General features: G+C 37.1%; 1 protein-coding gene across 2 annotated transcripts; it reads right to left on the bottom strand.

The window, feature by feature from the left end:
* Positions 1-12,812: 12,812 nt before the first annotated feature.
* Positions 12,813-105,384, bottom strand: OPRM1 (opioid receptor mu 1). Of its 2 annotated transcripts, XM_021937720.2 has the most exons (4): positions 105,045-105,384; positions 43,769-44,121; positions 42,477-42,997; positions 38,854-42,139 (listed from the first exon to the last, which is right to left on the bottom strand). In XM_021937720.2, the coding sequence occupies exons 1-4, from the start codon at positions 105,332-105,334 to the stop codon at positions 42,059-42,061; spliced, it is 1,245 nt and encodes a 414-aa protein (XP_021793412.1). In that variant the 5' UTR covers positions 105,335-105,384; the 3' UTR covers positions 38,854-42,058. The 2 variants fall into 2 exon arrangements, with proteins under 2 accessions (XP_021793411.1, XP_021793412.1); XM_021937719.2 differs by lacking the exons at positions 38,854-42,139; positions 105,045-105,384 and adding an exon at positions 12,813-18,258 and having other exon boundaries at positions 43,769-44,433.
* Positions 105,385-144,179: the final 38,795 nt, after the last annotated feature.

Raw genomic sequence — 144,179 nt, forward strand, 5'->3', positions numbered from 1 at the left:
TGTTCTAAAAAAAATGCATATGAAATTTTAAATTAGCTGCTCAGCTAGCCAGTTTCTGGAAGAGAACTATCTGCAATTTGCACGTTGGCCTGATCGCTCCTTCTATCTGTGTCAGAAGTTTGAGGGTGAGAAGTCTGAGTCCTGGTGGAATATCTTTTAACAAGTTGCTGTTTTGTTGTGTTTTATGGTCCTCAGTATGACTTCTGGATATATTATGTTTCTAGCACTGTCAGTGCTAAGTGGGTTCCCTGCTTCAGCCTGGGGATCAGAGCGGGGGCAAGGGGTGATGTGAGGTGTAGGGTGGGTGATTCAGGCACAGCTTAAGAACCAGGGCCATTGTATCTGCTGGTCTCTTCTTGCACATCGCAAGTCTTCTTTGCAGACATAAACCACTTCAGAGAGGGCACTCTCCTGCCTCTCAAACCAAAGCTTGGATTAAATGTTGACGCATCAGAAAGAAGTATCTGGTTGGCTGTGTTTACTCTAACCCATGGTGAGGTCTCTCTCCCGCAAAGCTAGGCACGAAACAACTTCTCCTCTGCTTTGGGGTTCCAGAAGGAATAACTCATCTCCCAGCGCCTGGGTATGAATATAACTCTATATTTAGAGTAGATACCTGGGAATTTAGGTGACAGGAATTAGGCATGGATGTTACCTCCTAGTGATCTTTCAGAAAGACAAATCTAATCATCTGACTTCTGTGCTTAAAGATCACTGATGGTTCCCCACTGTACAGTGAATAAAATGCATACTCCTTAAATGACAGCCAAAGTTTTTTAAAAATAAGCCTTCAGCCAAACTTAAAGCTTCTTCCATTGGTCAGCTTTCAAACCCTATGTCCCAGTCGACCAAACCATAGGCCATTTCCAGCAGACAACAGTTTATTTTTATCAAAATCCCTTTGTCCTCTTCTGTGGAAATGAACAAGCTAGTTCTAAAATTTATATAGAAATGTAAAGGTTCAAGAATAGCAGTCAGTCTTGAGAATGAAGCTCTTGGAGGACTTAACGCTGCTAGATAATCAAGACTCATTGTAAATGCACAGTATCTAAAACAGAGTGGACAGATCAATGGAATAAATTCAACAGTTAGAAACAGACCAACACACATTGGGGTGCCTGAATTCTGGCACAGGTACATGACAATGAACTTGAGAAAAGTAGTCTTTTCAAGAAAAGGTATTGGGTCAATTGAAAGTCCATATGGAAACTACAGAGGACATTGTGCCTAATTTAGCAGCAATTTTCATACGGCTTGTAGATTGTGAAAGATAACAGCTTCTAGAAGCAAACATAGGAGAATATCTTCTTTACTTTGTATTCGGCGAAAATGTCCTTAAATAGGGCATAAAAACCACTATCATTGAAAATTAGACTATATTAAAATCCAGAACTTTTATTCATCCAAATCAAACTTTAAAAGAGTAAAAATTGAAGCCATAGAGTGTGAAAGACTGCAATATATGCAGTCATGTACTACATAACAAAGTTTCAACGAATGATAGACCACTTATAATGGTGGTGCCATAAGATTCTAGTACTACTTTTTTTTCATTTCCAACCCACATTTTATTATCATCTTTAATTTATTGAATACAAGCAAGAAAATTATTTCCTTAATAAGTGAGAATTATTCTGCAAGTATTAAATGTTACTTTTGGAAAAGCACTATAATTATTGTATCATTAGTTTTATCATTACTTTTAAAATTTTATTTTATTTTATTTCAATAGCTTTTGGGGAACAGGTGCTTTTTGGTTACATGAATAAGTTATTTAGTGGTGATTTCTGAGATTTTTGATGCACTTGTCACCGGAGCAGTGTCATTGTACCCAATATAGTCCTTTATCCTCACTCCTTCCTACTCTTTCCCCGAGTCCCCAAAGTCCATTATGTCATTCTCATGCCTTTGCATCCTCATAGCTTAGCTCCCACTTATAAGTGAGAACATAGGATGTTTTGTTTTCCATTTCTGAGTTAATTCACTTAGAATAATGGCCTCCAGATCCACTCAGGTTGCTGCAAATGTCATTATTTCATTCCATTTTATGGCTGAGTAGTATTCCATGGTATATATATGCTACATTTTCTTTATCCACTTGTTGGTTGATGAGCATTTAGGTTGGTTCCATATTTTTGCAATTGTGAATTGTGCTGCTATAAACATATGCATGCAGGTGTCTTTTTCATATAATGACTTCTTTTCCTTTGGGTAGATATCCAGTGGTGGGATTGCTGGATTGAATGCTATTTCTACTTTTAATTCTTTAAGGAATCTCCATACTGTTTTTGAAAGTGGTTGTACTAGTTTACATTCCCACCAGCGTGTAAAAGACTTCCCTTTTCATCACATTCACACCAACATCTATTATTCTTTGATTTTTAAATTATCGCCATTCTTGTAGGAGTAAGGTGGTATCTCATTGTGGTTTTAATTTGCATTTCCCTGATAATTAGTGATGTTGAGCATTTTTTCATATGTTTGTTGACTGTTTGTATAGCATCTTTTAAGTAAACAGACAACCCACAGAATGGGAGAAAATAATTGCAAACCATGCATCTGACAAAGGATTAATATCCAGAATCTACAAAGAACTCAAACAAATCAGCAAGAGAAAACAAATAATCTCATCAAAAAGTGGGCAAAGGACATGAATAGACAATTCTAGTACCACATTTTTGCTGTACATTTTCTCTGTTTAGATATATAAATACCATTGTGTTGCAGCTGCCTACTGTATTCAATATGGAAATATGCCGTACAGTTTTGTAGCCTGGGAGTAATAGGCTGTACCATATAGCCCAGGTATGAAGTGGGCTATACTATCTAGGTTTGTATAAGTACAGTCTATGATGTTCACACAATAATGAAATCACTTAACATATTTCTCAGAACATGCCCCTTGTTACGTGATGCATGACTGTGTATCCACTGAAAGATTTATATCCAGAAAATAGAAAGAACTACAAGTCAATAGAACATAATGTACAACTCAATAAAAAGCAAGTAAAAAGTTTATATAAACACTTTATAAAAGAGAAAACTCGAATGCTATTAAGTATATGATAAGGTGTTCAGCACGATTACTATCAGAAAATGCAAGTTATACTCATAGTAAGATGTCACTACATACCATTAAGATAGCTAAAATTGTTATAAACTGAAAATATAAAATATATACATATATATATTTTTTGAGACAGGGTTTCACTCTGTTGCCCAGGTTGGAGTATGGTGGCATCGATCATACCTCACGGCAGACTCAAACTCCTGGGCTCAAGTGATTCTTTTGCCTCAGTCTCCTGAGTAACTGGGACTATAGGTGTGCACCACCATGCCAGGCTAATTTTTTGTTTTTTATCTGTAGAGGTGACAGTGGGGATCAGAGTCTTACAATATTTCCTAGCCTGGTCTCAAACTCCTGGCCTCCAGCGACTATCCCACCTCAGTCCCCCGCAAAGTTTTGGGATTACAGGCATGAGCCATCATGCCCAGCCTAATATCATATATTGATCAGGAAGAGTAGCACCGGAACTTTCTCACACACTATTGGAAGGAGGGTAAACTGGTAAAGTCACTTCAGAAAACCATTTGGTATTATTTGCCAAACAATTCAATTTCTAGATAAACACTTAAGACAAATGCATGCATATGTGTACCAGAAGATGTTACACACTAGCATTATGATCGCCTAAGACTGGAGGTGACCCAAATGTCTATCTATTGATAGCAAAATGCGTGAATAAATTGTGACATGTTCACACAAAATATGAAGGCCCTTGAATGCCATGGGAAGGGACTGGACTTTAATCGTTAGATAGTAGGACGCCATTCAAAGCTTTTGAGCAGAAGGACAAGATAAAAACTGTGTGTCAGGAATTTACATCTGGTAATGCTATGTAGAGAGGAAATTTTTACATATTGGGACATAGATTTTTCTTTTCAAAAAGCCCTCGTAAATAACTTTTTTCAATGGCAATCTAAAGGTATGCAGTGTTTTTTTTTTTTTCTTCGCATAAAGTGTTTTCATGTTGAGACGTTTCCACTTCAGAAAATTGTACCTAACAACGCAGAGTATGCTCTGAATTTCACCTTATCAAACTCTTGTTTCTTGCCAATAATTTTCCTGCTCAAACATCAAGAGCAAATTACCAAAAAAAGTAGACTATCAGTGGATTTAGCTACCTATACTTTCAACTATAGACTTTATGGTGGGTATTTTTCTTCTCTGTATGGTTTGATTAGAATTCTAGCCTAAGAAGTCACGGTTGTCAAGGTTTAGAGACATTTTGGTTACAAAAATAGAAATAATTTGGCTAGGCACGGTGGCTCATGCCTGTAACACCAGCACTTTGGGAGGCTGAGGCAGGCAGATCACCTGAGGTCGGGAGTTCGAGATCAGCCTGACCAACATGGAGAAACCCTGTCTCTACTAAAAATGCAAAAAAATTAGACGGGCATGGTGGTGCATGCCTGTAATTCCAGCTACTCGGGAGGCCGAGGCATGAGAATCGCTTGAACCTGGGAGACTGAGGTTGTGGTGAGCCAAGATCGTGACAGCCTGGGCAACAAGAGCAAAACTCTGTCAAAAAAAAAAAAAAAAGAAAAAGAAAAAAAAAAGAAATAATTCATGAAGAGAAAAAGCTCATTTCTTTATTTTGAAGTATTTATTTAGTATCAAAGTTGTCTCTGATTCTTAGGCTATTTACCTACATTGCAACATTTACTTGGGGAATATTCTTTTAAAACGGGTCAGTTATGTGAGAATGAGAAAGACAAGAGAAAATCTAGATTTGTATCATTTTTAGGTTTTATTTATCACATATAATTACACGTTACATATTACATGCAGGAAACTCACAATACAGCCTAATATGTTTATGTATGCTGGTACATCAAGAATAATACAATGCAAACATTTATATATTTTACATACAACTATCTTAAACAGTCAAATAGGAGTAATGGAAAAATAATTTAGTGAATTGTTCACTCTTTGATATACTAGTTGACATTTTGATCTGCACATGAGACCGTTATGATTTAGCAGGTAGTTCTTTTGAAAGTTACATCTGATCATCCTGTCCTACCTGGAAATGTGCATAAAATGTGAAATAATAGCTTTGTCTCTACAGTAAATTAAAATTTTTATTTTTCAATAGTAAACAGACATGATGATGGAACTAACACACTAATGAAGAGGAAAAGAAAAAAAAAACCCAATAACTTAAAAGAAAAACTCCCAGACCTTCAAAAGGAAAACAATGTTGTGTTTTTTTTTTAAAAACATTCCTTTTTGTGCATTATCACAGCAAACAATATATGTATTTGTCTCTATTTTCCTGGCAGGGTCATATAGGTGAAATACAGGTTCCCAGGCAAATATTTTTGAAAAGCAGATGTGGGGAAAGAGCTTCAAAACACACACAGAAAACACGTCGTGCTCACTGTCACAACTGTGGATTTCATACCATGTTTTGAAAGGTGATTGTGTTTTTATTTACTTGGATACACAATCCATCAAACAGAAACTATTCTAGACTTTTTTATTTTAATACGACCAGTTGACATTTCTATGTCCTGTTTAGGTATCTGGACTACTGTAAATTAAAATGTCACCCTGGCAAAGAAGCTGAATCCACGTGCAGAGCAGCAGGGGTCTAGCTTTTATTTCACCCCCAACACTGTCAAGGAAACGAATTAATTCTGCCCTCTTTCAGACTCAGGAATACAAGCAGCTAGAAAGAGGACAATGGGTGGAAGAGTTGATTGCTTATGTTAGGTTTGACTTAAAGCTATAGAATAAAGAAGGAACAATTCAGTTGCCATTCCTATTCCTGGAGAGAAAAAATAATTTGTGGGCAGGAGTCTGTTTAAAATGTCTGAATTGAATCAACCATGAGAGGATCTCATTTACTCAGATTCTTTACAATATTTTGATTTTTTTCCCCACGGAAACATTATAGGTATCTTTTAAAACCAAGGGTTATTAGTTACCTGAATTTCAAATGCAATTTAAAACATGGAGGACATCTTTTATTTTATAGTGGAAATTATATTTGGGTAGCAAAAAATGTGTCATTAATGTTATTTAAAAAAATGACAAATGACAGAGCACCTAATGTTTAGACTTACTTTTTTTTATTTTTTAACTTTTCTATGTGTTATGTTTGACAGAGTAGTTTTTCAATTTTTTAAAAATAAATCTGCCCTTGCAGGGTTTCTTTTTTTCATATAACATAATAAAATGAAAATAGTAAGATCACTCACTGTTTTACATTTTCAGAATTGGTTATTTAAGTATGTAAAAGTTCAGGAAATGTATTGCCAGGGGAAGGATGACAGTGAAAACTGGCATTTTTTCTTTAATTCCCATTTAAAGTAATGGAAATGTATATGCCAATATAAATTCCTATTTATATTGGTATATATATTCCCTTTATATATTCTATTTATATTGGTAGATATATTTTCATGGCATGGCAAATATACTTTCATATAATGGTACTAAAATGCCATTATATGGATATACAATTAGTATATAAAGGGAATATATATATTAGTATTTCTAACTTAATTCCTATTAAATTAATGGGGATTTATAGGCCAATATTCATATAGGTATGTCTAACACTGAAATTTTTATGGTAGGAGTATTGAATTATAAATGGTAGCATTGAATTTTATGGATTCAAGATTTATGAAAATTTAAACATTTCCGGCTGGGCGCAATGGCTCATGCCTGTAATCCCAACACTTTGGGAGGCAGAGGCAGGTGGATCACGAGGTCAGGCGATCGAGACCATCCTGGCTAACATGGCGAAACCCGTTTCTACAAAAATACAAAAAATTAGCTGGGTGTGGTGGCAAGTGCCTGTAGTCCCAGCCACTTGGGAGGCTGAGGCAGGAGAATGGCATGAACCTGGGAGGCTGAGATTGCAGGGAGCGGTGATTGAGCACTGCACTCCAGCCTGGGCGACAGAGCGAGACTCCGTCTCAAAAAAAAAAAAAGAAAATTTAAACATTTCCATGAAACCGATGGTTGGGTAGAGATAAAATAATTTAAATTTCAAATTAAGATTTAGACAGAGTAAGTAAAATTGAAAGCAAATTATAATTTTCAAGTTTACTTCCAGAGTACAAATGTAAATAACAAGAGTGCAAGTAAATTATTGATGCTGGACTTTCAAATAAGGAGGTAAGCTTTTGGTAAATTGTATTTTAGTATTGATTGCATTTTATTTTGATTACAGCTATCATATAATTCCCGTGGGTCCATTTCACTGTGTTGTGTGTGTGTGTGAGCGCATGCGTGTGTGTATGTGTGTGTGCGTGTGTGTGTGTGCTGGGGGGGTGTTGGTGGCAAAGTACACTTAAAATGCAAAGTGCCTGACTGATAAGAGAAACTTCAACCAAACCAGCCATTTAAAAAAATCACAGGAGTCTTCAAAAGCTTGAGAGGCTGCAGAGCAATCCCCAGCAGTCTGGGAGCTCATCAGACCTTGAACTAAAGAAATATGTTTCAAGAATAGATATAGAACTATTTTTCAAATGAATGTAGACGTTCTTATGAGAACTAAAATACACATCTGAAATTATTATTGACATTTTAGTTTTTCCATTATGATTTTTTGTAACAGTGCTCACTAAAACTCAATTATGTGGAAGTCTCCAATCATATATGAGGCTGACATGAGGTTCCTATACTTCAAAATATTAACAAAACACAGATAGAAGTTAAAACTCCTATTCTCTTTTGACACAATAGAGCCAAACTGACTTATGTTTACAGATCCGATTTAACATTAATTTCCTATGTTTTTACAAAGATCTCTGTCCACTATGCAAAAACAGAGCTAGAAGGAACAATTCTAGTTTTTAAATTTATGTCAGAAACAGCATAGCTATTATCTGGCAGTTCCCATTTATCAGAGCCTCAGCTCTGCATGAGGTATAAGGTAGCCTTTTTCCTCAAAGATGTCTTTATTTGCTCAGTCTCCAGCTGTCTCTGTGGTAAACCAGCTAGTTCGAGAACAACCTGCATGATTGCTTCAACTGTCTTCAGGATCAATACGAAAACAGTCACCAAACTGATCTCTCAATCTCCTACTGTGAGTTTCAACCTTACTATGAGAAAAACAAGACTTAAAAGAGGTCCGCGTATTTTAACATGCACGTGCACATTCATGGGGCAACCTACATCCTGGCACAAGGAGCCTCAATGGACTGTCCCAGTTCTTAGCCTTCACTGGAATTTTGCTGTGGTGAACATTGCTTCAAATAAATGGTCCTTCAGCCATTATTAGGAATTGTATTAAATAATTTGGTGTATAGATTTGGTTATGATAAGATTTAGTTAGAAAGAAGGAGTTCATTATAAAAGTGAAAAAGGAATCCCGTAGTCAGAATTAACTCCATCCTCATTTTATTCTTTTAATACATGGGTAAAGTTTATTAAGAAAACACACAAATCGCTGGGCAGCTCTTCAGGTAAACACCAGTTTTCCTTATTATTATTTTCCCCCAGTACATGCGGAAGTTAAATGATTGATTTACAGGTAGCAAGGGGATCCTGAGAACACTTGCCAGATTACTATTTGTCATACTGAGTTTATAAATCCTGGAAATGCTCTCTTATTTGAACCTAATTTATACAGATGCAGTAGCTTGCATGGAAAATACTCTGCTGGGAAGTAGGCCTATTGGTTTTCTCTGGTCCCTTGAGAAATAAGGGCCATGAATTTCCATAAAGCAAATGAGTTTTGAGTTAATACAGCAGTGATCAGTTACAGCTCCCCACTGAGACAGAGCACTGGGTGAGCCTGGGGGCAGACAGGAACAAATTGTATTACAGCCAAAGAGAATTACAGGAAGCCCTTGTTATTTTCCTGTTTTCTGAATGGACCCCTGCAGAGGCAGGAACAGGCATTAGGAATCAGGTTTGCCACCTGCAGAGATGCAGGAGAACAAGAATCAACCCATGGATTTCTTGTGCTAGTCAGGATATTGGAGATTGAATTCTGACTGGTTCTAAGTCAAAATGATGGAGAGAAGAGAGTTGTTATTTAGTGAAAGCGAGGGGTGGGGAGGGTTGTAGCTGGCCCACCGCAATGTCAAGACATGAGCACAGATACATGTTAACTGGTGGTGTGGACCTCCTAATCTAGTCTGGTAGTTCTCATCCTGAGTGCATATCTGTGTGATGACAAACATTTCAGGGACAAGTAAAAAGTTTTAAACACAACAACAAACAAATAAGCAATGGCAACAAAAAACGCAAACAAAAAAAAAACAAACAAAACCTCTCCCCAAACCCCTAAACCCTTACAGGGTAGGCAAGTAGGGGATAGGTGTTTCTGAAAACACCTAACTGGCCATTTTATTCAAATTCACTTTATAAATGAAACCTCTTCTTTTGGACGTCTCTGGCGGAATCCTTAGATGATCATGGCCACTGATTTCAAAGCATGACATCTCAGAACACAGCAAAGAGAAGCCACATGTATCACTATGGTAGGAAAAGTGTAGAATTTAATACTGCATCTCAAGGTTGCATTGTGCGATGGAAACTTTGGGCACATAGCATGGCATGTGGCACTCTTTTTTTTTTTTTTTTTTTGAGACAGCGTCGTTCTGTTGACCAGCCTGGAGTGCAATGCCGCAATCTCGGCTCACTGCAACTTCCTCCTCCCCAGTTCAAGCAATTCTCCTGCCTCAGCCTCCTGACTAGCTGGGATTACAGGCGTGCACCACCACGCTTGGCTAATTCTGTATTTTTAGTAGAGATGGGGTTTTACCATATTGGCCAGGATGGTCTTGATCTCCTGACCTTGTAACACAAGGTCTGCCCTCCTCAGCCTTCCAGAAGTGCTGGAATTACAGGCGTGATCCACCACACCCAGTCGGCACTTTTTTATTTGGGGAAAGTAAGAAGTCTAATATGTCACCAGCAGGACCCACATGTTTACCTCTGCTGGGAGAACCTTTGAGACTTTACTGAAGGCTGTACACCTGTCACTGAGCTGTCCTATCACAGAGCAGTGAACAACCTTGGTAGCCAAATCTACCCTGAAGATGAAAAGAGTCACCAGCTGATTCTAGGCTTGGTTGTTTCGGTGTCCCAGCAGTGTAGGGTGGTGACATTGCCACCACAACCAGATACAGACTATGAAAAGCACTTCTGCAACCCAGAAACCCAGCTCCTAAGGGAACCAGGGAAGGAGAGCCTATAAGCCATTTGAATTTTGCAAATATTGGGTAGTGTTGGGACACTTCTGCCCTTCTTGAAATAGGGGAAAATAATTGTTATTCTCCTTCCCAGAACTTCGTCTTTGTCCTCTTGGACAGTGAAATCACAACCATTATGTCACGCAAATGTAATCTCCTCTCCCTTCTCTCTGGTCTTGTTAATTAAAGCAGTTTTGCTGTGCTTAAATTAATGAAACTCACTCATGTTGTTCAGTGAATATGGCTATGTTCAGTGTTACCCAGACTCTTAGGAAATCAGTTGTCGCCTTTATTTCCTCTTTTTTCTCTTCTCCTACATCTTCTGTGGTTTATATCACTTCTCTCATTTCCATTTGGTATTTTGTAACCTTGTGTATTTATTGAAACAGTTCTAGCCTCATTGGACAATGCAAACTTAAATAAAATATTTATGCATTTGAAGCAAAAGAGCGTAAGTTTAAGAGAGTTGAAAGCAAGTGGGATGTGATAGCCTGCTTTCAACTTTCAGGTCCTTTCAAAAATCAGATTGCAAAGGAAGTTGTAGGTAATATTGGAAACCACCTTTCTCTGGAAAGTTTTTGTTGCTAAACCTTCCTATTACGGTGCTTGTGACAATAGGAAGATGAATTTTCCCCACTGTCTCAAAGGGCCTCTGTGCTCTCTCTTTATAACCTAAAACAAATGCTTATTTTTCCTTATGAGTATGCTTATGCTAAGAATGTAATACTTTTAGTTGGAACTTAAGCAACAAAACTCCAAATCTAAATCTGTGTAATGAAAGAGGTTTATTGCTTAAGAGGTTTAGGTTTTATGTACACAATTGTGGGGCAGGTAGAAAACTATATTTGATTCATGAAATAGCTTTGGATGACAATAAATCATTGAGATGTATGATAGAGGCAAATTCAGGTGCCATTGAAATTGTCAGTAGCCCCCTACATGGGATATAATTAATATTACTGTTCTTTCAAAATCAAAAATGAAGATACATCATCTGAAAAATATGAATATATCTACTCTTACCCTGAAACATTTTGGGCTGCTCTGGTTAATATTGGGCAATTTTTACACTAACAAAAAACTGGTATAGTTTTATGTTGCTCCCACAGGACAGAAGTTTTCCTGAAACACGGAGCTGTAAGACTGTCTAGTGTAGCTGCTTGTGCTTGGCTGTGGCCTTTGGTAGGTCCTGTACCTGGTCTGAGAGATTCTACAGAAACTGCAACTTTGAATAGACTGCTACTTGCTCTACAAAACGTCTGAGTGTTTTTAGAGATAATGTCTTTGGATAAAAGGTAGTGAGGTGAACTACTTTCTCTAAGTAGCAGCAAGGTGTGTTGGCAAATCATTCCAATGGTAGAATGGTTAACAGGAGTAAGCTTTCATCTTTTTTCCTTGCCCTCTATTATTTCAACTTGATTCTTACCTTGCTCTTCCCAAATAAACAATAAACTTTCTGTATTGTCTGAGACCCAGTAGTATGTTCTAGGAGCATATTAATGTATTGCAATAAAGTTTTACTTTAGTTTCAAGCATATGAAGTACTTTTGGATGCAAATGGATTAAATACTTACTGTTTTTTGAGTCTGAGACAAAAAGGAAGGTCTCATCCCTTGTGTCACAGGAGATCAGAGGATTGTTTTCCGTAGGTATGCGATTCCTAGGAATTAATGTCTAGAGCTCTAACATCCCACTCCATACCTGTGGAAAACCACTTCTGTAATTTTTTAAAGTTTAGGTGTGATTTCAAGTGCAGGTTTCAATGAAGTTCTCAGTACAATGTAACAGGAAATGCAAAGTGAATTGAAAAAGTATATTATTATATTTGCATAAAATGCATGATGGGAAAAACTCATAGAAAATTGATCTTTCTCTGAATATCTGCCTAGGGTCTAGAATAATCTTTTCATATATTTGAGTCAGAAGATGCTTTCAAAAATTGATAAATTTAATTTTAATGATTTCTGAGCTCTTAAAATTCCTTTACAAATGTATACACTGCATTTATTCAATATTGTGTGGAAAGTACCCTGTTACAAAAGTACCTTTAGTCCACTGTCAATCTACTTTTCCTCCCTTAAAATCTCAGTGTCAACGGTCCTTATATTTGTAATTCAAGTGTCAGAGGTGTTTGAACCAGAGCGACTCCATCTTGAATAGGGGCTGAGTAAAATAAGGCTGAGACCTACTGGGCTGCATTCACAGGAGGTTAGGCATTCTAAGTCACAGGAAGACATAGGAGGTTGGCACAAGGTACAGGTCACAAAGACCTTACTGATAAAAGGATGTGGTAAAGAAGCTGGCCAAACCCCACCAAAACCAAGATGGCAATGAAAGTTGCCTCTGATTGTCCTCACTGCTCATTATACGCTAATTATATTGCATTAGCATGCTAAAGAAACATTCCCACCAGTACCATGACAGTTTACAAATGCCATGGCAATGTCAGGAAGTTGCCCTATATGGTCTTAAAAGAGGAAGAAACCTCAGTTCTGGGAATTGCCCACTCCTTTCCCAGAAAACTCATGAACAATCCACCCCTTGTTTAGCGTATAATCAAGAAATAACCACAAAAATAGCCAACCAGCAGCCCTTGGCACTACACTGCCTACAGAGTAGCCATTCTTTATTCCTTTACTTTCCTAATAAACTTGCTTTTGAGGGAGAAAAAAAGGACAAATCAGTTAGGTAGACAGCTAAGACTAGTCCTTGGAGAAGCAGCCTGCCTGAAAAATCATAGCTACAGGCAAAAATGGAGCAGCCTGGGGAAAACTCAGACTGTAACTGCTGCACTCTTAGAAAGTAAGGCCCAGCACAGAAGCCTTTTGTTCACTGTGTGATTAGTGGGCTCCCAGGAAAAAGTTTCCTGCTTTTTTCTGCTCTGTGGGAACTTCCACAGGGAGGAAAAGGGGCTTACTTAAAACAAACCCACAGTTATACAACAAGAGAAGCTATGCTTTGTGCTTGCCTAGAGACATCCCGTAGCTGCACAGATAGAGGCAGTTATACAGACAGCTTTTCGGATAAGAGAAGTTACTCAAATAGCTACAGAGATGAGAGGAGTTTCTTACGAAAGCTTTTGGATTCAGTTGTAAAAACAGCAACCCACTTGGGCTCCCGTCTCTGCTAGAGAGAGCTTTTCTCTTCTGCTTATTAAACTTTTGCTCCAACCTCACCCTTTGTGTCCATGCTCCTTAATTTTCTTGGTTTTGAGACAGTGAGCTCAGATAACACCTTTGACAACAAGACCATTGATCCTGACCTGTTTCACTTTCACTTTACTCTATGGACTCCCCTGAATTCTTTCTTGCATGAGGTCAAAGAATCTTCTTTTGGGGTTTCTATCAGATCCCTTTCCAGTAACAGAAGTGCTTAGGACACAATAATATTGTTTGCACTAAATTGAACTTGACTCATCTGTCTACTCTTTTAAGAATGGTACTCAATATGGGTGGTATTGCATAACAAAAGGTTGAACATTTGCCACACAATGCAGCTCACAAAGCTATCTACATTTGGTTTTGCTTCTGGAGCAGTTTGTAATGTACACAATTCCTTGTACTTTTTATATTTTGATGACAGTGAAGAACATTGACTATGAGTTGAAATTATTTGTAATTAAATGGATTAAATGGCTCTTAAATGGATGTCCCAGAGTTGGACTCTTTAATTGACTTTTGCCTTAGAATCTACTTGCAGTGGTCTTAAATGCAGTCTGCATGCCCTGTTCTATGACTATGGATCCTGAACCATACCAAACTGGGGGAAACACAGTGGTTAGAGTTGTAGTGGCCCAGGCATTTATGAACTTTTATGTTCCTACTCTTCTCCTGAGCCCAAGCAATAGGCCAGTGAGTAAAGAATTATGCTGAGAATCCAGGCAAGAATCTTGATATTTCTACAATGACAGTAGGGATTCCTTGAGAAACCAATTTTCTGTTGGTGGATATTTCTATGAAGAGGATAATATTTCTTCCAGCAGCAGTTTTTTTTTTGGTTCTGATTGACCTCAAGAATTGTACAACCACAACTTAGGTGTGTGTGGCCAGTTGAGGAGCTGAGAAACTTAAGCTACCATGTCCTATTCTTAGGTTGCTTTGGCTAGAACCCTCTAGAATTTGTAAAAACACAACGGATAGTATCAGCTTCTGCAGTATTCATGGCATAAGCTGGAGAAAAATTTCTAGTGCCATCTTATCTTGGTAATTGCCAGTAGACGGAGAATATGTCCATATAAAACTGATTATCTTTATTATATGAGAGATGCAGTATGCATCTTATCATTTCCACATATTTAGATAAAACATTTAATTGAAGCATTATCAAAAATATCTTGTTTTTAGCTTTTAAACATATAAACAGACTTAAGTAAAGACTTTGAATGGTTTGGGGACTTTCTGTTAAATGTGGTCAGAATCTTTGCAGAGGTATTTTCTTTGTATCTTAGCTACATTTCATATCTATGTTTCTGAATTTCAACTTTTGCCTGGATCCTGAGATGTAAAGGGCATGCTGTGATAATGTGGGAAACAGAATTTGCTAGCATCTTTTGGGTAATATTAAATGAGCTAAGTGAGACTTTTTCAGTAATAAAATTTGCAAGTGAATGGATATCAGTTTTATCAACATAGTCATATTATTGAAGGAAATGAATGCTCTCTTACCTACTCATAGCTGTGTCTTAGAAGAGTTTATTTTAAAACTGCAACTGTCTATTTCAATGTTGAGAAGTGTCTCAAATGGCCAGATTAGGAGTTATCCTTCTGACAGCCCCGTTGGGATGCCATTCTATCACAGAAGGCTCCCCTTAAGGGGCTTCCTGCCTTCTCAAGGAGATTTCTCTCAAAGTTTAGTGCCAAAGATGAGCAGAGATTGTTCCCAGTGAATTCCCCAAGTTTCCCTTGTTGTTGTTTTGGTGCTGATAGTTTTCATTTATAATTTTCATTGCACATAGGAAGCATTGGCTGCCTGGTAGGCCAAACTTTTTGTATGTATTATGTCACTTAATCTTAACCACAATTCAGTAAGGTTGCTATTATCATCCACGGTTTTAAGAGAAGACTGAAGCTAGAAGAGCTTAAATATGTTGCTCAAAACCATAAAGTCGAAAAATTTCAAAGTGTATTCAGACGTTGGTTTGCAAGACCTTGAAGCTCAAATTTTAGCTTCTTCGCTATACTCTTTTATTCAACATCATCAAGCTGTTAAGGTGGGTCTACAATGTTACAGCTAGAGGCTTAAAACAGAAGTATGATCAAATCCCCTTCTGAGGACAGATAGTGCCTTCCTATGGGGACATTAATAGCAGGGTCCTAGGGATTCACAATTGCCCCAGCCAAGTCTCTTTCCTCTTCTTCCCTTTCTAATGATTGGTAAGGAAAGACGGATGAAGGAGCAAAATAACAGTGGAGACTGAAAGAGAAAATACCACTAACTGCTTGGGACAGAATAAGCTAGAAATTCCACAGCAAGTGATCAGGTGAAGAAGCAAAGCTTCCGCCCCATATCTATAGTCTGCATTTCTGGGATACCAACCCAGAAAGAAATCACATCCTTAGGCAAGGGTAAAATTAGAAGGAAGAAAAAAGCAGAATATTCCACTTTCTTTATCTTCAGATTTTATCAGAAACCTTAGCCCATCTAGTTGAGTCGGGGCTGTTATGTCTCTACTTGCCTTGGAATTGCAAGGTGGTTCTAGCAAATTTACATTAAAAAATGGTTTTGAATGAAAAATTTTGACAATGCACTTATTTATTATTTACTTTAGAATGTCTTATTTTAAAAATAACCCCCTTTATTGTGTATTCTGCCTAGAGTCTCAAAGATGACATGGAAGAAACTTGTTCACACGCATGACATTTGTGGAAAAAGATAGATCAGGTCCTACTTGAAGGCAAAGTTGCTCTCAACAACTTGCCAGATAATTTGTACTAGGAGCTGGTATTAAGCAGAAACAATGTTTGTGGAAAAACAGCCTGATGAGCAAAAGCAATACTATGTCATCCCTTGAGAGAAACCATCATAGCCCATGAAAAGCATGAATTTTCCTCCTCTGTTATTTACATACAAATATTACGTTGTACTCTGTTTGAATTATCCATTTTACTTATGGAAGTTCTAGTAGTGTATATATGTAAATATATACAAACTAGTACACTTTTTTAACATTCTAAATCTTTTTAAGGTCCTAGTTTTAGCTACTTTTGTCAGAAAACAAAAAATTAAACATAATATCTGTCTATTATGGAACATAATATTTGAGAAATGGAGATTATTATAAGCAAACATGAAACTTCATCAGAAGGAAACATTAGAACACTTATTTTGGCTTTTGTTTTTTCCCATCTACTGGAGAGATGGGTTGAGTCCACATAACTATAGCCAATAGATCTGAGAGTAAATTCAGTTATTCTGATCCCGACAGCTGTTTTCTAGAAACATCGCTTTTGGATATCTGGCACATATTTGTGCCTTGTCAGATCGATGAAGAAATACAAATTTCACAATGGAGTCTTCTGGCAGATTGTAGACTCAGGAATACTCAGAAGTCAGCAGCCTAGTTTTTCACTTGTATCTTCATAGATAACTACAAGGGGTATTTGACTAGTTTAATCAATGCTGACAAAAGTTCAAAATGGAGAGCTTCTCGGCATGGGCCATCTGACTTGGCTGTCTACCTAGATCAAGTAAAATGGGTGATTGCCAAATCTCTACTGTGTTTCATAACAAAGAAAATCAGTCAAAGAGGAGAATTGTCTTAGAGAAACTATTTAGAAGATTGACACTTTACAAAGGAAATCTTGACATTTAGCAGAGATCAAAAAGACCAAAATATTGGTGGTAACATTATATAAACACAATCTTCAGGAAAATATTTTTGGGCCATTGTTAATATTTCACATCCAAGTAGCTACACAGGATTGAAAAATAGATGACACACTTCCTTATATGGTCATTTGAGTCTGTCTTGAGATTATGTTTATTGGATCTATTATTTTAAAAAAGTTTAAACTGTTCTGGCAATCAGCAAAAACATCTGCCATTTTATTACACTGATTCAAAAGGCATAAGGATTCTGAGCTGAGTTAAAAAAAGAAAATAATATGTGGGGAGCATGCGGTATGGAGAAATCAGTGAGAAATAAAGAGTACATTTTAATGCTTGACTTCCTGCATGGATGAAGTGATGAGCTCATTGACTATTACCTTTTGTGAACACTTAAATAGGAGCAAGAAAATTGCACATTTAAAACTGGGGAACAAACCACTGAAAGCCTAAGAATGAAAAATCCCCTATGATGACTCTTTGGAAGTATTTGCAGTGCATGAGAATCAACCTTTCTACAGCTGACACATGACTGTGGTTTAGATTACCTTTCATGCTGATCTCTTCCCTTGCAGTTACGGAGCTAGATGAAAGAGATGTTATTTTTTCAAACAATACAAAACCAAGAAATGGAGGTGAAAATGATGCCTTAGCCAGATGCTAATTTTAAGGTAAACGTTAAAGATCTAAAATAGAATAATGGATCCATTGCCTTGCAAAGCACTAGAAAGACTCGGACCTTCCGTTCAAGGTGCTTTGATCAGAGGTAGCATTTACTTTATGTGCTTCTATGGTGAACTTAACAAAAGATGGTTTTTCTTTGATGAGGTCGTAAATATTTGCTTGAACACAAAATATTACAGACAGAAGGGTCACCTTTTATGATGACTTTAATTCACATACCACAGTGGGTTTTGGTTCCATTGGCTGTCTTGCACAAACCGGACTCCTCAGTGTGGTATACTCCTTTCCTTCCAAATGCTCCACTTACTTTGGCTGTCCCTCTAATGTGCAGAGCAGAGTGGCCAGAGAGGAAAGAGGTTGGATGACCTAAAAGCAGGCACTTTCTTAGAGAATTAGAGCCTCCTACACATTCTTGAAGCAACCTGCTTCCACATACATGGTGGCTTCTAAGCTTGGTGAAGGTCGGAATGGCATGAGATCCTGTTAGGGCAATGGAGCAGTTTCTGCTTCCAGATTTTCTAGCTGAAAGGAGAGAAAGAGCAAAGACAGTGAACATTTCAGATGTGGTTGCAGCACACATTTATTGAGCATCTTCTGCCCATAGGAACTCTACTGAAGACCTTCTCGTATACTTTCACCTGCAAGTTTCAGTTTCTCTTAAATATCAAGACATTAATCAATCTCTTCAGACATTTTGAATAATCTTCTGGCTCATTATGAATACGCTCTTCATTTGTGTATACTACTGAAAACAACTGTATAGTCATTGTAGAGATATTATTGATACCTTCCTTGAAAAAATACCTTCTAATCGAAACTCTTTCTCCCTCTTTGTTACCCTCTTCCTCCCTCTTTAGCCTCAAATCATTTATGACTTGATCAACATTTTGAAAGAAAAGCAATGCTTTTTTCAGTACTTCTGATCTTCTTTATTTCCAGATAAAGATATTTTTATTTTTACCCAATTCTCAAAATTAATGATTTTTTTTTTCCTGTAACTGATTTGAATTACACCCCACCTGATCGCCACTGTAAAGCTGGCATATGTGTTGAACAGTAACAAAATTTGCTCAGACACATGGAAATATGGCCTGGTATTTTCAGGTAAGGAAAGAGGACTGCGGAAATATAACAAGTTTTGTAATTAACAAATAATTTTTGCTATCATTCATTATAATATTGCTGAGGAGAAAAGCAGATGTTTGTATAATAAGTGTAAAAGGGTAAAAGATCATTTTTTAAAAATTTTATTTTGGTAAATTTGCTTTATCCATGTGCTTTATTTACCATCTGCTTTATCTCTCTTTCTGTCTCTCTCTCTCTCTTTCTCTTTCTCTCTCTCTCTGTTTCTCTCTCTCTCACACACACACACCATCTTTTTAAACCATTTGTTGCTTTACCCTTAAATATTTCAGTACATGTTTTCTAATAATGAAGAATAGGTCAGGTCATTCTCATTTTAGGGAGAGGCAGTCCATCATGGCCAGAAGTGTCCCTGCACACCCTGGCTGACCCTGAGAAATTGTAAAGTCTAACTGTCCTTTGACTCTGATCGTTTCTGTAGCTGGTCACACAGGTAATTAAGTAGGCACAGGTGACCACAGCACTGACCACAATGTGGCTGCTTGCTCCTAGGGGAGGTTGGTTTATTGCTCCCCCAGGTGCTGAGACTTAAGCTCTGGGTTCCTCAACTGTGAGATGACCCACTATGTGTGTACTGCCATCTGGTCCCATCGTATTGCCTTGTGGGATTTGGGAGTAGGAAAACTGGCACTATTACGCTAAAGCTTCTGCTGTTTGCTGTGCTGTGAGTAGTCAATTGTCTAATTTTGGCACCTATAGAGTGGCAAAGCAACCTACTTGCTTGCTTAGTCATCTCCTTTGGAATCCTGTTACTTCTTGCCATCTTCTAAGGGGTTGAGATTCTTCCCAAAGTGGCACAAAGTGCAGGGTGCCAAGACAGACAACAACTTTTTGGAAGAATAAAAAGGCAAGAACTCATAAGCTGGGTTCAGGGACATTTGTGAACTCCCTGGGTCTGGTAGCAAATATTCTGGCCCAAATGGTGCAGAAGGTGGGCAGCGAGTGGTCCACCTCTGTCCTATCTGTTGATGAACAAGAGTTGAGCCAATAGATGGAGGCTGAAAAGTGAGGGATAAAATCCAACAAGCTGCCCTGGTTTCTGTTTGCTCTCCTATAGGGTAAAGGACCGAGAGAACATTCCGGGCCCCATTAGGAAGGAAAGCACAACTGTGTCAAGTTGAAAGTTACAATTGCATACACCTGAAGGGCAATGTATTCCCACAGAGAGTACCAAGATGCAGATCCATGGGGAGAGAGAAAGGAAAGAAGTCCAGGGGTGCTTTGATCAGCAGACAGAGGGGTTGTTCGACACTTGGCTGCTGCACTGGTGTAATTAAGGAGTAAGAAAGTTATGTCTTAGAGCATGCAGAACTGAGGCTGTCTCATGTGGGACCCTGTACTTTAAAACACTGTGCAAATTACGTCATTTAGACAGAATCATGTCCCACAATAAGGTTTGCTACCCTGGATTTCTGTTTTAGTGACTACATTATGGCCAATCCCAGAAGATTTTCCTTTCATTTCCTCCCCTCCCCTCCCCCTCCCTTCCCTTCCCTTCCCTTCCCTTCCCTTCCCTTCCCTTCCCTTCCCTTCCCTTCCCTTCCCTTCCCTTCCCTTCCCTTCTCTTCCCTTCCTTTTTTTGAGGCAGAGTCTCATTCTGTCACCCAGGCTAGAGTGCAGTGGCACGATCTTGCCTGATTGCAACCTCCACCTCCCAGATTCAAGCAATTCTTATGCTTCAGCCTCTCAAGCAGCTGGAATTATAAGCATGTGCCACCACGCCCAGCTAATTTTTGTATTTTTAGTAGAGACGGGGTTTCCCATGTTGACCAGGCTGGTCTTGAGCACTTGACCTCAAGTGATCCACACGCCTTGGCCTCCAAAAGTGGTGGGATTACAGGCATGAGGCACCATGCCCAAGTGAAGAAGGTTTTCTTAAGTGAATCAAATCTCATGAAATCCCATGGAGGAATCTATTTAAAGCCTGAGGGCTGAAGCTGCCCTAGACTTGTTCTGTCCTGGACAGAATGACAGCTTTGACAACAAACCCTCACCCAGAGCATGACCAATGCATTTTTAAGATGGCGTTTCTTCCTCCATGGTAGAGGACTCCACTACTTTTCTTGCCTCACTCTGTCACCCAGGCTGGAGTGCAGTGGTACAATCTCAGCTCACCTCAACCTCCACTCCCAGGCTCAAGCAATTTCCCACCTCAGTCTCCCACATAGCTGGGACCACAGACATGCAACACCACACCAGGCTAATTTTTGTATTTTTGGTAGAGATGGGGTTTCACCATGTTGCCCAGGCTGGTCTCGAACTCCTGAGCTCAAGCGGTCTACCCATCTCAGCCTCCCAAAGGGCTGGGATTACAAGCATGAGCCACTGTGCTGCCTTATGTTGCTTTTTGATATCCATGCTCAAATGACTAAGTACTAGGTCCTCCTGAGGGATTGCACTAAGTTCTCTTGAGGTCATTCTCTTGTAAGGACCACACATTTAACTACCCAGATTTGATACAAAAAAAAAAAAAAAATTGGAAAGGAAGTAACTCTATCCACTGGGCAGGGCTGTTTAGAGCCCTGTTATCTACTACTTTTGTGGCTCCCAGGGCTATTGATAATTTACATCCTTGTTCTGTAAATATTCATGATGTCCAGGGGAGATTGTTTTGGTTGGAAGAGCCCTTTGTAGAGAGGGAGAGAAGGATGCATGCACAACCGGACACAGCTTGGCTCTGGATCTCTTCTAAGTTTAAAAAAAAAAAAAAATTCAGAATTCCAGAAGGAGAAAAGGAAACCACAGCCTTGATCAAAGGCTTAAATACAATGTGACTAATGAAAAATGTAGTATCTCAATGTAACAGCTTTGTATGGCCAGTGAAAAAAAGCTACTGGGAATCTGGAGGCTTGTGGTAGATCATTGCCAACTGAATTTTGTTGGTATTATAGTCCTGGCTGTTACAAACATTGTGACTGTAAATGAATCAATTCTCTGTGATTGCACCTGGTGTGCCATTTTGGACTTTGGCCGTGTATTTTTCTCAATCCCTTTTGCACCCAAAGATTAAGACCCCTTCCCTGGCTGACCCTCCAAAACATGTTTACTGGGCTGTTGCAGCACTACTTGAATTTCCCTGTTGTTTATCGCCAGTAGGTGAGTCAAAACACGGGACAAGCCTCTCTCTCTTTCTCTCTCTCTCTCTTTTTTTTTTTTTGCAGAGAAATTGGGCTTACTATATTGATGATATTCTATTGAAAGGTCTCAATAAAATTAGCCAATGCTAAATCACATGAAGGCCCAGAAAGGCTCTCAATTCTGATAAGATACAGGACCAGCCACCCAAGTCAAAATCTCCAAAACAATGTGGACTAAGACTCAAAAGTTGATCCTAGACTGTAAATAAAATATTCTTTGCTCTATGGCTCTCCTAAGAGATAGGAAGCCTGGCACTTAATTGGACTATTTAGATCTTAGAGATAATGCCTCTATGCATGCCTCCTGTTGAGTCCTATGTACAAGTTGATTAGAAAGTCTGCCATATATGGCTGGGGACCTAAGCTGCAGGTGACACTTGGGTCAGTGTAGCAGGTTGTTGCAGCAGACCACCCAGGGAGCCCTTTTCAACTCCAGGCTTCTGGAAAGGGAAACAATCTCCACCTGGAGGTACCCCTTAGCATTCCGGACTCACTGCTTCCCTGGCACCACTCCCCACTTCATTGGGGAAAGGACACCTTAGACCCTGGAGGTGCTCAGAGGAGGGAAAAATGAATGCTCTTTTTGTCTCTGAATCTCAGTCTCTCACTTGGCAAAATGAGAGGATGGTCCATCAGAGACAAGCAGCAGCTCTGACTGCCAACCTGTACCACTGCTGGATTTATCAGATGAATTTATCATCCTCATCCATGTGCTGTGGGATCAGAAAATCTCCTGTTGGCCTGCTTGGTCCAGAATTATTCTACCGTGCCTGGTGTATCAAAGACAGCTCCCCCAGATGAATCACCCTTTTACCCGCGCAACCACTCAGACAGCGCATACTGATTCATGTGCTTCTCCTGACACCGAGTGCCCTTGAGTCATGCTATGTAGGGCTGTCCAGGTGACAACTACTTGGTGACCCTGCCCGTAGAGCTTAGCCAAACCAAGGTCATGGTGATCCAAATCAAGTTATATGTTCATATGTGGGAGAGAGTGGCCCAGAGGATATCCATCCACTGTCGCATGTGGGGGTTGCTATTTGGTTCATCTTTGAGTTCTTGCAATGATTGGCAATGGCACCACTCTTTGGATTTCATTCCCTTTGTTAGTTCCCTAGGTAAAGAAGGCTATCCTGCCTGAGGGATATGTGGTTTTCTATTCCCATACAGAAGTGTGAGTACTGTTACCCAGCAAGAGCATCCACATTTTAGAGACAGGTCAGGACCCTATTCTTAAGTTTAGCTACCATAGCCAACGAGATGGAACAAACCATAGAACATCAACAGGTCGGTCTTAGCTCCCTGATTGTAAATGGGTCATCGATTGACCTTAGACTACAGGCTGGCTGCATGGGGGAGAATTTGTATGGTTGCCAACTGTTCCTGTTGTGTTTGGATTAATATCCACGGTATGGTGGAGCAATCCACGCATACTGTAAGAAAGGAAGCTAGGTGCTTTTCTGAAATTTGACCCATTAGTCTTCTCTGTGACTTATTTAGTTGAGTCTGGGATCCTGGAGTGCATGGTTGAGGTCAATACTACAGACTGACCTCATCCTGTGGATGGGATTCTGTTGACAATAGCCGTAATCCAGTATTGACTGAAATAAGTGGAAACAGATTTGGTCCTAGTCCTTGTCAATATATCTAATTCAAGTTGCTGATGGGGTGCCATAATCGTATAAAAATTTAAGTTCAGCCAAGAATGTGCTAGGCTGAATGTCAATTATTGGGAGAGGGAGTCCACTGAACAACCCTGCCCATTCTTACTGACTGAGCTGAATTGCAAGATCTAATTATCTTCTCACCCTGAGTTGTTTCTACAGCTAGTCATATAGTCAGTTAACAACCTTCACTGCCTGACCACATGAGGACCACAGCATTTTGAGACTCTGCCTCCTGGGGAAGGAGGATTAATTTGTTCACTGCTTGCTACAAAAGACACTGAACCCGTATCTCTGAGCTCCTCAGCTGCTGTGCAACTCATCGTATGTGTAGCAGCAATTTGTGTTCATTGTGTCACATCACAAGACACAAAGGCAAAGGAACTGGCATTAGCATGCTGATACTTGTGCTGTTTACTGTGCTGTGAGTAATAAGTGGTTTTCTCTGGTCCACTGAGTCACACTGTCTATTTCTAGCACCCACAGAATTGTGACAAACCAACCTGCTTGCTTGCTAAGATATCTCCTTTGCAGTTTTGGAACTCTCTACCATTATCTAAAGCTGGGTTTCTTTTCTGATGGTAACCACAGTACAGTCAGTAGATTTGACATTTGACATTAGATACGATGCTTAGACACATATGTTGGATACATAGATATCCAACACATATGTTGGATACACAATTTTCTGCTATCGGTTTTCTATTTTTGTCAACAATTTTTTTAAACTATAGTTTTTTCAGGAAGTAAATAAGCAAATTCCCTTGGGCTATTTTTGGTCATATTGTAAAAAATTAAATGTTTGAAAAGCTTTTAAGTTTCAAACTGAAGTTGATGTAAGGCACTTTTAATCTTTATCCACACAAAGATTGGTGTGTATTTCCTGCACTTTTGGAACTAAAGAAAATTGAAGAGATTATCTTTTCCGCTTTGTCAATCTATGGAAGCAAACATAATCTTGAGAGGTGAAGTGGTGTGCCCAGGTGCATCGCAGGAGGAAAGCTGGTTTAATATTTTTATTTTGCGGCCACTCTCTTCCACCTCCATTTCTTCTTTCCTCTTTGTGATGCCATTCAAAGTTACAATTGTAGGCAATAACAGGCTTGGGTACTTTTGAAGCCGATCAGAGTTTAAGCCAGTAACAGGCTTCAAAATCTCATTTATTACAGAAACCATAAAAACAGAACCATACAGAAAACCTTGGGAGCTGATGACTCACAGGCAAAGATCTCCATGTACCTAAATAATAATAATAGGAAACTCATCCCCTCTTTCAAGCTCCATTGCCTGAATCAGACATATGGAATCTATAGTACAAAGGCTCCAACTTCAGCAAAGAAGAATTCACGGAGAGGTGGAATAATCTGGTAGTTCAAAAGATCCAGACATGATCTGCCAATGCTTTCTTGATCTGCCAATGCTGTGAATATGGACTTATTTTGTTCAACATAATACATCTCTCTTTCACAAGAGAAAGCTTTGGTCATTACATTTATTGTTCACTAACAGAAGCTGGCCCTGGAGTCTGAATGGTGTAATCAGTCAAACCCAGAAATGAGTCCTAATTCTTTTTTTTGAGACAGAGTCTCTCTCTGTCACCCAGGCTGGAGTGCAGCAGTGCATTCTCTGCTCACTGCAAGTTCCGCCTCCCAGGTTCACTCCACTCTCCTGCCTCAGCCTCCTAAGTAGCTGGGACTACAGGTGCCCGCCACCACACCAGGCTAATTTTTTGAATTTTTAGTAGAGACAGGATTTCACCATGTTGGCCAGGATGGTCTCCATCTCCTGACCTCGTGACCTACCTGCGTTGGCCTCCCAAAGTGCTGGGATTACAGACTTGAGCCACCGTGCCCGGCCAATGAGTCCTAATTCTTGAGTAGTCAAAAGAGCTCAGAAACTCCTGCTTGTGAAGGGATTCCTTAAGCAACCATAAGCAACCCTTAAGCCAGGAGATGAAAAACTCACACAAATGGTCTCCATTAGGGCTAGCACCAGAACCCAGGCTCTCTGGCTTCCAATCTTACATTCTTTCACAGGCAAATATTGTAATTGTTAGCCCTTGGTATTCTTACAGTTGAGTATAGATGACTTTTAAAATAAATCTATTTTCTGCAAAGATATTTCATTCAAAAACAGAACAATGTGCCAATTATAATGCTTATTCTTAGCCATGTAGAGTTTAATTCAGTGATTTATACCCCAAAGCTACATACATTTTTTTCTTATACTATCACTGGAAAACAAACCAAAACAAAAGTGAAAACCCAAGTAAAACAAAAGGGAAAACCCTGCTCTATTTTCAGAGATAGGAAATTTTAATGTCTTTTTGTATACCGAAGTATTTAGAGCATATATTATAAATGAGTAAGAATAAGAGTTTAACAATCAATTTTAGGATTCTGATTAATGCCTAGAATTATGAGACTTTGCCAATTATTCAGTGAAACATTGAATTTTGAATATTTTCATGCCTAACTGGAACTGATTATCTGCAGTGGCTTTTAAACATTGCTTAGTGAAACCTTTATTCTGTGAGATGTTATAAGGTGTCCCTTGAAAAACTGGGCCTGTGCTCAGATAAATTGGAGAACTGTAGACTTTTGGCTTAGAAAATGAAATGTGTATGTATGCAACACACCCACACACACACACACACACACACACACACAGAGAGAGAGAGAGAGAGAGAGAGAGAGAAGGGCTTTTCAAAGCCCTTTAAATGCTTATACGTATTATCAGTTCCCATGACCAAAATAAGATAGGCCACATTTCCTAACATTTGTCTATAGAGCTTCTCATTCATGGATCACCATTAGCATTTCACTGTAGCAGTGTTCTACAAGAAGTTGGTAGAACGCGCGAAAACTGAAAACCTGGCTGGGAGCAGTGGCTCACGCCTGTAATCCCAGCACTTTGGGAGGCCAAGGCAGGCGGATCACAAGGTCAGGAGATCAAGACTATCCTGGCTAACATGGGGAGACCCTGTCTCTACTAAAAATACAAAAAATTAGCCAGGCATGGTGGCGGGTGCCTGCAGTCCCAGCTACTCGGGAGGCTGAGGCAGGAGAATGGTGTGAACCCAGGAAGCGGAGCTTGCAGTGAGCCGAGATTGCGCCACTGCACTCCAGCCTGGGCGACAGACCGAGACTCTGTCTCAAAAAAAAAAAAAAAAAGAAAACCAAAAACCTTATTCAAAGGGTCATTCCCTCTGATTCTCTAATCATCAAATCTTAACATCTGAATTATCTCAATGTCCTTTTCATGCAGGCAAAATGCTGATGTTTGAATATTAGACTTCCAGTAACAAGAAAATCTCTGTAACTCAAAGCTTAGAAAATTCTAAACTCATCAAGTTGTATACATTAAATAGGTACATCTTTTTGTAAGTCAATCACGTCTCAAGAAAGTGGCTTAAAAACTTTTTTGCGTTTGGTTGTACTGGAATAGCTTTCTCTGTAACCTCTACCCATTGGCTTTAATAAGTGGGGTTATGTTGGATAAGTCCAATTCCCAATTCACATTGCTTTAAGTATATGAAGATAGCTATGTTGTCGTTTCTGATCCTTCTATTTCCCAGGGTAATCATGAGCAATTATTTTAATTCCCTCTGCCATCTTGGTTATTCATCTCTGAACACAATCTAATTTGCTTATTTCATTCCTGAAGTGTATTGTCTATTAGAGTGAGGCGAACATTTCTTTGGTTCTAGACACTAAAATTCTGTTGATGAGACCTATAATTTCAATGGGTTAGATGGCTTATATCATCATATTGTTGGTCCATGAAATAAAATCCCCATGACTTATGTGCTACCACTCACATTCTATGTTTCTATAGTTGGATTTTTGGACTAAAATCCTTCTGTACTAATTACTGTATTTTTAATTTTAGCGAACACTTCTAGTATGCTTGGTTTTTCATCTTATCACCGAGGTTATCAAGCATTCTTCCGTTGATTGCAACTGTTAAGAGGGGAGTCAACTGAAAGTTTATAAACCGGGGCTAGAGGCCCTACTTAGGACGGTCAGAGTTCCTTCTAAGATTTAGGGCATTAGAGACCCCTCTCAGTAAAGTCCCTTTCGGCTAAGAACAGCTTTGATGCTATGGGATATTAACTGCTATTCTCTTGGGAATAATCTGTCTTGCACTCTTCGCTGATGGCTGTGGATGACAGGGTTGGACATGTACAGGACCGTGGGACATGGGGAGCTTTTTCTTCCCTAAAAGGGGAAACTTGAGAACTAATAGGAATGCTGGTAAAGATCCTTTTGCTACTGAGAAGCAGCTGCCTGAACTTTTACAGTGTCACTGCAACAGGTGGGTCTTTCTCTGGCCTTCCTGATCCTTTCACCTTCCCCACCCTGCCACGGGCGACGCTTTTCTCTCTCTCCCTTTCCTTTCCTATCTTTTCTGTTACTCAAGACAACTGTCTTGCCCAGAGACCACGTGTTGAAACTCCAAGTCAGAGGTTGGATTAAAGATGACGGGGCCCATCTGGGGGTAAATTTAAGGCTTGCTAGTTTGATATGGGTGCTAAGCGGAGTGGCTAATGTCTATGTTTTATCACATGTACTTTGCTCTGGCCAGAATGAAAAAAAAATTTCCTTTATAATGTGACTTGGCTTCTAGGGCAATGGTGCCACAAGCCAGATCACTAGGGCTGCTCAGGGAAAGGGAACCCAGAAGCCTGGCATGCTGGCAAAAAAGTGAGAATTTCTTACCAGTCAGATTTCTGTCTTCTCCCTCTCTGTGCAAATGGTTGAATGAATGGCAATAAAATAAAATAATCAGTGTTTATCTCCTCTGTAGAGTTTTGATTAGTGCAAAAAAGAATTCTAAGGCTATTCTTAAGCTGGTGCATTTTGTGTTATGAGGTCGTTTTTCTGTGTTGAGGGATGCTTTAGGATGGAACACGGGCTTAGAATACCTGTAAGCCCCAGCAAGCTGGTCAGTAAGAAAGTTGGCTGGACGTCCTTGAAACCAACCAAAAAAAAACTGGATGAAGTTTCCACCTTGGGAGCTTGACCTTTTAACCACGTGGCAGTACCGTCTCTTGGTCTCCACCTTCAAGGGAATAGGAATTTTAGGGTTCACGTCATAGTCAGCTGTAAAAATCATATTAAATAGTTACAAGCCTTTGCAAGCTCAAAATTAACTACTCTAGACTCTTCCTGGGAAGGGAAATGGAGACTGCCCTGCATTGTAGCTCAGTAGCCAAGGCTTTGTATTTTCACAGTGGTAGTCCAGGTTCAATTCCACCTAGAAAGTGAGTCATTTCACGTTTAATATTTGCGTGAACATGTCTATTTTTTTCTCCTCCATGAATTGTCTGAAATTTTCCTTTCTCTAAGCACCAGTGCTGTTACCATTGGTGAAGGTCAAAAGCCAGAAATACTGGCCATTTGGCATAAGAAATTCTAGAAGAACTTTATTAAAGAGTGCTATGGTTAATATCAGTTTAATTAAAAGTGGACATTCAAACTCTGTCTGGACTCCTTGGAAAAAACAGGAGGCACCAGAGATCCCTTTCCTGGCCCTGTTCTTCCAAGGGCTCCACCCTGAAGCCAGTCATCCAATTAAGAAACTGGCAAATGTAAATATTACAAGTGCTGAATCTTCTGTCTGTATATTTATATGTGTTGTATGTTTATATATAAAAGGGCTCTAATTAATTGGCTTAGAAAAATAAGCATTTAAATAAAATATCTCAGCAGAAAAATAGAAACTTTAATGCTTTTTTGTTCACATGACTTTACCAATATTTTGGAAATAAAGACAGTTTTAAAGATGATTGGTAAAATAAAATGTCTTAAAAATGTAGACATTTGGTCTAAATTAAGGTCAGATTTCAGACTTGCTAAATGCTTTAAGGTCAAACTGTTTCTTTGACTTTTGAAAATTGTTCAATTTGCCTACTTTAAAGGCATTAAATTCTAGATAAGACCTGGGGACATGTGGAATTTGCCATACCCTCTAGCTATACAAAGAAGATTATAAAGAAAGATTTTACATAAAAAAGGATCCTGTATGATAAATTCTTGTCTTAAAGTAAAATAACTGGTTGTTTAAAAGAAGGGATGTTAAGGGCAAGTCAGAAAGTCCACAAATGTCTCAGATGTTCTATGTAAGTTGTGAAAGGATTTGTGAAAAAGAATTTATGCAAGAAATGTTGTACAATTCAAAGGTTGTTAGGTCTCCTAAATGCTTCATAAAATGCCACTATGACTCTTACTGTACAACTTGCCTGCTTTACTGCTAGGTAAGGTCTGGGGACATGTGGAGTTAGTCATGCCCTTAACTATGCTGGAGAGCCAGCTCTTTTCTGCACTTCTGCCTGGTGTCTTCTGGGCTAGGCTTCACACCTAGTACACAATTAAAATCTCAAATTTACCAGGGTTTTCATCAGAATAGAAGTTGCTAAGAGTTAACGTTATAACATGTAATTAAAACTACTAAAGAAACAATTTTACATGCAAGGTGTGTAAAGAAAGTAAAATGTGTTTTTGCTGAAAAATTATAAGAAGTCATAAGAATGTGAATATTTTCTGCTTAAAGTGTTAAAGAATTATTTTAAGTAAGAAAACAACTAAAGATTTAAGCAAGTTGTGGATGGCTTCTAAGGATTAATTGTAAGAGATTCTGTATGTGAACATATTGCCTAAAAAGGAGTATTATTTAGTTTTTCCATAAATTCAACATTGGAATAAAAGCACAATAGATTTTTCTTAGAGCACTGATCTGCTCTTACATTAAAAAAATGTAAAGGGTTACAAAAGGTTTATAAGGATCTTACCTTATGGTTAAACATTAAAATTGGGTAAATATGTCTATAAAATTTTATTAAAAATTAGGTTTAGCATTAATCGTACATTAATGTAAAGGTGAAATTTGGCTTATTTGGCATAAAAATCATAGAGGAAGCATTATCAAATGTGAAATGGTGTTTTGCTTGCTTTAGACTATATTTGCATAAATGTGTTACTGGTATATGTTCCAAAGTTATGGGAAACTCCTATAATTCTAATATGACTTAGTGTATGTTATTAATAATTATAACTGTTGTGTAAAATTTTGTGTGCCACAGAAGTAAGCAAATTTCCTTATCAATTGTGGCTTTAATAGTGGCTGTCCTAAAACTTTTTATCACCCACAGAAAATTGTTGTCTTGTTTTAATCCTCTTTAGAAGGTGATTTATAATCAGCTATAAAACTCTAACAGGTGTTCTTAAATGCAGGTTTCTGATAACTTTGGAAATTGTAACATTAGAATAGAGGAAACAACTTTCAGAACTTTAATGAAGAGCTGGAATGTTCATGAATATCAAGCAAAACAGGAGTCAACTAAATTCAGTAAACCAATAAAACTAAAGTAATCTTTTAAACTTTGCTTAGAACATTGCTGATTCTTTGTTTTGTTTTTCGGAGTCAATAAAACTTTTCTTTTAAGCTATTTACAGCTTTTAACAGTTGACTGTACTCCTATGAACAAAATTTGGAGCATACTTATTTCTCTCTACCTGATTTCTACAGAATTTAGAAACTAGTTGTGAGTATTCTTAATGCATGACAGTATAGTTATTTGCACAGGTGCAATAAAAATCTGTTGTCTTTTGTAACAGGACACAATTGGAGAAATTGGTTATCTTGCCAAGGCTTTGACTGGAATGGTGTGTTTTCTTTTAAGGAATTAAACTTGACTTATAAAGCCAATAAAAGCCCCTTGGGGAACTGGCCTCATATTTTGCCTACACAGTCCCTGTTCAGGGTTTCTGACCTATGTTAAGTAAAGAACATCACTTTCTGTCAGGTCCAGAAGCCTGAAGTTATCTTGGGACTTCAAGAGGAAGGAAATTGACCCAACTCATAGGTATTTGAGGGTACAAACCCGTGGTTCAGCTCAGCTAAAAAAAGTCTTATCTGAAATTCCTTCTATGGAATAGAGTTCCATCAAAGCCAATTTAAAAAGAGCTTATGTGAAAAATAATTATTCTTGCTGCACTTTATACAAATAATCAGGCCATGTATAATAAAGCAAATCAGTCTTACCATGATTTGTCTTTAGTAAAAATGGGAAACTAGAGAGAGAAATATTATGTTTCAAAAACTATTGTACACTTGTTATTAAATTCTCATTAGTTGTTTTTAAGTTTGTTTCCACAATTTAGGCTAATTCTGCTTATTCCTGTAAACCAACCAGTAACATCTGACTGCTGCTTAGAAGAAACAAGAGGGATGGGTAATGTAAAAATCTAAATCAGTATTCTAATTCTGGGCACATTACAAACAGCTAACAACCCCGTATCAGCTTAGTTCCAACAGTTGTCCAGTTCATGAAAAGCCTTCTAATTTATTTTACTTGGAATAACTTTACATATTTTGCTTTATTCTTGTGGAAAATATTCCTGTTATACTTTTTGTGTAGGAATACAGGACAAGCTGACTGAATGTTTTCTTAAACTAAACACTTATTAATCTTCCAGATATCATCTCTTGTTGAAACTCAAGATTCATGAATGGCCCTCGCCATACTGATGCTTTCTGACTGAACTTCTCTCTATCCTGAACACAAGAGCCCATAATAGCTAGGCAGGAATATTATTGCCCCTATTCAGCCTGAAGAAGTTACAGAAGATGGATTTTCATCTCTCTGCAACTCTTAGGATTAAGGATTCTCTTATAAATGGGAGGGGGGAAATGTCAGAGGCATATGAACCAGAACAACTCCATCTAGAATAGGAGCTGAATAAAATGAGGCTGAAACCTACTGGGCTGCATTCCCAGACAGTGAAGGCATTCTAAGTCACAGGCTGAGATAAGAGTTCAGCACAAAATACAGGTCATAAAGACCTTGCTGATAAAACAGGTTGCAGTAAAGGAGCCGGCTAAAACCCATCAAAACCAAAATGGCAACAAGAGTGACCTCTGGTCATCCTCACTGCTACACTCCCACCAGCACCATGACAATTTACAAATGCCATGGAAACATCAGGAAGGTACTCTATATGGTCTACAAAGGGGAGGCATGAATAATCCATCCCTTGTTGAGCATATCATCAAGAAATAACCATAAAAATGGGCCACCAGCAGTCCTCAGGGCTGCTCTGTCTATGGAGTAGGTATTCTTTTATTTTTTTTACTTTCTTTTTTTTTTTTTTTTTTGAGACTGAGTCTGGCTCTGTCACCCAGGCTGGAGTGCAGTGGCCGGATCTCAGCTCACTGCAAGCTCCGCCTCCCGGGTTTACGCCATTCTCCTGCCTCAGCCTCCGGAGTAGCTGGGACCACAGGCGCCCGCCACCTCGCCCGGCTAGTTTTTTGTATTTTTTAGTAGAGACGGGGTTTCACCGTGTTAGCCAGGATAGTCTCGATCTCCTGACCTTGTGATCCGCCCGTCTCAGCCTCCCAAAGTGCTGGGATTACAGGCTTGAGCCACCGCGCCCGGCTTTTTTTTACTTTCTTAATAAACTTGCTTTCACTTTGAAAAAAAGAGTTTATAAACCTATCTCATTGTACCATTATCTAGATCATAATTAAACATAGGCTAGTATTACAGAAATTAGTAAGAGCTTGTCAAATCTATTGTTAGAAACACAATTGGTATAGGGTTTGCCTAATTTCCTGGTCCAATAATTTTCTAAGAAAATAAAATTTATTTTGCCATAACTAATAATAACTTGCCTTTTAGAAGTTACTTTCTTTCTTTCTAAGTACTTTCAAAATACATTTTAATGGTTTAATCCAGGTTCTAAAAACAATTTGTACAAAGCTAAATATTCTGTGGTTTTCAGTTGCTACAATATTCCCATTAAACTTAAGACTTTATTTCTTTACCCTCGTTTTCCAGGAGTCCTTCCATTCTTGTTTGCTTTGGAGATTATGATTTGTGTTTCATTGTAGTTTGTCTACAACTCCTCTTAATGTTTTAATACCCCCATGAGATTTGACCTCATTCGGAGCCTCCTGGGGTTCTCTAACAATATCTTCATCTTTATTGGCCTTTAATTTTTTTCTTAATAATGTCTCAAGCTGAAGGTCATTTTATTTTCTAAAAGAAGCTTGAAGTAATACAAGGGTTGAAGAATTGTGCCTTTGCCTTGTCTTCCATGAATATGGAGTCTTTTTTTTTTCAACTGGTTAGTGGTGTAGAAGAAAGCTTTCCTTAGAGAAATCAGTGTGATGTTTCAGAGGAGGATCAGACTAAAGTCAGGACACCTGGGGTTTGGTTCCAATTTTTCTCAAGCATTGCTTTAAAAACGTCACAACTAATTTGGACCTTAATGTTTCTCCAGCTATTGAAAAAAATTAAACAGGTTAGATCAGTGGTTCTTGACTGACTTCTGCTGCCTGCCTCCGCTCCAGGAGATATTTGGCAGTAACTGGAGGCATTTGGCATCACAATGGGAGATGGGTGGGTGCTACTGGCATTTAGTGTGTTGAGACAAGGGGTGCTGCTGAACATCTTACAGCACCTACAATGTCACTAGTGCCAAGGTTGAGAAGGCTTGGGTTAGTCCACTTTATGATCTCTTTTGGTACATTATTTCATTCCTTTTAAATGTTATTTACAAGAGATGAAATTCAGTTTTGGGGGAAAAGGAAAGGAAGAAGACGAAAATAGTAAAGTCTCATTGGATGGCTTAGAGTAATAATATCAGCCACTTGCCTGACACTTTGAATGGATAATCATACATCATGCTTACATCAAAGCTAAGTGGTAGTTACTACAGTGATTGCCTTTCTTATTGATGAGGAAATGCAAGCAGAGAGTGTTAGAAACTTGCCCAAGAACATTCAGCTGATCGGTAGTATGATCTGGGTAAATACTGGAGCCATTTAAATTTTTAGGATTTTGGCTATCCTAGGGCTTTCGGAGGCTGAGGCAGGTGGATCACTTCAGCCCAGGAGTTTAAGACCAGGCTGGCAACACAGCAAAACCCTGTCTCTACAAAAAGTACAAAAACTAGCCTGGTGTGGTGGCGTGTGCCCATAGACATAGCTACTCAGGAGGCTGAGGCGGGAGGATCGCTGGAGCCCAGGAAGTAGAGGCTGCAGGGAGCAGCAGCCTCCTGAGTAGCTAGAACTACAGGTGCGCTAGAACTACAGGTGCATGCCACTACACCTGGCTATTTTTAAAAAAATTTTTTGCAGAGATCGATTTTCATCAGGTTGCCCAGACTGGTCTTGAACTCCTGGGCTCAAGCAATTCACCGGCCTCGGCCTCCCAAAATGCTGAGATTACAGACGAGAGCCACCAAGACTGGCCTGGCTCTAATTTTTTTTTAATCATAAAAAGTTCCTATTCTTGTCAAACGCAGAAATTCTGCTCTAGAAGGAAACAAATTCTGAGTGTGAAGGGAGAAGACTGATGACATTGTGGCTCTAGATTCTTGATTTCCAGGGAAATAATAATTAGAAAAGGAAAATTATCAAAAAAAAATTTTATTCTACACCCCACAGAAATTTCTATTTCTCATAATGTCCTCTCCAAATTAATTTTGCCATTTTTGTCAAATTTTAGCAATTTACAAATATTTATTTGCAACCTGCCAAAAGATATAGTGATCAGAATGACATCCAAAAATTAACAGCTGGTTTGTGATAGGTCATATACATTCAAACATCTTTTTCTTTAGTGTGAAGGAGAAAAATGCAAAAGCAAAAATAAATACTGTGAAACTGCATTTCAAAATCATAGAGGGAGAAGGAAAAATAAATGTGGTGTTGTTGAAAGTTAAAAGAGAAAAATATGCACCTTTCATATCTGGCATCCCAAACTACATGAGGTAGAAAATAAAGATTGACATGTTCCAAAACATTTAATCTCAGTGAGAATATTTTTACAAAAAAAGGGCTATAAAATAGCAATTCACCACTTAAGTTTAACCAAATAATATGACATCTCGTTTTGTTAGGTTTTAAAGGAAAAATATATTGCTCTGTTTTTCAGTTAGTTGCATTAGTTGGAACAGTGAACACAAGAAGATACTGCACCATTTTAATTAATCCAATCTTTAAAACTAAACTTCCCTAAATTTCTCAGAGGTCTGAGACCACGCTGAAAAGAGTGAAAAATAGACTGGAATATATCAGGGCACATTGATTAAAAGCCTGGGTTATAAGATGGAATTTAACTGGAGTCAACACTTAGCCACTAACTTTTAAATTTTCTTTTAATTAAAAAAATGTTTATAAATTTAGTAGAGATAAGGTCTCACTATGTTGGCCGGGTTGGTCTTGAACTTCTGGCCTCAAGCAGTCCTCCTGCCTTGGCCTCCCAAAGTGCTAGGATAACAGGCATGAGCCACTGCACCCGACCCCCAGCCACTACTTTTTAATTATGACCTTGGGCAAGTTACTTCCTTAAACATTAGTTTCTTCAACTATAGAGTAGAGGTTACAATCCATATCTAATATGATTAAATAAGATATCCCATCCCAGACACAAAATGATCAATATATGTTATTATGAATAGTCTAAAAGCCAAATTTTTCTAGGGATAAATACATTTTTAACTAAACAACATTTTCTCTCACATATCACAATAATTTATAGAAACACATGCTAATTTCTTCTGCTATGTATGAAATATTAATTTTAAACCTGCATTTACTCTAATCCCATACATGCAAAAAGAGACACACCTATATCATGCACACACACACACCCCCCCCACACACACACCTGGAACCATTTTCTTTTTAGACCACAGAACTGAAAGAATAACCATTTTGATTTCATTCCCAAAATATGCATTAATGTTGTCCACTGCTGTAATATTGTGAACTATTCTCATTTGAGGTTTTTTTTCCCATTGAATTGAAATGATTTCTTTCCCAAATGAACTCTCCACAGATGTCTTGTAAAAAAAAAAAAACTGAGATCAACGTTTGTGAGTGATGTAGTTTATTTTAAAATTAGGCTTCTGCTTTTAGTTTAGCTGGAGATAATACAGTTCACAGTTAAACCAAATACAGAGCATCTCCTAACTTCCTGACCTGCTATTTTGATTAAAATGTCAAGAAAGTGCTTTAATAACAGTAATTAGAGAGTTTAGGACTGGACTTGTCATATTAATGGAAAGGAATTAACAGGACATGCCATGATGTTCACTTTATCACTATTATGTTACTTTTTCCTATAAGACCCATAGGTAGATATGTCAGAATATTAAGTCTTTTTCCAAGGATAATTACATTATTTCACAAAACACGTAACTCATTTGGTGAAAACATTCATGTCAATCAGCTTAACTGAAATGGTTAGGCAAGTTAGACAAAACAGTAAATTTGCTACTTTGGAGATGAAAGTACAGTTTAAATAAGAGATTTCAGTTTATTGTTTTATTTGAAAGGTGGATTCTTGGACCCTCACATAACAAACGTAATTTATCAGAGCAGTTCTTAAGAACTTACATTTTCTAGAGCTCGTAGTAAATTTTGAGAATCTGGCTGAGACCATGTGATAATAATTGAGTTCAAAGTGGCATTGCGTGGGGAAGCAGAGAAAAGCTGTGGAGTAATATTCGAAGCCCTGGGTGCTTGTCTGGATTCTACCTCTTCCTGGCTGTTTGATCTGATATAGTGATTTAACTTCCCTGAGCATTTATTTTCTCACATTTACCCAGCAGAGTTGTTACAGGAAGCAGATGTGATAATGCCCATAAAAGCACTTTTGAATCTGTACATTGCCATATAAATGCAAGGCAGCATTATTATCATGGTTGTTGTTAGTACTAACTTGGTGCAAAATAATTGCGGCTTTTGCCATTGAAAGTAATGACAAAAATCACAATTACTTTTGCACCAAACTACACCGTTTTAGTGATAATTCAACTGCTCTAACAGTGTTGCTTTTTTCCCCATATAATGCTAAACGTTTTCAATAATCACCTATGTGTCAAGACGGGCTCACGTCTGGAATCTCAGCACTTTGGGAGGCTGAGGTGGGCTGATCACTTGGCGTCAAGAGTTTGAGACCAGCCTGACCAACAAGGTGAAACCCCTTCTCCACTAAAAAAAATATAAAAATTAGCCGATTGTGGTGGCGCGTGCCTGTAATCCCAGCTACTGAGGAGGCTAAGGCAGGAGAAGCATTTGAACCAGGAGGAAGAGGTTGCAGTGAGCCAACATCGCACCACTGCACTCCAGCCTGGGCGACAGAGTAACTCCATCTCAAAATAAAAAACAAAAAACAACAACAGAAAGAAAATGCATTAGATAATATGATTCAGGTGGGAACCAAGTAGGCAAGTCAGGTTAGCAGTGGCCAGCAGTTCAGGTTTGAGTTGAACCCGAAGTGATGGAAATAAACGGGGGAAGTGTTTGAAGGCAAAGTGGAGTTCAACAGGGTAACAGCAGTGTAGGGCATGTGTGGAGAAATTAAATTGCACTGAGAGCAGATGGAAAATGAATGCCTATGCCTGAGTCTACCTAATAAAGATCTAAAAGTCATAAAGACAGCAAGCTGAACATAAATCAGGCACAAAGGCTACAGCTGGAGCAGTAGGCAGAGTCCAGGCATGCACAAAAAAACACGAGATCATCTTTTTTGTTTTTTCATATTCAGCTAGGGAAAGACCTCTTTAGGGCACTGAATCAATCTCTTGGTCTCCTCATCGAAAGCACTCGTTAGAAATAAAATTAGAAAACAACCATGAATCTGATTTTCTGAAAAGTATAAATAACATTGGATCAGAGTAATAAAGGCTGAGGAGGAGAAAAGGAAGAAGGCCTATTTTGAATATTTTCCCATTACTGACAGTAAGCCGGAAATGATGTCAGAGGGTTACACAGTCATTTAGGTTGTTCGTCGGTTGCATGAGAAAGGGGTCATGCCTGCCACATCTCCTGAAATATCCTCAGCCCTCTCATTATCCATTCAACAGACATGAATCTGTCCAGTGCTTTGGATATTTTGGAATTACTTTCTTTCTTTCCTTTCCTTTTCTTTCTTTTTTTTTTTTTTGAGATGGAGTTTTGCTCTCGTTGCCCAGGCTGGAGTGCAATGGCACGATCTAGGTTCACTACAACTTCTGCCTCTTGGGTTCAAGCGACTCTCCTGTCTCAGCCTCCCAAGTAACTGGGATTACAGGTATGTGCCATCACACCTGGCTAATTTCATATTTTTAGTATAGTCGGGGTTTCACCATGTTGGCCAGGCTGGTCTCAAACTCCTGACCCCAGGTGATCCACCAGCCTTGGCCTCCCAAAGTTCTGGGATTGCAGGCATGAGCTACTGTGCCCCGCCAGAAGTACTTTCTTTTTAATGTGCTAGACTATGGCCTGGGAGAGCAAGACAGACATGGCTCCTGTCCTCAGGAGGTAATGGCTTCCCTGTCTCATGCAGCATGTCCTTACTACAGATTGTTAGTGAAAGTGGTCATAATTATTCCCTCCCTATATCCCTATCCTTTTGCAATGTGACTGCAGATCCTATCAGCAAGAGATGGAGTCTAATTTCCCACCTTTTGAATCTAGGTTGGCAGGATGACTTTATTTGACCTATAACAAGCAAGGAGTTGACTGTATGCCAGTTCCTACTCTATGCCAAAAGAAGCTTTCCTCTCTTTTCTCTCTCTTGGAATCTGTGATCACCGTGAGAACAAGGCTGTGGTAACATGCTAGAGGGTAAGAGTCCACATGGAGCTAGTCATTCTTGCTGAGGCCACGTAGATCAGCTGGCTGAGCACCCGCCCATTGGGCAGCTGCCCTCAGCGAGCCCAGCCAATACTAGAAGAATGGTCTAGCCAAGCCCCGTTCCAATGGCTGCTCTACAGAATTGTAAACTAAGTAAATGGTTGCTTCTAGCCACTAAATTTTGGAATGATTTGTTGTGTAGCAAAAGCTGACTGAGCAGCTCTTAACTGTGTAAGTATGACTCCAAGCTTATTTTGGGCACAGAATTTTTTCATTGGCTTATCAAATTACCTTGATAACTGCCAAATCGCCACTCCACTTTGCGCTGTATGGACATTGCCTCACTGGATAGTTGTCAGAATATAGACACCCTGGGAAGGTTTGATATTGGATCTCTGATCTGCAGAATATGAAGTTGACTAATGTGCTTGAAATATGACATATAGAGTATAATATATTCCTCAAAGAAAGTACAAATACAGAAGGCAGAACATAAACATCCGCAACCAATATAAACTTCAAACAAGTAGTTGAAAGGTTAAATGCAAATCTTGTTAGTTTTGTTTTCCAACGTGATGGATCATGATGTGAAACAATGACTAAACACCTGTTTATCACAGTGTGGGTTTGTACAACTAATTCAACATGTCCTATAGACACAGCCATCAAGTCTCCAATTTCTCCTTCAAGTCATTTGATTATGTTGATATATTATTGCAACTATCACTAGCAGCTTATGTATTGTTCCAGTTGTCTGGTTGTAACTGCTTTAATTCTAATGATGACACATCAGTGGAGATTAGCTAAAGGGAGCTTTGATTTGTCTTAATTTTTAAATATGTCGGAGCATCTTTCCCTCTTTTCCTGGTAGCCTCTCTTCTGTGTCCGGCTGTCTCAGTTGGGCATTTTGGGACAGCAGCCAATTCCAGGGCTAATGTGTTTCTGCTGTTATCCTACACTAATGCTGCTTCATAGAGGCAGCGATGAAGATAAGGCCTAATTGGATGTATTTTTAAAGCAAACCTTTTAGTTACTTGGAACAGAACTCCTCCAATTAGCTTCTTTTCTATCTGGCTGCACAATAGCCATACTGATGTGAAAATGCTGAATTTGGAAGGGAATCAAGGGCAGTGTCGGGCAACTGAAGAATAATCATGCTTAACTTAGGAGAAATGCTCCACCAGACGGGCTCGGAGCTGTATTTCCACGAAGGCAGGTTGAGTGAAGGACAGCTGGGAGGTCATATGTGGCAAGAGGTACTTGCAGTGGTCCAGGGTACACTACTAAGCAGCCATGCTCTAGAGCCCAGCAAGACAGGGAAGGTACAGGTAGGGACTGAAGGAGAGTCAATACTTCATAATGGCCATGATTTTGCTCCAATAGAAATATTTTACTTCAAAGCAAAATATTTTACCCTTAGCTGAGGACTAGGCATTTTAAGTTGCAGTCTTTAACATGTTATCCCCAGGTTGGTGAAAATCTATTTAAATCCCTGCCCTTTTAAAGTTCCTTACAAGATTCTAGCAGACACTGAATAGGAGAGCTGCTTAGCATCAGGTTGGTGCAAAAGTAATGGCTGTTTTTGCAACTACTTTTAAAAGGTAGCTCCTAGTAAAATGAGTAAGTTTAGCGGTCTTGATGTGGAAAAAAACATAGAGAAGAGAAGCAGAGTCAAAACCATTTCTTTCTGGCATTCATTTCTGAAATAGAATTAGAAGTGAGACATAATAAGTTAATAATCTCCCTTTGGCTGGAAGTGGGTCTGCCATCATTACCTCATGTTCTCTAGAGGGTGCGAGTTCCTGTGTTCCTCTGAGCATCACTGAATACCAGGGGTATGAGGATTAATGTCGCCCATGACAGATGCATCTGGGCCATATTACATTAGTCCTCTGGTCAATTAGAAAGGTTGAGCCTGGGCTTGGCTGGACGGCAGAATGGGGTATAGAGGGGACAGTGAGAGACAGGGTGTGGTCAAGAGACAGCAGGAAGAAGCCGCTGCACCCTGTGGTGTCAAAGGCCTCCCCTAGCTCCTCAACCATTTGACTTGCTATTCATTTCTCTGGAGCTATCTGTCCTCATAGTTCTGACCCCTGGCTCTAGGAACTTTAGCCAAGATTCTGACTCCTGCCTTTATTTCATAGGAAGTTTGAATTTGAATTCACTGTTAAAAAAATTATACAGGCTGTGATTTTTGGATGCTGGCATCATTATTTAAAATTTACTTACTTGGATTAATATTAAAAATTAAGCCATGTATTTGATTGATTTTATAGATCAGAGGTCAAAGTTAGCCAACCAGTGACTTAACTATGTAGTATGAACTTGGAGACAGCCTTTTCTCTTTCCTCCTTGTGATTTCCCATATGATTATGACATTGTGTGTAAGTGTTGAATATTTTGTGTAGGTCCCCATTTGTACTCTTCTGGGTGCAGAAACACATCTTCCAAAAGCTAGTCACTATTCACCCTATTATCTCCAACAAGCATGAGGTCTGTTAAAAATTGCTTAATCTAATAATATTTCTTAGATTAATATTCATATGTTAAATATGATTCATATGTTAAATATGTGATTCAGTCTAATATGTTTGATATTTGTGCTAGAGTTCAGGTTGCAAACCAATAGCTAAAGAGAAGTTAGGAATGGTCATCTTTTAATCTTTTTTCCTTTTCCATGATGCGAATTTTCTGTGAATATCTTGCATCCATGACCACAGCGGGCAAGGCACTGACCCTCTCTCTTTAATCACAGAGCCAGAGCAAGACTGGCTTTTGAGAAATAAGAGGGATTTTGGAGTGACATCTATGAATTATATAATAATTCTGGGGAAAATGAAAAGGATTCTAGATAAGAATTACTTCCACAATGTGCTAAAGTTCATAAATTTTTCAAAGAAGTAAAAGCCATAAAAATAGTTATTTTGAATAGTTTCATGGATTTCTCATTGGTGTATCTTTATACCTAAATGAATATGTACAGTCAAATATAAAGAACACAGTTTGTATAACAAACCTCTTCTCTAACACTAGAACCACAGTCTGCTCCCCTCTTCCCTCCATTCTCATCCTCTATAATGGATTAAACTCCTAGTTTGGCACAAAGATTTATAATTTTTTACATCATCCCCAGTGGATGCACCTATTTCTAGAGGCTACGTACCTGATGATTAGTTCTATCCACTGTATTGGCCGTGGAGGGGTGGTCTCTAGTGTTCTGACGAATTCGAGTGGAGTTTTGTTGCTCGATGTTGGAAGAGGCTGGGATACAGAACTCTCTGAAGCATCGTTTGAAGTTTTCATCCAGAAATGCATAAAGGACTGGGTTGAGGCAGCTGTTTGTGTAACCTAGAGCAATGCAGAAGTGCCAAGAAACAGTCTGGAACGTAGTTTCCGGGATTGTAACTAAGGCTTTAATGATGACGTAAATGTGAATGGGAGTCCAGCAGATGATGAACACAGCCACCACCACCAGCACCATCCTGGTGATCCTTCGAAGATTCCTGTCCTTTTCTTTGGAGCCAGAGAGCATGCGGACACTCTTGAGGCGCAAGATCATCAGTCCGTAGCACACGGTAATGATGAGCACAGGCATGATGAAGGCAAAGATGAAAACACAGATCTTCAGCAGGTTTTCCCAGTACCAGCTTGGGTGAGAGAATGTTAGTGTACAATCGATGGAACCTAGAAGAAAGGAATTTAAAGGAAAAATTAGCAGCAACATTTAATTATGTCATAAGGTGTTAATACTGCCATTTTGCTCATTCATTTTTAGCCTTGACCAGAGCTAACCTAAGGCTATAAAGAAATTGTGGAAGAAACTCAGTTGTTTGTTACTTTTCAAAGAAAATTTTACTTCTAATGTTTTTTGTTTTTTTTCTAAATTTCTCATTTGCAGTCCACTTTGATCACATTAAGGTTTCATTCAGGGAACAAAAATGAACGTCTCAACATGAGCTAGATCCTCCATGAGGTCTACATTGATATAAAAAATCTAATAATTGTCCAAAGTCTCTAGGAGATTCCAGGTAATGGATGTTTTCACTTCATTTTTTGATGGATTGTTCAATATTCTGATATTAGGTGTAGAAAGATAAATTTGCCATGTAATCAGCCACTTGAAAATTTTCAACAAACCTTAGTGTAATACTCTTTGGGTTTAAGCTCCAATTACTCTTGGGAGAGCTATGTTCTAATTTACACACCATTTTTATGAAGTAAATACAGAGAAATCAGAAATAAATAGATTATATTCTCTTTAAAGGGTTTAATAGGCCTAAAATTATGAGGAAAATTCCAATTTTAAAGTATTCAAAGGCATTTTTTTACTAGAAAGAATAATTAAAATTACAATTTGACTAAGATGATGGACCTCTCTGTAAATACTACTTTGCTTATGACATCACCGTATCAGACTGTGAACCCTCCATCCCTCAGGCTGGTAACATCACTCACCTTGCCTGTATTTTGTTGTAGCCATGAACATTACAGGAAGACCAATGGCTGAAGAGAGGATCCAGTTGCAGACATTGATAATTTTGGCATTTCGGGGAGTACGGAAATCTAAGGCCTTGACAGGGTGGCAGACTGCAATGTATCGATCAACACTCATGGTGCAGAGGGTGAATATGCTGGTGAACATATTATAGTAATCTATGGAGATCACGATCTTGCAAAGGATGGTTCCAAATGGCCATGTTCCCATTAGGTAATTCACACTCTGGAAGGGGAGGGTACTGGTGACTAAGGCATCTGCCAGAGCAAGGTTGAAAATGTAGATGTTGGTGGCAGTCTTCATTTTGGTGTATCTAGGAGATAAAGGAAGAAGAGTGTCCGAGTCAGTAAAAGACACTCATGTAAAATACAGGTAAGCTTCCAATAATAAATTTGCATGAATTAATAGAAAGCTTTTTTGAGATTCGATATAGAATTCTTTTCCAGTATTAGCTTGGCTATTTATAATGATGTCAATGATGTGCCTATGGGCTGAACAGCTGTAATAATAGCAATGATGCTGCTTTGTTGAGTTTTTTGTTTTTTTTTTTTTTAGATAGGATCTTGCCCTGTTACCCAGTCTGGAATATAAAGGTATGAACAGGGCTCACTACAGCTTCAACCTCCTGGGCTCAAGAGATCCTCTTGCCTCAGCCTCCTGAGTAGCTGGGACCATAGGTGCATGCTACCATACCCTGTTAATTTAAAAAAACTGTTGTAGGGATAGGGTCTTAACATGTTGCTCAGGCTGGTCTTGAACTCCTGGGCTCAAGCAATCCTCTCTCCTCAGCCTCCCAAAATGTTGGGATTACAGGCGCGAGCACACGGTGAAGTTTTTTTTTTTTTTGTAATGTGTCAGTCATGTGATAGGTCTAATAGAAAGAGGGAGATTCCAGTCAAGTAGTAGAGGCAGAGACTGGATAGTAATTCTAAATATAAAAGAGAAAATTTTAGCTATATAAATATAGTTAAAATTATCAAGAACTATAATTGTGCACGTCTGTAGATAGTATGTACAAGAACACATGCACATACAAACATGCAGGCGATTATGGAGCACAGAGATGAGGCAACTCACAGAGCATAAGGCAAAGGGAATAGCAGGAGTAAGATGTGGAAGGCATCCTGGAAGTGCAAGTTTAATCTCGAAGTACAAGTAGGATGATTGAGTTAGACACTTGGTAGGAGCAGGTCATTCTAGACAGAGAGGTAACAGAGAGAACCCCAACAAAGGTGTAGAGTTGGAATGACGTGAGGTGTGTGTCAAGCACATTCTACCAGGGAAGAGCAATGGATCTGACTGGGGAAGAAGAGAGGCCAGTACATGAAGAACTTGTATACCATGGTAAGAAAATTAGACTGTATCCAATTCATGATGAGGAACCCAAGTGTGTTTGCTTTGTTTTTATTTTTTTAATGCTTTATTGAGGTAGAACTGACCTACACTAAATAACACATAATTAAAGTGTGTAATTTGATAAGCTTTGACACATGTGTACACCTGTGAAACCACCACCATAATTAAGATCAGAGATTGGCAAACTATGGTGTGTAGATGCAACTGGGCCACTGCCTGTTTTTATAAATAGTTTTATTGGAACACAGATACACCCATTTAAAAACCCATGAGTGTTTTGATGCTACGATGGCAGAGTTCAATAATTGCAACAGAAATCAGATCACATGCAAAGCCTAAGTTACTTACTATCTTGCACTTTACAGAAAAAAAGTCAACTCCTGATCAAGACAATGACATCAATTGCCCCCAAAAGTGTCTTTGTGTAGTTCTTTAATCTTTCCTTTTTGCCCCTCCCTGTCCTCATATCCCACCCTCACTGTTCCTTAGGCAATTGCCAATCTTGGTTTTCTTTCTGTTCTTGTAGATTAGTTTGCATTTCCTAGAAGATGCAAGCAGAATCATTCAGTATGTACTCTTTTTTTGTGCTGCTTCTTTCACTCAGTGTAATTATTCTGAGATTCATCCATGTTGTTGCATATAACAAGAAATAATTCCTTTTTATTGGCAAGTAGTATTACTTATCCATTCTTCTGTTTTTTAATCCATTCACCTATCAATGGGAAGTGAGTTGCATGTAACTTTTGGATGTTACAAATAAACTGTTATAATCATTCTTGTGCAAGTCTTTATATGCTTTTCTTTCTCCTGGGTAAGTATCTAGGAGTGTCATATGTTTTCAAGGCCTGCAGAAATTAGAAATATGATAGTAGAATAGATAAGCAGGTACACTTGAAATAATACATTATATCTGATGGCAGAAGTATACCTTGCAAATATTGGACATCAATTTTTTTTTTAAGATTCCACATATATTTACCTTCATTTAGTAATAGTACCTCAGTTTCACTCTGGGAACCACTCATTTCCCATTCTCAGTCCAGGTGCTTTGGGATGGGCTCTATTATTAGTCCAGGGCATGAAGATGTTCAGTGACTGGGGCTATGGTGAATGGCAAGGATGGTCTCATGTTCCAACCAGAGCCAGTGAGAGTTTATTTTGAGACTTATGGAGAAAGAGTGTAGTAGTTTTCCTGCAGGACCCACACCTGAGAAGATGTATGGTATGTAGTTGCTGGAGGAGCTTGTCTGAAAATGGACCTAATCCAGAGGATGTGGATTTGAGAGAATGAGAGAGAATCCCATACCTCAAGCCAGGCCCTCCTTGGGCTTCTGATTTACATGGTGACATCAATTCCTTTTAAATGTTAGCTGTGTTTACTATTTTTCCATCACACGAGGTTGAGTCTAACTCATTCAGTCCAAGACGGCTGTTGGTTGGAGGCCCTTTCTTTCGGACTGAATTCTGTGTCCAGGAAAGTGTTTTGGTTTCAATAACATCAGGAAAGTGATTTCATAAATCTCCTCAGGGTCAATAGGGTGGCTTTGTTACTGAAGCTTTAAAATTCTGATACCTGATCTGGTCTGCAATACTTGCAGAAGTTGCATTACTACCAGAAAAGCTCCACATTTTCAGGGCTTTTTTTTTTTTTGACTTGCATTAGAAGTTTCACTCTCTTAGTGGATTTTAAATAAAAACGTAGAGCCATTTAACTTGAGGAGAGAAAATAATGTGATTTTAGTTTGGACTCTAAATATGGCAAATATAAAAAGATAATGTAGACAAATACTCCAAAGTACAAAAACTAACAAAAAAGCAAAATGAAAACTGTGGTTTTAAGATTTAGAATAATTGAACCTGGTACTCAAGAAGTTTAAATATTTTTGATTTTTTTAATAAGCAGAAGTTTCTCCCCAAAAGCAGAAAATAAGTTTTGCTAGACTCACCGTTGGTTACAGACCTGCGTGATCTAAAGACATGCTTCATTGTGTTCGCCACTTTCCTATCTAGCAGACCTTACTTTTTGCGGCTTATCTTTAATAGTGTTTTATGTTAAGTAACTGGTTCTTTACAGTTTTCTGACTCATCATACTTCTAACCTTTCCTTCAGGCTTATTTTAGCACTATTTCCAATGTATGTTTATTTTAATTTTAAAAAATCATTTCCTTCTCCAGAATGAGGTGTTTGACAAAAAAAAACTTATGTCAGGGTTCAACATGGTGAAAGGAAACGTGGTTATACATGTTAATTGGCATGCTAGCCATTCCACTATGTGTATACATTTCAAAACATCATGTTGTACATGGTAAATATATATAATTTTATCTGTCAATTTACACAATAAAAATAATAAAAAAGAAAAGTGAATGTTTATCTAAAAAAATTCTTTCAATGGGCATTTTATAGGAACGATGCCGTTTAATTTTTCTCAATTTATTTAAAAAGCCTTCCTCTAAAGATAGCCAGCATTCTTACCCCAGTTACTCAAGCTTTGGATCACAGCAACATATAAAAGGGAGCTCAGCGATCTTCTAAATATGTGAAAGAAAATCATACAAAGCTAAAGGATTAAGAATTCCAATTGCCTCCAGCATATACCCAAAGGCTTTAATCTGAAGAGATGGTCTCATCAGAAAAGGAGCAATGTGGGCTGGGCATGGTGACTCATGCCTGTAATCGCAGCACTTTGGGAGGCTAAGGTGAATGGATCACTCGAGGTCAGGAGATGGAGACCAGCCTGGTCAACCCTGTCTCTACTAAAATCAGAAAAATTAGCTGGGGGTGGTGGCAGGCACCTGCAATCCCAGCTACTCGGGAGGCTGAGGCAGGAGAATCGTACCACTGCATTCCAGCCTGAGCAACAGAGAGAGACTCTGTCTCAAGAGAAAAAAAAATGGGCAAGCTTTTCATTCTGTTCTGTTCTGATGTGGTGGCATGAATGTTGTCCCAGCAAAGTTCAATGGATGGTCAGAGTCGCACCATGGGCCTCGCACAGGAGCATAGGACTCAGAGTTAGCAAACTAGCAAAAGAAGTGACCTGCAGGAAGAATTATCTTTGCCATTCAGTTTACCTGAGTGGGTCTGAGTAGAACTCCTGGCTATTAGAACACAGGCCTTTTTCCTTCCTCCGTGCCTACTGCTTTGTACTGTGCTGTGAATGTGTTCTGTGGCAAAATGGGCAAAGAGAGACTCATCTGGACTCACAGGCAATCCTGACATTGACCCTTCCTATGGTAGCCACTGAACTCCGTCTTCTGCTCTAAGCAGTGGCCCACGCTGTTTCTTTCTAATTATCCCATTAAAATTTTTGTAGTAGGTATTTCATTAACTTTGGTCTAGATGATTAAATAGCTGTTTTATGAATTCAAACAAATTTACCACACTATTCGTTTTTGAAAAATATTGTGTTCTTCTGAGAATCTCAGTGTTTGACCCATTAGAGTGATTTTTATGGAGCTTCCAGAAGCTTTGGGGAAAAGGCATTGTGAGACCCATTTGTTGGCAGCTCACCTGTTCTTTTATGTTGTATATATGACTTTTGTTTATAAATGTTCTTCCTTTCTTATGGTTATAAAATAATTCCTATTTATCTTTTGACCTATTCTTCACACATTTCTCCAACTAATACTACTTACTAAAATGTGATTGATTTTGACCCATTTGTGCTAAGTGAAGCCAGACTGAATAAATTACCTCTGCACACCTGATGGACTTTGTAAACTTCTGTTTAGTTTTGTGGTTAATTCTCTCTCTCTCTCTCTTTTTTTTTTTTTGAAACGGAGTCTCGCTCTGTCACCAGGCTGGAGTGCAGTGGGGCGATCTCGGCTTACTGCAACCTCCGCCTCCTGGGTTCAAGCAATTCTCCTGACTCAGCCTCCAGAGTAGCTAGGACTATAGGCGAGCGCCACTACGCCCAGCTAATTTTTTTTTTTGTACTTTTAATAGAGACAGGGTTTCACCATGTTGGCCAGAATGGTCTCGATCCCTTGATTTCGTGATCCGCCCGCCTCGGCCTCCCAAAGTGCTGGGATTACAAGGGTGAGCCACCGCACCCGGCCTGTGGTTAATTCTTTGAATTGTCATGATCGTGTCTCAGTACAGAAATAAAACTGATCAAGAGAGTGAGAGGAGGAAGGACACATTTTAGAATCCAACCTGTGTGTGTTTTTTATTTTAATTCCACATCATGGCCTTCATATTGCTCAACTACCTTTTTCATAAGTTCACAATAGAGTCAGTGGTGACAGACGGAAGAGTTTCACCTCTTTTGGGGCTGATTTTTCTGACTTCATTTTTTTTACCAAGTGGTGTGAAGAAAGATACCTAATTCAGTAAGAATTCAAGAAGCCCCTTTTATATGTTCAGCATTGTGCTTGGAAAGATATATTTCTTGCAATTGCCATGACTTTTATGTCCACTTACCTTCACATAGAAATTAACTTTTTTAGTTGAGGAAAAAAAACCTCCCTAGAGTGTCATCCTTTAATACTCATAATTAGTTGGATCAATCCAATGAAATAAAGATACTTTCCTACACTTCAAGTAATTATTTAGACAAAGAATGTGGTCAAATGAATATCTACCTGAAATAATTTTATCCGTTATTATCCATCTATTCCATTCTGATATCCCAGGTGCGTTTTTACTTGTGAGTGTGTGTGTGTGTGTGTGTGTCTGTGGGGGAGTTCTAAAATAAGAAAAAACATAATCAAAACTAGTGATTATCCTCTATCGGCATTAACATGGAGAAAGACCACATATTAGATTCTTTTTTTGTATTATATTCTCCACCATCTTAGTGAAGAGGAGAATGGAGGACTTCTCACTTTGCTACAAAATGTTGTGAAACATTTAATTTACATTTATTTCAAAGTGATGTTATGTGGTTAATGACATTTCCAATGAGCTATCATCAGCAAAGGGAAAGAGTGGTGATATCAGACAAGGAACTATTGCTTGCTAGTTTGCCTCAAAAAGAGAAGATGGAGAGAGGCCTGTATGAAATTAAGCAAAGAGGCATCTCCATCCAGAGGACAAGTGGCTGTTTCCATCTCTGTGTGTCACCAGAGTGGGATGACTATCCGTCTTCTTGGTGGCATGTCACTCTTTCTCTCCACATTGTCTTTGCTGTGTTGTCCTCTCTCAATCTTCTCCGCTTTCTTCCTCCTCCAGGTCCCCTAATGACAAACCTTGAGTAAACTATCTGTCAGACAGAGCAAGGGGAAATTGCTTTCTCAGAACCATGATGAACTTTGTGTATAGAAAACGTAAAATGAATAACTAATGATATTTTTCTTTCTGCATTTGGTGCTTGAAAATATCAGAGGCAAATCTGTGTATCCTCATAATAATTGTGTAGAAGCTCATGGCACACATTTCTATTGTGTCACCTCTCCTGCTAATCTGATTGTTTCATTCTCTCTTGGTTTCTATTGGCCTGCCTTCTCCTTTATTTCTCTTATTTTTTGGTATGCATTTTTGTAAGGCTCTTCAAATTCTTGTTTTGGAATTGGAAACTGGAGTGGAGGGTGTGGAGAGAACGTGGCCGCATGTCACTGCACTATCCCTCTGGGTGTGGGAAAGGAAATGGAAAGAGAGATGCTTCCATTACAGCCAAGAGACCTTACTTTCCCATTTTTGTATTATGCTTTCTGGAAGTGCCCATTTCCTGCATTATTCGATTTCTGAAAACTTTACTTCAGGACATGAATAGCACTTATCAGAAGTTTCTATAAAAATGACATGTTTTGCTTCTCTGATTTCTGTATTCTGTGATAAATAGTATTTATGTATTATAGAAAAATGTTACTATGCTATATTTGCTGATATATATATATATATATCAGATTACATATATATGTAGTTATAACTAGATGAAATATTCCTATCTGTGGCTTTGGTTTTTGTTTGCAAATATATAGAAGATTTATTTTTTTGGACCAAAGACTTTGAAAACAGCATTGAAGCATCCATCTCAGGAGCTAAAGCTTTTCGATTTACAGAGAACACTGCTTTACTTTTCTTCTAAGAACCTGATATTTAGAGCTTAGAAATAGCTTACATTTCAAACTTATAACTTCTAAGAAGAAAGATCATTTCTTATATTTTAGGATCTGGGAATTTTATAAATGAAAAATCAAGTATGCATTACTAGCAACTTCAAATCATGGTATATAGCCCTAAGTATTTCTTTAATATAGAAGAGACAAAGAAAACAACTTCAAAATATGATAAAACAATTTCATCATTATTAATATTAGAAAATTACTTTTTGTAGAAATGCAAGCATATGCTGTAGACTTTAAATTTCTAGAGAGCTTAGACTACTAGTAAAATTATTTTTTACTGCACTTAGTACAACAAATATAAGGCTTAATATATACTTTGGGTAATGACATTGTACGTATAATCACTCAATAGAAGTAAAATGTGAAAAGTAACATGGATAGAATAATTTAACAAAATAAAATAGAAAAAAATAATCCATTCAGCATAGAACCCAGCACAAGATGGGCACCAGCAAATACTCGTTGAATGGAATTTAAATAAAGAAATAAGGGCTTGGGTTATTTTATCTTTTGTGTGTAGGATAGAACATTTTTTTCTTGGGGGACCAGCAATTTTTGAAGTAAGAATGAAGAGGGAATATTTGTTTTTGCTATGCCAATTCACTGTCATATTAAAAAAAAAAACTTCAATCATAGAAAGTCATGGAATAATGAGAGGATCCCAATGAGACTTTGAAGATCACATTGTCTAAGAGTAAAAGGGGTGATAACAGGCCTCTGAATCCTGCTACAGGAAAGGAACTATTGCTTGCTAATTTGCCTCAAAAAGAGAAGACCGGAAGAGGCCTCTATGAAACTAAGCAAAGAGGCACCTTTGCTTGATGGTGAAGGATCCGAGGCACAGAGAGGTACAAGTATTTGAGGCTTTTCTGCCATTTCTCTAGACTCCATCTAAAACTAAAGTGGAGTCTAGCTTGCATTGCGGGCCACGTGTATTTCTAGGAGTGCATTGCTGAGCATGTTATAAGCAGTGTGTCCCAGAAATACTCTTCCGCCTCTCTGGCCACACTGAGGTAGGCATGTAAAGCTTTCTTATCTTCTTTTCAAAGATGACTGTGCATCTTGGAAATCTTGAGACATTTTCTCATTATAGTGAATGCTGTAACAGTCATAGTTGTTTATTTTTTCCATATCCTTTGCATTCTTTTCTCTTTTTTTTCTATTTATTTATTTATTTATTTATTTATTTATTTATTTATTTATGAGACGGAGTCTCGCTCTGTTGCCAGGCTGGAGTGCAGTGGCGTCATCTCAGCTCACCGCAAGCTCCGCCTCCCGGGTTCACGCCACTCTCCTGCCTCAGCTTCCTGAGTAGCTGGGACCACAGGCGCCCACCACCACGCCCAGCTACTTTTTTCTGTGTTTTTAGTAGAGACGGGGTTTCACCGTGTTAGTCAGGATGGTCTTAATCTCCTGACCTCGTTATCCACCCGCCTCGGCCTCTCAGAGTGCTGGGATTACAGGCGTGAGCCACCGCGCCCGGCTCTTTGGTTTATTTTCTTACAATCCATGGTTTGAACCTATCAGTTCTATGTAAACTGACTCCCAACCTCTCTGTTCCCAGATTTGTGACTACGTTTTCTCCTTTTGTTTGGACATCTGTGCCTGCTTGTCGTATTGGTTTCTCAGAGACAATACTTCTCAAAAGGCACTTACTTTTTCTCACCTCTTCACCCCACCACCACCACAATGAGAACAACACAATAATCAGTAAAATCACTTAGGAAGATACAACAAATGGAGAATTGAGATTATTAGAAAGAAGGATCAACAAGACTTAATTATTTTTTAGAAGGAGGGAATGAAAGAAGGGTGTAATGTGACTTCCGCATTTCTAGCATGGGAGAATGAATAGATGGCAATAGCGTTGTCTAACAGAGAAGGCAGAGAGGAAAAGCAGATTTGGTGTTGACACTTTGGATGTATGCTGTTGCGGGACAAAGGAGACTGTTCATTAAGCCATTGGAAATGTCTACAGTTTAGCCGGAGCCACTCACGTACAGGTCACCAGACTCTAGATAATGATTCTCTAATGCGAGCAGATGGGATGGCTCTGTGCTGTGATGCAGAATGGAAAGAATGCTGAAGGCAGAGAAGGATCAAGTTCCAGAAAAAAACAGAGAGGAAAAGAGGGAGTGAGACAGGGAGGAAAGATAGGAATGCACTTTGTAGACTACGTCAGAAATTCGTGAGTGTGAAAGAAATGAGGTTTGAAATGTCAGGCAGAAGCCAATCTGTGGGAATTTTTTTAAATCATCTTACACACGTTTTTGTAAGTAGAGGATTTGATTTTTATCATATCTAATCAAAGCAATTCTCATCTATCATGACTATAGCTGATTATACATGTAAAATGCAATTATTTATGGACTATAACTTTTGATGGCAATTGTTTTGAAATAGAATTTATCAGGATTCTTGCATTTGAAGGTGTTAAGTTTGCTGCACTACTAAAGCCATGAGTATGTCTGTATGTGAAATCACATATTTCATGTGTCTTAACATATTGGATTACATTTCACTTATGTGATAAAAACTTTCCTGATAAATCTTATAGCTCATATAAGAAATGATCTTGATAGAAATGTGCCCATATCTGACAATCTTACAAATTTAAATGATAATTCCAGGATCAATTTGCAAACTAAAAAATTATGTAAAATATCAATAAAAATAAATAAATTTTTCATTAACCATGCCAGAGAAACTAATTATTATTCCCTTTTCTGTATAGAAAATGATAATCTGAAATTTTAATCAAAGAATCAGGCATTCCTAAAGTATGCAGCCTACCATTTAAGAAGGCATTACAGAGGTATGGCAGGGAGTTAACTAGCAAAAATATTTATTTTTCTGACCAGGTGCAGTTGCTCACATCTTTAATCCTAAGCTCTTTGGGAGGCCAAGGTGGGAGGATCCACTGAGCCTAGGAGTTCAAGGCTGCAGTGAGCTACGATCATGCTACTGCACTCCAGTCTGGGCAATAGAGCAAGATCTCATCTCTAAAAAATGAAAACAAATTAAAAAGATAAAAAAAGTATCTTTTCTGAATTTTGTGATATCTGTGCTATTTGTCAAATTTTAAAACTTTATATTTGTAAATCATTTTTCCATTGAATTATCTGCTTTAGTTTCTTATTTTTACTTATGATTTTTTATCGTTTTCTTACAGAGGACTCCAGTGTGTATGAGTCTTGAGCCCCACCCTACATATTTCCAGCCCCTCCCTGCTCACCTCTCAACTCTGGCTCTCAGAGCTGTTCCTGGAGGAAGCCTGATGATCTCTCTGGTGTCTCCTCTGGATTTCTGCCACAAGACTCTAGAGGGCTCACTTCCCACATGCAGCGCAGGTGCCTCTGGCTGGCACAAAAGTTCCCAACTCCATTAACCTCCTCTATCCCATTTTGGGTCTCCTCCTCATATTAAAAGACCATTTCAGTTTCTCTTTGCCAAGCGTCATCTGGCCAGATTTCTACTCCCCTCTAGCTACTCCAGGGGACCCTGGGACACTCTGTGAAGTGTCTCTCTCCAGAATTCCAGTCAGGTGAGAGGTCACATCTTTTATTGCTTTGGATTCCTTTTGTTTGTTTCCCCATAAAAAGTTTTTCCTGGAGTGAGGGAATGAGATGATCAGTTGGTAAAGGCAGGGCTCACACTGAGTTAATTTCTCCTGCTCTCTTTCTCCTATCCTCTCAAATGTCTTTCCCCAACCCAGAATGTTTTCCTCTCTCCTGTCTTCCTCTCTGTGTGGCAGGATCATCAACATTTTCAACAGCTTTTATTTTCTAATGTATGACCTATTGCATAAGCTGTATTCTTTCAGTTTTTAGGATGACCTTTCTTCCCCTCCGCCCCCTTCCTGAGATAAGGTCTGGCTCTGTCGCCCAGGCTGGAGTGCGGTGGCACAATCATGACTCACTGCAGCTTTGACCTCCTCTGTTCAAGCGATCCTCCTACCTCAGCCTCCCAAGTAGCTGGGACCACAGGCATGCGTCACCAGGCCCGGCTAATCTTTTGTACTTTTTGTAGAGATGAGAGATGGGGCTTCACCATGTTGCCCAGGCTGGTCTCAAATTCCTAGACTCAAGAGATCCTCCCTCCTTGGCCTCCCAAAGTGCTGGGATTACAGGTGTGAGCCGCCACATGCAGCCTAGGATATGTTTTTCATAATTAAGTGCAAGCTTTCAGAATTCATGAAAAACATTTTCCTTTCTCATCCATCTAGTTTTGCATCTTAAAGCTAAAGCTTTCAAAATTCTATAATGGAATCGATAGTCAATGGCTCTCCCTGTGGGTTCTTTTTCCCTTTCTTAGAAATACAGGCTTACTCTCATAGTCTGGTTTTAAGGATAACAGACCTGCAGCATAAAAAGGAATTACTGAAAGGGGATATACGCAATGGATATTATTTTTGTTTCTTATTTTTGCTAAGTGCCTATTAGGTCACTGGTAAGGAAATTAAATAGGCAGTTGGAATGTGGAGTTTAGAAGAGAGGACAGGGCTAGTGATGTGACTTTGGGAGTAGTAGACATATGGGTAGTTTATAAAGCATGGAACTGAGGAAGAAAACTTAAGGAGAAAGTATATGCACGGAAGAGAAGAGGGCCTAGGTTAAAGCTCTGAGAAAGTAGAGGAACTTAGAAATGGCCAGAGAATTTAAGCAAGAAACCCAGAGCTGGGGTTAAGGAAGTCAAAAGAAGAAAGATTACCATGAAGTCTATAGTGGTCAAATTTGCTGAATGTAAGGAGATTGAGTAACAGAAATATGTTCACTGCCTTTGACAAAATGCCTGTTAAGAACCTTGGCAAATTCCATGGAGTAGTAGGGTTGGATGATAAACAGATATGAGTTAAAAAAAAAAAAAGTAAATGGGGAGTGAGGATCTGGAAGTCAATGATTTAGAAACGTCTTTGGAGATATTTTGGTACCAAGAGGGAAAGAGAACTGTGAGGTCAAGAAAGATTTTTGTTTTTGTTTTAATTAATTAATTAGTTTTTATTTTTATTTTTATTTTTTGAGATGGAGTCTCACTCTGGCGCTCAGGCCGGAGTGCTGTGGCATCATCTCAACTCACTGCAATCTCCACTTCCCAAGTTCAAGCGATTCTTCTTCGTCAGCCTCCTGAGTAGTTGGAATTACAGACGTGTGCCACCATGCCCAGTTCATTTTTGTATTTTTAGTAAAGACAGGGTTTCACCATGTTGGCCAGGCTGGTCTTGAACTCCTGACCTCAAGTTATTCACCCACCTCAGCTTTACAACATGCTGGGATTACAGGCATGAGCCACCATGCCGGGCCTTATTTCGTTTTTTAAAAAACGTGATTTGAAGGTTGGGCGAAGTGGCTCATGCCTGTAATCCCGGCACTTTAGGAGGCCGAGGTGGGAGGATCACTTGAGGCCAGGAGTTCAAGACCAGCCTGGCCAGCGTGGTGAAACTCCGTCTCTAAAAACAAAACAAAACAAAAATCCTAGAAACAACCTCCTTATGATTTGATATACTAGAGAATGTATGTGTGCTACTAAATCATGTTGTAGCAATGAAAACTTGAAGAAGCAGGGAAAATAGAGTATGAGCAATGTCCTTGAGAAACTGAAAGGGGGTGGGGTTTGGAGCACATGTGGATTGGTTGATTTCTTCTTGATTATGACGAGCAACAAGACTAAAAATATGGGTACAGATACAGAAGAGGCTTGTAGATCTGTTGAGAACTTTTTTTGCCTGCTTTTATTGTTTTTTTTTTATTGAAAGCCCTCTATTAACCGCATTTTTTTCTGTTTTATAATTTTCATTTGTTTTACTTGTCAGCAAAACTTCATGAAAGAATCCATATTCACTGTCCTGAATTCTATTGGAAAGGAACAAAATGAGTATTTGTTGGATGAATAAATAAAATAAAACCCAGAAGTATCCATGAAAGGAAATGATAGAGAAGAAAAGGTCGGAGGTCTAGAAGAGAGGAGAACAGGAAAGTAAATTTAGCAGAGAAACATTTGCTTGGCAATATTAGATGCTCATTTGAGATTTGTAGTTTATAAAAAAGGAATGAGGATGATGGCTTGAAGAGCTCAGTTTTGGGGGAGGTATCAGATTCAGGGTCTGGAAAGGAAGAGGTGTTTGTCTGAAAGGTGATGATTCTTACAGGGGAGATTTTGGAGTTCTTGATGTCCAGTTCTAGGATATGACTATGGAAGATTGGGCCAAAATATACCTACAGTGAAATATTGATAATGAGCCCGATTCAAATACTATCTCCTTCATGATGTCTTTTGATCCTTTCCACGGGTGTGATCTCTCTAGGTTGAGTTCTGCTAATGACTATTGTTACTATTACTGCGGTTAGTGCTACTTCTACTACGTATTCCGTTTCTTCTTCTTCTTGTTATTTTTCTTCTTCCTTCTCCTATTCCTCTTCTTCTTCCTCCTTTCTTCTTCTTTCTCCCAATTCTCTTCAGGTTAGTCTGTTTTATATTACAGTAATGACTTGATTATATCTCCTTTAGCATATGTAGTCTTTAAACAAGTATTGAGTCAAACTTTCTTTTTTCATTCAATGTTAAAATTAATTTTAATCAGTTTATGAAAACACAAATTTTTGTGTACAAAACACTTGTACACAAGTTTCCAGTAATACTAAAGACCCCTTTAAGCCAATTCCAGTATCATATGCCTCTTTTCCTCAAACACATACACACCACACACTCTCTCTGCCTCATGAGTTTGGACTGTTACATTGCCTTGACAATAATTATGTGCATAAATATGTACCCTTAGAAAATATCCAATGCTGCATTATTTATTTTTATTTTTTATTTTTTTGAGACAGAGTCTCACTCTGCAGCCCAAGCTGGAGTGCACTGGCATGATCTTGGCTCACTGCAACTTCTGCCTCTGGGACTCAAACGATTCTCATGCCTCAACCTCCCAAGTAGCTGGGATTACACGTGCACACCACTATGGCCAACTATTTTTTGTTTTATATATTTTAGTCGAGACAGGGTTTCACCATGTCGGCCAGGCTGGTCTTGAACTCCTGACCTCAGGTGATCCGCCCACCTCAGCCTCACAAAGTGCTGGGATTATAGGTGTGAGTCATGGCGCCCGGACTACATTATTTATTTTCTTAACTCGAATAGTAACATACTCTATCTACTTTGTATATATTTTGTGAGTTCCTTCAACTTTTTAGTCAGCAATATAATTTTGTGGGTTCTTCGTTTTAATACCTGTAGACTTAGTTCATTTTTTTTTTTTTTTTTTTGAGATGGAGTTTCGCTCTTGTTGCCCAGGCTGGAGTCCAATGACATGATCTCGACTCACTGCAACCTCCACCTCCCGGGTTCGAGAGATTTTCCTGCCTCAGCCTCTTGAGTAGCTGAGATTACAGGTGCTCGTCACTACATCCAGCTAATTTTTGTAGTTTTAATAGAGACGGGGTTTCGCCATGTTGGCCAGGCTGGTCTCAACCTCCTGACCTCAGGTGATCCATCTGCCTCAGCCTCCCGAAGTGCTGGGATTACAGGTGTGAGCCATCATGCCCAGCTTAGTTCATTTTTTAAAAAATAGCTGTGTAGTAGTATTTTATATGAATACGCCTCATTTTATGTATCCTTTTTGCCACTTGGCATTTACGTTGTTCATATTTCAATATTATTAGCAACGCTGCAATGGTTGTTGCTGTAACTGTCTCTTTGTGCAAATCTTTCTCTGGGCTGGTGTTAGCAGTTTCCAGAGGATCCACATTTCTCTTTAGAGAAGGTCACCCAAATTACCTGGAAAAGCAGTTGTCCTCTGATCTGAGGCACATGATCGTTTGTTCCTACATCCTCCCAATATTTGATGTCAAAATACTTTAAAACATCTACCAATCTTTTTTTTGTTTGTTTTCAGACAGAGTGTTGCTCTGTCACTCAGACTGGAGTGCAGTGGGGTGATCACAGCTCACTGCACCCTGTAGCCTTGACCTCACTGGCTTAAATGATCCTCCCATCTCAAACTCCCAAGTAGCTGTGACTGCAGGCACACACCACTGCACCTGGCTAAATTTTTGTTTATTTTTTGTAGAGATGGGATCTCCCTCGATTGCCTAAATTGGCCTTGAACTCCTGAACTCAAACGATCTGCCTGCCTCAGCCTCCAGAAGTGCTGGGATTACAGGCATGAGCTACCATGTCCAGCCATATCTACCAATGTTATGAATGATATGTAATATGCCATTATTGTTTCAATTAACAGTATACTATTTAGAGGTTGAAAATAATTTCATCTATTTCTGGGTTAATTGTACTGCCTCTTCTATGAATTTATTTTTTTTTCTGACCATTTTTATTGGGTTGTCTTTTCCTATTGATTTATAAAAATTTAAGATACATGCTGCAAATATTTCCTCAAAGATTGCTATTGGTTAACATTATTCATAGTGTTTTTGTCCCTTAGAAGTATTACATTTTGACTACCTGTGGTGTATGTGCCTGTACATGTTTTTCATAAAGGTCTTACTTATTCTGAGATTATTAAAAATGATCTCTGAAATCTTCTTCTGATAATATAAAAATATTGATTCCTTTACAGGGTGCATTATTTAAACTTTGTAAAAATAACACAAGCTTACTGTACAAATACACAATACAGGAAAATACAAAGAATAACATAAAAATAAAGTAAAATCCTACTACATGGCGATTGCCTTTTCAAGTATCTCTTTATACATGAGAAGAGGAGTAATGAGAATGAATATTGTCTACGTGCCCGGTATTGCACTAAGTAATTCATAAAGTTGATGGGGTGGGCACTTCATCATCCCCATTTTACAGGCAAGAAAACTAAGGCTCAGAGACATCAGCTCCTTTTCCCCAATCTGTAAAGCCAGTAAATGACAGACTGGGATTCCCTGGGTCTGTTCACTGTTCTACCCTTCCTCCCTCTAACACATGGTGCGTATCTCAGAGGTGGGGTTGAGTCTTGTAAGTCTTTCAAGCCCCCTGTACAGGAGCACTTGAAATGCTTATTTTAGGCTGAGGTGGGTGGATCACTTGAGGTCAGGAGTTTGAGACCAGCCTGGCCCAAATGGTGAAACTCCATTTCTACTAAAATTATAAAAATTGGCTATGCATGCTGGTCTGCACTCATAATCCCAGCTCTTCGAGAGGCTGAGGCAGGAGAAGTGCTTGCACCCGGGAGGTGGAGGTTGCAGTGAGCCGAGATCACGCCACTGCACTCCAACCTGGGAGCAGAGTGAAACTCTGTCTGGAAAAAAAAAAGTGCTTATTTTAGTTGGTTATATAAAAAAGAGATTTAATCTCTATGAAAAAGGTACACATACATAATTTCATCCTTGTAATGAAAAATACCAGTTCTTTTTGCTTTGTCTCATTCCTATTGTTCACTGTATCATTTTCAATATTTGTAACTGATTATGTTGCTATTTACTTCAATATCTCTAAAAAGCATGTTTCTAGTGTACGTTGAGGATATAACCTCTAAGAGAGCTGGTTTGGCTTAAGGTTCAAAGTAGTTTTTGTTCACTTTGAAAATGTTGCTCTATTCGTTGTCTTCTTGATGCCGATTGTGTTGTTGAAAACTCTCATTCTATTCCCTTTAAAAATATAATTTTCTCTTCTCTTGTAGTACTTGCAATCTTATCTCTTTTGTATGTTCTTGAATTTTATTAAAATGTGGCAAGAATTTTAAAAAATATTTATTGTGCTTGGAACACAGAGACATCAGTTTAGTCTCATTCCTTTCTTTAGTTATAGGACGTTTGGGCTGTTATTTCTTCCAATATTGCCTCTCTTCCATTTTCTTTGTTCTCTACCTTTAATAGATAAATTTTAGCTTTTCTGTGTCTATCCTTTTAGTATCTTATGTGTTTCTTCATACTCTCCATTTCTGTCCCATTTTCTTTTCTTTTCTTGTCTTTTTTTGTTTGTTGGTTGGTTGGTTGGTTTGAAGGAATCTTGCTCTGTCCCCCGGCTCTGATCTCGGCTCACTGCAACCTCCCACCTCCCAGGTTCAAGCGATTCTCCTGCCTCAACCTCCTGAGTAGCTGGGACTACAGGCGTGGACCACCATGCCTGGCTAATTTTTGTATTTTTAGTAAAGGCTGCGTTGCACCATGTTGGCAAGGCTGGTCTTGAACTTCTGACCTCAGGTGATTTGCCCGCCTCAGCCTCCCAAAGTGCTGGGATTAGAGGTGTGAGCCACCGCGCCCGGCCTCCATCCCATTTTCTGTGTTCTTCCAGCTCATTAACATGCCCTTTGCCTTCTCTCCTGGTTTTCAGCTCACCCATAAAATCCTGAATGCCAAAAATTATGGTTGTTATTTTTAGAATTTCCAATTTGTTTGTTTATTTAACAAACATTTATATGTCAGATACTGTTCAGAGTGCTTTATTAATGCTAAATTATTTAATCCTCATACCACCATATAAGGTATATACCATGACTATCTTCATTTTACAGATGGAAAAATGAAGACACAGATTGGTTTAGTAATTTGCCCTGGAGACATCCAACTATTGATTGTCGTCAGAGCCAGAATTGAAATCTAGGTTGTCTGGGAATTTAGGTGCTATGCTTTGCTTGTTAATAACCACCTCTTACTATTTTTGAATTGCTTCCTCCTATTTCGTAAACAAATTCTCTCCTTTATCTCTCTGAAGATGTGAAATATGACTTATTATCATTCATTTTTCTGAGACAGTGTCTTGCTCTGTCACCCAGGCTGGAGTGCAGTGGAACAAGCTTGGCTCATTGCAACCTCCACCTCCCAGGTTCAAATGATTCTGCTGCCTCAGCATCCTAAGTAGCTGGGATCACAGGCGTGGGCCACCACACTGGCTAATTTTTGTATTTTTAGTAGAGATGGGTTTTGCCATGTTGGCCAGGCTGGTCTCGAACTCCTGGACTTAAGTGACCCACATGACTTCACCTCCCAAAGTACTGGGATTACAGGTGTGAGCCACCATGCCTGATATGATTTATTTTAAAGTCCTTGTGTGATTGCTTTTTTATTCTGTTTCCTCAAGTGTAAATTCTTCTGTTTGTTGTGTTCCCACTGCTGCCCTGTCTCTTTCCTGGGGTGGTCACTCTTCAACAGTGTGATGATTATTGGCTTTGAGCTGATCCTTGAAGATAATATTCCCTAGTAGACTGTTCACTGCTTCTGCTTGTGCAGCCTGGCTGGAGATAAAGGTTAGAATTAGCTCCTGAGTTTACACACCATGCAGTTTTCAATAAAAACAGAGGATGAGATGGCTTGTAGTAGATGTAATACATTAGTGGCTGGTCATCTGATTTCGATTACTTATCTTTCCTTCTAATCCTGCAGAGAAGTGCTAGTCTCCCACGTATAGCCTAGTATCTCTTCCGTAAGTATGCATGAATTTTATAAAGGACACTGTTGCTTATGTCTAGCCCGGAAGATATAAAAGAGTAAACTAACATGCCTGCTACCACTGTGGAAATCTGCCTCATTATGGAATATCAGTGGGGTTGCCTCCACTATCTGCAGCTTATATTGGCTGTTCTTAGTTTCAGGTATTCTTTTAGCGCTTTAGTTTATCTGCAATGGGAGAAACTCCTTTCTTCTGACTTCATGTTTCATGAGTGAAGTCATCCACCATTTCTCTGCTTTGATTTCTCTCAGTTCCATTATTCACTCCTTTCAAAAGGAGGAGTGACTTAGCTAGTTTATATGTTTAAAGAATAGGATATGTATCGCTTTCTCCCTTTCTCTCTTTCTTTGAGATTCAGCTTCTCAAGGAAAACACAAAGCTACTCTATTTTCTAAATTTTAAAGGGGCGGGTATCCATGTGCGGAGGTCACCAGTGGTCCAAGCAGGCAATCAGGTGGTTTAATATGCTGCATTCTGGGATAAGAATTGGGAAGCCATTGTTACTGCACAACTTTTCATTATAAAGATATTTATCAGTAGTGAAGTTGTTAATTCATTTTGTCTTATCTCTCAGTTGGTTCAAAAATGGCAGAGAAAACAGGAATAACCTTTAATAGGGCCCTTTAAAAGATCACATTGTTTAGTAAGAATTTCTCTGCCATTTTCATAAACTAATGTATGACTGTCCATTGATTTATTGCTTTATATTATCTAAAAAATAGTCTCTATCATGTTTTGGAGTTTGGACACCAGGAGTGGAGTCTTGCGCTTGTTTTCAGTTAGCTATCTTGAAAATGAAAGATTGAAATTCACTTTAAACAAGTACTCAGTTTTAGTATTGAATAAAGGCAAATCTTGTGCTATCAACGAATTTGAAAATACATTTCAACCTTTTGCATGCTTGCACATGAAATCTTAGTGCTATGTAACATATGTGATGATTATAGTAGTATTATTTGTTTTATCTATTGGTTTATAAGTACAGAGACCACCTTCAGTCTGCACTCAATTGCCTGCCTTGCTATGCCTGAATAACATGATGCATTCTCTTGATCCTAATGGCCACATTTATATATTTGTTTAATTATGACATTCCTAATCATCTCACACTCGTAGGAGATTTCCCTCCAATAAGAATAAACCATACCTTCCCAGTGCTTGTTATTTTACCACTCCCACATTGATTCTCATTTTTATCCCCCTCCTATTGCCAAAGAAGGAGAATGGACAGTATATAATAGTCAGTTGAGTAATTTTGAGAAAGACCAAAAAAAGTCCCTGAGAGCTTTTGGGGAGCAGCCTAGTTGCTAACCATCAGTCTGTGGTATTCCTCTGTGGAACAAAATTCCATAGAATTTAAACCTCAGATGAGGTCTCTCCATGGTGTGATGCAACAAGACAAAAATAAGTTAACTTTGTAACCGTGCCTGGACAAGAAAGAAAACCAAAATCACCCACAACCATAAAAATGGCAAGCATCTCCCTTTTCCGGTTAACATTAAGTAACCACTGCTTCTTATTGTCATTGACCACTGCTCAGTAACAACTCTAGCCTTATGTGCTTAATTCTGCCTCCTAGATAAAAAATTGCTGGTGCTCATTCATCAAATTTCTCTTGCTTTAAGACAGCACCCTGTCTGGATAGACCTTCGTTTCTTTGAATCCTTTCCCAAATCACCAAATATAAACTGAAATCCCTGGTTGTTCTGTGTCCCTTGCTGCAGCAAGATCAATAAACCTATTTTTTTTAAACTACAGAGATATTCCTGGTGGTTTTGTCTGGTGAGCATGGATAATACAGTGTACTTGAAGATAACAATGAGGATCAGGCTTCATGATGAGCAGGCCAACAAAAATCAGCAATTAGAGGGAAACAATAGACATTTTCCAATGATGTTGACAGATGGGTACAGGCCACTTAAGGGGCATAGTAGCTACATCAGCTGCTGCACCACTGAAATCTCGGCATATCCAGTGTCTATCTGTGGCAGGCAAAAACCCATCTCAGGTGGACCTGGGAGTATGAAAGCTAGTATTGGATACCATTCACCTTTTTTTAGAGCTGCTTCCTTCCTTCAGCATCTATGACTACACACTGTGCCTTTAGCTAGATCTTCACCATGCTCTAGGTTAAATCTCTTTCCATATTATGCATTTCATACCTTCAAATATCAGTTAAACATGGTCTTTAGGTCTAGAAGTTATCAAAGTGAAGACCTGCTTGCTCAGTTGTAATCAACTGGCTTATACTTACAGTGAGTATTTTCAATACCTTCTAGAGGTATTTTGCTCCTTAATATGTCTATCCAATGTTCCCTTAATTAGAATCTTAATTGTTACAGGATTTAGAAGCAAAAACTTGCCTTTTAAGGAAGAAACATTCATAGAGATTCCTGAGTCATACCAACTGCTTACTCTATCTTAAGAGCAAAGTCGGCTCTATTAAAATGCTGTGAACCCACAGACCAATGAGTAACTACAGCTACCTTGATTTGTTAATCTCCTCCTATATTTGGCTTCTTAACCAATTTAGGAGTAAAACGGTGCAGCATATTCTAGTAGTAAGAATATTGGGTTTGGAATTACGATATAAAAATCTGAACACTGTCTGTGATGTTAGTCAAGTTGCTGAGTCTCAATTTCCATAAATGTGAAGTGTTGACGATATTACCACAAAAATTATCATTAAAACAAATTAAATAATAATGGAGATAGATACTGTTTTTGAGCTTTATAATTATAGCTAACATTTGTTGAATGCTAGGCATTGCTCTAAAGAGTTTACTTGGATTTTTCTTACTTGATCTTCATCACAGCCTTTCAAGATGCATGCTACCACCTCTTGAATAACAGTGGCAAAGATTCTGGGCAGATGGATGAGTAGAAGCTTCAAGAATCTGTTTCCCCATCTAGATAACAACTGCATTAGCATATTCTGTCTGTTGCAAATATTTTTGAACTTTGGAGTGTTATTGAAGGCTTGCAACTTCCAGGGGAATGCTTGACAGTAAACTGTGGTTAATTTTGGTCAATTTCTGCTCTTATCTGGCTAGCAGCTTTCTCTCTCTTACCCTGAGCCTGGTTGGAGGCAGTGCATGAGCTCCAGGAAGCTTGCATGCAGCTTGCATGTAGCTTGCAGGAGCCAACGTAGGCAAGAAGAACTCTGTCCTCCAAATATCAGAATCTATGTTCTGAGTGCTGACTGCTGCTTCTGATCATGGAGGTGCAGACGCAAAGACAGATAGTCATTGTTGTATCTCCTCACCTTCAAATATTACAAATTTCTTTTCCTGTAACTGAAGCAACTTCCAGGGAATTTAAATTACCAGGACCATATTCCCCCTACTTCATTTGTTTTTCCTTTTTTGATGATCAGACATTAAAGACTAGGATATTCCAAAGCAACTGCATATACCAGGAAAATCAGAAAGTCACTAACAAGCCAAGGGAGAGGCACAGGCTCAGAAAAACGCCTGAGAAGACGTTAAGTTTATATCGTAGGCTAATCATTGGCACAGAGATAACTTACAAGAATCAAAATCAAATCAAAATGAAACAAAATAACAGCAAACTCTGGGGAAAGGGAACAACCTGATTTCTAGAGTTACCAGATTATCAGATTTAAATGTCTATTTTTGAAAAAAAAAATTAGTAGGCATACAAAGAAAGAAAAAAGTATGAACAACAACAGAAACTGTTACTGACAGAGATCAGAAGACAAACCTACTAAAGAAGTCTTTAAAACACCATTTGAAAGCTACTCAAATAACAAAAGGAGGATATGGAGAAGGTCAAGAAAACAATGCATGAACAAAATGAAAATATCAATAAGGAAATAGAAAATCTAAAGAGAAACAAAAAAGAAGTTCTAGAGCTGAATATAAGAATAACTGAAATTTTAAAAAATGACCAAAAGGATTCAAAAGCAGGGTTGAGTAGGAAGAAGAATTAGTGAATTGAAAATAGGACAATTGAAACTATCAAGTCTGAAGAAGAGAAAGAAAAAAGGTGAAGAAAAAACACAGCGTAAGGGACCCATGAGACACCATGAAATGGACTAACACACATATTGTGGCAGTCCTAAAGGAAAAAGAAAGTGGGGGTGGTTGAGTGATTACATGAAGAAATAATAGTTGAAAACTTCCCAAGTTTTGTGAAAGACAAGAATATAAACATCCAAAAAGCTAATGATCCCTAAGTAAGGTGAACTTAAAGAGACCCACATAATCAAACTGTTGAAAGACAAAGATAAAGAGAGAATCTTAAAAACAGAAAGAAAGAAGAAACTTGTCATGTATAAAAGATGCTCAGGACACATAATCAAAATGTTGAAAGACAAAAATAAAGAGAGATAAAGCAGCAAGACAGAAGAAACTTGTCTCATCTTAGAGATTCTCAATCAGATTATCAGCATATTTCTTATCAGAAACTTTGGAAGCCAGAGGCAGTGGGTTGGTAATTTCAAAGTGCTAAAAGAAAAAAAAAAAAACCTGTCACCTAATGATTCTATATCTGTCTTTCAAAAGTGAGGGAGAAGTTGTTTCCAGAAAAATAAAAGCTGAAGGAGTTTGTTACCACTAGGCCTATCCTGCAATAAATGCCAAAGGGGAGTAATATGAACAAGATTGCAAAATAGGAGTTCTCTTGCTTCATTTCCTCTTGACAGAAATCCAACTAGCCACTAAACACGGACAAAAATCCCATCCCAAACATCTGAAAACTTGGGAGCCACAGAAACTAGCTAACAGCAATTTCAGCCCAGACTGTGCTGGCATGGCAGTCCTAGGCATAGGCACCCCCTAGTGCTGAAACAGGTGCAGCAGTCAGAGTCTTAGATACCACATCAGACAATCTACCCCAGAATATCTGGACTATTGAAGGACATTTCCAGACCAAGTCAGACTGCAAAGATTAGAATAAGTACTCATTTTTCAATGCACAGACATCAATGCATGACCATGAATATCAAGGACAATTAAGGAAACATGACATAATCAAATGGCAAAATAGGGTGCTAAGGTCTAACTCTAAAGAGATGGAGATAAATGAACTATCAGAAAAGAAATCAAAATACTGTTTTAAAAAAGCTTAGTAAGGCCAGGCACAGTGGCTAAACCCTGTAATCCCAGCACTTTGGGAGGCAAAGGTGGGCAGATCACTTGAGGTCAGGAGTTTGAGATCAGTCTGGCCAATGTGCTTCAACTCCATCTCGACTACAAATACAAAAATTAGCTGGGTGTGGTGGTATGTGCTTGCAGGTCCAGCTACTCAGGAGGCGAGGGCAGGAGAATCACTTGAACCCAGCAGGTGGAGGTTGCAGTGAGCTGAGATTGCACCACTGCACTCCAACCTGGGTGACACGGCAAGACTCTATCTCAAATAAATAAATGAATAAATAAACTTGGTAAACTTAAAGAAAATATAGCAAAACAATTCAGAAATTTATCTGAGAAATTTAACAGAGAGATTAAAGGAACAAAACATCAAATAAAAATCTTGGAGCTGAAAAGTACAGAACGAAGTGAAAAATGTAATAAAGAGCATCAAGCAAATTTATCAAGCAAAACAAACACAACAAACACATCTGTAAACTCAGACATGTTATTTAAAAATTTATAGTCAGAGGAGAAAAAAAGAATGAAAAAGATTGAAGAAAGCTTATGGAATTTATGGGGCAACATTGGAAGAGCAAATTAGCAGTTTTTGGCATTCAAGAGGGATTAGAGATAGGTAAAGGGGTAGAAAGCTTATTTAATACATGATAGCAGAAAAATTTCCAAACCGGGAGAAAAATATAGATGTCAAGGTAAAGGAAGGCCAAAAGTCTCCAATCAGGCTTAATCCAAATAAGACTAAACCAAGACACAATATAAGCACACTTTCAAAGATTAAAGACAAAGAGAGGATCCTGAAAGCAGCAAGAGAAAAGAAGTGACGCAAAAGGAGTTTCAATACATTTAACAGCAAACTTCTCAACGGAAACCTTACAATCCAAGCTTGAGTGAGTGAGTGAGAAGACATATTCAAAACACTGAAGGAAAAATTAAAAAAAACCCCTGCCATTCACAAATATTGTACCCAGCAAAGTTGTCCTTCATAAGTGAACGATAGACTAAAAACTTCCCCAAACAAACAAAAGCTGAGGAAGTTTATCACCTGACAAGAAATGCTAAGGCCGAAAGTAAAGGATGCTAATGAGTAACATGAAGACATCTAAAAGTATAAGACTCACTAGTAAAAGGGAGTGCAGTCATGTGCTGCATAATGACACTTCAATCAACAACAAGTGGCATATATGATGATGGTCCCATAAGATTCAGTGTTTAATATAGTAAAATTTTGTACAGGTTTGTAGTCTAGTAGCAATAGGTTATACCATATAGCCTAGGTGTGGAGTAGTCAATATCATCTAGGTTTGTGTAAATACAATCTATGATGTTCACACAATGGCAAAATCACCTAATGATGCATTTCTCAGCACATATACCTGTTATTAAGTGATGCATGACTGTACTGTAATGGGGTGTGTAAATCATGTATATCTTGTGTATATCTTTAGTATGAAGGTTAAAAGACAAAATCATAGAATACAAAAACTTCTTTGAGGGATATGCAATATAAGAAGATGTAAATTGTGACACTAAAAAATTCAAAATATGGTGAGGAGTGGAGTAAAAATATAGAGTTTTATTTTATGAAGTTAAATTGTTACCTACAAGATATTTTTTGTAAGCCTCATGGTAACCACAAAACAAAAACCTACAATAGATATGTTTAACAAAAGAAGTAATGGCTGGGTATAGTGGCTGAGTATGGCATTTTGGGAGGCTGAGACAGGTGGATCTCTTGAGGCCAGGAGTTCAAAACCAGCCTGGCCAACATGGTGAAAACCCATCTCTACTAAAAACAAACAAACAAACAAACAAACAAAAACTACTAAAATTAGCTGGCATGCTGGTGCATGCCTGTAGTCCCAGTTACTCGGAAGGCTGAGGTGGGAGGATTGCTTGAACCCAGGAGGCAGAGGTTGCAGTGAGCCAAGATTGTGCCACTGCACTCCAGCCTGGGTGACAGAATCAGACCTTGTGAGATGGTTTGACTCTCTGTCCCCACCCAAATCTCACCTCCAATTGTAATCCTTATAATCCCCGCATGCCAAGGGTGGGACCAGGGGGAGGTAATTGGCTCATGGGGGCAGTTTCCCTCATGCTGTTCTCGTGATAGTGAGTGAATTCTCAGGAGATCTGATGGTTTTATAAGCATCTGGCATTTCTCCTGCTTGCACTCGCTTTGTCCTGTACCCTGTGAAGAAAGTGCCTGCTTCTCCTTTGCCTTCCACCATGATCGTAAGTTTCCTGAGGCCTCCCCAGCAATGTGGAACTGTGAGTCAACAAAACCTCTTTCTTTTGTAAATTACCCAGTTTCGGATATTTCTTCATAGCAGTGTGAGAATGAACTAATACACCTTCTTTCTCTCAAAAAAAAGGCAATGAATCAAACATGATAAAATCACTCAACCACAAAGGAAGACAGTAAGAGAGAAAGAAAGGAACAATGGATATGCAAAACAGGTAGAAAACAGAAAACAATTAAAAAATGGCAGTAACAAGTTCTTACCTATCAACAATTACCTTGAATGTAAATGGATTAAATTATTCAATTAAAAGACATATAATGCCTAAATGAATGAAAAAAACAAGAGCCGACTCTATGTTGCCTGCAAAGGACTCATCTCACCTGTAAGAACATTCATAGATAGCAAGTGAAGGTATAGAAAAAGATTTTCCATGCAAATGAAAACCATGAGAGAGCAGGAGTAGCTATACTTATATCAGACAAAATAAGTTTTAAGTCAAAAACTATGAAAAGAAATAGAGGTGGACATTACATAATGAAAAAGGGTTTCATTCGACAAGAAAATGTAACAATTGTAAATGCAAACACACTTAACATCAGAACACCTAAATACATAAAGTGAATATTAATAGATCTAAAGGAATAGATGGATGGCAATACAATAGTAGTGGGGGACTTCAACACCCCATTTTCAGCAACAGACAGGTCATGCACACAGAAAATCAATAAAGAAACATTGGATTTAATTTGTGCTCTAGACCAAATGAAACTTACAGACATTTACAGGACATTCTATCCAACAACTGCAGAATATCTCAACTGCACATAAAACATTTTCCAAGATAGATCATATGTAAGGCCCAAAACAAGTTTGAAAAAAATTTGAGAAGGTTGAAATCGTATCAGGTAACTTTTCTGAACATAATAGTATAAAGGTAGAAATCAATAAAAGCAGGAACTTTGAAAACTTCACAAACATATGGAAATTCAGCAATATGCTTTTGAAAAACCAATGGGTCAATGAAGAAACTGAAAGAGAAATTAAAAAATTACTTGAGACAAATGAAAATAGAAACACAACATACCAAAACCTGTGGAATACACCAAAAGCAGTACTTAGCAGGAAATTTGGAGCAGTAAATACCTACATCAGAAAACAAGAAAGATCTCAAATAAAAAAACCCAATGTTGCACCTCAAAGAACCAGAAAAATAAGAATAAAATAAATAAATAATTAGTATAAGAAAGAAAATAATAAAGATCAGAGCAGAAATAAATGAGAGACTGTAAAAAATTACCAAGGATCAATAAAATAAAGAGTTTATTTTTTGAAAAGATAAACAAAATTGTCAAATCTTTAGCTAGACTCAGAAAAAAAGAGAAGACTCAAATGAAGAACACCAGTGATGAAAAAGGAGACATTACAACTAATATCACAGAAAAAATATTATAATAGACTATCATGTGCAATTATATGCCAACAAATTGGATAATCTAGAAGAAATGTACAATTTTATGGGCACGTACAACCTACCAAGATTGAATTATGAAGAAATAGAAAACTGAGAAGACCAATAATGAATAAGGAGATGAAATTATTTATAAAAAGTCTTCCATCAAAGACAAGTCTAGGACCTGAAGACTTCACTGCTGAATTCTATCAAATATTTAAAGAAGAACTAATACTTATTCTTCTCAAATTATTTCAAAAAAATTGAAGGAGAAAAAATTGTTTAAATTCATTCTGTGAGGCCAGCATTACCTTGATACCAAACCAGACAAGGACAAACACACATACAAGAGAAAAATACAGGCATATATTCCTGATGAACATATATGCTAAAATCCTCAGTAAAAAACTAGCAAACATAATTTAACATCTTATTAAAGAGATCATTCACTGTGATCAAGTGTGATTCAGACCAGTGATGCAATGATGGTTCAACATATTGCAAATGAATGCATCACATTAATAGAATGCAGAACAAAAACCATAGGATCATTTCAATAGATACAGAAAATGAATTTGATAAAATTTATGGTCTTTTGTGATTAAAACTCTCAACAAATCAGGTATAGAAGAAATGTACCTCAACACAGGAAAGGCCATCTATGAAAAACCCACAAGTAACATTACACTGAATGGGGGAAAGTTGAAAGCTTTTCTTTTAAAGTCTGGAACAAGACAAGCATGCCCACTCTTGCCACTTCTATTCAACATAGTTCTGAAAGTCTTAATCTGAGCAATTAGGCAAGAGAAAGAAAAGGTATTCATCTTAGAAGGGAAGAAGTTAAATTGTTCCTGTTTACAGATGACATAAGCTTATATATAGAGAATCCTAAAGACTCTACCAAAAAAATGGTTTTTGATAACAAACTTCAGTAAAGCTGTAGGTCACAATCAACATTTAAAAAGTAGCATTTTTACACACTAACAATGAACCATCTGATAAAGAAAATTTGAAAAATCTCATTTACAATAGTTCTAAAAAAAAAAAAAAAAAACCTTACAAATGAATGTTACCAAGGAGGTAAAATACATCTACACTGAAAAAACTATAAAACATTGATGAAAATATTGAAGAAGACAGAAACAAATGGAAATACATCTCATGTTCATAGGTTAGAAGAATTAATATTGTTAGACTGTTCATACTGCTGAATCCAATCTATAGAGTCAATAAAATCCGTGTTAAAACTATAATGACTTTTTTTATGTTTACAAATCTCTTTAATGTTCTGAATTAATAGAAGACAGCTAGATTTTAAATTTTATTTTATGTTGTAAATTCAATTTAATTTTATTTTAAATTCCAGAATACATGTGCAGGACATGTAGGTTTGTTACATAGGTAAACGTGTGCAATGGTGGTTTGCTGTACCTATCAACCCATCACCTACGTCAGCCCTGCATGCATTAGCTATTTATCCTGATGCTCTCCCTCCCCCTGCACTCCCCGACAGGCCCCAGTGTGTGTTGTTCCTCCCCCTGTGTCCATGTGTTCTCATGGTTCAACTCCCACTTATAAGTGAGAACATGCAGTCTTGGTTTTCTGTTCCTGTGTTAGTTTGAGGTTAATGGCTTCCAGTTCCATCCATGTTTCTGCAAAGGAAATGATCTAGTTCCTTTTTATGGCTTCATGTTATTCCATGATATATATGTATCACGTTTTCTTTATCCAGTCTATCATTGATGGGTGTTTGGGTAAATTCTAGGTGTTTGCTATTGTGAATAGTGCTGAAATGAACAAATGTATGCATGTGTCTTTATAATATAATGATTTATATTTCTTTGGGTATATATTCAGTAATGGAATTGCTGGGTCAAATATTATTTCTGGCTCTAGGTCATTGAGGAATTGCCACACTGTCTTCCACAGTGGTTGAACTAATTTACATTCCCACCAACAGTGTAAAAGCTTTTCAATTTCTTCACAGCCTCACCAGCATCTGTGGTTTCTTGACTTTTTAATAATCTCACTGGTATGAGATGGTATCTCATTGTGGTTTTGATTTGCATTTCTCTAATGATCAGTGATGTTGAACTTTTATTCATATGTATGTTGGCTGCATAAATGTCTTCTTTTGAGACATGTCTGTTCATGTTCTTTGCCCATTTTTTAATGGGGTTGTTTGTTTTTATCTTGTAAATTTGTTTAAATTCTTTGTAGATTCTGGATATTAGACCTTTGCCAGATGAATAGATTGCAAAAATTTTTTCCCATTCTGTCGGTTGTCTGTTCACTCTGATGATAGTTTCTTTTGCTGTGCAGAAGCTCTTTAGTTAGATCCCATTTGTCAATTTTTGCTGTTGTTGAAGTTTCTTTTGATGTTTTCGTCATGAAAACTTTGCCTGTGCTATGTCTTGGATGGTATTGCCTAGATTTTCTTCTAGGGCCTTTATGGTTTTGGGTTGTACATTTAAATCTTTAATACAAGTTAACTTTTATACAACAGTTAACTTTCATACAAGGCATGAAGAAGGGGCCCAGTTTCAATTTTCTGCATATGGCTAGTCAGTTTTCCCAGCACCATTTATTAAACAGAGAATCTTTTCCCTATTGCTTGTTTTTGTCAGGTTTGTCAAAGATCAGATGGTTGTAGATGTGTGGTCTTATTTCTGAGATCTCTATTCTGTTCCATTGGTCTATGTGTCTGTTTCTGTACCAACACCATGCGGTCTTGGTTACTACAGTCCTGTAGTATAGTTTGAAGTTGGGTAGCATGATGCCTCCAGCTTTGCTCCTTTTGCTTAGGATTTTCTTGGCTATATGGGCTCTTTTTTGGTTCCACATGAATTTTAAAATAGTTCTTTCTATTTTAAAATATTATCTGCGAGGAATGCCAATGACAGTTTAATGGGAATAGCATTGAATCTATAAATTACTTTGGATATTATGGCCATTTTCACCATATTGATTCTTCCTATCCATGAGCATGAAATGTTTTCTCATTTGTTTGTTTCCTCTGTGATTTGCTTGAGGAGTGGATTGTAGTTTTCCTTGAAGAGGTCCTTTACTGCCCTTGATAGCTGTATTCCTAGGTATTTTGTTATCTTTGTAGCAATTGTGAATGGGAGTTCATTCATGATTTGGCTCTCTGCCTATCTGTTGTTGGTGTGTGGGAATGCTTGTGATTTTTGCACATTGATTTTGTATCCTGAGACTTTGTTGAAGTTGCTTAGCAGCTTAAGAAGCTTTTGGGCTGAGATGATGGAGTTTTCTAGATATAGAATTATGACATCTGCAATACAATGACATTCTTCACAGAAAAAAACCCCTAAAATTCAAACAGTATTATAAAGATCCCAAATAGCCAAAGTAATCTTGATTAAAAAAAAAAGCAGGAGGCAGCACAGTACTTGACTTTAAAGTATACTACAGAGCTATAATAATAATAAAAAAGGTATCTGCATAAAAACAGAAACATAGGCCAATGGAACAGAATAAAGAGTCCAGAAATAAGTCCATGCATTTACAATCAAGTGACTTTCAACAAAGGTGCCAAGTAAACACAATGGGGAAAGGAAAGTCTTTTCAATAAATAATGTTGGGAAAACTGGATATCCACATGCAGAAGAATAAAATTAGACCCTTATCTTTCACCCGATAAAGTAGAAATTCAAAGTAAGTTAGCAACTTAAATGGAAGACCCCCAAACTATGAAAATGCTAAAAGAAAACATAGGAAAAAGCTTCATGACATTGGTTTCTGCAATGATTTTCTGGCTATCACCTTAAAAGCACAGGCCAGGGCTGGGCGTGGTAGCTCATGCCTGTAATCCCAGCACTTTGGGAGGCTGAGGTGGGTGGATCACGAGGTCAGGAGATGGAGACCATCCTGGCCAACATGGTGAAACCCTGTCTCTACTAAAAATACAAAATTTAGCTGAGTGTGGTGGCATGCACCTGTAATCCCAGCTACTGGGGAGGCCGAGGCAGGAGAATCACTTGAACCTCGGAGGTGGAGGTTGCAGTGAGCAGAGATTGGGCCATTGCACTCCAGCCTGGTGACAGAGTGAGACTCCGTCTAAAAAAAAAAAAAAGAAAAAGAAAAAAAGCACAGGCCACAAAAGCAAAATTAGACAAATAAGATTACATCAAACTAAAAAGCTTCTGCACAATGCAGGAGACAAATTACCAGAATGAAAAGACAACATTCAAAATGGGAGAAAATATTTGCAAATTATACAGCTGAAAAGGGGTTGATATCCAAAATACATAAGAAACTCTTACAAGTCAACAGCAAGAAAGCAAATAACCTAATTAACAAATGGGCAAAAGACCTTCATTGACATGTCTTAAAAGACATACACAAGGTCAGCAGGTGTATGAAAAAAATGTTTAACATCAGTAATCATCAGGGAAATACAAGTCAGAACTACAATGAGATATCAACTTGTACCTATTAGAATGATGATTATAAAAAATACAAAAGGTAAGTGGTGGCAAGGATGGAGAGAAATGGAAATCCTCACACAATGTTGGTGGGAATGCAAATTGGTAAAGCCGTTATGGAAAACACTGTGGTGGTGCCTCAAAAAGCTAAATATAGAACTAACATATGATCTAGCAATCTCACTACTAGGTATATATATCCAAAGGGAACAAAATAAATATGTCAAAGAGATAGCTACATTCCAATGTTTATTGCAGCACTATTCACAGTTACCAAGATATGGAATGAATCTCAGCGTCCATTAATATATGAATGGATAAAGAAAACGTGGTATATATACACAATGGTATACGACTTAGCCATAAAAAAAGTAAGTCCTGTCATTTGCAACAGTGGGTGAACCTGGAGGACATATGTTGAGTGCAATAAGGCAGGCACAGAAAGACAAATACCACATTATTTCACTCGTGAAAAATCTACAAAATTGATCTCATACAAGTATAGAATGGAGGCTCGGGTGGTTAGGGTGAATTGGGGTTGAGGTGATGTGGATCAAAGAAAATATATTTACAGTTAAGAGGAATAAATTCAAGAGATCTATTGTACAACATGGTGACTCTAGTTAATATTGACATATGGTACTATTGAAAAATGCGCAGAGTGGATGTTGTGTTTTCATTACAAAAGTGATAGCTAGCTAGATTTAACCATCCCAGAATGTACATATACTTCAAAATATCAAGTTGTACATGATTTAAGAAATTTACATCGATTACTTGTTGAAATGATAATATAGATATATGAGATTAAGTAAAATATACTATTAAATTTAAGAAAATGCTAAAGGGAATCTTGCAGGTTGAAAGGGAAGTATAGTAGACAATACTTCAAAGCCATGCAGAGAAATAAAGGTCTCAGTAAAGGTAAATACATTGACAATGATAAAAGCTAGTATTATTGCAACAATAATTTGTAATTTAACTTTTTGTAAATAAAAAAGTTTACAAGTGACAAAGAAAGGCATTGTATGTCAATAAATGTTTCACAGCAAGAAGATATAACAATTACAAACACGACTCAACAACAGACCATTAAAAAAGATATAAAGCAAAAGTGGACAGAATTGAAGAGGGAAAGAGATGGTGCCAATATCTTACTCTGAACAAAAGATAGAATAATCAGATGAGATAAGTAAGGAAATAGAGGACTTACAAAACACAATAAACCAACTAGGCTTAACAGATATGTACAGACCACTCAACAACAACGTTCCTCTTAAGTGCACATTGAACATTTTCAAGATAGACTATATGTTAGACCACAAATTAAATCTTAATAAAAATTTTAAAATAAATATTATATACAGTATCTTCTCTGACCAAAATTGGATAAAATTAAAAAAATCAATAACATAATTACATAACAAAAACTGGAAAATTCACAGGTTTGTGAAAATTAAGAACACTCTTAAATAACCAATAGTTCAAAGAGAAAAATCACAAGAGAAATTAGAAAATACTTAGAGATATATGAAAATTAATACACAACACACCAAAATTTTTGTGACGCAGCAAACACAGCGCTAAGGGAAAATTTGTATGTATAAATACTTAAATTTAAAAATCTTAAATTAACAGCTTAAAAACTTAAGGAACTAGAGAAAGAACAACGTAAGCACAAAGCTAGCAGAAGGAAGGAAAAATTGGAGTAGAGATAAATGACATAGAAACTAGAAAAACAATAGAGAAAATGAACAAAGACAAAAAATTGGTTTTCCAAAAATATTAGCAAAATTGGCAAATCTTTAACTAGATTGGCTAAGAACAAAATAGAGAATAATCAGATCACTACAATATTGAAGTAGGCATATTACTACTCTCTATACATAAATAAAGTGATTACAAGAGAGTTCTATGAACAAATTATATGCCAACAAATTGGATAATCTGGATGAAATGACCAAGTTCCTAAAAACATAAAAACTACTGTAATAGTCTACTTGAACTACTATAAAAAAATACCATACATTGAGTGGTTTTATCAACAAAAATGTTTCTCATAGTTCTGGAGGCTGGTCAATTGAAAATCAAGGTGCAAACTGATTTAATTCCTGGTGAGGGAGTTTTTTCCTGGCTTGCAGGTGCAGCCTTCTCATTGTGTCCTCCTGTGATCTTTCCTCTTTGCTCAAAGGAGATCTCTCTCTCTCTTTCTCTCTCGAATTCTTATAAGGCTACTAATTCCACTAATCCACTAACCTCATTAGTACCCCATCATTGTGATCTCATTTAACTTTAATCATCTTCTAAAGGCCTTACCTCCAATTACAGTCACATCAGAGTTAGCGTTTCAACGTATGATTTTTTTGGGGGGAGTGGGAGAGTGTATAATTCAATTCATAACACCTTTCAAGACTAAAGTACAAAGTAACCGAAGCTATCAATAATAGGAGATTGACCCAGTAATAAAAACATCTCCCAATAAACGAAAGCCCTGGTCCTGATGGCTTCATTCGTGAATTGTACGAAACACTTAAAAAAGATCAAATACCAATCCTTCTCAAAAATTTTCCATATCACGAAGAGGAGAGAGCACTTCCTAATTAAATCTATAAGGCCAGCATTACCCAAACATCAAAGACAGACAACAACACCACAAGAAAAGAAAACAGCAAACCAATACCCCTTATAAAAATCAAGGCAAAAATCCTCAGCAAAATATTGTCAAACTAAACTCTGCAGCATATTGAGAGGATTATGTATTATAATCAACTGGGATTTATTTCTAGAATGAAAAGATGGTTCAACATATGAATATCAATCAATGTAACATCCCAGATTAACAGAATGAAGAAAAAAACCCACATGGTAATCTCATTTAATTCAGAAAAAGTATTTGTTAAAACTCAACACCCTTTCATGATAAAATACCCAATAGAAATAGAAAGAATCAACTGTATCATATTAAAAGCTGTATACAAAACTTCCACAGTAAAGATCATACTCAATGTTGAAAGGCTGAAAGCTTTTTCTCTAATATCAGGAACAAGACAATGATGGCTGCTTTCCCCACTTCTGTTCTATGCAGCATGAGAATTCTAGCCAGAGAAAATAGGTAAGAGAAATAAATTTGAAAAAAATGCACCTAAATTAAAAAAGAAGTAAAATGATATATGTTTGCAGATGACATAATCTTACAAGTAGCAAATACTAAAGATTCCACACACAGAAAAACCTGTTAGAACTAAAAATGAATTCAGTGAAGTAGTAGAATACAAAGTCAACATATAGAAATCAGTTGCATTTCTATACTTTCTCAATGAACAATCTGAAAAGAAAGTTAGAAAAATAGTTTTATTTATGATAGCATCAAATGTAATAAAACACTTTGGAATTAATCAGGGAGGTGAAAGACTTGTATAAAATCTACAAAACATTGCTAAAGAAAATTGTGGCTCATGCCTGTAATCCCAGCACTTTGGGAGGCCGAGGTGGGTGGGTCACAAGGTCAAGAGATGGAGACCATCCTGGCCAACATGGTGAAACCCCGACTTTACCAAAAGTACAAAAATTAGCTGGGTGTGGTGGTATGCACCTGTAGTTCCAGCTACTCCAGAGGCTGAGGCAGGAGAATCACTTAAACAAGGGAGGTGGAGGTTGCAGTGAGCGGAGATCATGCCACTGCACTCCAGTATGGTGACAAAGAGAGACTCTGTCAAAAAAAAAAAAAAAAAAAAGAAGAAGAAGAAGAAGAAGAAAATTAAAGAATACATAAATAAATGGAAAGGCATCCCATGTTCATGGATTGGAAATGTAATACTGCTAACATATCATACAATGTGATCTTCAGATTAAATGCAATCTTTATCAAAATCTCAATGAAGTTTTTGCAGAAGTAGACAAATTCATCCTGAAATTCATATGGAATCTTATGTTAAACAGTATAGCCAAAATAATCTTGAAAAAGAAGGACAAAGACAGAGAACTCACACTTCCTGAATTCAAAACTTACTTTAAAGTAATAGTAATCAAAATGGCATGGTACTTGTTTAAAGCCAGACATATTGACAAATGGAATAGAGTAGAGATCCCAGAAATAAACCCTTGCCTACATGCCCAAATGATTTTCAACAAGAGTTCCAAGACCTTTCAATGGAGAAAGAACAGTCCTTTCAACAAATGGTGTTGGGAAAATTAGACATTCACATGCAAAAGAATAACGTTGGAACCTTACCTAACCTGACGTATAGAAGTTAGCTCAAGATGGACTAAAGAGCTAAATATAAAAGCTAAAATTATACAACCCTTAAGAGAAAAAATAGGGCGAAATCTTCACAACATTAGATTTGACAAAGATTTCTTGGATATGATACTAAAGGCACAGGCAACAAAAGCAAACATGGACACACTGGATATCATAAACATTGAAAACTTTTGTCAATCAAAGGACACTTTCCATGTAGTAAAAAGGCAACCTACAGAATGGGAAATATATTTGGAAAACATATATCTGAGAAGGGATTAATATCCAAAACATATAACTCCCAAAACTCAACAACAGAAAACAAACAACCCAATTTAAAAAATAGACAAAGGACTTATTAAAGAGTCTATTCAGACTTTTCTCCAAAAAAGATTTTTGGATGGGTAATAAGCATATGAAAAGATCAAAATATCACTATTCATTAGAAAAATGCAAATTAAACCACAATGAGATATCACCTCACACTCATTTGGAATATCACTATCAAATAAAGCAGAAAATAACAAGTGTTGGTGGGGATATGAAAAAAGTACAGGACCCTTGTGGACTGTTGGTGGGAATGTAAAATGACATATCAATGTGGGAAACAGTATGACAGTTTTTCAAAAAATTAAAAACAGAATTACCATATGATCCAAATACCCAAAGAAATTGAAAACATGGTCTCCACGAGATATTTATTTACCCATCTTCACATCAGAATTATTCAGAATTACTAAAGGATAGATGCAACCACTCAACAGATGAATAAATAAACCAAATGTGGTTTATACTTACAATGAAATGTTATTCATCCTTCAAAAGGAAGAAAATGTTAACATATACTACAACATGGATCAACTTTGAGGACATTATGCTAAATGAAATAAAGTATTTATATAAGATAAATATTATATGATTCTACTTATATTAGTTAACTAGATTAGTCAAAATCATAGAGACAGAAAGTAGGATGGTGATTACCAGGGTTTGGGAGGAGGAAAGAATGAATGGGTATTATTGTTTAATGAGTATAGAGTTTCAGTTTTGCAAGATGAATTGAGTTCTAGAGATAGCTGATACTAATGATTGCACAATGATATGGATATGCTTCAGACCACTGAATTTTATACTTACAAGTGATTAAAATGGAAATTTTATGTTGCATGAATCAAAAAAAATATGAATTAGGGTTACAAAAGAATATCAAAGGCAGAGGCAGAATTTAAATTCATACCTGTTTTTAAAATAAAGTTAACACTCTTTACTACTACATCGCACTGCTACCATATCTGCACCATGAAATATAAACCATCTGTATAATAAATCATTATAAAGTACAGTAAGGTTTACTAACTCTTTACAGGGCTTTGTGCAAACTGATGTTCACAAAAATTCTAGTAGTAACGAAGACAACTATGATTATTGTACCTATTTTTAAAGAGAAGAGTACTAAAGTTTAGAACAATTGTCAAAGACAAAAATGTTTAACATTGTTAGCATTATGCATTTGAAATAACTGGATATTTGTTGCTATGCAAGCAAAAAATCTGGGTAGTTAAGATTTGTTTTAGTTGTAGTTTTGTGTGTGTGTTTTCTGGAGATTTAACCACTTGGAATGTTTAATAATAGTACAACAGATTAGAAAGAATTATATGTCAGGATACTGCTTAGGAAGCTGAAATTGAAATAAGGATGTTCTCAATGCTCCTAAGTTTTACAAAAGGGAGATTTAATTAAAGTCTATAAAGACTTAATTTCAAATTCTATTTGTCCAAACTGTTGATGAGCATTCCTGTTTATCCATTTTAGTGTGTCATAGTACCTGCTGATGTCTGAATATTTTGACATTTAATGAATTCCTGCAACAGGAGGCTTCCAAAATATTTTAGGACCAATCGATGGAAAAATAAAGGTAATGCAATTAGTTCCTGTAGATCTTGATTTATATAAAATTATGTATTTATGATGACTGTTTTCCATCCAAGAATTACACAATTATTTATAATTTAACAATCATGCTGATTGACATTTTTCTAGGAAACAGAAAGAAGCTTACTGAGATTTTTTTTTCAGTCAGATAGTTTTTTTGGAAGGTATTTTCCTTTCCCTGTGGAGAACTCAATAGCATTTGTGAGGAGAAAATATGATTCATGAATAAACCAGTAATTTGGCAAAGCAAATAAGCCCCATTAGTTTTTAAAGCCTGAAATTTTAGTCTTATAGTGCAATAAGGGTTATTAAATCAATATAGAGTTGTCTTCCGACTTGGAATAGACTCATTTGGCACTAACAACATTTTCAGCCACAAATTATGTAACTGTTTTTTTAATAGGAAAACTCCAAACATTGATTTATATTTTAGTATAAAAGCTCTCTAATGCAATACTTTATTACTTTTCAGGATCATCTACTACTTCTGAAATTTTCTCCCTTTTCACTTGTTTTCATATGATTAATTATATTTTTCCTTATTATACTATTGGACATTCATATTTAAAAATCTGAAGCACACTGAACTATATAGAAACTAAAATACAAATCACTCTAAATTTAACAAGTACAGCCAAACTCTGGGAACATTTTGTTATATTTAATACTCTAACTTTGTGATCAAAGTTATAAATTTCACACTTCCCCTAGCTAAAGACAAAAATGTCATTGAGCTTTATGTATTAAAGCATCTTAAGAATTGTGGGCATGTTTTTAATTTTCATAGAATGCATTATATTTTCATAATTACTTTTGTTCACCATAAAATCTTCTTAGTGTCAACACTGAGCCAACATACATTTCTTTAACACCTTTTTTTTTTTCCCAACTATTATTTTTGTTTTAGGGAGTACGTGTGCAGGTTTGTTACATAGGTGAATTGCATGTCACTGAGGCTTGGTGTTCAAATGATTTTGTTACTCAGGTAGTGAGCATTGTGCCTGATAAAAGTTTTTTGATCCTTACCCTCCTCCCACCTCCCACCTTCAAGTAAGCCCCAGTGTCTTTTGTTCCCCTCTTTGTCCATGTGTACTCAATGTTTAGCTCTCACTTATAAGTGAGAACATGTGGTATTTGGTTTTCTGTGCCTGCATGCATTGCCTCCGGAGAACAGCCTCCAGCTGCATCCATGTTGCTGCAAAGGACATGATTTCATTCTTTTTTGTGGCTTCATAGTATTCCATATAACACCTTTCTTATTTTTATTTTTGCCAAGCACATGATAGGCACTGGTTCTACAGTGAGACGTATCTCTCCTAAGTCTGGTGACAAACCAGAACGAAGTGATTTCTAAATAGTATGTTAGATGTTATAGCACAGTGCGGGTAACATGGCAGTGTTGAGAAGCGTACCTAATCCTCATGTAGGTGACAGGAACGTTGCAATTTTTCAAAATTTGTTTTACTAGATGGAGAGTGTCAATGAGAATATTAAATTCACTTACTGGGGTCATGTTCCTGGCCCATTTTGCCAAGGATTTTGTCCCTGATGGTGGCAGAAAGCCATTAATTTAGGGTGGGCCCCAAAGTTTTCCAGAAACAAATATAAATCTAGTATTCTCCAATTAGCCTGCCATGTATCTACTTTCTAGAAGTAAATATACACCACTGATAAATATGTTTAAATTCACAAATTTTACTACCCATTTTACTGAGAGTGAGATATCTGTCAATATTTTATTACCAGTGTATTTTCTGCTCTGTGAAGTAAGAATTTCTTTTCTTGACATAAACTTTGTACTTTTAAATATTTGTGAAATAATTGGTGCAGAGTAGAGGCTAGAAATTTTCTTGTGTCACCTAGTATAACCTCCTTGTGTGATACATCTCTAAGATGAATCTGGATTTCTTAAACACACATAGTCTTGTGACTTCTTTCTTTCCATTTTCTAGGGAAGCATTCTACTCCTATTGTTCTCCTGTTACTATGGCTATTGCCACCTCATCTTCTTTTCTCAGGGAGTCAGAAATCCACTGATTTTTTTGGGGGAAAAATTCATACAACTAAGAATTCTTCTCTCAATATTTGTCAGTTTTCAGACCATCATATTGATACAATAAGTAAAATCTCATTTACTGGAAGTCTCCCCAGATACCTTATTCTTTTCCAATCTGTGTCTAAGACAAAGAATATGGAATGGACTGGAATAGTCTATGGGAAGAATTTGGCATGGGAGTTGAATGGACTAGGTTTCCGTACTTTTTGTAAGTGACCCCATTAACCATTTGAGAAGCAAAGAAAGAGTTATGGATAAGAGTCATGAGTAAAAAGGGGGAGTTTCCATTACTTTTCTGGGTCCTTTTGGTCCTTTTGGTCTATTTATTCAGGCTCGCTGGAGTACCACCGACATGCCTGGTTACTTGCATTTGGCAGTAATTCCAGCTAATCTGCCTTCAGCCTGTCCATCTGGTGTTTTGCTCGCTAGGGTAGGGATACAAGGATATGGAGCAGGATGCTTTTCTTGAATTTAATTAGTGCTGCTTCAAAAAAAATCCTTGAGTAAAGTTGAACCTTTTATTCCAGATTGATTCTTCTTAGATTCTTTCAGATTTAATTCCTCTTCTAGATTCAATTTTTCTCCGTTACTATTATCTTGTTATAACCCCTCTCCCATTTGGATTTCTTATGACAATAAATTGGGAAAAGGAAAAGGCAAACACTTCATGGGCGTAGGTTCTCTTCTCAACTCGAATGTAGAAAATAACCTTGGAAAATATCTTTGCATCAAAATAAAAAAAAATAGCTCTTTTACAATAATTTTAATTTTGGGAATTTCAAGTTTCTTTCAAACATTAGCTCTCAGTGGAACAATGATCTAAAAGTTACTTTAAAAACTTAGGAATGGATCACTGAGACACAAAGGGCTGAAATAAATGTAGCATTAACATAACATTATAATCAATTCAGTGTAGTGGAACATTTCAGCTACTGTATGTCACATGAGTATTTGTTACTTTGTTGGGTTCTGAGATACAAGAATTAAAATAGGCAAACAAACAACAACAAAAATACCAGACAAAGTCTGTCCTCAAGAAGCTTGCATTCCCAAAACTGGAAATTTCATTTTTTAAAAAAAAGTGTACAAAAGGATCATGAATGTAAATGGAAATATGCAAATGTCCCAGTGCTTGACTGAATAATACAGCCAGGAAGCCTGACTAGATCTCCAGCTTTCAGCACTGAGCCTGGCAGAGTGGCTGTCTCTTGACCAGTTTGCCGATAGGAATTATTAGCACTCCCTAGTCACACATTGAGTAATGATGCTGTCGAGGGTAGATTAAGACAGCACCTTTAGATCACAATCGAGGTTTTGTAAAATAGAAGTTCCACTAATAATTGATGGGTCCTATTTTTCCAGGCTAAAAGGCTGTCTCAATTAGAGACCTAGATCCAGTTATTCAATTAGAGACCTAGACTGGATCTAGGTCTCTAATTGAGACAAAAGGTCTATTATTATATAGGTCTCTATTGAGACAAAAGGTCTCTAATAGAGACAAAAGGTCAATTCAAAATGTCACAGCCTAATATGAAGGAAAAGTTCCAGGGTTTGACTTGCAAGGAGACAGGCATCTCATTTCCTTCATTCCGATTTCCATGAGGAAGAGCCTATCAATAATGAAAATAGGTTGCCAATTAGGGAACATTCTGGAAAGTAAGATGTAAAAGCTACCTTAATATACCTGTCAGCCATCCAAATGGACCCTCGATAACTGGTTTGAGAATCTCTCCTTGATGCAATTGAATAAAACAATTTTTAAACACTTAAGTTTCAGGGTAATGTAGCTCTCAGTTCAAATCTTACTTCCATCATTTACTAGTTGGACAAATTTGGGCTTACTATACGAATTGCCTAAATTCTATTTTTCCCATCTGTAATAGTTGGAAAATATTAATACCTTCCTTAATGGTTGGTGTACAGATGAAATTTTTTTTTAATGTAGTGTATTGAAGGATTGTTAGTATGGAATCTGAACTGTAGTTACTTTCAGTAAAAGTCAGTGATGATGATGATAATGAAGATGGTGATGATGACAATGAAGATGGTGATGATGACAATGAAGATGGTGATGATGATAATGCTTTCTGTGAGTTTCAAATTTAATGGGTGCTAATTTATTCTCCAAGGCACATTGCTAGGGACCAATATTCTTCTATGTTCATGTTTATTTGTCCTTAAAATATGGGCCCAGGTTAAGCATTCATATTTACTGAAGTGTTACTTTTTGTTTTGATTGTACTAACATTGCTTCTAGATGTTTCTCATGTGTGCTAAAGATAATTGATGCATTCTGACCTATGATTGTTCTGAAAACACAACTGTTTTCAAAGGGCTTCTTTGATCAATTATCGTTCCAAAAATGTTTTGGTGTGCTAAATTTTATAACTTTATCTATTTCAACTAGAATGTTGACCCAATATATTCTGCTTTAATATCAACTTAACTTCAAACAACTGTGTGAATAAAAACATGACAGCTATACCAAACATCATTTTTCATCTTTTTACTACTGTTAGAATTTTTTGATATAGTAGAAGACATGTATCTTTATATAAAATATTTTTTAAAAGATGTATAAAAGCAAGAGTGTGTAGAAAGCATGTTAATTCCTTCATTCATATGCTGTTATTTTGAGTTTCGAAATTGCTGAGAAAATAATACTCCTGTGGAAATGATCACTGGTGTGGTTTATGTGTTTTAAGTTATGCTTTGTGGCATTGACTAATGTACCAAAGTCTTTTGTGGAAATGTGATGTATTTGTTTATATGCAGACAATTTCTTCTTTGTTCAGAATAGTGGCCCTTTTCTAAAAGATAGTGTCAATTTCTCTTTTGATAGTCACATCTTAAATTCCACAAAACTGATACAAAACTTTGTAAAATGTGAAAGTTTCAGGTTTGACTTCCAGCTTGATTCTTCTGCTGCCTGTCTTCGCTTGATAGGGTATTCATAAGTAGACTGGTCATCGTTCCAATACAATGACAGAGTAACAAATGTCTGAAAGGAATGATTCCTGAGATTTTCTTCCTACGAATTCCACTCATACAGGACTCTGCTCTTCTGAGCCGATATCCTTACTATTTGTAAAATTTTTGCAGTATCTACTTTGAGAAAAATACTTCTAAAATTATGGTCAATAGCACTTTCTTTCATTCTTTTATGAAAATGAACCAAGGCCTTTTCCACTCACTACTCTCTTGCCTCTGAGACATAAATAATACTTTTAACAAAATTTGAGGAATGGAATAAAGACTTAAATTAAGAAGATATCACATTGATGGGTTTGGTGATGGAATAAGATGAGCTACAGTAATTGATTTTAATAAACCTTGAGAAGAGTGTTTTTCTGATAGTGTGATGGAAAGAACATAAGGTGAGTTTTTATAGTCTTATTCTTGGCATTTATTAACTGGTAAAATTGTTTAATTTTCTTATCCACTAGACTGTACCTTTGGGCTTTGGAAAAAAGTCGGACTATGTCTATTTTGCTCACTGATATCTGAAACTTCTAAGAGAGTGCTTTGTACATAGTGCTCAACAAATGTAGTTCATGTTTCTTCTTTAAAATTAGTCTGCTTATTTCTTTAAAATGAATCTGTTCAATTTCTTCTCTGTTTAGACTCACAAAAATTTTATGAGACTCAAACTGTTCAATATAGGGAAAAATGTAAAGTTCTATACAATTTTAAGGAATATCTTTAGTCCTTAGATATGTGTTTTATATATCTTATAAGGAACTTGAAAAAGCTTCGTTTTGTCATCAGAAGGAAAGACTATTTGAAGGATTTCAATTAATGCTATCTGCTTTAATAGGACTACCAATTTCAGTGGCCTTGGATCTTGAACATGCTCATATTTAATTTTATTCAGCCTGCGTGGTTTTCTTTCCAGAGCTGATGGAGGCTGAGTAAGAATGAAATTATAATGTTGATAATAATTTCCCTTGTTCTTCTTGGCAGGCACAATGAGGCTCTGATGTTCAGGTTATCCTGCTGGCAACGTTTTTCAATTAACATTTTATACTCCCCCAGAAAAAGCTCAACCTCTCACTGGCACTGAACCCAGCATTTCAGTGAAAAAATGCTTGGAAACAAAGAGGCCTTCCCTTCCATTGATCTCCTTGTTCCCACAGCTTCTGTACTTGGAAGAGTCTTAGTTCTCAAGGGCACCATGAGATTCAAGGTTATTATTCTCTGCTGCATCCTGTGCTTGCTTTATTTATAGAGTTTACTTTCCTGAGTTAGGAAGTTGACAGACATTGCATTGCAAGTCTTGGAAAAATCCATCATGAAGGCATTAGAAATAGACACGTAGGCCCAAGGAACTGTCATTAAGGCATCCTTCATGCAGAAAAGAACTCCATCATGCTGGGCGTGGTGGGTCACGCCTGTAATTCCAGCACTTTGGGAGGCTGAGGCCAGTGGATCATGAGGTCAAGAGATCAAGGCTATCCTGGTCAACATGGTGAAACCTCATCTCTACTAAAAATACAAAAATTAGCTGGGTGTGGTGGCAAGGACCTGTAGTCCCAGCTACTCGGGAGGTTGAGGCAGAAGAATCACTTGAACCCAGGAGATGGAGGTTGCAGTGAGCTGAGATCACACCACTGCACTCCAGCCTGGCGACAGAGTGAGACTCCGTCCAAAAAAAAAAAAAAAAAGGAAAAGAGCTCCATCACTTGTCCAGCTTTACTGTGTGATTAGAGAATCAGACACAACAGGGGTCAGGATGACTCTTCACAGGGATGAAATTAGAAATGCCTAAATTCTCAAAGCTAGTGTTCAGAGAAAGTCATTGTTGTGAGTTATTTCTTCTTATTCAAATGAACAGTGCTGCTGGAGACAAAGGAGTTTTGTCACATGCAATTAGCATTTAGACTTAGATCCTGCTTGAGATTCTTTCACACCAAGATTTAAGTAACAAAATGCTATTTTGTTCGAAAAATCACCGGTTCGCATATTTTCCCCCCACTGACTTTATTAGACAATACAAAAAGACTTATCAATAGGGAACCAAATGAGTTGCCATTACCTGTCTTAGAATTCTCTTCACATCATCATGTCCCTGACAAGATGGTTTTGAAATGACCCAGTGCATGTAGAAGGAGTTGATGGGAATGAAGAGAAGAATGGCAAGAAACAGTGATAGTCATGCAAAGCCTAGCTTCTCCTCTGCAGAACTTAGGAGTCTAGAAAGATAAACTGTAATCAGAAATATTATAATGGATAATATATCTGACCTAGGTAAAGGCAAAAGGCAAAAGCCCTGGGTGAGTGTTGATAGCTTGCAAACTGATGGTGTGAATCCAGTATGAGGGAAGATAATTAGGAGCAAATAAAACTCTTTAGTATTTATTTATTTATTCATTTATTTTTGAGACGACGTCTCACTCTGTCACCCAGACTGGAGTGCAGTGGTGCCATCTTGGCTTACTGCAACCTTCACCTCTCATATTCAAGCTATTCTCCTAGCTCAGCCTCCCGAGTAGCTGGGATTACAGGCACAAGCCATGTCGCCCGGCTCATTTTTGTATTTTTAGTAGAGACGAGGTTTCACCATGTTGGCTAGGTGGGTCTCGAACTCCTGACCTCAAGTGATCTGCCCACCGCAGCCTCCCAAAGTGCTGGGATTACAGGCATGAGCCACCGCGCCCAGCCAAGCTTTACAGAACACTTTAGAGTTTACCACATATTTTCCCATATTTTTATTATCAAAAGCTTATCTATTTGGACCTAAAACCCATGTGAGGTTGAATATGGCTATTTTTCCTTTATTAAGCGTTAACTAATGAGATTGAAATAGGTTAGGTGTCTAGTGTAGTCACTAGTAAGGGGCAGAAATCTAAACATGTCTGCTTTTCAAGTTTTTTTTATTTAGATTTTTGTGGGTACCTAGCAGGTGTTAGTTTTGTGATTTATCAAGTATATGAGATGTTTTGCTACAGGCATGCAATGCATAGTAATCGCATCGCAGAGAATGGGGTATGCATCCCCTCAAGCATTTATCTAAACATGTCTTTCATTACATGTTTACTACTCTGTCTACTCCACTATGCCTACTCTGAAGAGAGGTGATTGGTCAAATTTAGATAAATTTTCAAAAAATCCTGAGCTTTCACTTTTCTGGAAGGTAATTTAATTTACTACTTGTTCTATAAATAACCCCTTAAGTTCAGAGAAGTAAAATATATAGACAGATTAGTTAAATATTTTTCACAAACAGGACTCAGTTTTCTCATCCACAAAATGGATAGGTTGAACCAGACCTGTCCTTCTTGATCTTGGCTGCATGATAGAGTCACCAGGGGAACTTTTATACTTACTTACGCCCAGGAGCTGCCCCTGGAGATTCTGATTCAATTAACCTTAGGTGGGTTTCCTTTTTTTTTTTTTTTTTTTTGAGCTTTCCAGGTAATTCTAAGGTACCACCAGGATTCAGAGTCACTGGACTAGATGATCTGAAAGTACTCTTCTTCTACATGTCTCAGCATATTGTAGGGATTTATATAATGGCTCTGATGTTCCATGAATTAATTGGAAGGAGACTCAGTTATTATTCATTTTATCCTGTCTGGGTTCCTTGCTAGAATTTAGATCCAATTCTCACTTATGAGAGTCTGGGAATTATAAAATTTTGCAGGGGACTCTATGTCACCCAGTTTAAACTGTCCTTTAACTTACCCAGTTTAAACTCTCCTTTAACTTAACTCTTCTTGCAAACTTTTTCCTGATGGTCATCTTGCTAATCTAAAGAATTCCTGTACATGTGAGAAAGTTTCCTCTGAGCATGGCAGATCAAAGGAGCAGTCACTTAGATATGGGGACAAAGTTAAAGACGTAGAGTCAGGCAGGCAGGAGATTTCAATTGAGTCTTAAGGAAATCATTGAACAAAACTGTAGACAAGAAGCAAAGAGATTACAAACATCCTTAGAATACCTTGGCCTACCCTAGTACTCCTTTTTACCCAGCTAGACAGTCTGAGTTCCAAAGAATAAGTAATAGCATTTTCCAAAGCAACTTTTGAGAGCTGTAGAAAACATTTTTTAAAATGAGCAACATATAAGTCAGACAGAAAAGAAAAAAGATCCAAGCAATGAGCTTTTACGTTTGAAATGGCATAAAGAGAGTTTGAAGCTGCCACTCACTATCTGGTCACATGCAGTGGGTGCAGGGCGGCAGGTGTGCAGGCATAGGTGTCTTGGAGGGCAGATTTTATATTTGCCAAGAAGTTAATATGAATTTGCAGATGACAGTTTCCATTTTTCCTGAAAACTTCCAAAAGATTGAAGACGAAAATACTGTGATGAGCCTAGCAAATTGCACTTATTTAAGATAACCACAAAGCATATCCAATAGAGAGAAATTCTTCAGAAATGTTATTTTCTAAGCACTTACTCCTTAATCACTGGCTAAGGGTGGTAATGAACCTTGCTGATTGTCTGAGCGAAATAAATAGTTGAGGGTTAGAGATGGGGTCCTGGGGTGAAATAGAGATAATTTTGTGTGATGATTATTATAGCACAACTTCAACCTCAGTTCCGGAAGAGCAATGTGCTCTGTCATAGCAATCTATGGCAACTGTTGTGGTTTGTGCTAACTTCATATTTGTGTTGCTATTTTCTGATGTTGAGAAATACTGTGAGTTGGCCTAGGGTTTTTGTTAATTTTTAATTTTTGTGGGTTTATACATACCCCATAAATACATACACCTACAAAGTACTAGGTTATTTTAACAAAATGTTTTGCCTTCATGTAGTAAACAATATGTAATCAAATTTTCTAAAGAAGATGATATGTTCCTATTTCATGACCACTGCAAGAATAAAATTTTATTTAAGATGTTCTGTATCAGAGTTTGGCAAATGACAGCTTGTGGGCAAAACCCAGCGTACGACTTCTTTCTGTGGTCTTCCAGCTGAGAACAATTTTACATTTTTAAATGGTTGAAAGAAATCAAAAGAAAAATAATGTTTTGAGGCGTGTGAAAATTATATGGAAATTCAAATGTCAGTGTCCATATCAAGTTTTATTGAAATGCAGTCATATCCATTTGTCTATGTGTTGTCTATGGCTTCCTCTAGGCTGCAATAGCAGAACTAAATAGTTATGATAGAGATTATCTGATTGTAAAAACCTGAAATATTTACTTTCTATTTTATTTTATTTTATTTTATTTTATTTTACTTCAAGTTCCAAGATACATGTGCAGAACGTGCAAGTTTCTTACACAGGTATACGTGTGCCATGGTGGTTTGCTTCACCTATCAATCCGTCATCTAGGTTTTAAGGCCCTCATGCATTAGCTATTTGTCCTAATGCTCCTTGTTCCCTTGCCCCCCAACCCCCGACAGGCCCCAGTGTGTGTTATTCCTCTCCCTGTGTCCATGTGTTCTCATTGTTCAGCTCCCACTTATGAGTGACAACAGGCAGTGTTTGGTTTTTTGTTCCTGCGTTAGCTTGCTGAGGGTGATGGCTTCCAGTTTCATCCATGTCCCTGCAAAAGACATGATCTTATTCTTTTTCATGACTGTATAGTATTCCATGGTATATATGTAACACATTTTCTTTATCCAATCTATCATTGATGGGCATTTGAGTTGGTTCCATGTCTTAGATGTTGTAAATAGTGCTACAATAAACATACGTGTGCATGAGTCTTTATAGTAGAATGATTTATATTCCTTCGGGTATATACCCAGTAATGAATTGCTGGGTCAAATGATATTTCTGGTTCTATATCCTTGAGGAATTGCCACATTGTCTTCCACAATGGTTGAACTAATTTGCATTCCCACCAACAGTGTAAAAGCACTCCTCTTTCTCCACAGCTTCATCAGCATCTATTGTTTCTTGACGTTTTAATAATCGCCATTCTGACTGGCGTGAGATGGTCTCTCATTGTAGTTTTGATTTGTATTTCTCTAATGATCAGTGATGTTGAGCTTTTTCTCATATGTTTGTTGGCTGCATAAATGCTTTGTAACTCTTATAGGAAAGACTGAGCAAAGTCATCACTCTTCATGCAATGAATGGATCTTATGTGCATCTTAGTAAAATGAGATGACAGTCTCACCTCAGAATCATTTAGACCCAAATTTCACTTTGGCTAATAAAACTACTTTGGTATAAAATAGGATTTTATTTTCCAGATGGAATGTCTAGTTTACTTGTGCATTTTCACCATTCTCGGTTTGGAGGGAGCAGGCTAATTCACAATCCTAGAGTCATTCAGTTGTAGGCAGAGCCCTTTTTAGTTGTTTATCAAAAATTAGAGTAAGGATTTTGTGGCTTAAAATTTTTTTCCAAAATTTGCTAATTGTAAATCTCAAGTAATTGTTGTGATTTTATAGCTATAGCGTGGTTATTACTTATTAAGTAAAAGTTTCCTTTCCGTGTTTTAGAGCTTTACTGAAAATAAAAGCCTAAGACTTCAGACAGATGAAATTCTACATTGTAGGGATAATTTTGACATTCACATACTTATATTACATAATCATAATTTTACTTAAATTTCTATTTTAGAAATATACAGGAATCAATTTAGTTTTGAAAATGTTATTTCAATATGCAAAAAACATGCTAATATATATTTTAATTTTAAAATTATTTGTATTTTTTGTGGCTATGTAGTAGGTGTATATATTTACGGGGTACATGGAATGTTTTGATACATGCAGACAATGTGAAATAAACATTCATGAGGAATGAGGTATCCACCCCCTCAAGCAGTTATCCTTTGAGTGACAAACAATCCAATTACATTCTTTATGTTATTTTAAAATGTGCAATTAGCTTATTATTGATTATAGTTACTCTTTTGTGCTTTCAGATAGTAGGTCTTATTTATTCTTTCTAATATTTTTGTACCCATTAGCCATCCTCACCTCCTCCCACCCCCTATCAGTCCCCACTACCCTTTCCAGCCTCTGGTCACCATCCTTCTACTCTCTAAGTTTATGAATTCAATTGATTTGATTTTTAGATAATACAAATAAGTAAGAACACGCAAAGTTTGTCTTTCTTGCCTGGCGTATTTCACTTAACAGCATAATCTGCAGTTTCATCATGTTGTTGCAAATGAGTGGATCTCATTCTTTTTAATGGCTGAATAGTATACCATTGTGTTTATGTAGCACATTTTCTTTATGCATTAATCTATTGATGGACACTTAGGTTGCTTCCAAATCTTAGCTATTGTAAACAATGCTGCTGCAACAAACATAGAAGTGCAGATATCTCTTTGATACACTAATTTCCTTTGTTTTGAGTATATACATACAACCTACCAAAATTGAACCAGGAAGAAAACCAAAAGCTGAACAGATCAATAATAAGTAGTGAGATCTAAGCCATAATAAAAAGTCTTCCAGTAAAGAAAAGCCCAGGACATGATGGCTACACTGCTGAATTCTACCAAACATTCGAAGAAGAACTAATATCATTCTTATTCAAACTATTCTAAGGAATAGAGGAGGAAGGAATACTTCCAAACTCATTCTGTGAGGTCAATATTACCCTGATGCCAAAACCAAAGACATATCAAAGAAAGAAAAATACAGGCTAATATCTCTGATGAATAGTAATGCAAAAATCTTCAACATAATACTAGCAAAGAGAATTCAATAATACATTAGAAAAATCACTCCTCGTAGCCAAGTGGGATTTATCCCTGGGATGCAAGGATGGTTCAAAATATGCAAATCAATCAATGTGCTATGTATATTTTTAATTCATGTGATGTGGTTAGGTATCTGGTGACTGATGAGTGAGTTATACGGGAATCCATTTTGTTTTCAAACGATTCTACCTGATTATAACAAAACATACAACTTGTCATTATGTCATGAATTTGTTACCATATTTAATATGGAACATAGCTTCCTGATTTTCTTCTTTACTAATGTTTTAAAAATATCTCCTTGAGGAACAATTTATATACCTTTGATTCTCATTATTTGAGGATTCTGTATTTGAAAATTGGCCTGTTCACTAAAATCTACTAATATTTACCCTCAAAATAATACTTGACTTTTGCAGTCATTTGAGGACCTAGGTGGACATGTGTAGAGCAGCAAAAAATTTGAGTTGCTCTCTGTGCAAGTTCCCAGGTAAGGCCAAACAAGGCAATGCTCTGCTGTCTTATTTCAGCTTGTACTACAAACAAGTGTCCTTTTCACAATCTATTTAATGCCACATTTTTCACATTTCTGTGTTTTTTTGTTGTTGGTGATGGTGGCAGCTTCACTGTTTAAAATGGTCTCAAACATAGTGTGGAAGTTCTACTTAGTGTCCCTAAGCCAAGAAGACTGTGGTGTAGCTTATGAGGAAAGTACTTGTGTTAAAGAAGCTTTGTTCAGGCATGATTTATAGTGCTGCTGACCATGAGTTCAACGTTAGTGAATCAGCTATGTATCATATAAAGCATCTTTAGACAGAAACACACATAAAACAAGGTTATGTATGCATCAGCTGATGAAAATTTTGTAATCAGAGGCTCACAGGAACATAGCTCTATATATCCCCTAGAAGCAAAGCTTCAGTATTCACAAATTCTGTAGTCATAATGACTTTATGGAACATAACTATCATGAACAATGAGGATTGACTATATTAACTTTTTATTTTTTTACTTCTTCAAATTTTACTTTCTGCATTTTTATTATAAGAGTAACCATATATTCCCTTTTTAAAGTTTGCAAACTCAGGAATAAGCATATATAGACATGCATGTGTTTGTATATGAATTTATGATTTGCTAATATGTATCTACGGTACAGAACACTTTTCATGACTCAAGTGATAAAAGCTAAATATGCATGAACAAAGTGAATTGAGAAAATTATTTAAATTAGATTTTATACTTAATTTGAGGTACATCTGAATTGCTAAATGCTTAGAATTGTACAGTATTTTGAAGATATACAGTTGTGTTGGTCAACTTTGAATGTTGGATTTCTTACCTAAATATAGAGAGATAGATGTAGTTCAAGTCTTTAAATTTTATCAAGTGACATTTTATAAGGCCATGAGAAAATGCATAATTTTTTAAAATAATGGTTGCATGTATTTTGGGTTATATTGCAGGGAAATTTGTTGTAGGAGTACTTTGGAGAGGCTCTAAGGAAGGATAGATTTAAGCTGATACTTGAAGAACAAGAAACATTTTGATAGGAAAAGAATGAGAGATATGTTATGGGTAAACAGAGAGAAAGAAAAATAAAGAAAACAGTATAAAAGAGATAAATATGAAGCATATTGGAAGATAGTGAAGGGATCAGGTTGGCCTAATTTACTTAAACATTAATTTAAATCACACTAATGATTTTTAGTGAATATGAGCGGTTAATATTTGAATCACTTAGGACACCTACTGAAACTGAATGTGTTCCCCTCAAATTCATATGTTGAAAACTATTCCCCAGTGTGATAGTATTTGGAGGTGGGGCCTTTGGGAGGTGATTAAGTCATGAGAGCAAAGCCATTATGAATGCAATTAATGCCCTTATGAAAGAGGTCCTGGAGAGCTCCGTTGCCTCTTTGCCTTGTGAAGACATGGGGAGAAGATAGCTGTCTATGCAAGAGGGCCCTCAGCAAATGCAGAATCTGCTTGTGCTTTCATCATGAACTTCTCAAGCCTCCAGCACTGTAAGAGTAAATTTCTGTAGTTTGTAAGCCACCCAGGCTATGGTACTTTGTTATAGCAGCCTGAATACACAAAGACACCTACTTATATACAGTGCATAAGCTAACATATTATTTAAAACAAGCAAAAACCAAACAAACAAAAATTGTACTTAACAACATTTTGGTTGGACAGAAACTTATATCCAGAACAGAATGATCTCTCTCTCGTTTAAACCCATCACACAGTTCATCTTATGGGAAAGCCTTATCCATTGATTTACGAAGGTTCACTTGATTAGATTTGGTGGAACCTCTGCATCAGACTTGGAATACAACATCCAGGATATGACTAATATCTGAAGGCAGATATTAAAACAATCTCCTATATAGAGAATGAGAGAGAGAGAGAGTGTGAGAAAGAATTTTGCCCACGCCCCACCTTTGCCAATCACTCTCTTAGGCGTTACGCATTCCTAACCCTTAAGGAGGCAGCACATACTCTGACTCACTGTTTTTCATTCCTTGTCTCTCCCCATCTCTCACCCAGGCCCTTGGGTGCCTGGTGTGCTTCAGCTCACTTTTGAAGATTGAAATTTTCTTGAGCTCAATTAATCACAAGATACTCTTAATGTTACTATATAACATAAAATTAACGGAAAAGGGAGTGGTAGGTTTTTTGTTTGTTTGTTTCTTTATACCCTTTCATCAGCTAATGCATATATAACCTTGTTTTATGTGTGTTTCTGTCTAAAGACGCTTTATATGATACATAGCTGATTCACTAACGTTGAACTCATGGTCAACAGCACTATAAATCATGCCTGAACAAAGCTTCTCTAACACAAGTACTTTGGGTGCACAAAACAGCAGGACCTTTTGCTTGGGGCTCCCTGTGCAGTGAGAAGATGACTTTCCCCTCTCCTTCCTGCATTTCTGCTCAAACATGTTATGCTCACCTGGTGGCTTCTGTGGGGTGGGAGTGGGAGGAATGAAACATTGTGGGGTTGCACCTTTTCCCATTTAACCACTTGCCTGTACTCTCGAAGCATGTGAATAAAGGCTTGACTGTAACTTTCTGTTTCACTTATTGTCCTAATCATAAACACCACACCTGGCAGTTTAGTGCGCACTCGCTCTTTCTCCCTTTGACAGAATCTATTTGAGCTTATATAGAATCCAAAGGGCTGTGGTATTCGGCATGGCGACCACGATTGTTCAGTTTTGTGTATGATTACTCTTTTCCTCGAGATTGTATCGCTGGGAAAAACATGCGCTTAATAGTGACTGAAGTTGCCATAGGACATTTTAGTACCAGAAAGGGTTTAAGATTTTTTTAGTCCGATTCGCACATTTTTACAGATACGGAGAGTGGGGCACACAGTGCTTTGAAGTCAAGCCACAACTGACACGTGGGATCCTGAGCCAGAGCAAGGTTTCTTCCTTGCTGTTCTTCCTTTCTAAATTTATATCTGAGAAGTGGATGGGAAAGAAAAAAAGTTACCTGAGACAAGAAAGGATGGATAAAGAAAGGAGTTGCTTGGCAAGCTCAGTATATGATGCTTCTTGTATATGACATTTCTTGCATTTGATGCTTCAGCTCACTTTTGAAGACTGAAATTTTCTTGAGCTCAATTAATCACAAGATACTCTTAATGTTACTATATAACATAAAATTAATGGAAAAGGGAGTGGTAGGTTTTTTTGTTTGTTTGTTTCTTTATACCCTCAGATAGTTCGCCAGAAGGCACAGGAAGCTTTATTTCCTTTACATGGCGCAGACAATTCTGCTCCTATCACCCTGAGCTCAAGAAGTAAACGGAGCACTGGACATGACTGGTGCCCACTCTCTCTCCATTCAGCCACACTTACCCCAAAAAGCCTTTCCTAAATCCCAAGGCAGGAACAAAAATGGAAGGAAAAGCTTAGCTTCTGAACTCTCTTGGTAGTTCTGACTGGGGCTGCCTATTAGAATTTTTCTTATGAGTTTTTGATAGTTAAGAAAAAACCTTTATTGATAGGTCTCTAAGGGCTCTATTTATTAACCAGATTTTTCTGTGCTAACATATAGTCACCAATTATAAAAGAACAGGAAGGATATCCAGCAGAATGTGAGATATGACCTTGTGTGAAGGTGAACCATTTTGAAAAGTGGTTGCTTGGCAAGGAGTGGGAAACCTGAAGAGTAAACCAGGGAAGAGGAAAACAAGGCATGTGCTTGAGACGGTCACAACGTGGGCAGGGCCTTCTGACATGCCTTGTAGTTGGCACCTCAGAATTGTACAACTGAGGAGAGAGGGGAGCAAGGGCAGTATTTGTCCACAGGCTTCCATTTCCTGGTCAAGAGAACTTCCCTGAACTTCCAAATAGTGCCTTTGTGAGTGCCAGGCTGATTCCTACCGAGGCTAATTACTCCAATAGAAAAGCCCTAGGGCGGAAAGTAAGGGATTTTGATGCAGCCAAGATGAAGTGTTACTCAGTTATGTTTGGGCAAAACTGACTGTCATATCAGCGGCTGAGGTGGAAGGCAAGGTGAAGGACGTGACATGGCCACGAGAAGGCTATGAAACAACGCGAAAGCCGTTGCTTTCAAATTTTGCCTGGTGGAGCGCTAGAAATTCTGTGGTGGTCCCTTGGGGACAGCACTGGTGGGCGGTATGGGGATGCAAGGTGAGCAGCGCTCTTGGCCCCAACATGTGGTTACATCTGGACAGTTGTTCTGTGATGGGTTTTATATATTGGGTCCCAAGTTCTTGAAATGAGTGTCTATGTCTAAAAACAAGTTTAGAGACTGCTCTCACAGACAATTATTTCAGTTAGATAAACATTAAACTTAGTGAGGATTAAAGACATGAAATTCTTGTATTTGAAAATGACATGCACCATTTAGTCTTGGTACTTACTCCTAGTACTTTTTTTTTTATTTCAATTTTTTTGTTTGAGTCAGAGTCCCACTGTGTCGCCCAGGCTGGAGTGCAGTGGTGCGATCTCGGCTCACCGCAGCCTCTGCCTCCGGGTACAAGCAATTCTTGTGCCTCAGCCTCCAGAGTAGTTGGGATTACAGGCATGTGCCATCAGGTCCAACTAATTTTTGTGTTTTTAGTAGACACAGCATTTCACCATGTTGCCCAGGCTGGTCTCAAACTCCTGACCTCAGGTGATCCACCTGCCTCCACCTCTCAAAGTACTGGCATTTATAAGAGCCACAGTGCCTGACCACCACGAGTACATTTTAAAATCTCATATGGTTGTATGTTATTTATCAAAATGAGCTTATTTTTTCTTGCTGCTGAGCTTAAAATATCTGTTTCAATTACTGCTTTAAACAGAGTCCTAGGAGAAATAATATTTCAACTTTTATATGTAAGGGATCCTATTAGATGTTCAAAATCTCAAAATAAATATTGCCAGCATTTATTATTTGAATGCATACAGACACCAATTAATTACTTTTATTTTCTTCTTAGCAGTAGAGAAATTGTGCTCTATTTAAATTTATTAACCGGTATTTTTTTGCAGCAGTAGCTGAGTTTTTTATACCTAAATATTAATTAAAACAATTAGATTAGAAAAATGCTTGCAAATAAATTTTTATGAATAATTTTTAACACATGTTTAAAAATAAGATCAGTTAAAAGTACTCAGAAGAGTTAATGGCCACAATGTTTGTTTGTTTTCTTTTATGTTTGTTGGTTTTATTTGACATCTATTTTCTAGCACTGGCCTACTGGAACTATAACAACTTGGGGTAACTGGGAAATTATGTATTTAAGCTTAAACATATGATATGATACCAATTATAAAAAGTTACAAAAACATACAAAAACATTTACTATGTATTTGTGTTTCCATATATTTACTATATATATGTGTTTCCATATGTAGTAAATGTTTAAAAACATGCATGTGAATACTCACCACTAAATTTATGGTAGTGGTAGTCTCAGTGAAAGGAGGGTAATGCGAGCACAGAAGAGACTTCAACTGTTTCAGTCTATCTGTCTCTCTGTCTATCTATCTATCTATCCATCCATCCTTTAACAGAAGAATTGTTCTGTAATTCTATATTTTTTTTATCTTTGGAGATGTTTCAAGAAATATCAGATAGGTCATCCTTTCAAGAAAGAAAACAGAGAGAGAAGAATGTAGAAAACTCATCGATTGGTAATGCCATGCAAATGACAAAGACACAGCTTACAACCAAGGAAAGTAAAAGCAATTTAGTGTGTTTAGGAGACACAGAAGAAGAGTTATTCTCCTCTGAATTAGTATCTATAGGGAAAATAGCACTTAAAATTCAAATTGTAATAGGTACCAGGAGCTCCCCCTTACTAAGTGAAAGGCATGCAATTAAGTTAGTATTTTTTAATGTAAGCCATTAAATTGAGAACTGAATTTTACTTAGTGTTTTCCACTTAAAATCTATCCTCTAATTAGGATATTTTATGGGTTTTAAAAAAGTGAATTTTATTAGTATTTGAGCTTTCTAAATAAACTATTATCTTTTTATTTTATGAAAATTACTAATGATCATATTTAGTGACATATGCTTTCAAATTGATTCAAATATATATGTATGTGTGTGTGAATTTATATATATATACACATACATATATATATATATATATATCCTTATATTAGATAAAACGTTATTATTCACTAATTTCTACCTACCTAAATCTGGATTAAGTTTAAAAGTTTATACTTCTGTTCCAATCAAGTATAACTGATCATCTTTAAATTTAAACCTGAATCAAATATTTGGTATATAGAACAAGTATAAGCTCACAGGACTTTTCTAAAATCAGAAATACTTCTTAGGAAGGAGAAATGACAATAACATCTTGCACATATTTAAATGCTCTTCTCTGATAATTAGTTATATTGGGAATTTATCTAACCACATTAAGAAATAGTCTTACAAATGAGAGTACTATTACTTGGCACTCTTCATTGGAAATTTACTGTAAGGATGGTTTACACAGCCCACAGAGATCTCAAAGTTTCTAGCCCTCCACTTTTCAACAGTGTCTGTACATACCACGTTCATAGCTACATGAACAAACCTTGGAAAAAGAATCTGCCAACATAAACACATCTGGGATTATATTAGTTTTTGCAGTTATGGGTAATCCTATAGTTTGGTTCAGGTATTAAATATTTTTAAAAAGTGAAACATCTCTGGTTGCTGTTACTCTTCGTTTTGATTTTTTTCTTTACAGTTCTTGACAATGAAACACTATCATCCCATTTTAAGTGGTTGCTACTTTTTGTAATATTTTCATCATATTTTCTAAAATCTTTGTGGTAATTTTCATAAAGTTATTCTGCAAGCATTAGTTTTCTTTAAAACCAAAAAAAGCTTTCAGGTGATGGTTACTGATAACATTTTTATGACTTAACATTTGGATGTAAAACCTTTAGAACATATTACAGTTTCTTCTTTCCTCCCTTGTATTCCTTAGAGCAGCCCTATTTAAGAATCTCATTTAAGTTATACTACTTAATAATGTTGTTGATGAAGGGATGATGGTGATGGTGGTACAAACAGAGCCAAAGAGTTAATCACAGCATCTGTGTTAGCAGTTATTTTTGTTGTTGTTGTTGCCATAGTCATCTGAGTCTCATGATTCACTCAATGGACTAAAACATCTTAATAAATATTACCTTAATATAATCAGAAAACTGCAGCTACTTGATCATTCAATAGTATTTGTTGAATTTGAAATAGAGAAGGAAGTGAGCACTTCTCCTCAATGCTTAATAGATGCAACATTATATCCAGCCTATTAGCAAGGACAATACATCCCTGAACTGATCATTTTGTAGTTTAAACACTGCAGCCTGGAGACAGTCAGTTAAATATTCTCGGCTAAATAGATATACTTGGTTCAATCCCCAGATGCCTTCCCTGTCACTTCATCTGTCACTAACTTGCCCATTTTTCTGTTTCACAGTCACATTCCAAGAGGGTTACCTAACCCTGCAATTAAAACCCACCCTGCCACAGGTGGGTGTTTGGGATGACCTTTCAAATAGTACTGCATTTTGTAAGAACTTTCAGTACCAAGAATAAAGCATAATATCATGTTCTCAGTAAGATGCACTGTCACCATGTTTCTCCAAGTCAACAAGAGGCCAGAGGTAATGCCTTTAAAACCAACTCACCTAACCAACAACATCTACACTGGAATAATAAGACCAATCTGCTTATTTCACAGCCAGTTGCCACTCTATTGGCCCTCTCTGTATTGCAAAGCATAAACTAAAGTGTAGAAAAATGAGGAAGGAAAATACCAAGAAGCAATAAAAAGGAATAAAATATTATGTTTCAGATGGCAGGATTCCTAGATGCTTTGGTAACTTTTGTTTCATGCTTTTTTTCCTTCAGGATTTCATACAGAATTTGGGGATAATTTGTTATTCCCAAGTTATTATTGCTGTATCAACCCACTCTGTCAACCTAATAGTCAAATTAACTCAAATCATGATTTGCCAGCACAATAAACATAAAATTATGTTAGCTAGGAGAGATTCAGTGGCACTGAATTAATGAAGTATCTGTTTTTGGAGAAAATCATTTACATTTTCTGTGCCTCAGTTTATTTACTTAGCATAGATAATCTCTAGAGTCCCTTCTAGCTTGATTAGTGTATGATTTTATGAATTTCTTTTAGAAAAAATGAGAAACATATTTTCTCTTCACAAAGTAGGCCTTTAATTATAACTTTTATTGTCATAACTGCAGAATGAAACTTGGCTTTTAATCTTTAATGTGAATCATTGTATTGAATTACTTAAAGTAAATGTTTTTAAAAATAAATTATTCCATTGATCTTCTTACATTTTTCCTTCTGTTGTTAGCCTTCCTCTCAGTAGATGGTGCTCTTTTCTTACAGACGATACTTATTCCTCATCAAAAGATCAGGGAAATTAGCTTTACTCTTTGAAAATCATTAATTAAAGAAATCAGACAGATGAGTAGAAAGAATTGCTTATAAGCAATTTGCAGCACCTTGGTAATGAAACGATACTGGGGAGAGCAATTGTTAAATGATTTAAGAGCTCCACTGAAACCTGCAATACTTGCTGAATAGGTGAAACAAATATTGTAACTAAATATGAAAATGCCTTGTTACCTACATACACATACCCCTGGTTAAAAAAGAAAAAACCCTCGATTTAGGAGCTATTTTAAAGTCTTAAAATATTTATATTCTTTAACAAAAACAGATATATGGCATTTCACATTCACATATAGTATTTGAATATATATTTGAATATACACATCAACAGCAACACAATCAATACCAATCTCAATCAATATTGAGAGCTTCCACACTCTGCCAAATATACCTGGAACATCTGGGTAAACAGAAAGTGGACCACAACTCTTTTGAATTAATTTTACTTGATAAGAACACTTTGTTTAGAGCACCCATCAAAACTTCCTGTATAAGCGTTTCTGCAGTCTCTAATGTGGAATTATGATGCTTTTGGTCACTCCTAATTAGCTCCAACTTGTGGAGGCATTGAAATACAGCCATGTCCTGCAGTTTTCCTGAACCAACCTACCCATTCCAGATGCAGTTTGTGACTTAGGCGATCTGAAGCTACCAATGGCAAACTGGTCTAGGCAACACAGCTGTCATGTTTGTTATAACAGGAGGAAAACTACCATGGAGAGACGCTAGGGAAACTTCCTCTACCTAGTGTTGCCTCAGGATGAAAGGAAGATACGGGTAAGGGCTGCTATGGTAGGGGAGAAGAAAGGGTGGGGTTGTAGTACAGGGAAGTACTAAACCAGCAGGAGTAGGAAAGTTGCCAAGGTCCATCTCAAAACAACTGAGAAGACTTCTCCCCCCTCCCCCCCCACACACACCACAGCCCCAACCAAATTTGGGAAAGCTAACGAGAATTTCTCTCCCATTATTCACAACTTACTCTTTCCATAGCTCCTGCAGAGGGACTGAGTGTAGGACTCTGCCAAGAGCCCTCTTTGCTCAGTATAAGGAAGAGCTCTAAGTCTACCCTATAACTTCCCCCCCACCCCTAGACCTTTGTAGCTTTAACCAAAGCAACTTCTCTGCTCCTGAAATTTTGGATTACTTCTTTATCAATTGAAAAAATAGAAAAGTAGATTTTCTCACAGAAATAGCTATCACTGTCCATGGTAGCCTCCAGAGTTCGCCCAGTTTACCTCCCCTCTTTCATCCTCCCGCCCAACAGTGAGCCTTGGGAGTTAGGTGTCTCTTTGGACTCCCTTGAGCCGCTGAACCCTCCGCTCGGAGCCCTGGTGCTTTCCTTACCTGACAATCACATACATGACCAGGAAGTTTCCGAAGAGCCCCACCACGCACACGATGGAGTAGAGGGCCATGATGGTGATGGCCGTGATCATGGAGGGACTGCCGGTCGGAGGGCACAGGCTGTCTCTCCCGCCCCGGTCGGTGCGGTTCGGACCGCATGGGTCGGACAGGTTGCCATCTAAGTGGGACAAGTTGACCCAGGAACCGGGGCTGGGTGCTGGGGAGCAACTTGAGTGCGCCAAGGCATCAGTGCAATTGCTGGCGTTCGTGGGGACAGCGCTGCTGTCCATGGTACTGACGGCCGGCCGGGCACCGCGGTGCGAGGTAGCCAGGAGCACCGGGACTTTTCGGTTCCAAGCGCCTCAGTGGCTTCCTTTCGCCGCTGCCACAGCTCCTGCTATTTCTTACAGAAACCAGTTCTGGCTGACACAGAGAGGAGCGTCAGGCGGAGGGGACCGAGCTGAGCATCTGACATTCTCCTCTGCCTGTAGCCCCCTCCCACCTTAGTAGTTCACAGCGGCTCATCCCCAGCCACGCACCGCTGCGGGAGGGGAGGGAGGGCCATGCGGGATTCGGAGGCTGGAAGGGAGGGAGGAGAGAAAAGGGGTGGATTTTGCGCAAAGCGATCCAAGGAGTCGGTCTCTTCACTGGGCACTCTTCTGTGCAAACACATCTAAGGGAGGGAGATGGAGAGAAGGGTTGGGGAGAGAGATAGAGTTAGTTTTTGGCAGCAGTGAAAAATAAGAAAGGGGGCTAACATCACTCCATTTTCCAGTGCCTTTTTCTCCTTCAAATCTGGCAGGGAATACACTGGCTTGACGAAACCCTAACAACCCTAAAACCCCAATGCTCTTCCATCCCTATTGCCAATTTTGATCATTTGGGAATAGGGGACACACAATCTTGTTTTGCAGTCCTTGTTGCCTCAGTTGCCAACATCTAAGAAAATGTAATAATGTTTCTCCAATTTTCTTCTCTACAAACCTGTTGGGAACAACAGCGATCCTCTATTTTCTGAAAAAGAAATAAGAAACAAATAAACTTTTGTGTAGAAAACCTGTTCCTCATTTTCCCCAATTTCTCTTAGGGTGAATCTCTGTTTACCTCTGATTTTGTCTCAGTGAGGAAGAGGCATAAGAAGTGGTTACAGAAATCAGAAGGTTGTGGCATCCAGTAAAGTCAACTAAAGATAATGTTGATCTTTCACATCTTAAATCTCATAGACCTATTAGGAATGATTTGTCCTTGTTATCTGAAGACTTCCTCGATAGACATATGCTTCTGAGAAGAAGGTTGTTAAAACCAAACAAAATTTGATTGCCTGTTTTCTAGTGTAAAAATTCTAGGAAAAGTCACATAACGTATGGAATTAGAGTGGCCTACAACAAGGTCCTTGAGAAACATGGATACGTTTTTGAATTTTATACCTTACTTCTAAATCCACGAGTGCTTCTATTTTAGAAATAAATTTGTAGTTACAAAGAGTAAGTTCTTGGCCTTTTTTCCCCTAAAGTTAACACCAATTCTGAAGTGATTCTCATTTCTGTGCATGTATATTTTTGTGCATGTATATATCTTTTAACCATAAACATTGAAAATACATGTCCCCAGTTGGTCTTGAAAAATTAACTGCACTCTCAGGGAACAGGGAGGGTAGATCTTGAAAGGAACATTTAATTCCAATATTATTTTTAGGTATTTATCTTAGAAGCAGATAACTCATAGGTAAACTCTATTAATCATAGGCTATTTGCCAATGTTCAGTATTATTTTTATCCTCTTACATTAAAGGGTATAATTTATACAATAAAATGTTACAGAGATTTCCTAGAGACTAACAAAAATACTTTAAAAACAAATTCTTCCATGAACTAATGTAACAATTCTCTTATACTGAGCTGAAATCTGTCTGCATGCACTCAGTTCCTTTGTGGTTAGTTCATGTGGAAGACAAGACACAGTGTAATAATTCCTGATCTTGGTCTTGGAGTCAAATCATTTTATAAATCAGCTTTATAACTATGTAGCTCTATGAGTTTGGACATGTTATTTTACCTTACAGATGACAGTCTTCTCATTAGTTTAAAAGGGGGGGGGGTGGGCTAGTAATATTCACCTCACATGTCTGTTAGCAGGATTAAATGAGTATACATTGCAATAGTAATTGCTTAATAAGTGATAGTTCATTACCATTATATGTCATATATTTGAAATCAACTGAGTAGTCTCTTTTGCAAGTTAAACACTGGCATCATTCAGTTGTTTCTTATAAGATGTAGTTCTGAGTTCTTTTGGTGGCCTTGCTGTTTGTCTATTCTCATTATAGCTTGTCTATCTGCTCTTAAACTACAGTTCTAGTGTTTAAAATAATGACCTAAGTTTGCCCTGATCAAAAAACAACAACAAAAAAGAAAACAAAAAAGAAACTGAGCCAGATTATAAACTTCATCTTTCTACCAGTACAATGAAAGTCCCAATCTTTTTTTATTTTTATTTTTTGGTCACATTGTTCTCTTGACTCTCCTTAGGTTTACCAATGACAAAATTCCCAAAACACAATCCAAGTCAGTTCCACAAATACTAAAGATCTGCTTTGGACCAGATGCTGTGATAGGAGCTGGAGTTTAAAAAGATGGATACAATTGTTTTTGATTATGGAAGCTTTCTTCTCATGCCTGGTGAATCATGTGTTTCATCTCCTATAAATATATAGTTGCTTTGGAGGGAGCTCAGTGCAACACTATAGTTTTTTACTTTTAAGTTACATCTTGTTAGATCCAGTTCATGATTGTTACCCACCAAGATCTTTTGGAATGGTGATTCTGTCATCTTTTGCATGCATTTTTTAATATACTTTATTTACTCTCTTAGCTTTGTACTCTGTAATAAGGTTCCTAAGGGAGGCCTACTCACTAACACAGTACTTAATACATAGTGGACTCCCTCCCTCACTCTCTGTGTTTCTTTCTGTATTAAATATATATGAATATGCATGTGCATCATATTTGAATTCAATTGAAAAAATGATTAGCATATATTTTGTGCCATTATCTATTTAATAAAATAATCTGGGTGATTTTTTAATGATACAGTTTGAAAATAAAACATCTTTATGGGAAAACCTTAATGAAGATATTTTGTCCTTTTTGACTCAATATAGTCTGTTAACAAACCAGGACTTAAATGTATATACTTATGGACTAGCTATATGCCTTTTCTTCTAGAATTATAGGTGAAGAGCAACCCCATTCCCATTGCCCTTTTCTAGAAACAGTTGTTTTTTTTTCTGTTTTATAGAAAAATGCAATTGCTCTCTAGAGAAGGACTTGAACTTTGTACTTCATATTCTCAGCTGAGATTGATTTTCTCTTTTTCTATTGGTCTTTATCATCTTTCACTGAGGATAGTTATTATCCTTCTATTTTGAATATAGAATCTTCTGGTTATCATTGCATGTCCTTCCTTATGTTGTATTAACATTTATATCTTGGTATCTTCCACCTATTTAATATACAATTCAGGGAACTGCAGAACAAATTTAATTTTCTTTCAAATATATTGACGGCCTTGAGAAACCTAGATAAAAAATGTTTCAGAAATAATAAATTAATACCACTTAATATGTAGTACAAAAGCACCTCAATTTCAAGCTTTTGTTATTTCAGAGTTTCCCTCTGGTATATTCCCCCTTTCCTCCATAATTGTTCATTTCCTACTCAATTGGTCTGAAGTCTATTGTGAAAATTCAAGTCTCTCATAAAAGCAGATGGACTGCAAATAAATGAGTCAATTTATTACAAACATAATTATTTTATACAGTATTGATCCCAAACACAAAATCTTTTATTTCATTGAGTCTTAATATGTAATTTGTACAATAGAAATATCTTTTTGTTGATGCTTCTTGCTTAGCCCAGGCTTTCTATTTGAAGGAAGACTACTTTATTATCTATCAATTTAGATTTAACATTGCTATCAAATCCATATCATGCAACATTTTTCACAAAAATTATTTGCTTCAAAGCAACGTATTTATTCATAGCATGGATGAATCCCAGGAAAGTGCTAAAAGTCACTTCCCTTTTTTGAATTTCAACATCTTTTGGCTTAGTTATTCATAGGATTGCCATCACCCTACACTTATTTTAATAGCTTAGTCCTGATTCTGTTGAGAGTGGCTGTTAATGGAACACATGATTAATGGCTATTAATGAGGAACACAGGCATAAATACTATGCAGGAAACAATTACAGTGGTTTGAAGCTCAGAAAAATGGGACATCCAAGGTTTCATTGGAGGAGCATTTTATATATTTGTTTATAGATCTTTTCTGTGTTATCTAACATTTAAATGTGTATAGCTAATGAGAATGCAAATTCATTGTGATACAATATTATCCTTGATCACTGGATTGTTGCATACATATCAAGTAAAATGGAATAGGCACTCTTTATTTGCATGGTAAAAAACAAATAAGTGAATGAAAGCAAAAAACTCCTCACACCAACTTCTACCCAATAAACCTAAAACAAAGGCATCTAGAATAAAGTGGATGACAGCCGTGGACGTTTGATTAAAAAAAAAAAAAAAAAAAAGCAGTTCAAAATCCAGGCTCAACTATTTACTTCCTTGTGACTTACTAAATTACTTACGCTTCCTAATATTTGGTTTCCTTTTCTGTAAAGCAAAAATATGAGAATCAACTTCAAAGAGGGTTTATAGGATTACACACATATGAAAGAATTTATCCTTTGTCTTTTGGCTTTTTATATCCTGTTGTATGTGGCCTAGAAATTAGCAAGAAGAATTATCATAAATAATACACTATATTTAATAATACAGAATCATCCTTAAAGGATCTGATTCTTTTAAGGGCCTGAAGGTAGTATCTAGGGTCCAGCTAAATCAACTCTTTTGAAAATTCATCCAAAAACAAATAGTTTAAATGATACGTAAGTCTAAATGTCTTTCTAAAATCTGGAACCTCATTTCTATTCAAGTCTTGCTCTTCAATTTCCAGTTACAGAGGTTTGCCATTACCCTAGTACAGCCCCTTATCACTTTCTATTAGATAAACAGTTGTCAGATGTTTCAGTCTCAGGACTCTACAAGTTTTTAAATTATTGAGGATCCAAAAAGCTTTTCTTATTTAGGTTATCTTTATCACAGTCTATCACTTCAGATATTAAAACTGAGAGATCTATAAAAACATTTCTTTATCATTATACTTTATTTTATTTATTTATTTATTTTTAAGACAGAGTCTCTCTCTGTCACCCAGGCTGCAGTGCAGTGGTGCTCAGCTCACTGCAAGCTCCACCTCCCGAGTTCACGCTATTCTCCTGCCTCAGCCTCCTGAGTAGCTGGGACTATAGGCACCTGCCACCATGCCTGGCTAATTTTGTTTTTGTATTTTTAGTAGGGACGCAGTTTCACCATGTTAGCCAGGATGGTCTCGATCTCCAGGCATGAGCCAACGTGCCCAGCCTATCATTATATTTTAAATAACAATACACCTATTACACGTAAACATAAATATTTTTCTAGGAAAAAGAAACCCTATATTTTTCCCAAGCAAGAAAATACTTAGTGAGAAGAATGGCATTGTTTTACATTATACAATTCTTTTAAATGTCTGATTTAGAAGAAGACAGTTGGATTCTCATATCTGCATCTGCATTCAATCAGTTGCAATACACTGTTTAGCTGATATACATGAACAAAAATATGGATTTACAATTGCATATATGTGTTTGGAAAAAGGAAGATTATTTTAACAGCCTTTACAAATAATAGTGGATATTTTTCTTTAATACTAAATCCAAACTTAAGAAGTGCTAGTTTTTTAAAGGTTAGTTGGTATGTGGAGATTAAAACCACATTAATGAATTTTTTGTACTTTGACACGTTTAAATCTATTGATCTGTCTTCTACTTTGAACGAATCTGCTATTCATGTGTAGTTTTGTAATAGTATGCATTGATCATTTAGAAAATACTAGTTCACTGCATTATGTCACTTTCCAAATGGTGAAACATGTCATTAGAAAACAGCAACAAATTACATTTGTTCATATTACAACTGGTCTTGTAGGAAATTTCTTCCAATATTGAGATGCTGTTAAGCTCCCAGTGGGAGACAATTTTCCAAATTCCAACTTTGCTTGAAAGCCTGAACTTAATCATTGGTAATAGATACTTTTAGTTTTCCTTGAGTTGATACATTCAGTTCTTTCATTTTCAGGAAGATATCTGCCAAACACAGAATTTCGAATAAATGTAGTTTATTTTTCAGTCATTCTTTAAATAAAAATAGTGATCCACAGAAAAAGTGGTTAGTTCAGTTCACAGCTCAAACAGTCATGCATGTGCTTTTCTTTGAGACAAATCTCTTACTTTAGTTTGTGGCAGAAGCTTCATGTGTCCTTCCCATGTCATCATACATAGATTTAAAGAGATGTACTCAAGGGCCAAGATTTAATACCATTAATACATTTTACTGATCCATTAATTATAGTTTTAAAAGTAGAACTTATTTCATGTTTTTCTTCTGTGACTGCAGGTCTGTGAAGAGCACAGTGACTCTTAGTACAGCATGGGGTTACTGTCTCGATTTCTGCTAAGGTGTGAGCAGTTGAACTCATGATTGCTTATGCACCATTCATGCAAAAATGCAATATAGTGAAAAAGCCATTTAACTTTATAGAATTATTATTAAAATTGGTTTAACCTCGTTGATCCATGGAAAGAGTCTTAGAGACCCCACAAATCCACAGACTATACTTTCAGAAGCGCTGATTTAGGTCATTATAAGAATGTCTCAGCTCTGTCTTTTGTTTCCTTTTACTCCATTGAACATTTGTACCAGTGCCATGTAAATCTTTCTAAAATCTCTTCTTGAGCAAATCACTCTTTTGCATTATAGCCTTCAATACTCACCAAAACAAAACAAAACAAACAAACAAACAAAATGTATTAACCTGCATTCTTATCTCCGTACAACTCTCTGTCCCTTTCCCTTGATTCTTTCTCTCATCCTCCCCTCCCTGAACTTCATGCTCCAAGGGTCACAGAGAAAGCAGTGGGGGCAGCACTTTTGCAGTGCTTTAATTCTGCTGTCAAACCCTTGCACATTTGCCTTTGTATAAAAGACTCGTTGGTGTTAATTCCATGGGACTATTCCATTTTCATTAAAAACTGGCATTTTATTCACATTTTCATCTCTAACCCAAGGCCTGCCTTCAATTTTCTCTCTGTTTTTCACAGCTTCCCTTTCTCCTCCTCCACACTTTAAAATCTGGCCTTTATTTCCAAGGACATTAGGGACTTTCATAATGTTAAATCTATTGGTGTTTTAGTCTTTATTTTGTAGCATCTCTCTTTTTGATATTCTTTATTATCTCTCTTCCATAACTTTATTTTTTAAAATTACTTTCCCACCCTGACAATTTCTTTTGGTTTATCTTAATGCTTTCTTCTTCCTTTGCTTGCATTTTAAATGTGGATGTTTTCCAGCATTCTCTCTATTAACCTTTTCAACGTGTTCTTCTTAAGTAATCTCAAGTCATTCTTGTCTTGGTTTTAACCTATATGCTGACAGATCCAACCTGCATCTCCAGCTCAGTTGTTTCTCTAAAGCTTCAGATTCTAATACAGATAACTTTGGTAGACATTTCCACTTAAATAACTCATGAGCACTGGAAATACAACAAGCCCAAAGCATTTTCACCTTCCTATCCAAACATAGTTCTCTTAATGGCATCATCATCTCCTTAGTTCCCCAAGGCAAAAATCTGGCAGCCTTCCTTGGCCTTCTAGGTAGGCAGCACTGTTCAGTGGTTAGCAATGTGAACTTTGAACTGGGTGAGGTGGCTTATCCCTGCAATCCCAGCATTTGAGAGTCAGAGGTGGGAGGATTACTTGAACCCAGGAGTTTGAGACCAGCGTGGGCAACATAGCAGAATCCCATCTCTACAAAAACAAAAAATTATCCAAGTGTTGTGGTGCATGCCTGTAATCTTAGCTACTCGGTAGGCTGAGGTGGGAGGATCACTTGAGCACAGGAGGTCGAGGCTTCAGTAAGCTATGACTGTGCCACTGCACTCCAGCCTGGGCAATAGAGAGAGATCCTGTCTCCAAAAACAATTTTAAAAGAAGTATAAATTCTCATACCCCATTTCTTGCTAAAATCTTGTTTCAATCACAGGCAATTGGTGTGACTATGAACAACTTAATCAGCTAGTTGATGGCCTGATTTTTTCATTTGTAAAATTGGGTTTCCAGTAGTGCTTACTTTATAAGACTTTTATGGGTGTTAAATGAGCTTCATTAATAAAGCACTTACAAGAGTCCTTGGCACAATATGCATCATATAAATTTTTGTTAAAGAAAATCATAGACTGCTCTCACTGCCTTTCCCACATTCAACTACCACGATTGTTGATTGTACCTTTTGGTATCATTTTTGTTGTTCAGACTTTCATGGCTCATACAGAGTTTTGCAGTGAGCTCTTAACTGATCTATTTTCCTACATGTTCATCCTATACACTGTAGCCAGAAAGAGATTAAAAGAATGGAAATCAGACTGTGCCCTTGCTGATGATGCTTGTTGGCTCCCCATAATGCACAGGATAAAGTTAAACATCCTGACATCTAAGGTCCTTGAGGACAAACCCTTTTAGCTGCATTTCTGGATACCCACTGTTTGCTCCTAGCTCACCATGAATCCTGAACGGCTTATAATTCCCTGTACTTGCCATGCTCTTTCTTTCTTCTCTGTTTTTGCTCATTTATTTTCCTCTAGCACACAGTAGATATTTAATAAACATTTTACTTTGATTTTTATTTTTATTATTTTTTCCGAGATGGAGTCTCACTCTGTCACCCAGGCTGGAGTGTAATGGCGTGATCTTGGCTCACTGCAATCTCCGCCTCCCAAGTTCAATCTCCGCCTCCCAAGTTCAATCTCCGCCTCCCAAGTTCAAGCAATTCTCCTGCCTCAGCCTCGCGAGTAGGTGGAATTACAAGTGTGTGCAACCACGCCCAGCTTTTTTTTTTTTTTTTTTTTTTTGTATTTTTAGTAGAGATGGGGTTTCACCATTTTGGTCAGTCTGGTCTCGAACTCCTGACTTCAAAGGATCTGCCCGCCTCGGTCTCTCAAAGTGCTGAGATTACAGGCGTGAGCCACTGCACCTAGCCAATAAACATTTCTTGACTCACTGTAAGACACTGGTTCTGTTGACATTATAGACTGGCAGTTATGGAATGTAGCAGCTCCTCAGTCTTTTCTGTAGCAACTGATTGCCAGGAGAGTGGTGTAGACTCCATTGTTTGGTGTATTCTAGACATATGCAACAGCGTATCTCAGAACTTAATGACCTGTGCCAAACAATTAATTGATAATTTTCTCTTTAAGTACTTTTAGTAAAATAATAATTTAAAATTGTCAAAATAGCAATATTTCATATTAACAGTAGGACATTGCATTTTTGAAATGAGATTTATAGAAATGTGAACTACTCACAGAGCTTTTGATGAGATTAAACTACCATAGAACATTTTATTTTTTTTGGTTGCTTTAAATATAAAATTAAACTTCCATGGTAACCTTAGAATTAAGTTACACTTAGATTCTTTGTGGCTGAAATTTCTGCTTCTTATCTTGGATTATATAGTCTAGGCTTCATTTGAATCCATTTGCAGGCTCATAGAGCAGTACTAACGTAACTTGTCTTTGTGTTTATCAGTTCTGTGACTGTTTTCATGTAAGAACAACGAAAGCAATCCATGTATTTTAATGGTGTTTATCACTCTCAATCCTTCTCACCTTCATAGAATGTTTCCTCTTTTCAGGGAGGAGATTGCCAAAATTGACATAGAACAAGGTCTACTACCCAAATTTATTCTCTAATCTGTCTGTATTTTTAGTACAGATGGGGTTTCACCAGGTTGGTCAGTCTGGTCTTGACCAGACTGTCTTTTTTCTCTAATCTCTCTGTAGTTTCCAAATCTTATAGGGGAAAATCCAAAAAAATTTTTGTACTAAAAATTAATTTGCTACTGGGAAAGTCCAGTGCATGTACTTTGTGAATATTTTCTATTATTCTGTTTTTTAGCTTACAATTTTACTTGTTTCTCCCTCATTTTCCTTGTAAGTGTCCAAGTACATAGTAAGAATATTGATTAAAGTAAATTGATGCTTTGAAGTTCATTCTTAATAATACCTTACTATAAAAGGTTTAAATTCTTAAAGAGACAGATATAGTTCTGTTTTGAATCTTTAAAATTTTTCTGGGCATAAAAGAAAAGTTCTAAAATCCCCAGTGTCCCCACAATGCCTGTCTTTTTATTTTCTTAATCAAGTTTATGGACCTCAAGAGCAAAAACCAGGATTTACCCTTCTTCATAAATATGTTAAAATCTCCTCTCTTAAATGTAAATGCACACCAAGGGGAAACTCTCAGAAGTCTACAGTATGTCAGGTATTCTACTACTTTTTAAGGAAATAGACCGGAATATAATGTACATGGGTACATGACTAAACATTTCCTGATAGGAGGCTACAGAATTATTAATGATAGCTCATTGTATTAGTCCATTCTCATGCTGCTAATAAAACATATCTGAGACTGGGTAATTATTAAAGGAAAGGGGTTTAATAGACTCACAGTTCAACATGGCTGGGGAGGCCTCAAAAAACTTAAAATCATGGCAGAAGAGGAAGCAAACACGTCCTTCTTCACATGGCAGCAGCAAGGAGAAGTGCAGAGTGAATGGGAGAAAAGCCTCCTATAAAACTATCAGATCTCATGAGAACTCACTACCATGAGAACAGCATGGAGGTAACTGCCCCTATGATTCAATGAACTCCCACTGGGCCCCTCCCATGACATGTGGGGATTATGGAAACTACAATTTAAGATGAGATTTGGGTGGGGACACAGCCAAAACATATCATCCATCATATGTCTAGAAAATCTCATCTGGAACTGTGCTTCCTTGTATATTAACATATCCTTTAATATAGCTGCAAGTGTTTAAGTCTTTATTTCTTGAAGGTAGAATTGATTTTTTTTTGAAATATTAAAGCCAAGTTTATGCATTCATTGTATTCATATTATTTTATTTGTGGTTTAAAGAAAGACATTCAGCTTTAGTGTATGTGAATGAAATTTATTTTCAAAAAACACGTTTATGAATTTTTTTAAAGCAATTTCAAGATTAGTTCTTAAACCAGCAAGTTTTTTCAGAAACAGATAATCTTACAAAATGACCATTTTGAAAGACTGCTTTCATTTATTCATATTCTAGAGTATTTAGTTTTTTTTAAAGGAAACATTTAATTTGTTGTCACGTTGCTCATATACTACTTTACAAAATGTCAGTCTTATGTATATCCAAATATTTTAAGAGCAGATCAGAGTTTAAAGGGGGCAGTGTTTAATATGTGAACCTATATTCGAGCTTAGCAAAGCCCCATGGAGACCTCTACAAGAGAAGGGCTACTGATAAGCTAGACCAAATAAGATAATAATTTTGGATTTCTGGTGAAGCAAGATGGCAGAATAAAGGACTCCACTAATTGTCACCCAGATAAGGACACCAATTTAACAACTATCTACACAAAAAAGCACCTCATAAGAACCAAAAATCAGGTAAGCACTCACAGCATCTGTTTTTTTTTTTTCTTCTCTGTTGCCTAGGCTGGAATGCAGTGGCGCAATCTCCGCTCAGGTTCATGCCATTCTCCTGCCTCAGCCTCCTGAGTAGCTGGTACCACAGGCACCTGCCACCACACCCGGCTAATTTTTTGTATTTTTAGTAGAGACGGGGTTTCACCATGTTGGCCAGGATGGTCTTGATCTCCTGACCTCATGATCTGTCTGCCTCGGCCTCCCAAAGTGCTGGGATTACAGGCGTGAGCCACCGTGCCCAGCCAGCACCTGGTTTTAACTTCATATCACTGAAAGAGAAAGAGGCACTGAAGGGGTAGGAAAAACAGTCTTGAATCACCAACACCATCCCTCCTCCATTTCCCAGTGGCGGGTGGGCAGTGCATGGACAGTGTTTCTGTGTGCTAGGTAGAGGGAGATTGTAACATTTGTGACATATTGAACTCAGTGCTGTCCTATTATAGCAGAAAACAGAACCGGACCAAACTGTGGGGAGCATTTAACCCAGCCCTAGCCAGAGGGGCATCACTAATCCCAGTGGTCTGAACTTGAGTTCCTGCAAGCCTCACCACTGTGGGCTAAAGGGCTCTGGGGCCTTAAATAAACTCGAAAGACTATCTAGGCCACAAGGACTGCAACTTTCAGGCAAGTCCTAGTGCTGAACTTGGCCAATAGACAGTGGACTATAGGAGCATTGTGATGGCTAAGGAAGAGCTGGCATCACTCCTCTCCTAGCCCCAGGCTGCACAGCTCACAGCTCCAAAGAGATCCCTTTCCTCCACTCTACAAGAGGAGAAGAAAGAGTGGGGGGGACTTTGTGTTGCATCTTGAATCTCAGCCACAGCAGGATATGGCCCCAGTCATTGTCGTGAGGCCCTCTTTCCAGGCCCTAGCTCCTGGATAACATCTCTAGACACACCCTGGGCCAGAAGAGAACCTGCTTCCTTGAAGGGAAGAACCCAGTCCTGGAAAAATTTATCACTTGCTAATGAAGAGCCCCTGGGCCCTGAATAACCAGCAGCAATACTCAGGTACTATGTTGAGGGCCTTAAGTGAGACTGAGAACTTCATGGCTTCAAGTGAGACTCAGCAGGTTCCCAACCATAGTGACTATGGGGTAAGACTCCTTCCACTTAAGAAAAGTGGCAGTGGGGAGTGGGAAGCAAAGGGGACTTTGTCTTGCACCTTAGATACCAGTTTGGCCCCAGTGGGGTAGAGTACTAAGTAGGTTCATGGGGTTCTAGGACTTGGCTCTTGTATAGCATTTCTTGGCCTGCCTTGGGCCAGAGGGTAGCCCATTGCTCTGAAGGGTGAGTCCCAGGCAGGGTACATTCATGCCAAGTTGACTGAAGAGACTTTGTGGCTTAAAGGAACAGCAATGGTAGTCTGGCAGTACTCCCCATGGGCCAATAGTGGCTCTGGCCACAGGGTGAAGCTCCTCTGCCTTTGGAAAGAAAGGAAAAGTGGGAAGGACTGCATTTTGTGGTTTGAGTACCACCTCAGCCACAGTAATGTAGAATACCACATAGAGTTCTAAGGTTTTTGACTCTAGAACCTGGCTCTTGGACAACATCTCTGAACATGCGCAGGGCCTGAGGGGTACTTGTCACACTGAAGGGAAGGACACAGGCCTGGTTGGCTTTGCCTCCTGCTGATCAAAGAGTCCCAAGTCCTTGTGTGAACATAGGCCAAAGCCAGGGAATGGTTACAGCAGGACTTGAGTAACATCCAGGGCTGTGTTGGCCTGAGGTCTGACCCAGCAGAGTCCTAGTAGTGGTGGTCTCAAGGGTTCTTGTGTCACACCACCCCCAGCTCCATGTGGCTCAGAACAGGGAGAGAGACTCCATTTGTTTGGGAGAAAGTAAGAGAAAAAAACAAGAGTCTCTACCTGGTAATTCAGATAAGTTTTCTAGATCTTGTCAAAGACCATCAAAATGGTGCCTCAGTGAAAGTGCAAGAACCACAGCATGACTGGGGTTGAGGTGCTCCCTAAAGCAGATACATCTTAGATTAGAACACCCAAGTTATTTTGAATATCTGGAAAGCCTTCCCAAGATGGACAGGTACAAATACAAACCAACCCAGGCTGAAAAGACTACAATACATATCTTATACTTCAATGCTCAAACACAGATGAACATCTACAAGTATCAAGACAATCCAAGAAAACATGACCCCACTAAATGAACTAAATAAGCCACCAGGGACTATTCCTGGAGAAACAGAAATATGTGACATACAGACAAATAATTTAAAATAGCTATGTTGGAGAAACTGAAGCAAATTCAATGTAATGCAGAGAAGAAATTCAGAATTCTATCAGATGCATTTAACAGAGATTAAAATAATTAAAAATAATAAAACAGAAATTATAGAGATGAAAAATGCAACTGACATACTGAAGAATACATCACAGCCTTTTAATAACAGAGATGATGAAGAAGAATGAATTAATGAGCTTGAAGACAGGCTATTTGAAAATACAGTCAGTGGAGACAAAATAATAAAGAATAAAAAGCAATGAAACAAAGAAGCACACTCACAGGATCTAGCAAATAGCCCTCAAACGGGCAAATCTAAGAGTTATTGGCCTTAAAGAGGAAGTGGAGAATGAGATAAGGGTAGAAAGTTTATTCAAAGGGATAATAACAGAGAACTTCCCAAACATAGGGAAAGATAGCAATATTCAAGTATAAGATGATTATAGAACACTAAGCAAATGTAATCTAAAGAAGACTACCTCAAGTCATTTAACAATCAAACTTCCAAATGTCAAAGGTAAAGAAAGGATCCTAAAAGCAGCAATAAAAGAGAAACAAACAACATACTATTTAGCTCTAATATGTCCGGTGGGCACACTTTTAAGTGGAAACCTTACAGGCCAGGAGAGAGTGGCATGACATATTTAAGGTGCTGAAAGAAAAAAAAAAAAATTTACCCTATTTCTTCATCAAATATACTTTAAACATGAAGGAGAAATAAAGACTTTCCCAGATGAACAAAAGCTGAGTGATTTCATCAACACCAGACCTGTCCTACAAGGAATGCTAAAGGGAGTACTTCAATCAGAAAGAAAAGGACATTAATGAACAAAAAGAAATCATCTGAAGGTACAAAACTCACTGGTAATAGTAAGTATGCAGAAACCCACGGAATATTATAACATTATAACTTTAGTATGTAATCTAAACCTATCTTAAGTAAAAGGAATAAATAACAAACCAATACACAAATAATAACTACAGAAACTTTTCAAGATATAGACAGTACAATAAGATGTAAATAGAAACAACAAAACCTTAAAAAGTAGGGGGACAAATTTAAGGTTTAAAGTTTTTGTTTTTGTTTTTACTTGTTTGTTTGTTTATGCAAAAGGTGTTAAATTGTTATGAGGTTAAAATAATGAGTTACAAGACAGTATTTGCAAGCCTCATGGTAACATAACCATCCCTCAAAATACAAAGGATACACCAAAAATAGAAAGCAACAAATAAAACCATATAACCAGAGGAAATTACCTTCACTGAAAGGCAGATACATGGAAAAAAGAAGGGAGATAAGACCACAAAACAACCAGAAAACAAATAACCAATGGGAGGAATAATTGCTTACTTATAATAACATTCAATGAAAATGGACTAAACTCTCCAATCAAAACCTAATTAGTGGCTGAATGGATGAAAAATCAAGACCCATTGATCTGTTGTCTAAAATAAACTCACTTTACCTCTAAAGATACATATGCACTGACAATAAAATGATAGGAAAAGATATCACATGTCAATGGAAACCAAAGAAGAGCAGGAGTAACTATACTTGTATCAGACAAAATAGATTTCAAGACAAAAGCTACAAGGAGAGACAAAGTAGATTACTATATAATGATAAAGGGGTCACTTCAGCAAGCAAATATAACAATTTCAAATACATTTGCACCCAACATTGGGCACCCAGATATACAAAGCAAATATTATGAGAACTAAAGAGAAAGACAGGCCCTAGTACAATAATAGCTGGAGACTTCAAAAGTCAACTTTCAACATTAAACAGATCTTCCCGACAGAAAATCAACAAAGAGACCTCACATTTAATCTGCACTATAGACCAAATAGACTTAATACAGAACATTTCATGCAACAGTTACAGAATATACATTCTTCTCCTAAGCACATGAATCATTCTCAAGAATGGACCATATGTTAATTTACACAACAAGTCTTAAAACATTCAACAAAATTAAATATCAAGTATCTTCTCTGATCACAATGGAATAAAACTAGAAATCAATATCAAGAGGAATTTTGGAAACTGTACAAACACATGGAAATTGAACAATATGTTCCTGAATGACCAATGAGTTAATGAAGAAATTAAGAAGGAAATTGAAAAAAGTCTTGAAACAAATGACAATGTTTATTTGAACACAACATACCAAAACCTGTGGGATATAGCCAAAGCAGTACTAAGAGGGAAGTTTGTAGCTATTAAGTGCCTACATTAAAAAAATTCAAATAAGCAACCTAGTAATACGTCTTAAAGAATTAGAAAAGCAAAAACAAACTGAAGATAAAATTAGTAGAAGAAAAGAAATAATAAAAATCATAGTAGAAATAAATGAAACTGAAATGTAAAAAACAATACAAAAGATTAACAAAACAAAAAATGAGGTTTTGAAAAGATAAACAAAATTGACAAACCTTTAGCCAGACTAACTAAGAAAAAAAGAGGGAAGATCCAAATAAATAAAAGTCAATGATGGAAAAAAAGACATTTGGACTGATACTGCAGAAATTCAAAGGATAATTAATGGCTACTATGAGCAGCCACATGCCAAGAAAGAGGAAAATCTAGAGGAAATGGACAAATTATTAGACACATACAACCTACCAAGATTGAACCATGAAGAAATCCAAAACCTTAACAAACCAATAACAGGTAATGAGACAGAACCCAGAATAAAGTTCTCCCAGTAAAGAAAAGCCCAGGACCTAGTGGCTTCACTACTGAATTTTACCAAACATTTAAAGAAGAACTAATGCCAATCCTACTAAAACTATTCTGAAAAATAGAGGAGGAGGGAATACTACCAAACTCATTCTATGAGGCCCATATTACCCTGATACCAAACATAACAAAGTCACAGCAAAGAAAGAAAACTACAAGCCAAGACCTCTGATGAATACTGATGCAAAAATCCCCATGAAAATACCGGCAACCTGAATTCAACAATATATTGAAAAGATAATTCATCATGACCAAGTGGGATTTATCCCTGGGATTCAAGGCATACACAAATCAGTCAATGTGATACCTCATATCAACAGAATGAAGACCTAAAAACATATGATTATATCAATTGATACTAAAAAAAGCATTTGATAAAATTCAATATTCCTTCATAATAAAAACCCTCAAAAAACTGGGGCTAGAAGGAACATACCTCGACATAATAAAAGCTATGTATTACAAACCCCCAGTTACTATCATACCAAATGGGGAAAAACTAAAAGCCTTTCCTCTAAGATCAGGAGCATGACAGGGATGCTTATTTTCACCACTGTTATTTAACAGTACTGGAAGTACTAGCTAGAGCAATCAAACAAGAGAAAGAAAGTGCATCCAAATTGGAAAAAAAGAAGTCAAATTATCCCTGTTTACAGATTATATTATCTTATATTTGGAAAACTCTAAGGATTGAACCAAAAAACAATTAGAACGCATCAACAAATTTAGTAAAGTTACACGATACAAAATCAACATACAAAAAATCAGTAGCACTTCTATATATCAACAGTGAACAATCTGAAAAAGAAATCAAGAAAGCAATTCCATTTACAATAGCCACAAGTAAAATGAAATACCTAGGGGTTAAATTAACCAAAGAAGTGACAGATGTCTATAATGAAAACTATAAAAAAATGTAATAAAAGAAATTTGGGCGACAGAGCAAGACTCCATCTCAAAAACAAAAAACAAAAAAAAAAAGAAAAAAAAAGAAATTTAAAAGGACACCAAAAAATCGAAAAATATTCCATTTTCATGTATTGGAAGAATAAATATTGTTAAAATGTCCATACTACTGAAATCAATCTACAAATTTAATGTAATTTCCATCAAAATCCCAATGACATTTTTCACAGGAAGAGACATAATAGTCCTAAGATTTATGTGAAACCACAAAAGACCCAGAATAGCCAAAGCTCTCCAGAGCAAAAAGAACAAAACTGGAGGAATCACATTACCTGACTTCAAATTGTACTACAGAGCTAAAGTAACCAATAGCGTGGTACTGGCATAAAAACAGACACATAGACCAATGGAACAGAATAGAGAACCCAGAAACAAATCTACACATTTACAGTGAACTCAGTTTTTTACAAAGGTGCCAAGAACATACATTGGGAGAAAGACAGTCTCTTCAATAAATAATGCTGGGAAACCTGGATATCCATATGCAGAACAATGAAACTAGACCCTTATCTTTCACCATATACAAAAATCAAATCAAAATGAATTAAAGACTTTAAGTCCTCAAACTATGAATCTACTACCAGAAAACATTGGGGAAACTTTCAAGGACGTTTGTCTGAGCAAAAATTTATTGAGTAATACCACATAAGCACAAACACCCAAAGCAAAAATGGACAAATGGAATCATGTCAAGTTTAAAAACTTCTTCACAGCAAAAGAAACAATCAATAAACTGAAGAGACAACCTATAGAATGGAGAAAATATTTGCAAACTACATATCTGACAAGAGATTAACAGAATGTATAGGGAGGTCAAACAACTCTATAGGGAATAAAATCTAATAATCTGATTTTAAAAATGGGCAAAAGAATTGATTAGATGTTTCTCCAAAGAAGATATGCAAATGGAAAACAGGTATAAGAAAAGATCATCACTGATGATTGATGATCATCATTGATGACACCATCATTGATCATCAGAGAAATGCAAATCAAAACTACACTAAGATATCATCTCACTCCAGTTAAAATGGCTTATATCCAAAGAATAGGCAATAACAAATGCTGGTGAGTTTGTGGAGAAAGGGAACCTTCATAAACTGTTGGTAGAAATGTAAATTAGTACAACAAGTTTGAAAGTTCCTCAAAAACCTAAAAATGGAGCTACCTCATGATCCAGCAATCCCACTGCTGGGTATGTACTCCAAAGAAAGGAAAGCACTATGCCAAAGAGATAGCAGCACTCCAATGTTTATTGCAGTACTGTTCCCAGTAGTCAAAATTTGGAAGCAACCTTAGTGTCCATCAACAGAAGAATGGATAAAGAAAATGTAGTATTTATATATACTACTCAGTATATATATATACACTACTCAGTATATATATATACTATATATTTATATATACTACTCAGTATTTATATATACTACTGAGTATTACTCAGCCATAAAAAAGAATGATACTTTCATTTGCAGCAACATAGATGGAACTGGAGGTTATTATGCTAAGTGAAACAAACCAGACACAGAAAGAAAAAGTTCACATGTTCTCACTTATTTGTGTGATCTAAAAATCAAAGCAATTGGACTCATGGAGATAGAGAGTAGAAGGATGATTGCTAGAGGCTGGGAAGAGTAGTCAGAGGGTATGGGGGAGGTGGGGATACTCAGTGGGTTACAAAAAAAAATCATTAGAAAGATTGTATAAGACCTACTATTAGCACAGGAGGGGCAAGAGCCCCCAAGGCTGTGGGGAGGAGGCTGGGCCCCTGCACAGGAAAGGAGGGTGGAAGCCATGGGATGTGGAGCAGAGGCTCTTCTCTTCTTCAGGAGATTACTCTAGGATTTGAATGATCACAAGAGATTCACCAGAGGATATTATACACTTGGCTGTGGCAGCAGACTAATTACACCACAGCACCAGGCTAAAGAAGAAAAATCACATGATCATATCAATAGATGCAGAAAATGCATCTAGCAAAACCAGCTCTCATTCATGATCAGAACTCTCAGCAAACTAGTGATAGAGGGGAGCTTACTCAACTTGATAATGAACATGTACAAAAATCTTTCAGCTAACGTCATACTTAATGGTAAGACATTGAAGCTTTCCCACTAAGATAAGGAGCAAGATAAGGACATCTCCTTTCACCAACACTTTTCAACATCATATTTATTGAAAGTCCTAGCTAATGCAATAAGACAAGAAAAGGAAGTAAAAGGTATACAGATTGGGAAGAAGAAAATAGAACTGCCTTTGTCTGCAGATGACATGATTATCTATGTAGAAAATCTGAAAGAATTGACCAAAAAACAAAACAAAACAAAAAACTAAAACAACAACAGCAACAAAAAACTCTCCTGGAGCTAATAAGCAATTATTAACAAGGTAGCAAAATTAGGTTGATATACAAACGTTAATTGCTTTCCTATATGCTAGCAACAAACAAATGGGATTTGAAATTAAAAACAAAATCCCATTTACAATATTACCCCCAAGCTAAATACTTAGGCATAAAACTAACAGAAATATATAAGACCTTTATGAGGAATTCATAAAACTTTGATGAAGAAATAAAAAACTAAATAAATAGAGAGAGATTCCATGTCTACGGATGGGAAGACTCAATATTATGAAGACATCACTTCATCCCAACTTGATGCATAGATCCAAGGCAGACCCAATCAAAATCCCAGAAAATAATTTCCTGAATATCAACAAACTGATTCTTAAGTTTATAAGGACAGGCAAAAGAACCAGTATAGCAAACATAATATTGAAGAAGCACAAAGTTGGAGGACTGTCACTATCTGACTTCAAGACTTACTATAAAGCTACAGTAATAAAGACAGTGTGATATTTGCCAAATAATAGAAAAATAGATCAATGGAACAGAAAAATAGATCAATGGAACAGAGCATAGGTATAGACCCATATAAATACTATCAACTGATTTTTGATAAAGGAGCAAAGGGAATACAATGGAGAAAAGATAAGTTTTCAACAAATGGTGTTGAACAATGGGATGTTCACACTCAAAAAGATGAATCTAGACATAGACCTTAAACTCTTCACAAAAATCAGCTCAAAATGGATTATAGACTGAGATGTAAAATGCTAAAGTATAAAACTCCTAGAATATAGTGAGGAAGAAAATCTAGATGATCTCGGGTTTGGGCTGAATATTTGGGATCCAACACCAAAGGCATGATCGATGAAGGAAATAATTGACAAGCAGTACTTCATTAAATTAAAAACATTTACTCTTGTGAAAGCACTGTCAAGAGAATGAAGTGACAAGCCACAGATGGGGAGAAAGTATTTGCAAAATGCTTTTGATAAAGGACTGGTGTCCAAAGTACTCTAAAAACTTACCAAAGAAGACATACACCAGGCAAAGAAGCATATGAAACAGTTTTCAACATTGTATGCCACTAGCCAATTGCAAATTAAAATGAGATACCACTACATACATATTAGAATGGCTCAAATGCAAAACATGAACAACACCAAATGCTGGGGCAGCAAGAACTCTCATTCATTGCAGCTGGGAATGCATAATGGTAGAGCCATTCACAGTGCCAATCATAATCCAAAAGACAAAATCTCAAATGCCATAATCTCAAATGCCTATAAACTGTTCAGTTGTTTTTTTATGTTTCTCAAACAAACCTTCTTTACAAATGTAAGTAAATGTCTTTAAAAAAATTTTTTTAAATTATCTTTCCAGAATTATATTGTGATTTTGGTCTATCAATATTTGAATTTTGGGAATTTTAGACATTAGGGATTTTGATAATTTGGGATTTCAACATTTGATATTACAAAATTTAGAGTGGCATCTTTCAGGAGTATGGCCCAAACCCCAGTCACTGTAGAAAACAGTTTGACAATTTCTTAAAAAAGCTAAACACCCAGCCACTATTGAAAACAGTTTGGCAATTTCTTAAAAAACTAAACATATTTTTGCCATACAATCCCATAATCATGTTCCTTGGTATTTACTCAGATGTGTTGAAAAGTTGTGTCCGTATAAAACCTGCATACAGATGTTTATAGAAGCTTTATTCATAATTGTCAAAATTGGAAGCAACAAAATTGTCTCTCAGTAGGTGAATGGATAAACTGCAGTAAAGACAATGGGGTATTTTTCAGGGGTAAAAAGAAATAAACTATCAGCTGGGTGTGGTGGCTCACGCCTATAATCTCAGCAGTTTGGGAGGCTGAGGTGGATGGATCACTTGCTCCCAAGAGTTTGAGATCACCCTGGTCAACATGGTGAAAACCCATCTCTACAAAAAATACAAAAAGTAGCGAAGCATGGTGGCATGTGTCTGTAGTCCCAGCTACTTGGGGGACTGAGATGGGAGGATTGCTTGAGCCCAGAAAGGAGAGGCTGCAGTGAGCCATGTTTGTTCCTGGGCAACAGAGCAAGACCCTGTCTCAAAAAAAAAAAAAAAGAAAAGAAAAGAAAAAGAAACCATCAAGCTATGAAAAGACATAGAGAAACCTTAAATGCACATTTCTAAGTGAAATGAGCCAATCTGAAAAAGCTATGTACTGTATGACTTCAACCATATGACATTCTGGAAACGACTAAACTATGGAGACAGGGGAAATGTCAATGGTTGTGAGAGATTGGAGGGAGGGAGGAAAAAACGGGAAGAGTGTACAAATTTTTAAGGCAGTGAAACTATTCCATATGGTACTATAATGGTGAATGCATGTCCTTATATGTTTGTCAAAACCCATAGAATGTACAACACAAAGGTGAACTCTAATGTAAACTATGGACCTTGGGTAATAATAATATGTCAATATAGGTTAGTTGATTGTAATAAAGGCAAGAGGTGTTAATTGTGGGGACGCTCTGTGTGTGTGTGTGTGTGTGTGTGTGTGTGTGGGAGCAAAGGTCATATGGAAATTCTCTGCACTTTCTGCTCTATTTTGCCGTGAACTTAAAACTGCTCTAAAAAATAAAGTTCATTTTTTAAAAAAGCATGCTATCAGTAAGCCCCCTACAAAACAAGATAGCACAACAGGGTGACTACAGTCAATAATAATTTAAGTGTACATTTTAAAATTACTAAAATAATGTAATTGGATTGTTTGTAATGCAAAAGATAAAGGCGTGAGAGGTTGGGTGCTCGATTTGGCATGATGTGATTATTACACATTGCATGTGTGTATCAAAACATACCATGTACCCTATAAGTATGTACACCTACTAGGCACCCATCAAACTAAAATTAAAAAATAAAAAAATGGTAATATTATTAGGACATTTGTGTTATAAGAAAAAACAAAATTTGTGGGGGAGAAATTATGTGTTCAGAAAGAGAAGATATTAAGAGGTTAGAGTGAGGTTCCTGGAAAATAGTCTAATGTTGGATATAAGGAGGGTGGGCCTTGAACCCGAATAGAACACATTTTGTTTAAATAGAACACACTTTGTTTTTCCGTGTAAAACATGAAGAGAAAGGTTACCCTGGGTTAGGGGATAGTAGTATTTTCAGGGGCTGAGTCTTCATTCCTGAACCTGTAGTTTGGATAGGAGAATGACATTGTGATTAGAACAGAGTATCAAATGTTTTCTCTTGGGGCAACATCACAAGACTTAATCTGTTTTTATTATTTACTAGGACTATAATGGGTGTTGGTCTCTCACATTTTTGATATGCAGGGTCAGAAAAGACAAAAGAAAGGAATTAATGGGGCACAATAGAAAGTGAGAAAGAACTTGGAACCCAAGGATGTATATTTTCTTCTTTTTGTTTGTTTGTTTTTGAGACAGAGCTGCGGTCTGTCACCCAGGATGGAGTGCAGTGGCCTGATCTCAGCTCACTGTAACCTCCGCCTCCTGGGTTCAAGTGATTCTCGTTCCTCAGCCTCCCAAATAGCTAGAATTACAGGTGCAAGCCACCACGCCTGTCTAATTTTTTGTATTTTTAGAAGATACAGGGTTTCACCATGTTGGCCAGGCTGGTCTCAAACTCCTGACCTCAAGAGCTCCATCTGCCTCGGTCTCCCAAAGTGCTGGAATTACAGGTGTGAACCACTGTGCCTGGTCCCCAAGAATATATTCTTGGGAGAAAAAAACAAATCTCTTTGTTTATACCTGAGTGCCCGCAGCTGCATGTTAAACAAGTCAGAAGACTTTAGTGAATCTTTTGTCTGTGGTTTCCCTGGGGAGTGCTGTAAATACCTACATTACTCTACATGGTGAAGAGTTCAGTGCCTCACACGTGGTGTGTAATCATGAATACGTGCTGTTTGATTGATTGATTGATTGAACAGTTGGCTTAATTGACTAGGTGGTTTGAGTGGGTAGATGGTAAGGACACAGCACAATTATATAGCAACATATCACTTCCACTTAAATGGTCTTGTTTGATGTTTTTGTTGAGCAGGAATTATTTTATTTCAATTTTTCTAATTCAGAAGCTGATGCTCAAATTATTCCAAAAACTTAACCATGGTCACCTGTATGAAAAATAGCAGAATGGGAAATCGAGGAAGTTAAGTGCTGGGGAGGCTTTATGGCTCCTTTAGACTTCTTCCCTTTACCCCTTCTCATAACTTATGGGTATGAACAATACATTTTCTTGACTGTCTGCCAGACACTGTATTGGGTACTTTCCTTGAATAACCACATGAGGTAGGTTCTGTCCTAAGTCTCTGTATGCAGGTACGTGAACTGGGCTCTGTGGAAGATGGAGTGAATGCCTTCAGAGACTACCCTCTTTAGCCATGGCAGTCTGCCCTGATCTCATGTATACCTGTGCCCCAGTGCCATTAAAAGCCTACAAGAGATTCTGTCCATCATAAATACCTGGATTAAGGCACATGGCAAAATGCACTGTGACCATATCAAATCTCAGGTAGATTTTTGGCTGTGACAAATGAATAATACTCGCCCATTCATTTACTTAACAAATATTTATTGGGCATCACCTATTGGTCAGGCACTGGTACCAAATACTTAGTTAAAAGAGTAAAAACACAAAGTCCCTGGTTTAATGGAGCTTACATTGCAGAGGGAGGAAAGAAAGATGGGGTATGAGAAGGAAGAGGAAGAGAGAGGGAGAGAGGAAGAAATTAGTTTCATGTAATGTCAGATGGTGATAAGTGCTGGGGAGGTAAACAAGTCAATTTTGTGTCAAAATCAGCTTGATAGCCCAATGAAAAAGTAAGCTAAGAAGTAAACTGAGATATTTGTATTTGATTACATAAACAGAATCATACTGATTAAGGGAATAAATCCCAGTCATTATTTCTGGATACAATCCGTAACCATTGTGGATTTTTTCTGTTTGTTTTCAAAGAAATATTTTTTTCTGTTTATTTGGCTGGTGACCCGATTTCCAATTGAGAAACTCCACCAGACTCCATCTCTTTCTGCTGTATACTAGAGCTCCTATCACAGTGAAAAATACAGTCCACACGTGTGTTTTCACACATGCCAAAATAGCTGTTGCGTATTCCTAACTTAAGAAAATAACTTAATGTCATATTTAAAAAGTCGAATTAGAATTCCTAAACTTGAAAATAACTTTCAGCATAAGTTCTTCAAATTCACTTCTAAAAATTACAGTGTTGCAATATGTTTCATCAGCAATTTAAATTCTTATCAGAGTCAGGTATACAAAGTAAAGTACCTTCTAAAGAAGTTTGGTTACTCTTTACTCATTGCCTTTTCCCCTTCTTCCCTCACTTAAAGGTAATTTAAAAATTTTGGTTTCTCCATAAATTGTTACCATAAACAGATATGTATATGTATTAACAGTATTTTCTCTTCTATCCTTAGGTAATTGTTGTCACATATACAATTTTATCTCCTCCCTGCTTTCTTATGCTTTTTGTGTGTAATTTTATAACCTGCTACTTTAATATAGTTTCCCGTGATAGTACATAATGATATACAGAGATATATTTCACTGCTTTTAATAACTGTAAACAGTTTGTGTGTGTGTTTGGAATTACCATACTTTATTCAACCAGTACCTTATTAATAAACATTTGAGTTATTCTCTGACATTTGCTGTTCTAAACAGGAGTACAGTGAATTGCCCTGTGCATTTTGGATTTTTGCTAGCGTATCTTTGAGGTAGATTCCTAGAGTTACTGCTGCATCAAAAGATACATGCATATGTAATTTTGCTAGATATTATTAACTTTTTTTAGTTGGAAATTGTACATTTTGCTACTCCACAAGAAATATATATGAGTGTCTGATTCTTCATGAATTTGACAGCAGAGTATGATTTCAACCTTGTGGATTTGTGCTGATCTAGTAGGTGAGAAATGATATCTCCATGTAGTTTTAATTGCATTTCTCTTACCAGTGAGGTTGACCATCTCTTAGAGTTAAGAATCATTTGCTTTTTTGTGAGATCTCTTTAATTTTCTATCCCATTTAAAAATAGAGCTATTAGTCTGTTTTTTCTTTATTTTAGAAGATCTTTATATATTAGAGATACAGCACTTAGCTATTTTTTTCAGTTTGCCATTTGTCTTTATTTGCTTATGATTTTGCCATATCAAAAATATCTTTTTATTTTATGTACTCGTATTCATCAATTTTTTCCTGTATTACTTCTGGACTTTGTTGTGGCAGTTTTCCCACTCTCAGATGATAGAATTTACCCATGTTAACTTCTAGTACTACAGTGTTTAATTTTTTAGAATTTGCTTTTTGATTCCTTCAGAATTTATTCTCATTTATGATGTAAGAGACTGATCTAATTTTTGTCTTTTTCCATATGAACATCCAATTATCTCAATTCAAGTTACTAAAAGTTCATCTTTTCAGCTTAGACTTGAGATTCTATCTTTATTGTATCCTATATTTGTATCCTATATTTTCTATGTATGTATGCATAGGTAACCAAGCTGATTTCTGAATTTTAAAATTTTGTTCCATTAGTCTCTCTGTCTTGTTACATAACACATTCTATACCACTATGAGACTTTTAGTGGATTTTAATAACAAGACTAGCCACTCTCTCCATATGTTTGCTTTTTTCCCAAATGAACTTTATAATTAACTTCTCAAGCTCTAGAAAAGACAAATCTGGTGGTTTTCAATGGTCTCGTATTAAATTTCAAAATTACCTGAGGGATAACTGATCTCCTTCTAAGGTTGCTTCTTCCTAAGTACGTGGCGTATCTTTTCATTTGTTTAAGTTTACTTTTGTGTCTTTGAAGAGTGTTTTCTAGATTTCCTCTAGTGATGTGAACATTTCTTGCTAAAATTTAGCCTATATATTTTATATTGTTATACATTTTGGCTATATCAAATATGGTCTTCTTTCCCATTGTATCTTCAATTTAATTATATGTGCATATAGGATATTGCTTTTGGCAGGCTTGCTTTTTATACCCTATGCCTTATTCAATTCTCTTCTTGTTTAAGGCATATTTTTTTATTCTGGAGAATTTTAACTTCATTTTTGCATGGGGCTACATATCTTAAATTATAGTAATGGGAAAATTACTTCACTTTAAAACTCAAAACCCCGTAGACCTTTTAGAAATGCATATACCACATAAATGAAAGGATATCTGTGCTCAGTGGGCCCAGCAGTAATGCATTCAAGGACATAGCTTCTGGTGAAATCTCTGCTTAGCTGGGCTTTTTTTTCTAAATTCAGCATAAGCAAATTTTAAATCACCTTACCTTCAATCGTCATTAAATTTCCCTTAAGGTACCAGGTATGTAGTTTTGTATATATGAACTTGCATGTCGAATTTATCAATTCCTCTCATTGTCTGTGGCTCTTAATATTCATTTTCTTTATGACAACCAGCAGCCTGCTCAGCTTTTTGTCCATGGTAGGAAACCTCTTAAGTATAAGGTTATGTTTTTCCTTCCCTCATAATCTTTAACTGGCTTCTCATCTTACTTAGAGTAAAATCAAGTTTCTTCGAATGGCTTGAAAGGCCCTACAAGATTTGTGTCCCACCTCACTGCTCCACCACCTCTGTGACCTCATTTCTACTACACTTCCTTCATTTCTTCCATACTGCCTTATGGCGTCTGCACTTGAAATATTTCTTCCAGAGATTTCTGTGGCTCACTTATTGACCTCCTTAGGGTGTCTTATCAGTTAGATCAAATAGATCAGTAACCTCTTTCCTGACCTGTCCTTTAAAGTAGCATCCACGCCATGGTAGATGCATCAGTGGCCCCATTTCTTACCCTTCCTTGTCTCTGTATCCTTTACTATCTGACTTTCCAGTTCCTTCTCTCAATGCGTAGGATGACCTGCTCTGTTCTTTGACTCTAGGATCAACAATATGACTTTCTTTCCCCAATCGAATGAGCTAGAAGTGACAGTGTGCTAGTGCAAGTCTAGGTCTCAAGAAGCCTTGGCTATTTCCACGTGTCCTCCCACCCCTTCCAAAGCCTGATAACCTGCTCAGACTAACATGCTGGAGATGGAGACACATGCTGGTTTCTCCAGTCACCTTAGCAAGAATCAGCTTTGATCACCTTTCAGTCAGCCAACCCCTGCCAACATCAGCATAGTTGACAGATCTCAGACACATGAGCAATAAACACGTATTGCTGAAATGTGACAATTTGGTGGCAATAGTAAACTAATGGACACACTATTGATACTTTATTTTACTTAGCTTTATTAAACATTTACCATTATTCAACCTATTAAATTTTACTTATGTGTTTATTGTTTTCTACTCTTTGATGTTAACTCCATGAAGGCAGAAAATTTTGTCCAATATGAAATTGGTTCCCCATAAACATTTGTTGGATGAATAAATTCACAAATTATTTCTGTAACTTTTGCCAGCATGCATTGATTATTTCAGGTACTTGAATGGCATTGCTTATAGAATTTCTCAGTTTATTTTCTCTCTCACACAGGAAAATTTAAATGACTAAAATGCAATGAACATAGCTATTTATAAGCTCTTCTTAGATTTTCACATATTAGTTTTTGAAAGTTTCCTGGCTGTAACTGGTTGATATTCTATGCATCACATCCTTCATTGTTATTGTTCTCTCTTGATTATTGGATAAATTTAAAAAGCAGGAATCAAAATGTTTGAGGCTCAAGGCTAATGTCCACTTGAAAACACTCTTCTTTTTGGCAGGCCTAAATCATCAAGGATATGATGCAACAAATTCATTCATATGCTATTTGTGTCCTCCCCACCCCCACCAACCAAATTCATATGTTGAAACCCTATTCCTCAATATGATGGCATTTGCCGATGGAGCCTTTGGCAGGTGGTGGGGTCATGAGGGTGGAGCTCACGTGATGGGATGAGTCTCCTTATGAGAAGAGACACAAGAGGGTTTTCTTCCTCTCTCCCTGCTGTCTGCCATGTGAAGACACAGCAAAGGATGGCTATCTACAAACCAGGGAGAAGGCACTCACCAGAAATTGTTCTTGGATTTCCCAGGCTCCAGAACTTTGAGAAATAAATTTCTGTTGTTTAAATCACCAGTCTCTGGTATTCCATTATAGTAGCCCAAACTGATTGAGACACTTACATTTCATTCATTTTTGGAAAATATGTCACAGACTCTATTTTAACTTTTGAACATGCTGAAAATTAATACATTTAAGACAGAAAAAAATAATTGATGAAAATATAATAGAAACAGAAATTGTGAGCAAAATTCTATCTTTGAGTTTAAGACTCTAGGCTGGGCGCTATTGGCCACTTTAATCCTTTGGAGAGATAATACCTAAGAGGGCTTGGAAAGTAGAATGACACTCTAAAGGCCACTGTTTTGCCCAAACTGGGAACCATAAAAATTTGTATTTTCAGCTTAAGTGTGCCCAATAGATCTAAAGGAAGGAAATACATATATCTATTCATGATCCAGAATAAAAGTTGATGATCCATTTACTGCTACTTTCTGAGGAGTAAAAATTCTTAATAATTTAAACATTGTGGAAAGTTTCTATTACAACAGTGATTAAATAACTAATGTTTATTTCTACTGAGCTTTACTTGCTTGAGATTATTTCAGAAATGTGTCAACTATTAAAACACAGCTATTAAAAATCATAGCTTGTTACATTTCTATTATTTAGCCCATAGTTAGGTCCAAACCTTTTGTCCACACCTTTTGTTCTGTCCAAACCTTTTGCAGAAGCAATGATTGCAAATACTCAATTCCATTGGTGTTATTGATTTGGTCTCATCATATAACTGCTAAAAATGCAATTAAGGAAGATATTTCAGTTTTTACATTTGGAAGTGGAAGTCCAATAAATTATTTTGTTGATAGTTGAAGTATTGCTTGAATTGCTTGGAAAGTACACTCAGCTTGACTCTCAGAGTATCAACCTTTCTGTTACTGAATGAATCCTTTTTCATATTTAAAGTTAAATCCAAGTTCTCTGAAAACACTGATGTGGCATAATTTTAATAGTACCATCTGTATTAGTTGTCCATCTGTGAAATAAATAAATAAATGGGCCTATATTGTGCTCATACTAATGTCTGTCAAAGATGATTTCTTTTTGAAAAGAGGAAATGTTCTAAAATGGTCTACACAAAAATATAGTAGAAAACTGACATCATTTTAAAAGTTGTGGTCAGAATAATGTTTACTTTTTCTTGAATATTCATGCAATTGAAAAATGTGTATTTTTTCAATTAAAATTACCTGGGCTTAAATTATTTGTATGTATGAGCATTGTGTGAATACACACGCACATAGGTGTGCAAAGATAATTACGCAGTCTTGAGGCAGTTTATATTTATATTAAAAAATACCACTCTTGTGAAACTTTTTAATCTGTCAAAGCTTTTCTTCTCTTTGCTATTGGCTGGTTTTTGTAAATATTTAATTTCCTTAGCTGGGAGTCCTATATTTCTCTATAAGTCGTCCAAGCTGCCAACTCTGATAAAGTTAAGAAGTCACCATAGGAACTCTGAAATAATTTCTATAAAACCATAATTTGGCATAAATATCACTTACTCCATGGCCACTCTGAGAAAACACAGACATGCACACACACACACTTTATCATTGAACCCACACAATTGTTAACTACTATTTTTGTGCTTGGTAGTCCTCATTTCCTGCTCTTACATCACAGGGAAAAGGTGGAATGTACAGCATTTAAGAGACGAGGGTCAAGTAGCCCTTACTCCTACTCTTCCAGCAAATGCAATGAAAATGATTTCTTCAACAAAATAAATGAAGTGTACCCTACCCTGGACCATGCTACTTCAGCACTGTGCCTTGTGCTGCTTCTCCTGCCACAATGCGAGAGGATATCAGAGTTCTGTGCTCCAGGTTTCCAGGAAACATTTTGATGGGATGTAAGGGCTGGTCCTTCTCATCGAATTACATTTATTGCATGTAGCAACCACAAGACTAAGGGGCTGCAATTACAGGAAAAGCAGGAGCCCTTTTCTGTCATCTCAGAGCAGCCCAGTTCTGCCACATCCACTTGACCGAATTCTCTCGTTTGTAGGAGAAAGGGGCAATTTGTGCAGGCAAAGTCACACACTGAATTCAGACCACACACTGAATTCAGAAGCCTGTCTGACCCAGCTGCTTTTTCTTGCTTGCTTTCCTATCTTCCTGTGAGTTTTCAGGATGCAAACTTAGAGCAGGCATACAATATTGTGACAGATCACACTTCCTTTGAGCTCGAAGGAGTATTTTCCTCCAAATGAACCTGGAGGGCTTCCCAGCTTTGGTGCTGACGGATTTAGCCCTCGTCATTTTCTTTACAGGAAGACAAACAAAGAGTTATTGGTGGGAAGGAAATCTTGAACAACAAGCAAATACACATGCAGTGATGAGCCAAAGACAATTTTGTTTTTGGATGAGATGATTTTGAAATTAAAATTCTAGTTGCCTCTATTCAGATATAAGATCAAAACTGGTTTACAGTGATTTGACTGAGAAATATCTCTGCTCACTAAAGTAACTAGTAATACTCTATTAAAGGGGTGACCTTTCCAAATAGAGAGAGACCAATTTTTACTTAAGAGAAGATAATATACTAACACTTGTTATTTATGAAGGTCTATGGTCCAGGCACTGTTTAAATTCATTTAATCTCCATAACAATGCCATGTAGTAAGCATTTTCCTTATCCTCATTTTATAGGTTGGAAACCGGAATAGAATATAAAAATAACTTGCAGAAGTTTACAGAGTTAGTATGAAGTAAAATTGAGTATCAATTGGGTGGTCTGCTTCCTAGCTTATGTTTCTACCCGTTTTCCTTACTGTTGCTCATTACAATTTATCTTCAGCATTGGCTTTGATGATGGACGAGCTGGCCTTTGACCCTGGATCTGACACTTCCCAGTTAACTTCCACAAATCTGTTTCCTCATCTGTAAATTGGAGATAATAGAGTCAACTTCACTGTGTTTAGAAAAAATGAATAGAATATGCTTGGCGCATTTACTTGGGTGGAAACTGTTAAATCAAAAGTTAGTCCCTTTACTTAAACTTTATATGTTGTCAAATTAAATACCAAAACAAGTGTCTTGGCTGCCTCATTGCAGTGAGATGCCCTCCCTATTCCCTCATCTAAGTTTATTTATCTGTCCTTCGTTTATCTGTATGTCTCTCACATGTGGGAGAAGAACTAAATAATTTTAACATTTGCTGAAAATATCCTGCAAGTTTGGCTGGATTTTTTTTTTTTTTTTCAGTGAAATTATAAGATAACCTCATTTTGAAGTGACATCTGGAGTCAAATTCTTTGCTTTTGTTCTGGTAGTGCTTGGTTTTATATAGACAGTGAGAAAATGTTTCATAGTGACCTACATGACAGGAATTACCGCAATTGTATAAGAATCTGTATCACAAACCATCATTTCTTGTTAAATAGAAAGGATATTTTATTCAGGGTTTGTTTTGGTGAGAAATGTGAGAAAATATATGTAAGCACATTAGAAAACCACCTATATTTGTAAATCCCCTGCTTCATCCCATGTCTCCTTCTATTGACCACTTCATGTATTTCCTTCAAACTCATTTCTTCCAGGTTGTCACTCATTCAATCTCGACTTCCTCACTTCCTATCACTTTTCAACCTATTGAACCTAGCTTTCACTTTCATTGTTTCATAGAAATGGCGCTTGACAAGATCACTCTCGACTTTTATTCTGATAAAACTAATTGACCCAGCTCTTTCCTCAACCTACTCATTTTCTCTTTCTTTTCATTAATTTTTGTGGGTACATAGTAGGTGTATATATTTATGGGGTATATGAGATACTTTGATACATGTAATGCATAATAATCACATCGTGGTAAATGATGTATCCATTGCCACAAGCATTTATCCTTTGTGTTACAAACCATCAAATTATATTCTTTTAGTTATTTTAAAATATACAGTTAAATTATTGACTATAGTCACTCCGTTATGCTATCAAATACTAGGTTTTATTCATTCTATGTTTTGTACCCATTAACCATCTCCACTTTCCCCTACCCACCCCCCACTAACCTTCCCATCCTCTGGTAATCATCCTTCTATTCTTTATCCCCATGAATTCAATCATTTTAATTTTTAGCTCCCACAAATATGCAAGAATCTGTGAAGTTTGTCTTTCTGTGTCTGGCTTATTTCATTTAGCATAATGACATCCAGTTGCATCCATAGTGTTGAAAATGACAAGACGTTATTATTTTTTATGGCTGAATAGTACTCCACTGTGTGCATATACCACATTTTCTTTATCCATTCATCTGATGATGGACACTTAGGTTGCTTCCAAATCTTGGCTATTGTGTACAGTGCCACAATAAACACTGGAGTGCTGATATCCCTTAGATATCCTGATTTCCTTCTTTTGGGGTACATACCCAGCAATGTGATTGCTGGATTGTATGGTAGCTCTATTTTTAGTTATTTGAGGAATCTCCAAACTGTCCTTCACAGTGGTTGAACTAATTTACTTTCCCACCAACAGTGTATGAGAATTTCCTTTTTTCCATATCCTCGTCAACATTTGTTATTGCCTGTCTTTTGGATATAGGCCATTTTAACTGGGGTGAGATGATATCTCTTTGTAGTTTTGATTTGCATTTGTCTGATGATCAATGATGGTGAACATCTTTTCATATGCCTGTTTGCCATTTGTATATCTTCTTTGGAGAAATGTCTAATCAAATATTTTCCCCATTTTTTGATCAGATTATTAGATATTTTCCTATAGAAAAAATTTTCCATAAGAAACTTTTATCATTGATATTATTCAGTGTCTTCATTGTGGTGGTGATAAAATTGCTTCTTATATATTTTGTGGGTTGTCTCTTCACTTTGTTGATTGCTTCCTTTGCTGTGCAGACACTTTTTAACTTGATGTGATTCCATTTCTTCATTTTTGCTTTGGTTGCCTGTGCTCTGGGTATTACTCAAGAAATTTATGCCCAGATCAATGTCCTGGAGATTTTCCCCAATGATTTATTGTAGTAGTTTTACAGTTTGAGATCTTAGATTTAGGTTTTAATCCATTTTGATTTGATTTTTTATATGGTGAGAGATAGTAGCCTAGTTTCATTGTTCTGCATATGGATATCCAATTTTTCCATGTTATTTATTAAAGAGACTGTCTTTCCCTGATGTATGTTCTTGGCACCTTTGTAAAAAAATGAGTTCACTGTAGGTGTATAGATTTGTTCCCAGGTTCTTTATTCTGTTCCATTGGTCTACATGTCAGTTTTTATGCCAGTACCATGCTGTTCTGGTTACTGAGCTCTGTATGTAGTACAATTTGAAGTCAGGTAATGTGATTCCTCCAGTTCTGTTCTTTTTGCTCGGGAGAGCTTTGGCTATTATGGGTCTTTCGTGGTTCCATATAAATTTAAGATTACATATTTCTCTTTCTGCAGAGAATGTCATCGGTATTTTGATAGGGATTGCAGTGAATCTGTAGATTCTATTGGTATATGAACATTTTAATAATATTGATTCTTCCAATACATGAAGATGGAATATCTTTCCATTTTTTGTGTCCTCTTCAATTTCTTTCATTAACATTTTATAGTTTTCATTGTAGAGATTGTTCAACTCTTTGGTTAATTCCTAGGTATTTAATTTTATTTGTGGCTATTGCAAATGGGATTACTTTCTTGGTTTCTTTTTCAGATTGTTCACTGTTGGCATAGAGAAATGCTACTGATTTCTGCAGGTTGATCTTGTGTCCTGTAACTTTACTGAATTTGCTTATCAGTTCTAATAGTTTTTTGGGCTCGTCTTTAGAGTTTTCTGAATATAAGATGATATCATCTGCAAACAAGGATAATTTGAATTCTTCATTTTCAATTTGGATACCCTTTATTTTTTTCTCTTGTCTGATGGTTCTACCTGGGACTTCCAGTACTATGTTGAATAACAGTGGTGAAAATGGACATCCTTGTCTTCTTCCAGATCTTAGAGAAAAGGCTTTCAGTGTTTCCCTATTTAGTGTGATAATAGCTGTGGGTCTATTGTATATGGTTTTTTTTAAATGTTGAGGTATATTCTTCTATATCCAGTTTTAGTTTTATTTTAATCATGAAAGAATGTTAAATTTTATCAAGTGCTTTTTCAGCATCATTTGAAATGATCATATGATTTTTGTCCTTCATTCTGTTGATACGATGCATTGCATTGACTGATTTGCATATGTTGAACCATCCTTGCATCCTTGGGATAAATTCCACTTCATCATAATGAAGGATTTTATGAATGTATTGTTGAATTTTGTTTGCTAGTATTTTGTTGAGGATTTTCTTTTGCATCAATATTCAGGGATATTGGCCCATAGTAATTTTTTTTTGATGTGTCTTTATTTGGTTTTGGTATCAAGGTAATACTGGCCTTGTATAATGAGATTGGGAGTATTTTATCCTCTTCTATTCTTTGGAATAGTTTGAGTAAGATTGGTATTAGTTTTTATTTAAATGTTTGGTGGAATTCAGCAATGAAAGCATCAGGTCCTGGACTTTTCTTTACTGGAAGACTTTTTATTACAGCTTCAATCTCATTACTTGTTATTATTGTATGCAGGTTTTGGATTTCTTTTTCTTTTTTTTTTTTCCCAGGCTGGAGTACAGTGGCACAATCTCAATTCTTTGCAACCTCCACTTCCCAGGCTCAAGTGATTCTCATGCCTCAGACTCTCAGTTAGCTAGAATTACAGATGCATACCATCATGCCTGGCTAATTTTTTTGTATTTTTAGTAGAGACGAGGTTTTGCCGTGTTGGGCAGAGTGGTCTTGAACTCCTGAGCTCAAGTGATCTACCCACCTTGGCCTCCCAAAATGTTTGGATTACAGGCATGAGTCACAATGCTTGGCCTAGGTTTTGGATTTCTTCAGGGTTCAATCTTGGTAGGTTGCATGTGTCTAGGAATTTATCCACTTCCTCTAGATTTTCCGATTTATTGTTATATAGTTGCTCAAAGTAGCCACCAATGATTCTTTGAATTTCTGTGATATAAGTTGTAATGTTTCCTTTTTCATCTCTGATTTTACTTGCGTTTTCTCTCTTTTTTTCTTAGTCTGGCTGAAGGTTTGTCAATTTTCTTTATAACAAAAACAGTTTGTCAGTCTTTTATGTTGTTTTCTTCATTTCCGTTTTATTTCTGCTCTGATATTTATTATTACTTTTCTCCTATTAATTTTATCGTCCATTTACTTTTGATTTTCTAGTGCCTTAAAATGCATCATTTGGTGATTTATGTAATGTTTTTGTTATTTTTTCAAATAGGCACTTATAGCTATAGATTTCCCTTTTAATACTTCTTTCTCTGTGTCCCATAGTTTTTGGTAAGTTGTGCATCCAATATTATTTGTTTCAATACATTTTTAAATTTCCTTCTTAGTTTCATTGACACATTGGTCATTCAGAAACATATTGTTTATTTTTCATGTTTCCATACAGTTTCCAAAATTCCTCTTGTTATTGATTTGTATTTAATTCCATTGTGGTCAAAGAAGACGCTTGATATTATTTCAAAATTTTTTGAATGTTTTAGGACTTGTTTTGTGACCTAACATACGATCTATCCTTGAGAATGATTCATATACTCAGGAGAAAAATGTGTATTCTGTAGCCATTGGATGAATTGTTCTGTAAATATCTATTAGGTCTATTTGCTCTATAGTGCAGATTATATCTGATGTTTCTTTGTTGATTTTCTGTCTGAAAGATCTGTCCAATGTTGAAAGTGGGCTGTTGAAATCTCAAACTATTATTGTATTGAAGTGTATTTCTCTCTTTAGCTCTAATAATAGTTGGTTCGTATATATGAGTGCTCCAGTGTTGGGTAGATATATATTTACAATTGTCATATCTTTTTGCTGAATTGATCCCTTTATTGTTACATAATGACCTTCTTTGTCTCTTGAAATGTATGTCGTATGTTTTTCTTGAAATCTATTTTGTCTAGTACAAATATAGCTATTCCTGCTTGTTTTTTGGTTTTCATTAGCATGGAATATCTTTTTCCATCCCTTTATTTTTGGTCTATATGTATCTTCATAGGTAAAGTGTGTTTCTTCAAGGCAGCAGATCAGTGGATCTTATTTGCTCATCCATTCAGCCACTCTTTTGTTTTGAATGGTGAGTTTAGTCCATTTACATTCAATGTTATTATTGATAAATAAAGACTTACTCCTGCTATTTGGTTATTTGTTTTCTGGTCTTCTCTTCCTTCTTTGCTTCTTTCCTATCTTCCTTTTGGTGAAAGTGATTTTCTGTGGTGGTATGATTTAATCTCTTTCTTTTTATTTTTTTTCTGTATCTGTTGTATGTTTTTTGATTTGAAGCAAGCATGAGGCTTGCAAATGCTGTCATATAGTTCATAGTTTTAAACTAATGACAGTTTTACACTGATTGCATAAACAAAAAAAGCAAAAAGCAAAATATGAGTAAAGATTATACACTTTAACTGCATCTCTTTGCTTTTTAACTTTTGTTTTTTCTCTTTATGTCTTCTTGTTCTGTCTATGTCTTGAAAAGTGTCATAATTATTAGTTTTTACTGGTCTATCATTTAGTCTTTCTCCTTAAAATAAGAGTAGTTTACACCCCACATATGTGTTATAATATTCCGTGTTTTCTCTATGCTTAGCATTACCAGGGAATTTTGTACCTTCAGATGATTTCCTGTTGATCATTGACATCCCGTTCTTTGAGACTGAAGAACTCCCTTTAGCATTTCTTGTAGGACAAGTCTGGTGTTGATAAAATCCTCCAACTTTTGTTTGTCTGGGAAAGTCTTTATTTCTCTTTCATGTTTGAAGGATATTTTCACTGGATATCCTATTCTAGGGTAAAAGTTTTTTTTTCCTTCAGCATAACAAATATGTCATGACTCTCTCTCCTGGCCTGTAAGGATTCCATCTAAAAGTCTGCAACTGGATATATTGAGCTCCATTGTGTATTATTTGTTTCTTTTCTCTTACTGCCTCTAGGGTCTATTTATTTTTATTTTTATTTTTTAATGAAATCTTACTCTGTTGCCCAGGTTGGAGTGCGTGATCTCGGCTCACTGCACCCTCCATCTCCTGGGTTCAAACAATTCTCCTGTCTCAGCCTTCCAAGTAGCTGGGACTACAGTTGCATGCCACCATGCCTGGTTAATTTTTGTATGTTTTTAGTAGAGTCTGGGTTTCACCATGTTGGCCAGGCTGGTTTCGAACTCCTGACCTCAAGTTATCCTCCCACCTTGACCTCTCAAAGTGCTGGGATTATAGGTGTTATCCGCTGCACCTGACCATTTTAAAATGGTCATTTTAAAATGTCGTATTGTTTATGTTATTAATCAAAATGAGCTTATTTTCTCTTGCTGCTGACCTTAAAATTTCTGTTTCAATTACTGCCTTAAACAGAATCCATCTCAGCCACCTCTGAAATTTTGGGTGCCAACTAGCTCAGGGACAAAGTCTGGCAGGGGGCTGAGGGTGGGACTTGGCATGGGCCTGCAGGTGTCCCTCAGAATGAACAGTCTGGGTGGTGCAGATGGTATGTTAATGCAATGGGAGGCAGACAGGTTACTAGCTGGGAAGGGATGGATCCCCAGTAAAACCTCACCTTCAAGCCAGGGATGGCCTGAAACCTGGGAGCCGGGCTGACTGTTCCAAGTGGAATCTGTGACCAGGAGTAAGAACTTCCTTGATGTCTTTTGGCCAATTGGATGGTGCTTTTTCAAGGCCTGCCCACAACCACCCATGGACCAGTCAGCATACACTTCCTCCATTCTGGCACAGAAAAACCACAGACTCAGTCAGACTCAGGCACTCGTTGGGATGATCTGCCTGCAGAGCTACCCACTTTGGGTCTCCCAGGAGCTGTTCTATCTCTCAATAAAGCTCCTCTCCACTTGCTCACCCTACAGTTGTCTGCATAACCTCATACCTCATTCTTCCTGGACATGGGACAGGAATTTGGGACCTGCCAAACAGCAGGAACAAAAGGAACTATAACATGTTCCTGGCTGGCTCGCTGAGCTGCAGGCAGTGACACACTCCTGGACTGTGGG

Source organism: Papio anubis, chromosome 6, assembly GCF_008728515.1.
Source record: "Papio anubis isolate 15944 chromosome 6, Panubis1.0, whole genome shotgun sequence".
NCBI classification, from domain to species: Eukaryota; Metazoa; Chordata; class Mammalia; order Primates; family Cercopithecidae; genus Papio; species Papio anubis.

Excerpts from the sequence above, each read along its gene's own strand:
- OPRM1 (XM_021937720.2), bottom strand. The coding sequence starts at position 105,334 with ATGGACAGCAGCGCTGTCCCCACGAACGCCAGCAATTGCACTGATGCC. Across the intron at positions 44,122-105,044 it reads GTCATGTATGTGATTGTCAG|ATACACCAAAATGAAGACTG; the intron begins GTAAGGAAAGCA and ends TTTATCTCCTAG. Across the intron at positions 42,140-42,476 it reads TGGATAGAACTAATCATCAG|AATTATTATATAATTCATAG; the intron begins GTACGTAGCCTC and ends CATTTTCCCCAG.